Source organism: Pseudomyrmex gracilis, unplaced genomic scaffold (genome assembly GCF_002006095.1).
Source record: "Pseudomyrmex gracilis isolate BER0280 unplaced genomic scaffold, ASM200609v1 scaffold_6, whole genome shotgun sequence".
Lineage (NCBI taxonomy): Eukaryota > Metazoa > Arthropoda > Insecta > Hymenoptera > Formicidae > Pseudomyrmex > Pseudomyrmex gracilis.
The window spans coordinates 1,153,100-1,296,747 of record NW_018020590.1 but is presented as its reverse complement, the minus strand read 5'-3'; the positions used below and the strand labels follow the sequence as shown (position 1 = coordinate 1,296,747).

The window sequence follows — 143,648 nt, the reverse complement described above, 5'->3', positions numbered from 1 at the left end:
GTCGATTTGGTCTTGCACGTGTATATGGCGTATCCGTCGCCCGACTTAAACGACTGATAGTGTGGTGCAGTAGTGCCGCATAGCAGTTCCTCGTTGTAGAGGTATAACTGTCCGGAACTGTGAGAGACCAGGAATAAGTTGTTCGAGCCAGGAACCCACTTGATGCATGTTACCTTACTCTTGTCTATCAGCCTCTGAAACGTGAATTGTTTTTATTAAATACAACGGCATATCAATTAATATTTCGACGATCTAAAAATCTTATATTTTTTTAAGATTATTTACTAATTATTTTTATTGAAAAAAACATTCAATGCAATAATGATTAATGATAAATCTTTCTAAGAGAATGTAAAGTTATAACGTTGACAAATAAAAGCTGTGACTTATTAGAAAGACTCATTAGAAGACTATGTTAGAAAGAGATAATAGCTGTGTATTAATTATGCATAGGTGGGAAAGAGTTGTAAGCCGGAAAAATCATTGAGGTCATATTTAAAATAGACGGCACAATTGTTCTGCTAAAACCTCAGACTGTTATGAGAAGATAGCAGAAAGTTATATAATGTTGCTTGTTGAGCTTAATTATTTGATTGAGTTATAATTGCATTAGTGAGGCTACCAGCATGAAGTACAACTCAATGTGCCGCTAAATGTTAGATACAACCATCGCAGGAAACGGCGGATAAGAGAGCCTTATAAGCATTTTAAATTAGTATTTATTTCTTAGTTTATCGTGTTTCAATAAGATAACACACATATCAACAAAGATTGGATAAGTGCTGACAGGTTTTGTATACATTGCTAGAAACTATGACATAGGTAGATAGTGAGTATGTTGTTTGAACTAGTGTATTATTTATCTTGATAGAAACTAGCTTGCAGATATAATGCAAGAGAAATAGCAAAGTTCTTACACAGAGAAACCTTCCTCAAGCGCATCAGATATCTAACAAGAAATTGGGATTTATGCTAAATTCTACATACATCTTCATTGTAGAGTTTGCTAAGTTCCTTTTTTATTGGATCAATCAACTGTATCTGTCCAGTAGAAAATCCCACCAGTAGTGGTGCACTATCAGCTGTCGCTGTCGTTTGATTAAAATTGTGGCAAGTTGGATTAGTTCCTTTGTATAATTTTTTGTCCACTGGTTTGTTCAAGTCCACAGCCTAAAACATTTTAATAATATATCAACCTGTTTTGAATTTTCTCAATTTGTGTTAAAAAAATTTTAAAGAACTTTTACAATCAGTTCTTTCACGAGCAAATCATTTGAGTTTGAAAATTTCTCAGAAATTCAAATGTGCGCACTCGTAACACATACTTCATTTCTCTTTATTTCTTCAAAATCTATACATAAAAAATCTGTCTTATCTGTCTTATCTGAGAGATTGTTATATCAATCTTTTAATTTTGTATTTGCTAATCACCGATTAAAATTTTAGTAATTTAAGCAGCAGTATCTGCTACTATTTACATTGCGATTGTGAGATAATTATAGTGATGCTTCGGAGAAGTGTCAGTCGAATATTTGCTCTGAAACCGTTTGTCTCATTCGCAAACACGATTCCACATGGCTCGACTTCTAGAAAAACTCTCGACGCCGCGTTCTCGTCATCGCGGGAGAACACAAATGTCCTCGTGGCGCACGCAAGGCGTGGTGACACTCATAAAAAGATGGAGTCTCTACCGCGGCGGCATTGGCGAGGTTAGGTCGTGACAACGGGCTCGCGATTGAGGAAAATCCCGCACCCGTCACTCTGTATCCATTGTCGTCGTCGTCGTCGCGAGTACCGAACTTACCTTCTTGACTCCTCGGTAAACGTAGACGTAGAGCTCCTTGCCGAAATTGAAGCACATTCGATCGCCGAGACCTTGCGCGCCCGTCGGGTCCGCTGGGTCCGGCAACGTAACGAAAGATACTCTGACGGACGTGCTGCCTTGGCTGTTGGTGTAGCCGACCCGGTTCGGTCTCGAGTACTCCGACAGAGTCATCAGTTTGTACGTGCCCTCCCGCGTGACGAATTGTGTTTTCAGATCCTCCTTCCCTCCTCCGTCCAGCTGCACAGCCATCTTACCGCCAGCAGCAGCAGTAACGCGGAGGAGATCATCAGACACGCAGGAAGAATCGCTCGTAGGTCCCGCTCGCTTTTATACTTGTCACCGTTGCGGTGTTGTCCACCCGAGTCGACGTTCGTCGTTACGGATGCACCGCACAACCGATCGACCGTCCGTCGATCGTCGCTCGCCTATCGTCGTCACGGCCGTGTGTGCCTCCCCTCGCACGTAACGTCCCGTAGCTAACTTGACGCACGCGAAGCTGACGCCGCCGGTCTCTGTCAGCCACGTTTGGCGCGGGTTAAACACAAAACAACTACCGAATCCCACGTCCTTTGGTAACTCGCCGCCGGTCACCTCGACTAGGCTAGCTTCGTCTATTTGGTTCTCTTTCGTTCGACAGCGTGCGTGAACACGGTTAAGGGCACCCGAACTGCTGTGGAACTGTTCGTAGTGCGTCCACCGAACGGTGGCGGCGGACCATGCTCTCAGGGCCGCGATGATACTGTGTAAAGAGCCCCCATCGTACGTTTTACTTTTTAAATTTACTCGACTGAGACAAAGACGGCCAACAAGTTCAATTTTATTATTCAACATTTATTTCGGTAAAATATCTTTCATTAAATTATTATGAAATTGTGTTGCGTTCATATATAACTAACTGTGTTATAAAATAAATACGTTATCGTGATACGGTGTCATGAATGCGCGCGCAGCGGTACCGACGGTGTCCGCTTCAACACGACGGCGCGGCGGTTCGCGCGAGTTCTCTTTGGAGACCGGATATTTTGTAAACAAGCGAGCAAAGGGTCAATTAATTTCGCCCGCGTTCTTTCCTGTCTCCCGCGCGTGCCTCTTCCTTTTCGCGTTGCCGTTGTTTGCGTGCTCTCATCGCCGATTGCCACGGCGATTAAATAGCATTTTCGAGTCGAAATGAAGTTATACACTGGTATTCGTTCTCTCGCGTGCTCGAGAATTAGTTTTGAAAATCTACTTTGTCGAAAATCATCGAGAAAGGTAGATACTAATCTTATCTTAGTAATTACGCGATACGGAGTTTCTGCCGGATTATTTCTAGATTATCTAGTGATTGCAGTCTGAAATACGTAAAAAACTTGGTCACAAAACATGATAATTCCAACTTATATTGATAAAAAGAAGACAGAGATATACTTCGTGAAATATTATAGACAGATATGTTTTTAGCAGAATTTTATATTTATTTTGAGATTATATATAAACTTGTATAAAACTTTTCCAAACTATTTACAATATAATTCTTACTCCGCATTGCTGCCTATTTTTCATTTGCTGCTTTATCATTTTTTTTATGAAGAATACAAAACTTAAAAAGAGAAAAATATGTTCATGTTATTATAATCATTAAATATATACATATATGTTTATGATGTCCCACACAAAACAACATTTTACACAAATCTCAATTACATGTTCGTTAGAACGTCACATGGACGTAGACGTCTAATGAATGTTATATCTGTGTCCGTTAGCATAGGCCACAATTCCATTATAAAAATTTGTAACTATAGGCTTCAGAAATCGATTGTTAGTTTTGATCTTCGCGGCAAATGTCAATTCGCATCAAAGTTTGATGTAAACGCAGTACTTATCGTATTTTAGACAATAAATATATATTTATATAAATATTACAATGACTGATAGTACTTTATTGTAGAATGTATAAAACGTGGCTGCCTTATTTGAATTGGATAAATTTCGATTCGCGTCCGCAATACGCAGTATAACACGAGCTTAAGCTAGATGCTTATTGGTTCAAATGGTTTTATGCTATGCACATGCAGCTAAGCGCCATTTTGTCTGCGATAGCTCTTAAAGCGGGAAATGTATTCCACATGCAGATATGCTGAGTCCATCTTTACACGCCTATGGTTTTTTCGCTGAAAACGAGCAATGAGCGATGCATGAAAAGGTACCTTTATTGGTGGCGTTCGGCGCTGTTGAAATTGCGCGCTTTGTTATGAGATCATTGCGATTGCGGTAAAAGATACACATATGTACATGCCCGCGTGAATTGATACGCGGTTTTCGATCGCAGCCTCGTGCTGTATCGCGATTTGCATTCCCAAATGTCTATTGTGAAGATTAGCGGTGTATGTACGTTCATTTTCGGCAAATAGCGGGAAGTCCGCACGTGTCACTTGAGCGTATGCATTCGTTCATATGTGCGAAGTATCGTGCGTGAGAGCGACATTACAGCATTTTCACGGTCGAGTGTTCTATTATTTACGATACTGATCTCCCAGCACGACGCAACGAGAGCACCTCGTTTCATATTTTCATCGTCAAAATGCCGCTGCTGCGCAAACAGCCATTTCAGAGGCTTCACGTTTCATCTGACTTCAGAGATGACGACGAGGTATATCACTGCGAAGTAACAAACGAGATTTTCAAGAATTATAAGTAAGTTCATTAAAACGTCAGTTCTTCTCAAGACTTGGTTAGGTTTTCTAAATCTCCTGCTTGGATGTCATCTCCTTTCAGCAATGATAATTCGTATTGAAAAGAGAAATCATATTTCCTAGTATATATATACAGATGACAAGTTTGCTCTATCATGTTGGATTAAAGATATTGTTACCAATTTGCACTTTGTTTTTACTTCATTGAAAATTGAATATTCCTGTTGCAAAATTATACTAAGAGTTTTTTCTAGTGAAAATTTAAAAAGTTATATATTATGTTTAGTAATCTCTCATATATACTATTTTTTTCAACATTCAATTTTATGTCTAACTTTGCCATTATAAATAAATGTCAAACTAAATATTGAGATTTATTTATTGAATCAAATATCTCAAGACTAGTTTCAACTGAAATTCTCAGCTAAAATATGATTATAAATATAAATCTTAAGATATTCACAATCAGTGTTGTTTCAGCTAAGAATCTCAGTTTAAACTAGTTTTGAGGCGTAATAATAATTGAGTTTTTGTTAATATTTAATATACTATTTATTAAGTTTTAATATTTGTATTAGTAACTGTTCTTTTACTTATCTTAATTTCTTTCTTTTTTATACTTCTATCTCACTACTGTAAATGGTAATGAGAGATAAAAGCACATGCAAACAATAAAACCTAATTGTTATGACAGTGCACATACTGAATTCTTATTACAAAGTAGGGATAAAGAAAAAATTGAATTATGGGAGGTGTAAATGTATAAAAAAATAAATTTATTGTTACGTGTGTGTGTATGCATATACACACAAGTGAAGAAATTTCTCTGTTATAAATGGTGTACTAATAATTATACTAAATTATTTCTTAACAGTGAATTTTGTGAACGCATTATCTTGTGCAACTCACTTATATGGTCATGCAGCATTACTGGTCGAAGTAACATGACTTTTGAAGAAGCTTTGCAATGTGAAGAAAATGCAAAGAAGAGTTTGAAAGAATTTCCAATGGAGGTATAAGACTTAAAATTTTAAAGAATTTAGGAATAAGCAATTTGATATTTGATATAAAACATTATTTTTTAGTTACGAATTCCTATATTGTACCTTGCTAGCAAAACAAGTAGATCTTCTTTTAATGAAATGATTGAAGATGTTTACCAATTTGCAAGAGATCGGTATTTTGTGGGAGAAATGGTAGAAGCTAGTTTTACTGAGGACTCGTGGTATAACTGTCATGTTCTTCAAGTTATTACACCAACAGAACAACAACTTAAAACATATATGTCTGAAAATAGCAGGTAAATAAATTTATCTTATTCACAATGTGTGCGTGATGTAATGCAAACAATATTGTATTATCAATTTAATATTGTATATGATTATTTTAGAACTCCACAAGAAAATTATTATTATCCACCTGCAAGATTATTTCGCTATGAAGTAGAACAATTGGATTCTGGGGATTCTGAGATCAGTCAGCTTATGATTGTAGAAGCATCTCAGATTAGAAGACGGAAACAACATTATAGTAGAGAGCGTAATAAAATATTTCTTCGTCAGCTTTGTGAACAAAATAATAGCGGTATATGGGTTGTCAAGGTTACTATCAGAATGAAATCCTTATCCAAAGATATTAATTTGTAGTGTTGATTTTGATTTATATTATATTAATATTGTAGGAAAGTGTGTTGGAAAAATATGGTATTAACAAAGTTCGTTTTGATACCATTTTTGCTGGAACTCTACCTGATTTTACGTTGCGTACATCAAAATCTATCAAACAAAAGCAAGAATCAATAGATAAATTTCTTGTTCCAAATGTGTCAAAACAAAAAACACTTGAAAAAGCAAACTCACAAGGAAAAGTTAGTGACAGTACAAAAATTAATGACACTGATGTGAAGAAACTTCGAAAGCCAAGGTAAATACATATTCAATAAGATGGTGTGTATGCGCGTGCGCATGTGAGAGAGAAAGAGAAAGGAGAGGCACACTAATAGGTTTTTAATACTTTGCAATACTTGTATCAACAGAATGAATGGCAAATTTAAAGATGAACTTAAAGCAAAAGCTTTGGAAGAAAAGGCGAAGCGTAAAGAAGAAAGAGCATTGAAAAGTGAGCACAAAAAGGAAAGAAAACAAAAGTTAGCAGCTTTGGCTGCATACATGAAAAAGTGGAACAAACCAAGAGAAGATCTTGAATGTGAAGATCTCTGTCCTATTCCTGAACCTGTTGTTATTAAATGCAACATACCAAACGAGAAATTTGGAGACTTTGTTATGATATCGGAGTTTCTTGAATTTTTCGATGAAGAATTAGAAACATCTGTATATTTTCCAGGAGGCTTTAATTTAGAACTATTAGAAAAGGCGTTATTGACTGAAGAAGCTTCTGGTCCATGGAGTGATCTTTTGCAAATGTTATTATCAAATATATTTAAATATCAAGCGGGAGAAGATAATGAGATTGATGCGCAAGCATCTGTTTTGCTGGATGATATTAGTTCTTACGCAGACGCATCATCAATGGCAAAGGCTGTAAAACTTGCTACAATGGCTTCAAGATGGTGTCCAACTTATCAAGGATGCAAACTATCAGAACTTACGTTAGATCACGTAACACTTAGTGAGATTTTGAGACAACATTTATTAAGTTCTGGAGGACGTATAAGCGAAGCTGCTTCTAAATGGCGATATTCTCAGAAAGGTACGTATATTTATTGTACTCTTTTGTATTTATAATTTCTTCTTTGTTCTCTCTCTCTCTCTCTCTCTCTCTCTCTCTCTCTCTCTCTCTCTCCCTCCCTCCCTCCCTCCCTCCCTCCCTCCTCTCCATACATGAGCATTTCGTATATAGCTATTAATATGTAACTGTGTGTAGGTGGTTATACTAACTACGACGACCCAGCGCTTTTTTTGAGGATTAATGAGAGTTATCTTTTGCGATTGTTGGGCCATCGAAATGTCTGCGAGATTGATTTAGATGACAAAGTAAAGATTGTTACATGTTTGGTCAATCAATTGCTTACGTTTGCATCGATACGCGACGCAATCGAAGAACGATATGACAAAATACATCAAGCAAAAAAAGAATTAAAATTATTTTTGCTTGCTGAACAGAAAAAAGAAAAGGAAGAGAAAGAAAAATTGCGAGAACGGGAGAAAGAAGGAAAGCTTGAAGAAGAAGAACAGAAGCCGAAAAAACTTACGCGGAGTAATTGCGAAGAGGAAAAGAAAAAAGAAGAATATGAAAACAAACTGAAAGAGTTGCAGCAAGCAACAAAAAATGATAGGATGATGCTCTATTTGGGAGCAGATAGAGCTCATAGGAGATACTGGAGATTTATATCTATACCAGGTATCACGATTTTACACTTAATATTTCTAGTTGTTTAGTTTGGTTTTTTTGGCAAGTTTTTGATAGTTTAAGATATTGCGTTTTTGTTTTGAGGAAAAATAAATATTTTGACACAAAGTTTTGATATGTTAGAAAATATGTAATTATTATGTCTCTTGTGTATAAAAGTTAAGCAAGTTTTATCTTTTTTTATTCTAGGCTTATTTGTAGAAAATGATGAGCATTGGCCTGGAGACTGTCTTCCTGAGGGTACTCCCTATCATCCAGAGTTACAAGATAAGGAAGCAATGTTTGCATATCTAAAAAACAAATTTGAAGACGAGTTGAGTGACAAAGAGAACAGCTTCAAAAAATCAAAAAAATCGCCCAAAAAGATTTTATCTTTAGATAAAAATGGCATCAAATCACCACGAAAAGAAATGAGTCCTCGAAAAGAATTTAAGCAAGATCTTATTAATATTAAAAGAAGTTTGGTATTGTGTACAGGCGACAAGGACTGTCCTGTTCATTGCAAAAGATCACCGACAAAGTGGAGCTTTTATGGGAATAAAGAAGATATTGAAACATTAGTAAATAGTTTAAGCACAAGAGGTATCAGGGAAAGCGAGCTTCGAAATAATCTTTTACAAGAAATGGATAGCTTACTATTTGTTATTAATGAATGTCCTAAGCACAAATTAAATCCTGACATTGTAAGTATGTAATTTTATTATATTTTTCTATAGTTTAGTAAATAACATTTATTCTGAAAAATGAAACTTGTCAACGACAACAACAATGTTATACTATTGTCGCTATCTGTAGTCGTTTCGGATACTTATCAATCGCTTTTCGCACATAAGTTCACATATATAGAGTGTTATGAAAAAGAAGTCAAAGAGTAATGAAGATATATGCAGTTTCCAGACCCAAACAAAGGACAGATTAACAAGATAACAAAGAAAAATAAATATGAAAACGCAAACTTGAACTTTCCTCCTGAAGTGTCAGTCGACGAAGTGATGGAAATGTCTTTAAGAGATCATATTTTGGATTTTGAAGACAAAATCAACGCGGGTTGCTTGGGATCTTTAAAAATTGCAGATCGTACAAAGTGGAGAGATGCGATTAACAAAAGAAGCTATGACAAACAATGTGATAAGTTGATGTGCGCCGGTAATGAGATAGATATAGATGTACCCGCTAACATATTGATTGACAAGATAAAGAACGAATTCAAACATAGCAGACCTTGCACTCCTGATTCCGACACTGGTAGTATCAATATAAAGACGTACAGGGATCCAGGAATGTATTTAGGCTTACCCAGTGAAGACGAAATGCCGCTAGATCAAAAACAGCAAACCATAATAAAACAGCTGGCATGTGCTATTCTACAGCTCTCTCATGCTATAGAACAAAAATATTTGCAGAAACCTCTAGGACCTGATCAAAAAGATAAGAAATGGTCGGGTGAAGAAGTGCGAGAAAGATGGGAACAATCGCTTATAGCGTCGACGAGTTGGTCTCAGTTGTTCGTTCACTTGAGTACCTTACACAATAGCGTTGCGTGGCACAGAAGCGCATTAAATGCACAGTGTCGCATATGTCGAAGACGTAGAGATGCAGAGAACATGTTACTTTGTGATGGATGCAACAGGGGACATCATCTTTATTGTTTAAAGCCGAAGCTTACCGTAAGCTTAATTGTTCTAATAATGTATTGCGATGATAAATTTTTCTGTTGGGATTTATTATTTGGGTTTGTTATTTTACAGGCTGTACCAGCTGGTGATTGGTTTTGTACAGCATGCAAACCACCGGAGATCAAACCCAAAGAAATCATGAAGAAGCGAAAAAAATTTGAAGATGATATAGAAGATGAAACAATATTAATTAAAGAAACACGACATAATCGTGCAAAGCGGGTATTCGATAGTGATGATGAAGATGATGAAGAGAATGATCCAGATGATGAAGAAAACGAAGAAGACGTGTTAGTTACTTTTGCATTAACAAAAATGATCATACACAATTAAAATGTTATAGAAAAGTAATATATTTATTGTTATTTTAGGAATATAAACTTAGGAAACTTGTGCGCATCGTGTAAAAGTGGTGGAAAGATGATCATTTGCGATACATGCCCAAATCGTTATCATTTAGAATGTATCGAACCACCACTGTCGAGAGCTCCTAGAGGAAGATGGTCTTGCTCTAAATGTAAAGATAAAAAAAGGAATGGAACAAAAGGTAACAAAGAGAAATAATTGATCAACGTTATATATATATATATACACATACATACATACATACATATATATATATATACATATATAAATATATATAAACATATAACATTTAAAACTTGAAGTAGAGAAAAAATTTATTCGGACTTTCGTCGATTCGAAATTCTTGGAATTCTGTAACAATATGATGTAACGTTGTAAGAAGATGCTGTAAAACAGTTTTTTAGTATTTAAATTATGTTAATAGTGAGGGGGCGCGAAAGGGAAAGAGACAAGGAGAGGTTGTGCGCAGCAGCAGCACGCTCTCGCATCCATGGCTTTGCCAAGAGCCTCCTCACTACAGAATCTACAGACTGGGATGGTCTGTATAGTATTTCTTTTTTACTCTGTCTGTACACATCCATAACATCTTTATAACTAATTTGTGTTCTTTGTTTTTAAAAAGACCGTGTAGAAGAATATTTCCTATAAGCTTTTTTTTATAGTTACATTGTTTTATATTTTTAGTAGTGGAATAGTATATGTGAGCTGCTACATGCATATATACACGCATAATCATCATTATCATCACATTTCAGAGAAAACTATTTCTTCTCTATTAATATATATTTGTATGTATATAAAAATTCTATATATATGAAAATCTTTTCGTAAATTTCTATAAAAAAAGACTTTCTTTTTTTATGGAATATTCTAATTGAGAATACTAAGTAATGCTAATTTAAAAATTTGATTTAACACAAATATAATTGTTATATTGACTTTCTTAGATAAAATTCAATTTTTGTTAAGATAGGCCCGGATCTTATATAATCAATAATACTGTCAGTATTACCTAATACATTTATTGATATGTACAGGATGTCATATATATAACAGGAAAGATCAATATCTTAGAAAGTGATAGAGTATCAATATCATTTTATCTCTTTCTTAACAATAATTTTACAACTGCATATTTAATCTCGGAAATCAGAATAAAACGAAACTATTCGTATGAATAGGTTTACTTAAAATGACTGATATTATCTCTCAGAATATTAACTTTTGTTTTAAGACACTGTATATTGATCATGACATAAGTCCGACATATTGTTTTCAACTTTGGGCCATAAAGTTAGCAATCTTTAATAATATTGTTATATCATTAAATATTGGCGATTTTGATGTTGACAGTATTGTTGTAAGGTACAAGTCAGCATTACATTTCTGCATATGCTTTACTTAGTCTAATTATTTATCTTTTGTCAGAAAAATTTGTTATTGCTCGAACTTATGTATCATATTAATCATATATTAGTTGTAGTAAAACATTTTGTAAACAAATGTTTTACTGTCTTCAAATCAAGATGTAAAAAAACATGTGATACATATGTAACGCTAAATTTGGAAATTTTTTACATATAGATAGTAGTACATCGGATGATGCCGAACCAAGACAAACACGACGCGCAACGAAAAGAGCCGCTGAACTTGAAGAAGACAAAAATACGATAAAAGGATCTATGTCTAAATTACAAGACTTATTAACCGACATTAAGCATCATAGAGATTCATGGCCATTTCTATCTCCTGTTACTAAAGAAGAAGTACCAGATTACCACAGTATCATTTCTAATCCGATGGACTTTGGTACTATCAAAACCAAACTTGAAAATGGCGAGTACGAGACGCTGGACAGATTTTTTAGCGATTGCTGGTTGGTCTTTGACAACTGTAGTTTGTATAATAAGGAAAATAGTTCTGTTTACAAGTACGTATCGACGTTATTATTATTTGTTTTCTAAAACAAGTTCGGATGCCAGAGATTATATAATGCTAATTAATATATAGTATAGTATATATAGTATTTATTTATATTCATTTATTATTACTTGTGTGCGCGCATGTAGATTTTATATATAAATTTATTATTTTTTTGCTATCATAAAATTATTAACAAAGTAGCAACATACATTTATATGTCTTTATTTCTTATAGAATAGAATGTTGATTTTTATAGTCTTACAAATGAACTTGTTTTTTCACTCAAATATTGACAACTAAAACTTAATATATCTAACTGTATTTAAAACATATATGCACACATTTTCCCAATTGTTTCTATTATTGTTTTCTCTTTCTTCTCTATTTCTCTCTCACGCTTTTTTTTATCATTCTCTTGTCCTCTCCCTCATTCTGTTTTATTACTATCCGAAACTCTCCTTTTTTCCCCGATAATTTTTTTTCACTTGTATTAACTTTTCACATTATCGTCATAAAGACATTAATTTACGTGATCAAATAACATAAATAATGAAACCGTTTCATAATTGACAAAAGAAAATGGCTTACTTCATAATTGTTTACAAAATTTACAACTGCATTCATATATTGCCAGAAAAGTTTACTTTTATTAATATAAGAAAATCTTTGGCCTCCGAACCAAAGAAAGTACATATATAAGAAGTCAGGCTATATTTTGTTAAAAATAGTTACGTATACAGGGCAGGTACGCGATTACTCAAGTACTTCGAGAAACGTTGTAAGGAATTGGGCTTGAATTTTGATGAGGAACTTTTCCAAGAACCTAAACCTAAGAGGACAAAACTGGATGGTAGCGGTGATATTGAAGAAAATAATGCGTCCAACAGCGAGGATGATGAAAAAGAAAAGAAAAGATAGAAACAAGATACTCATGTATCAATATAGCATATATATAGCATATATACTTATAAGATTATATATATACATATATATATATACACATATACATATCTGTATATATGTATATTTATATATATATATATATATAAAACTCAAAACAGTTTGTAAAGTATACCAATTCTTTCTACAGCGGATAATAAGATTACAATAACAACGGAATATAGTACAATTCGGAAACTATTCTACAGAATTAACGGCGTATTAAGAAAGATGTGCTTTTCTTTTTAAGAGTCGATTTTTCTAGACGTTTCGTAATAGATGTCCGCAGTATTATTTGCAGAGATGCATATGTATAACCGTACTATATATATTTCCAAACATACTAGCACATGAGCAGAATATTTTAAGGCAGAACGTACACGATTAGTTTTATTTTTTTCGAGCAGTACAATAGTAATACTATTTTCTTTCTTTTATAGATAAAATAACAAGCAAAATTCAATATATTATATTATCTCGAGAAAGAACTTTATTTATTTCAATATTATTCTCACATAAGTGCATCAGATATTTACTTCTCATTGTAATTAAATTGAGATATTGAGTGATGTATGATATTCTATAAACTTGCTTTTCTTGAAATTGTTTATAAATATGCAAGATTGTAGAATACAAACAAGCTTTCGGAAAATACATTATTATTCAGATAGAAGCATTATTAATAAATTTGTTTGTAGATTCCGACAATAAAATTGGATACTTTCTTACTACGTGTTCTATTATCAACTGAAAATATTACATATTCACATTTTATAAAAATTTGTTTTTTTAATAGTACTTAATTTTTTTTATGCATGTGTTTAAGATTTTATGATTTCTGACTCTAGTTGAGAATGTTATGGTACAAAATATAATAGTTTTGCTATATTATATAACTAATAAAAAATGTGTTTTTTCTTAGACATGTATTTTATACGATTTATTTTAGTAATACAGATCGTCAAATACAATTTTTGAAATAATCCATTTCCTATACTTTTCTATAAACTCTTATAGGAGACGTGATTAAAAATCAATTTATTTTAACTATGAGAGATTGAGGAATTCCAAATTTTTTTCTCTTCATGTTCATTATATTTATGTATCTAATAGTGAAACTTCTCTACATCTTTGTTTGTTTTTAATGATGACCAGTGCCACTGAACATTTCTTCACGAGTTTTCGCCCACTTTTTAACATTCTCAGGAGAATATGCTGAAAGTTTGTAACAAGTTCAATGTTTTATACGTATTTTGACAGATATAAAGATTTTGGAATAGTACAATATACATACATAACTTCTGTATTTTGTAAAAAATAGGTATTGTGAGTAATATACCAATGTGCCAATATCTGAATAACCAACTGTGTTTTGTATAATATGCATGTGGAAATTGTGCAAACTTAGCTGTAAAAGTATACGGAAATTTCATACGTCGAAATGGTACATCTTCAGACATTTTGGTTATACAAATCTGAAAATAAAAACAAACTTATAAAGATATATATTAAGATTGCACACTAATTATATTTAGCATGCCTGCACTCAGTGATGTAATTACTGTAATAGCAAAGTTTAATTAAGTTTTATCAACAGACTTTGTCACATACCCACAAAACATTTTATCATTAAAATGATATTTAGAATACAGAATTTAGTTTTTTCAAGATTGTTTACAGAATTGTAGACAGAAAAGCACAAAAAAGCTAGTTAATTGACACCAAATCTTGAGCAGATCTGTCCAATGCAAATAAGCACCAAAACCTGCACTGAACATATCTACTTGAGATTTGTCATTTTGTCAAGAATAATAGTATGTAACAAATCTGTTTACAAACCTTATGTTTGTCTGCTTTACAGATAATTGGAGTAATCTGTCTGAATTTATAGTCAATCTGTTTATGCATATAATAAGACTTTATATATATTACTTTTTTATATTACTCACATTTCGAGTTTAATAGTATACTAGTGTTGTAGTGACTCAAAGAATTTTAATTAGACTATTTAATAACTTTTATCACGAGCTGCTCCAGCTAGCTTAATGAATTCCGATTGACTCTGGTTTAATAAGATATTTGACGATATTAGATTGTTGTAACGTCTAGTGGGTGGCTATTAATATTAAAATATAACTAAATTATATAATACGTACACTTTTATGTGCACGGGGTATGAACAACTTCAAACCACACTTCTCATTCTTCTCTATTTTCATGTACCAAAAACGCACGCGCAAAGTTAGAAATGTAACCAATAACGTACCAGACCTCACTTTAAAAAATCCGAACAATAAGGATTTATGGTGGGAGGTTAACCAATCACAAATAATTGAAATGACAATTCCATTCCGATTTTCATTGGCTGCGTTCAGCAGAACTCAGCGCTTGGCAAGCGCTTTGCGCTTATTGTCTGTGATTGGCCTTTTCTTGTAAATCTATTGAAACTATGAGAGTACAAGTCAATCGTAAGCAATAATAGCAAAGCACTTGCTAAGCGTTGAGTTCTACTGAACGCAGCATTCTCTTTTGCTTACATAAAACAATTTTACAAGACTACTTTGATATTATTGATTGATTACCTATCATAACGTTTTGCTCCTCAAAAGCGGAGTGAAAACGAGTCACGATGAAATCAACCAATCACGATGATTCTGTTCTGTGTAAAATTGTCTTATGACGCTTGCAGACAGAATGCAATGCGATAGCCAATCAATATCTTGCTTTTCTCTAAGAGCAAAATGCTGATTGTACTACTAATATTATCTTAATTTAGAATGCTGATCTGTGATTAGTGGGTTTGCTTACGGTCTTACGATTACGATTAAAATTTTGTCACGTGCAATGACATACAGAAAAAAAATTTGGCAAAAAAGTAGTGGGGTGGTTTCAGCACAAAAAAAAAAGAAGTTTATTGCCACTAATACTGTTTATTCAACAAAACAAGATAAGATAAAAGATTTATACACCAGAGAGACTTTGTATAAGCTAATATAGTATAAAAAAAAGAATATTCGCACAACCTGATAAAAAAGTATACATATGATTATATACATGTGATATAATTATATATAGAAATAGTCAGTATATTAGATACACTATTTAATTGGTATATTTTTCCACAAAATTCACATACCTTTGTATTATATTTTACGCAACCGATAAACTTATATCTATATTACACATAGAATAATACAAATATATGCATTATGTATAATTATATATAAATGACATATTTTATATGTATATATAAAAACGGAACAGCATCATATATTTAATTATATAAGAAATTAAATACATTTATAAATTACGTTGTATATACATATGTATATTTATGATTAAATTTTTACAGGGTATCATATTTCTTAGTTTAATTAATCGATTAATTTGTGACGTCAAATCAAATCTTGCAATCAGCGATGAAGAAGAGTACACGGAATGCAACACGACTCTTTTTCTCTCCGTCTCTGTCTCTATTGCACTTTTCTTTTCTCAATCTTATGTTCCAAGATGGCCGACAACGATTTGAACACTCACGAGTGGAGGTCGCGCCGTGTAGCAAAAAAGGACAAGCGTAATAACATAGTATCGTTAATGGCCGGGCAATTTTAACGTGTACGAGTGCCCTCCCTTTCTCTACTTTTCTCCCTTCTTTATTCAACTCCGCTCGCTCTTTCCCATCACGATTGCTATTCCCTTCTTTCTTCTCTTCTTCCTTCACATCTTGCAGTTTTCTCTCTCTCTCTCTTTTTCTTTCTTATCTTTTCTTTCTTTTCTTTCTTTTTCACCTCTTTCTCGCACAATGCATTTCGCTTATCTTTTCATTTTCTCTTTCTTTCTTACTCCCTTTTCAAACGTTCCATCCTTTTGTCTTACACGTACTGCGTTTGATATTGCAAATTGGAGACGTTGGAATGTTCTTTCAACTCAAAAATTTACGTCAAAAATATTCGTCTATGTAATTAATTGATTTATTTGTGTTCGGTTTTGCATCTTCGACGTCTCTGATTTACAATAACAAACGCAATAACAGTTATGTTTGATTTTGCATTATCCTAAATATGTGCTGGTCTTACTAAAACTAAATTCAATTTTGTGGATCTTAATAATTATAAGATCTCGTCAACATAATTTTTCTTTTAAAAATGCATGTTACTATATTTTTAGTCAACTGACTATACTCACACACACACACGTACGTGTATTTTCTAAATTTCAAAATAATAAAATATTTATAAATTATATAAAATAGTTGATTTTATTTCTTTTCTATTTTATTATTTTTATTTTAACTTTGTAATAAAATACGTTATTTCTGAAGAAAGTAATTTATAAAGTAAGTTATAAACGTTCTTTTAATTTTATTACCAATCTATACACCAAATTTACATTTTATATAATGCTTCTTATCAATAGAATTAGAGATTCTACACGTGTCGTATACATTATTTTGGGCATAATAATAAATATCAACATTATATTTCTTTATAAAAATTACATTATTGTACAAAAATTAAAGTATATCTTAATTTAAATTCAGCAACATTGCAGCAAAAATCAAAGTTGGACACCCTGATATGCGACTACTATAGCTGCTGCGTTCGGGGAGCACGCTATCAGCGCTGTTGCATCATTTTATTTTTATTGCTCATTAGATAGTAAAACAAAGATAGAATGACGCAATAGCGCTGATAGCGTGCTGCCCGAACGCAACCTATATATTGCGTATATATAGTATAAAGCCGGGAACGCACGAAAAAACTTAAGAAGTAAGACTTAAGCTTTAAGCTAATCAACCAATCACAGACCGGTATTCTCTCAAGTGTAAACTATGGTTAAAAGAATTTTGGTCCGTGATTGGTTAATTTATTTAATGCTTAAGTCTTGCTGCTTAATTTTTTTCGTGTATTTTCTGCTTCAGTATATATTTGGAGTGTATATTCATATTAAATATTCACACAGATCAAAACTCCAAATAAACCTCATTAAACGTCCATTAGATATGCTCGATTAGCCGAGTGATCAATGTGATTGACCAATTTCGCGAGAATGATGGTTACTAAACCGGATTAGCATTGTCGTGTAAACGTACAGTTATGGTTAGCAAGTACAGTTTAATGTAGCCATTCCGATATTAAGGATGTTAAATAGCTTTTCTCAGGAAGAGTTGAAAGTCCTCACTGATGCGACTCGGAAACAGTACTGTACCTGAGCACGCCCACTACCGATGACGAGCGTTAACCGTGGCTGAAGTAAAGTGCGGTGAAGGGAAACCAAAAGGCGTGGTCTTAGAAATCCTTTGATAGTTGTAATTAAATCCAAAAACTATATAGAATCTTAAGTCGATATTTATAATTGAATTTTATATTTAAGATTGTCTTAAGTTCACTTTCAGATTTTCTGTAGTCAATAAGACGGCCCATATAGCATCTTAGGATAAACTTGAGACTGTCAAATATAAGAACGAACTATGAATATCTTAAATTATATTATATATTATAAACGTTTTATAAAACTCATAATGCTCAAATTGCATAATTTTAGTTCAGGAATTTAAACACGAAGTCCCAGTGCATTTTTATACATATCTACCAGGCAATAGACGCATGCCGTTTAGCATACAGCCGCATATCGGCCGCGTATGTATATGCGTCAGAATCAGTAGTATGCACTTGCAATACCGTGCATCGCCGAACACGGCCGTGTGTTATACTTGGGCGCGATGCCGAGATTAAACCGTGCACGGGCACAATTACGATCTGGCAGTATCTGATTGGTCGTCGCTTCGTCGAATAGCATGGGCGGAGCGAGTGTAATGAGTTTCTAGGTTAATATATACTCTCTCTCTCTCTCTCTCTCTCTCTCTCTCTCTCTCTCAGTCTCTCTTTCTCTCTCCCTTTGTCCCTCTGGGCCGCTCTGTCTTGCTCTGTTTTATACACATTGCGACCATTGAGCTTTATAATATACTGGGGAGTAAAGCCTGAGACACATGAAAAAACTTTAACAGTAAGAGAATTAACCAATCACAGCAAGCGTTCCAGACGGTTTTTACATTGCTCGCCTGTGATTGGCCTATTCCCTTACTGCTTATGTTTTTTCGTATGTTCTCGGTCTACGAACCTTTTCTGTACTAAACTATACAAAACTGTGGATCGTAGAAAAAAGACAGATCTACGATATTAGTAGGACATGTAGCTTTCTTATGTTTCTATCTGAATAAAAAAAACATATTTAATGAAATATATAGTAAATCGATGTCAATTATTGATCATTTATAATTATTTCTTCTAGAGTATTTATCATATTTATTTTTTTTAATCTGTTAAGAAAGAGTGAATGGTTTGTGCCATAATATTATAATTAAACATCATCCAATGAGCAAATTCCCGACAAAAATAGCGATCTATACAGCATAAGTATATACATGTCCTTGTCTACGAAGTAGGACACTCCCACTCCTTGATGGCTCACTTTAATATACAGATTCTAAGCTTGCTTCCTTTTCTTTTATTTGCTCGTTTCTTGCTTATTTTTTATTCTTATTTTGCACTTACCTTCTCTTTGTAATCTCTTCTCGTATATATATAATCTAGTTTCTCATGTACAAATACATTACATTAACATATACAGATTTTTTTTTTTTTTGAATGTACCTAAACTTTACGCACTTCTTTTTTCTCCTTGTCGCTACAATATTTTGCGCGTATTTTTTATAAAAAAAATATAATGCCTAAAAAATATATTATTTATTTACTAGTATATGATGTACTTGATTGCATCAAGTATCTCATTGGTGTTACATTACTTTAATCTCGCATTTAAATTATTTTATTACAAATATTTCTTATGTGCTGAATAGTGTAATTCTTTTCTTTTTCTTTGTTCACGATTTTAGTACCTGTTTATCGACGTTTTATATCAGCCGCACATCAGCTTTCTGACAAATTATGTAGAATAACGCAGCGTTAATTATGGTCGATTACGATCACATGATACGATATTACGAAATGGTTGCCGCTGGTCAGAGCAATTTGTAAATCCGCACACAAGTATACCCATTCGTTTCTTTATACGCGAAGTAATCAGGTTGCGCGTATCTATTAAATTCCTCAGTTTATTTGTTTGCGTTTTGTTTGATGGCACACCGCCGGTACTTCATTCGGAATAATCGTGGCGCTGTTCCATCGAACAAGATTGAATCAAGTTGGATCGAGTTTCTGATGAGGTTTTCGTGAAAAAAAGACTAATATCTCGTTTCTCGAATATTTACTGAAAATATTGCAAGTGATTTACTTTATTCCATAATTATAAATTATGAAATAAATTATTATCGTATGTTTTGTATTTTTTTATTTTCTAACTAGACATCGATTGAATCTCATAAAAATTAAATTGTTCTACTGAGACAAGAGAGAGTTTGTAATTACAAATAGTGCAAAACAACAGAGATATTTTTTGTCGCCAACTAAATATATCGGTTTATATCTGGAGACGATTTTAAGTTAATCATTTTATTTGAGCGAGAGACGATATGCGTTAAAGGTATCCGCGCAAAATGATTTTAATGTTCGTACTCTGGTGACCAGTAGTGACGTATGGCATTCAATCTCGGATGATCTCTCAAAGCTACGAACTCTCAGGTCGAGAGAGAAAAGAAGAAACATTAGGGATCTAATCGTGTTAGGTGCCCGGCTCTCGCCATGTTGCTTTCTGGTCACGTACCGCCGTAAAACAAAAGAACATTGAGCGAGACTTCACGCAGGACGCGCCCTTTAATATTTAATCCCTCATTATTGGACCGAGGCCAAGCTTTTGAGACAATTGGCAGTTTTACTAGCCAATAAGATACCGCGGATACACCAGCCGCTCGAAAACATTACGATCACGCGTGCTGATCACACCAATTCCAAGCGAGACTGCCGGAAGATGGAGAACGGTCGCACTGCGGTTACTATATGAATATTGCCGTAAAAATATTCAAGGCTGCATCAAAACTAAAGTTAATAAGAAAATTCTAGTAATTACGTTTACGTGAATATAGCTATGTTTAAATAAATAATATTTTAGTAAAAAAGATATATGTACAAAATATATATTTTTTAAACAATATAAATGTTTGTGTCAGTATATTAGTGATATATAAAATAATAATTTTTACAAATATACGATTGTGGTTTAACGATCTTTTTTGTGTTAAAAAATTTTCAGTATAAATCACATGTGATTGCGTTATTCTCGTGACGCAGTTACTACGGCACTGTTTCTGACCCAAGAGACCTGCTATAATGAAATTAGAGTTCTCGTTGACTGAAGCGAGGTTCAACGCCGAGAGCGGCGCAGCTGTTGAAATATCACTGCTTTTGCAAAAGGTGGAACAGCCACTCGAGCGACCGGAGAAAGGGGCTCTAGAATGGACAGACTGAAAGAGAGAGAAAGAGAAAGAGAATTGGTAGAAGACAATCTGATCGAGCACCGGACACAGCGCAATATAATGAAAACATGGCCGTTATCTGCAAATTTTGAATAGCTTCAAATGCAAAAGTTAGTTTATAAAGATTTTTTTGGCATAGCGTCTATATATCTATAGTCATTTCTTAAAGTACATATTGATATTACAATCAGTCAGTCAGTAGAACATTTGAAATTTACATATTACAATTAATAATGAGTCATTAGCAAGTAAAGAAATGGCAAAAATGTATAGGCACATGAAAAACTATCTATATAGAATAGTTTCACATTTTTCACCAATAGTTTAAAGAAATTGCGTAATTATAATCAACATTACTCATACATCAAATATTGTTGAAAAAAATAGAAGAACATATCATCAGCTAAATTTTATAGAACTGAAAATTAAATAGAATTTAATCACGAAACGCGGTGTTAAAATACATAGAAATCTGATTTACGTCATCCGTAACCACTTAGCGTATTGGAGTTTGATTTATCTTCTGAGGCAAACTGCTGTCTAGGGAGAGAGTGGCTATCCTCAATGTATCTACCCTATTGTATTTCTATTAAGTCTCGGACACGTTCTTTGCTCCACACATAGCGTATCTTCCTGATGTTTTATCTTCCAGCATGTGTTTTTTAAATGCTTCATATATTGATACTCAGAGAGTACCAATTTAATCGGAGAGAGTAAAACATATACAAATTAAGAAAACAGTTTATAATTGCAAGAAATTATTTGTAAATAAAATCTGTAAAAAAATATTTTTTATGTTAATTTTTATAAATGTAATTTGGACGATGGCATTGCGATAAATTAATGTTATTTTTTTCTTGTTTACTTTTCTTATAGGTACCAACTAAACTATTGACATTTTTTACAGGGCAATATAAGGCAGGCTTAAAGATAATAGACTGAGTTCTATATCTATAATATATTCCTATGATTTCTGGATTTTGAAATCGCGTTAGTGTCATCATTTTCATACGGAAGTTTTGTAGACATTTTAGTTTACTTCATCAAAGTTCAAGAAGTAACCTGTGATATAATACATAATATATATTTCGTCATTACACTGTAATTAAAATTAGTTATATAGAAACATTTTATAGATACTAATGAAGAATGTACTTAATTACATGCTTTAACTCATAAAAATAAAATATCAATCAGACCTTTATGCATTAATTTAATTAAAATATTATACATTGCAAGATAAAGACTCACTCTAATAAGATATACATATAAATCCACCCTATCAGATTAATTTCTTCGTGCCTCGAAAGCGAGTATTTAATCGTACGGTATAGTAATGCTAGTGAGTATATAATATTTACGCGCTCCTTAATCTCGTTTAAATGAATTAGCCAACACCATATAGTCTCTAAACTCCCCGTGATGTCAGTAGCAAATTAAAGAAGATATAGATAGAAGTGAAATTGAAAGGCAGAACATAAAAAATATATTTAACATTGTTTTCTTGTAATAACACGATATTATTATTAATCTAGGAATTATTTCTCCAAAACAACTATCGTAAATTCATCAATGCAATAGAGCTTTTTAACTACTTATGTAATTTTAAGATATACTAGGCTCTATATTTAATACAGTGAGAGTTTTCTAGAGAATAGATATAATGAATTTGATCAACAGTAGCGTTTTATGCAATATTTAATAGAATATTTTCTTTTTTGTATTTTAAGTTTTTGTATCTTAAGAGATACAACAGATATACCGCTGCTTTTATGTATTTTACACACATATTTCAAAACTAATCAAATCTTAACTATCAATAATAATACATTTGACCGTTGCTCAGCAACAAAGCAATAAATAAGCTACAAAAAACTCAGAAAAAGAACTTATCAGCAATGTAAAACAGTAACAATAAGTATTGGCAAATCAAAAAAAACATCGATATCTTTGTTTCAACTTTATTTTCATATTTTTTTTAGAAAGAATTATGCGTCTTTTTTTTTTATGCGAAAAGACAACAATTACCTTGGTCACTGAGTGAGTGTCGCGTAATAAATGAAAAATTGTAAACAGCTTTTTAACTTTACCGGCCGTCTTACTAGCGGAAAATTAAGCATTCTTTTACCTCCTTGTGACGTTTTACGCGTCTCAGCGTTGGAGTTGTTCTTAATCAATCAAAAAATCATGAAAAGAAGTGAAGTAAGTAGATAGTAATTCTTGGAGGGATGTTTTACGGAAAAAGAGAAGGGCGTAGCTTTGAAACTTTGATCATGACCGAAAAATGTCTCCTGTGTAATTTTACATAGGTACGAACAACACATTGAGTATGAACAATACATCATAGTTTAATTTGTTTATAATCCAAGTTATGGAAATTGTTTTGTACGTATGTATTGATTGTATTTATCCCCGTCACAGACTGATAGTTACAAACATTCAAAGAACATACAGGTAGTAATGCGTGGAAGGGAAATATCGCGTGCCCCGCGTGTCTACTGAAATGGCGTAGAACGAAAACTCCACCAATAACAGTAACAATGGGTGGAATGCTGGTATAAAGGTAAGAGAGAAAGAAGAGCCGAGGGAAAGAGAGAATGCGCTTACAGTGATAAACTCGTCGGTAGACAGAATACAGATCGAAAGTCTGCCGGCTAACCGAGTTATCGCGGCCTCTGCCGAATTACTGCACCCGCTTTCCCTCCATTTAGAAAATCCCCTGGTACTAAATAAATGTTTTACTCTGGCCGACTTGCCCGGTATATTTATATGCGGTGTTGCGGTGGCAATGTTAACCCTCCCTCTCACGGCCGTTCTCCTCTACGCGCCTCCTTCCTGTGCAGCTGTATATAGATACTTCCCCGCAGGAGATCTCAGACCATCACCAACAATGGGAACAACGCGATGAATATAGGTGCTCGCAAGACGTATGAGACTATCGTTTTCCTCGTGCAAACTTTTCCCGTTTTTACGTAAATATTTTACACAAGATTGAGATAGAGGATGAAAGTATATAGGTAATATTAGATTTATATCTTAGTCGGAGATATGGATATATCTTATATTCTAGTCAACGATTTTTATCTACAGTCATCATAGCGATGCTCGACGCAAATCTATGTGTTCTCTCGTGCGACGCAAACTTTTTTACTCTCCCAAGAGAATGTTGCAGATATATGTTCGCCGACCCTGAGTCGCGTCGCATACTCGTTCGACCTCATACGAACCTCTTCACGAGCGACTCTTGGACAGCCACGAGGTTTAAAGTTTCGCGGCGGCAGAAATCGGGGAAGCCCCGTGGGAAGACAGAAAACTTTTCTTCTCTATATAGTCCGCGCCAGGTAATTCAGAGATACGTCGATTTTCCATTCCGGCTTCAGTGTCCGTAACTGTCCCATGCATGAATGTTTTAGCGGAGATAAAACTGTTCTAAAATGACTCACTTCTGTTCGAATCTCTACAATTCGGTATTTCGCCAAGTAAAATTACAATTTACTCGATGCACATATTGTCTGATTTTTGACTGCATTAACAATTATAATATAGTTTTTAAACCATCTCTCTCTTATTCTCTCACGTAAAAAAAAACCAGAGGAATTTAATATTAAGTGAGAGTATATACACAAATTATTCCCTTTTGTCCTGAGCGAATATATGCAGTGGTAATGGTACAAATCTAAAGCAAGTATATAAGTGTATTATCTCATAAATCGAGCATCGAGATAGACGCAAGTGGATCATTGTAAGGTCGGAGTAACGTGAGAAAGAACGAACAGATTGTTCTCAAGGAGAGCGCACTGCATGTTTTATAGCATTAAAAAATTGCTGATTGCGAAAACTGGATTTACCAAATTGCTTTGTATTTCAGAAAATTGTTTAGTATCTAAGAAAACAATTGTTCGACAAGAGATAAAATTATTTCTTATATTTTAAATACATTTTATTGCGTCGACTATCTCGAATTTAAATATCGTAAAATGCGAAATTCAAAATTATCCATAAAAAGTAGGATTTATTAGATCGAAGTCTTTCGACTTCTGTAATATCGTGTATTGCACGATAATGTATGTATTTCTCGTCTAATATAGCCAGTTTTTTGTAAGTTCAGTAAACAAATTGTAATATAGACAGAAATGAAGCTCGCACACATGATTGTTTAAAATATATTTCTTTCTTTCGTAAGATATGTCTATACTATCGTTATTTTATATCGTATCACGTAAAGCTTTGACGTGCAAGCTAAACGTTATTGACGTCGCAATCAAATTTAATTTGATATATATGATACTGTATGTTTCACGATAAATCAGTTGTCCGAACAACAAACTATATTTTCTCTTTAGATATAGCAAAGATTTACATTAGAATGTCTACAGACATATACATACACATTATTCTATAATTTATTATTGTTTTATTATTTTTAGTGAAAATAACAAAATTAAAATTGCACTATTTACATCTTTCCATTTTATTTATTAAAAATACAAAGAGATAAAATTGTAAATGTTCAATAGTTTGACATGCATCGTTGCACCTAGCTTGATTACACGCTTTATTGAAGAATGGCAACGATCCCTCGACAAAGCATGCGCACAAAATAGCCGAAATCGAGGGGTGTATCGGACCCCCCGTGGTCGCACGAGTCAATTCCACAGGGAGATATGACTCGGGGAATCATAACAATTTGGAGCACGACGTAGGTAGGTAGGTGTCGCGCGGTCACGATTCTCACATGGGTGCGCCGCCGTAACGAAATTGATGTCTCTGTTTCGTATCACGTTCTGTGCGTAGGTCGCGAATAGAACGCGAAAGAAGGGAGCGTTCTCCCTGATTATGTCGGCGAGGAACAGGGTTGCGGACCTGCAACCAAATATCAAGTCTTACTTATATATGCTTTTCGTAAATCGCTATTGCTTATAATCATTTATCACCATTCGTTTGATTGCAGTGTCACATGTGTTTTCTCCAATTGTATTGTTATACAATAGCAATCGGTTAATGGAGCCATCATCGCGCCAAGATAATACGCAGCTACAAGACGTTGGCGTAATGGCGTCGTAATTATGAAGACTTTTTTTTATGAAAAATGATTGAACATTATTGATGGTAATTATTACTGGCAGATGATACTTCTTTGTAAATTTGTTTAAGAGACTTCAGAGAAGTTGTATCATAATCATAAAAAAATACGTAACCAAAAGTTTTAATTCCGCATTGATTATACATATTATTACTTAGAGTATATAAAAAATTACACTCTTTTTAATAGAATGGTACGTGTGTGTTTGACTCTTATATTTGCCGCGTTTACTTTTAAGTTTATAAATACTTTTTTTAAAAAGTTGTTAAAATAAGTAAATAAACAATTTGTCTATTACGTAAAAAATTTATATTAAAAAATCAATCCTTTTTATCAAGAATCAAGATTGAATATAATTTTCTTCCTTAAGTAAAAATTAGTTGCATCTATCGTTTAACCAAATTTGCAGTAACTTTGCATCGACGTTGGAAACTGCATTTTGTTGTTTTCCATCTCTTTCTGTTCTTTGATACACCGCTTCGAGCACACCCTTCTTCAATCAATTATTTAGCATCGCCACTGCTCCGTTACGAGATAAATATTCTGTCTGCGTAATGCGAAACTCTACATACAGCAATAGGGGTTGTGATGCCAGCGTTCTCAACGATTACAAGAGTGCGTAGCAATAGACTTCTGGGACTAATTTTCAGCAAAAGGGGCACGTACTGTCTTTTGACTTCTTACAGGGAGAATTGCTTAATGCACACAAATAAAAAAAAGTTATTTCTATATTCGACATTTTTTCTGTAAATGATCTTTTCGTACTTTAAAAAATGTTGACGGGTTTTTCTCAACATACCACATAATTTTTTTGCATTAACTGTGAGATGTGAATAAGTTAAGACTTTTAAATAAAGAATGCCATTTTTCATGCATCACAGGTTTGTTTCTTCACGTCAACACATTTCCGGCCATCGTTGACGAGCGGTCACCCTGCGTTTTTCTTGTATATCTCATCCTTTTCAGTTCTGTTCCTCTTCATCACTTTCTCTTCTTCCTACTTGTGTGCTTTAGTCGAGTCGCTCTTTTCGTATAGGGTTTATACCAGCTCCAAAGTGTAACATGAATTATTCTGGTGACGGTGAAAACGTCTAAGTGACACATAGACGCCTGACACCCAAATTGATCGGAACGCACAAATCACATTGAAAGACGTACAGATAGTATAGTTTTAGAAGAGGGAACTGATTTTATAGAAACTAGAGTTGTGCAGTATCAAAAAAAGACAAAGAAAGTAAGTGAGTGAGTGAGAAAAGAAGAGAGAGCGCATTCAATATATTCAATATTCAATACATAATTGCAACATTACATCATAGATAACATAAGTTATGTTAGAAAATATATATAAAGTGTATACTTATTTCCAATGAAACTAATTATGTCCGTTAACATACATCTATTCTCACACTACTTATTAAATTACAAGCAGTTCTCTTACGTAAGGATACACATACGTTTCTAATTAAAAATTTGAGACTAATTTGTACACAAATTACTATCAAAAATTCTAACTTAAAAGTATATGTTATTGTATACACTATTTTATTTCTTTTCAAGGGCAAACAACTTTGTTATAAGAGTCTTTTTACAACGTAATGTAAAAGTTATGTTAATCGTATATGATCTTATGTAAATTACGTCCCTTGGATTTTTGTTCTACAAAATATACTTATGTATTTATATATTTTGTTAGTATTTTTTAAAATTACGTATAATTGTATTACGTATAATATTATTATATTTATGTTTTTATGTTTTTTCTCTCTCTCTCTCTCTCTCTGTAACAATATATTTGAATAAATTAACTACATGACCTTTTAATCTCTATATTTGACATTTATTTATTAATAAAGTAGCGCTGCGTTCCAATAGTCACTGCCAATATCTACTGAATATTTATAATAATCATAACCTATAGTATAAAGAGAAAAAGACGAAGCATGAGTGCGTAAATTGCATGATTTAGGAAATCTTGAGGTAATATGATTTTGAAATTTCGATAACTTTCATAAGATAGATATAATCTTTGAATTAATATATCAAAAACAACTCTCTTTTTACATAAAAGAATTAGTGTTCAATTGATTTAATTGCAGTCTAAAGCAACTTGATATATATAATAGTATGGTAAATCGTAACTCCGTTGAAAGTGCAGCAAAAAGTGCTTTTTCCCCCACTTGTGTGAAGGGAAAGATATACGTCTTCCCCATAGGTCGTGGAAAATGGCGGGTCGAGAGCTTGTCGACAGAGTCACCATTTTCAACCAGCGCACATAAAAGACGCGCTCGCGCATTTACGCGGTCGAACAGCCATTCCAGAGTGGCGCGATGACTAATCGATCGGTTGTGAGAAAGTTTCTAGTATCGAAGAATATTGGCCTATCTCTTCAGAAAAATCTTTAGATAGTACATACCGCAAGATATAATTAAATAACGTTAAAGTTGATTAATAATAGAACTGAGAATCAGGATTATTAGATAATAAGTCGAGTCTCATCGTGTCTTGTTAGTAATTTCAGTACTTTTTGTTTTCGCACGTTGAACGTAAAGAATTAAATACATATATTAATGAAATATTGTCTGCTATATGAAATCTTTCGCTTATATCTCACGTACGTCTAAAGTTAAAAAGACGCAAGTGCTGCTGTTGCATTTACTTTACGGCGTCCATGATACAAAACTACTATAAGACGAACAAGTGGGAGACAGAGAGAGGAGGAGGAGCAAAAGCAGCAAGAATGTTCTCCGTAATTAAGTCCCGCTGCTTCCTTGACTCGATACGGCGCGTTTTCGAAGCGAGAAGAAGACGCGAGTCGACAATAGCAAGAGAGAAAGAGAGAGAAAGAAGAAGGGAGGAAGGGAGGAAAAGGGATGGAGAAGAGAGATGAGAGAGAGAGAGAGAGAGAGAAAGAGAGAGAGCAAAGAGAGCAGAAGAAAGCCATAGCCGCTCAGAGAACGCGCTGGCAGAAGAAGAAATACGAAGGAAGAAGAAGCGAGCAAGCGAGCGAAAAGGAAGAGGGTGAAAAAAGGAGGTACGACGATCGGACAATAAATAATACAGAGGAAAAAAGGCGATCGCCTGCAACATTCTGCTCAAATGTTAAATAGGTATCAATTTAACAGCGACCAATGCGCGCGGTTGTGGGCGTAAAACATCGCCGCCTGATTGGCCGCGCAAGCAACGGTGGGCTGGATGTAAGGTCTGACGTTGCGAGTCGGCGCGTCACGCCGTTCTGGTAGGGATACACCATCTGTTCTCGTCGGTACTCTCACAACGTCCCGTCTCTCTCGACGCGGCCGAAGTGGTCCACGTATTCTCGCTGGCGCTCCGTTCGCCAAGTTAACAAAATCTCAGCAAACGGGCAACGAAGCGCTCTCCGTTTTCGATAATCGCGCGAGCACTTTATTTTCATGAGATGCGACATTTCTTTGTGAGTTTCGTCAGTGTTTTTCTAAGTACGAAATATTGGTCTAAAATTGTAAAAATCTCAAGAATTATAGATGATATGGTGTGATGAGAGTTTCTGTAAATCCGAAGTATTGATCTGGATCGGTGAAATATTTTCAGCGTCAAGTATTCCTTCATGGAACAGAAGAGGTATCCTTGTTTTCGTCCAAAATGACTGAAAGATCAGCCTCGAAAGAGGCTTGTTGTCTTTTGATTTATCTGCTGAAAAAAAACATGATACGAGAGAATAAATTTTATTAGTTTTCGAAAACGTGGTGTATTGATGTACAAGATTATAGTTTATATATCAGAAAAACAGACCAACATAGTGAAGAAAACAAGTGTTGAAGTGTGTTATATGTATCATCTTCATCTGAAAGAGACCGAAGAAAATAAGATAGAGTAAATTCGTGAGAAGAAATTTGGTGGCAAATGAACATCCAATAAAATCTTTGTACAAACGATACCAGTATACACGCATAGAAATAAAATGGCCGCCACTTAATGACAAGTTTAAGAAATTATCCGAAACAAATTGCAATAAGCTCAAATCGTTGCCGTATATTTCACAACTCGATATATATATATATACATGTATATATATATATGTTATAATCTAGTCCTTTATCAAGTTTATTTTTATTGATCATTTTTAATTAAATGTGTTAATGTTTTATTATTTACTATTTCACTCAGTGTTGGTTTGCAAATTACCACGAATGTATGATAATGTGATAAAGACAGTCATCATTTGAAGCACGTTATCATCGCGAAAGTCGATTCTGAGCAACGTGAGTTTTCGCGAGGTAAAGCAGGAAATCATGTCAGAGCACGGTGATAGTGATGTAGACGCGACGGAGGAGATCAACGTGGATGACTCCGATTCCCGGAGCTGCAGTCCCCGTAATTACACGAGCTACGATGCCCGCCACATGTCTCAAGAGACGTCTGAGTGCTCAACCTCGCCACTTCCAAGTCAAATCGGTGCAAGAACGCTACCGAACGACTCTTCGCGAAGTCACCCGTTTAGCATCAGCCGTTTACTTGGCGAAAATGACGTTCAAAATCTCAAAAGCCCATCCTCGGAGGAACCAGACAGCGACAAAGAGAGGAAGTGGTCGTGGGATGAAGGCAACAACAACAATAATAACAACAGTGATAATAATCATCAAACGTCTTCAGGCGTTCCGGAGGATGGCAGATCTTGGAATCACGACGTTGAAGAGAAGCTCTCGGAAAAGGACGACGATGACAGCGACATTCGCACTAACACGTCGTCTGTTCATTGTGTCTCGACATCGGATCTCCTTGCCCCTTTCAGACTCTTTCCCACTGGCACTGGACTTATCTACACCGGTGGTAGCGTCATAAGAGTGCCGGCGCATCGGCCACCGGGTGCGAACGGTACACCGACTGGTGCCTTGCCCGCACAGACGTTGATACCGCCTTGGAGTTTGCAGGCTCTTCAACATACCCAGCAACAGGCTGCGGCGGCCGGTTTACACAGAGCGAGTCTCCTGGCGAATCTCGCTTCGCATCCTTTGCAGGCGCATCCGCATCTCAAGGATAGATTGGCAGGTATGTCTGCATTATCATACAAATCAGTTGATCTTGTGTGAACAAACGATTTAAACTATAAATATATTTACAATAATATGGCCCTTTTCTGGTCAAAAAGAAATTATAGTGTTCAAAACGAGGCGTTCTGTAAAAATTTTGTTTTTAAAACAACGAAAAGAGATATTTAGACGATTTGAAACATTATATTTATTTATATTTTCACTATTTAATTATGTAATTCTATTAACTAAATAATAGAATTACATAATTAAATTTATAATATTTCCAGACTAATAGTTGGAAAAGCGTCCAGACTAGATTAAGCTAATGTCAAGCCGTAAAAACGTATCAAATTGACTTCAAGTAACCTAATATGGACTAAATAAAAAGTCAGAGACATAAAATAAAAAAAGATTTACAACTTAACTAAATTTATTGGAGAATAAACCATAGGTAAGAGCATAGTTTTTTGCAAAAATTTCTGTAAAACAATGAAATTCTATCATTTTTAATAGTCGCAAATGTCCTTTATTAAAAGTACTGTAACTTCTATACGTATATGTACATATGCAGCTATAACTATTTCATTAACTTTTTGGTCACAAAACAGATAGTTTGACACGAAAAATTACGTAATCCCAAACATTCAATAAAAAATTAATTACATATACATAATAGGTATATATGTGTACATTATATCAAGCGGCATCAATTAGTAACGTAATACCATTAGTGACATTTTCAAATACGATAAATTAACAGTTATTTAATTTTAATTTCTAATCGATAAAGGGATTTTTCATTAAATTCTCTCTCTCTCTCTCTCTCTCTTTCTCTCTCTCTCTCTCTCTCTCTCTCTCTCTCTCTCTCTCTCTCTCTCTCTCTCTCTCTCTCTCTCAGCTGAATAATGTAATAAAAGAAATTAAAAATATAATAGATTAATTAATTTATATAAAACTATTTCAATTTTTAACAATGTTGAATGAAAGCAAAAGAACATCTTCAGACATAAATATCTTTTTTTAGAAATTGGTGAGAAAGATACATATGGTTTATATAATTAATTATGGCTTATATAATTATGTATCGGAGAAAAAGAAAAGATATCGAACATTGCCTGAAACATATACTAATTGGCTTATCGTTTTTGTTATTGTGAAATGTTATACTTCATCTCTGCAGCTTCAAAGATAACGGATCATGCTTGATATAGAGGTCTTCATTAATTTACCTCGGCGGGAAGAAAAGAAGTTTCTTTACTTTTACCTGTGCCTTACTCTCCTACAGACACTACTTCTTTTGCCGAATCAAATTATATATTAAGACTTTTGTACAATTAAAGTATACACGCTTCTTTGCGCATTTATTCTAATGTAATACAGAAGAAATGAAGAATTCATGCAATTAGCGAGATTGTCAGATATTATAATTCCAGCGACAGGAATCAAAGCGACAATAGATCACGAATAGATACAATCAAGTGACGAAATATATAAAGCGATGAGAGGCATGTTCCCGGGGTTAGCAATCACCGTCAATTCCTCTAATTGGGATAGGTATATCTTTAGACGACGACAATCGGGCTCTAGGCGTGGGTCTTCTCCACTTTGGTGTCATTACTGCGCTTCGCGACTGCTAACCATATATAGAAGATTATCAATTATGTATTAACGGTGAAAATTATTCACTCGCGCCGTCGTCGCGATCAGCGCCCGAGTACGAAATCGTTGAAGGCACGAGTGACATTTTAATGGTGTGCGGACAAGTCGAAGTCGTCACATTATTCTCAGCTATCTTCTGTTCTATACCCCTTTTTGTTCTCATAGACTAAGCTTTTCAGCAATCTCTATTTTTATCAAGTAATCCATCGCGAGGATAGAATTTTGAATCCTGAATTTGATATTTCATCTGGAAAATGATGCAATAAATGATTAGTTACTTACGATAATAACAGATACGATAAAAGTATAAGAGTTATATGTTTTGTATAAATAAATATATTTTATAGAAATATATAGAATTTTATATAAAGAGTTATGTTTTTTATAAATTTATGATACAAGAAATTTTCTTCTTTTTCGTTACTTGTTTCTCTTATGTTTCATCACATATTCTTTATTCTAGAGATATCTAATTTATAAAGGCAATTTAACTTGCAACTTGCATATCTGTTAAATATAATTAATTTTAATTAGCTTCAAATTGGAAAAAATATGTTGTATTTGAGAAATTTTGCCGAACAATTATTATATTGTGGAACACGTGGAAAAAAGAATGTAAACGTTAAAATGCACGTACGTGCAAAATACATAATTAGCATCTATATTGGTGTATTCTTGAATGCTGACTTTTTCGTGCAGGTAATGAAGCCCGCTATTAGCGTGGCGTGAGTAAAATGTGCTTATGCGTACAAGTGCTACACGCATTTTTGTTGCCTGATTATTTCGTTCGCAATACTTTTAATGTTCGAAAAAGAGAAAGAGAGAAACAACACGCTATAGCTTAATATACCAAAGTATTCCTCAATTGATCGTTTTCATAATATTAATATTATTTTGTATAACAGTAATATTATTTCCAGCAATATTTACCAACAAGTGTTATATATTTTTTTCTAATTATATATACCTTAATCCTTAAAGAGCATATAAGATAAAATCTATTTCATGACTTTTATAGTTTTTAAGTTCCTATTTTCTAAGATTCTATTAATGGAAATATTAATTTCGTAATTTAATTAAAATATTTCCTCTTTTCTGTAATTAACTGCGTTTTTATCAACATACAACATATGACACATGCAACAAATTTTTTGCAGAATTAAAATTTAAAAGTCCAATTGTGATCATTTTTGTCACGATTGTTTGAACAAGGCAAGAATCCAAATTGTGTTTGCTGCCATTTATTTAGCATATTATGGCGCGACATTATAGTTGGATCAATCGCAACGCACACTTTCCAAAAGCTATTTAACTCGCGTAAAATATAAATAAAAGCAACGTTACGCTTGACAAGCGTACGTATACGATAGATACGCCGTGTTATTTGCTTTGTGCTTCGACTACGTCCCGGCACCTGTCATTTTGATACTGAAATGACACGCCGCATTCGATTAGAATCGGGAGCGCTTCGAGGCGGTCGGAAACGCCATGTTACATGAAGATATCGCGCTACATAAATCCGCGATAATTATAAATAGAAACGAAACGGTAAATGCTCAATTATTTTCTCCGACATCATTTTACGTATAATATCGGTAATATCGACATCTCATTTCTACTATAGTTTTTTAAAGCGATGTATGATGCGAAACTCGACATGATTTCAAAATATTTTCGATCAATTAAAGTTGCAGAAATAACGCTATAAAATTCTGACGTTATAGCTAACTACTACAAAAGCAGGCTGCAATTTATGTTCAGAGAACCAATTTCGCCGATTTGACATAACGATCTTTCTTTCTCTGATCGTAAGCCAAAACTCGTCGAGCCATTTTTAGTCACTAGCGTAGCTTGAAACTGCCTAAATGCAGAAATAAAATTATATTATTTTTATAATGCTTGAAATTTATATTTATGTTAATTTACTTATCAATATCGATAAATATTTGCGTGTAAAAATAATATATACGTGGGTATCAAAAAAAAAAGATCTTGGTATTGATGTTTATCGTAATGTATAATGATAGATATAATAATCTCTTTCATTAAGCATGCATAAGTAATAGCTTTCTGAAAGTAATGACAAAATATAAAGTGCAAAATATAAAATATATGCACAACCAAGGAAGTTGCATGAAGCTACGCCAATGCAACTGCAGACTACGTTTGTCGTTAAAAGTGGGTTTGAACGATTCTACGAATGAAGCCTACGAACCAAGTCCACATTTTGAACTACTCCTTGTTGTGAATTGGTATGAGAATGCGCTTCAAAACTTGCAGTAATTTAAACAATCGTCAAAAAGACTCGTAAACCTTCATCTAACGCGAATCTTAAGCAGTAACTTTCTAAACTTCTTATTATTACGTTATTTTTCGAAAATAATACATAGGAACAACGCAGAATTAGAATTAAAATTGTTTTATATTCTCTTCAGAAAACCCTTTAATTAGTATCCATATTCTCGACTTTCCGTTTCAATTGACTTCCAGTCAATAAAGTGTCGATTTAGTGAAAATAGAAGGAATTTCTCTGAAATAAGTCTATCTTTCGAAAATTCTCAATGTGTCATGTCACTTACTTGAAGATATAGAATAATAATTTTTAATAAATCATTTTTGGACATACGTTTATATGAACTTTTTTCATCTACTTGACCTGATTAACACATTGCATAAGTTTAGTCTTGATCTTTGCAGACACTCTATATAGTACATATATGTAAGAGTAAAAATTAAATTGTTTTAATAAAATCTTGATATTGTATATCTAGTATATTTTTTTCAATTTCGCTGTTTTTAAAGTTCAGAGATAGGAGAGAAAGAAAGAGAAAAAGAGACAACATATATATATGAAAATACCCACTGGACCTACTACAATGACACTCTCAAAATAAATACGAGTATCTATAATATGTAGGTTTCGGAATGGTTTCGAATTGAACTCTGTTCAATTGTAGCACTACGCAACGTAAGGCAACACACTGTTCATAACCAGGCCGGATAATCCTCGAGCGATGCGTCAATTATTCTGGGTTTCGAGAACGTTAGCTGGCAACAGTAATTTTCTACAATATACGCTCTTTACGCAGAAGCATTCAATACTAATTAGAGTTTCGCACTTTTACATCCGTATATTACTCCTCTGATTTGCGCCCTTCTGGGAAACAGTTACGGCACAATGGCACGACGGTACACGAAACACGGCAAACCGCGGTATTTTCGAGCACTTTCCTTACGTAACGTAAAACAAGAGTAGTAACTCAAAATATCGCGATCGGTGTGAACAAAAAAGTCAAGAAAGATTAAGTTTTGCTCTATCCGAATAGTGTTAAGAAAAATGTAGTTGGTTTGTGAGGACACACAAAGAAGGTACGGAAACAGCAGAACGACGCAATGTGTCGATGCGCTGTGAAGCGCCTCAGGCCAGAGATAAGCGGGTACCAGGAACAGAGAAAAAAGGCATCGCGTGACCAAAACCTAAGAACCAGAATCCACATAAGCGGCCGGTGCGGCACAGCACCCTCGCCGATCAAATTGTCCAAGTGTGCACGTTCGTCTGTGTGAACACCTATACTGTCTATGTATGTACAACGAATCATGTAAGTGTAGTATAAACCAGTAATTTCTAAATATATCAGCAGAATCACACACATTCGCACAAAGCAATATCGTCGTAGTCCGATTGCCGTCGTTAGTATATCATTAGCGTGTTTAACGACAGTTTAGTCGTTGCGATTTGTCGGATGGTCAAAGCGACTTCGGCATCGTGTTACCGTGCACTTTTGGTGATGATATGTATTTCACCAGCGGATTTCTGCGGTTGAAGTGTTTAACTTCGCTGACAATTCCCGACTCTAAACTTCAGTCTCCAAAATATCTAATACTTTTTATGTGAAACAAAAAAAAACAAAATCTTTCTATATTATCTGTTGACGAAAATTGCAAACAACAATCAATAAATAATAAAGTAAAAATGCTTAAAAGTAACAAACATATTAAATGTACTGTCTCATTAAATAAATTCTATAATAGCACTAATGATTCTTATCGTAATTAAAGTAACTTTTTTGCACGATAAAATTTCTACAATTTACGCACAAGTTTTAATAAAAACAAAACATATATTAAACTTATATTTTTGTATATTTTGTATATAATTTATATATCTAATCTTTTGTTTACTATAATCAAAAATACAACAATATATATTTAGTATCTATATTAATATTTATTATCATCATCAAATTCGGTGACTGCAGATAACAGTAGATACATTATTACGAATCACAGTAAAGATGCCTTCAACTACCGAATTGATGATTCGAGGTGCCGGAAAGATCAGGCTGGCGTATCGAAACGGGAATATCTTCAAGATCGAGCACATGGAACAGCCGCGGGGCGCAGCTCGCAGGAAAACGTTTCTTGGTATTCGGTGCAATTTGCTTTTGCGCAGAGCTCTGGTTACACTGTATTATTAGCACTAGACGCGCATTTCATTTTTCGGATCGTTTATAGCGGAAACACAGAGGCAATTGACCCGTACCGATACTTCACTTTGTGACAAGCAAGTGTTTGTAATATTTAGTAAATATATTGCAAATATGAGAGTTTAGGTTTTATTTATAAAAAAACAGCATTGCATAAGAGATCGAAAATTTAAAATAGAGAATAATGTGGCTCCTTGGTAAAATAAATTACAAAACTTAGCTTTGTTAAAAAAGTCTGATTGTTTTCTTCTTAATCGTTTTACAGAAAAATTCATTTAGAAAAACTCGCATATATATTCATCTTTTTTGGAGCAAGTATAACATATGTTCGTATTTCACACACTCAAATATTGTATCCACATCATTGTATCCAGGAGATTATATTAGTAACATACTGTGATAATGTTTAATTTTACATTACTCTAATATATAAAACCGAATAAAATATTCACTAACAGAGTAAAAACCAAGTGCACATATTTATGTGATAATAAGCTCACGTTTAAGAACATACTGAGAAAGTATATATAATTAACTGCTAAAATTTGACTTGACAATGTTTGCAAACTCCAAAGTAAAAATAATATACGTCATTATCTATTAGCGTGTCAGCAACACTATACACATGTGTAAACTGCATTTATTAAAATTGAATATATTTTTTTCCTTTTTTCATTTAATTTACTTATGTCATTCTAGTATCTTTTTACAACCGAAATTTATATCTTTGAATGAGACAGAACTTAATAGAATTACACAAATGTCTCAATGTTTTCCCTACTAACAATATAAAAAAGATTCATATTTAGAAGAAAATTATAAGAGGAAGAACATGCCGCAATGGTACGCATAACTAATATAGGCGGATTTCCGTAGAAACGATAATTATTCAGGTTGGCATTATGTAGTAATTAATCTGAAGGCAGATTGGAGTCGAGCAACGAGAGAGCGAGCCATGGTGGGCGATGACTGATCGAGTTAGCGTTGAGTTAGGGATTTAGCTGGGCAAGCTTGGCAGCCCCCGTAAGGGTCAGACGCGCTCGTCCATCATCGCCCCGTTGCTCTCGTCGGTCACGGCTGCCAGCCGCCGCCGCCGCCGTTGCCGTCGCGCGTCGTCGCTGCTGTGATAGACCATTGCCGAACAACGAGAAGAAGTCGTAGTATAATTAACGTGACTTCAGTTTAATTTTGCTGCAGATATTTCGCACGTAAACGCGAGCGAGCTGGTTACGTTAAAACATTTTGTTTTAATTGAGGTATCGATTGTCTTTATGATTCCATAAAACATGTGCTATAAGACAAGTTTTAAAAGCTTCATTGAAATATTCTACTGTTTTAAATTAATGTATTAACCATCGTTTATCAAAATATATGATATTACATGACATAATTTACTTTCTTCCTACATGTATTATTTAGTTTTGTTCTTGTTTACGTCTATACAAAAATTTTAAATTTATTCGTTTTAAAACTATTTCTTTTTGTTAGAGCTGTGCAATAATAACTCATTGGTATCGACATTAAACTGTGTCTAGCAGTAATGCACGATGGGACAGAATCGCAAAATGCGATATTTTTATGAAGGAAAGGGGTGAAGAGGGAGTCAATTGATTGGTCGGCCGCTCAAAACAAGCAGCTCGTATTCTCTCGCGTGCGAGATACACGAGAAATTGACCGAATCTGCCCCTATCTCACGCGTCGATCGAATATCCCTCGAGACCACCGGAAAAACATGAGGGCGGCGAATCTTTTGACCGACGCGCAGTCGTCAGTGCGTCGAAAAAACGTGGCAATGCGCAATGACGATATTTTATCGCGGGACAGAACCGAAGCGGTTTCCGGCATATCATTCGCGATTTTTTCAGATCCCCGGAGAAATCGGCGGGATTTATCGCGGTGGGTCTTCGGCGGCATGTCAGAGCAAATTTCAGTAAACCTTGATCTCGCTCTGTGCTCGTCACAATATATGGATGACCAGCAAACTTGCTGGACTGTCGCGTTATTTCTCTCTGTTATTTCCTCAAGTACCTTTCCCTCTATTGTGTAACTTTGTAACGCATGGATCATGTTACATGCTTTCGATTTAGTCACTCGAGTCGACACGAGTCAACTTCTAGTATTATTTATGCTTTTTCTTAGATTTTTATCAAAAGGGCAACAAGTTTTGAGACAAACGATATTTCCGCGGCCATCTTGGATTGACGATATCAGAAACAAGAAAAATATGCGAAAGATTCGTACATTTTTTATGTGAAAATAAAAGATTATTTCTGTATAAACACACGTGGAATTAATAGAACGCACTTGTAAAATAGATCCAAACTACATAATGGAAGCTAAGCTTGTCACAAATTTTGACTGTTGTCGCGAATCATGTTTTGATTTTTGTATTTCTTATACTAAATTACACTTCAAACCAAGTTTCCGATATATTTTAAGCACAGGTGTGCACACCTACGTTTTGTTGGAATCTTGATTTGTTGTTAAACATTTTTGTTTTCAGAAAGCGCACGAAACTTTTAGTATGTTTTCAGGTCATTTTTGGCCGCATTATGACAAACATGCCTGTTTGTGTAGCTTACACTTTTTGTTTGCACTTTATTTTGGTTTTCTTTTCTCACAAAAAGTGTGAACATATATATTGTATATACACATGTATATGTATCTTATTTTAAGTGCAAAAATTGATAAAGATCGACGTAACTACTGTCAAATCGGACTTGATATTCAGATATCGAAGAGTCTTAATAATTAAAAGCTAAAAATAACGACGATATTGGAAAAACGTTTTAGGACGTTGTAACAATATATAAACATGTTTTTTAGATGAAGATGAAGCGCTAGTTGAAGAGAAAAAATGGGCACGAGAACCACTGGCAGCATCTACAGACTAGAGATATTGAATTTTATCGCAAACACGTGCGAGCTTGTTTAATTTTATACGATTTTTTATCGACGCCTCGTAATATCGATAATGTAAGCCGTTGCTTCTCTTCCCGCTCTTCTCTCCTACTCTCTCCCACCGCCACGCAGGTCGAGGGTTTATATCAAGTTATGAAGTTTGAGAAATGATCGGTGCTTACGGCTTTCACATTTCCCTTTTCAGATCTACGCAAGAAGAGAACCCATGTTGCAAAGTGTTTTAATGTTACGTAGTCATCGGTTTATTTAAATCTTAAAATAGGAAGCAAATTTTGTTAAGTAGATGATACAATGCACATTATTTACATATAATGTCACATAAAAAGTTACTTGCATAACAATTATATATAATTACCTTTATTAAAGTTGGTGTTTAAAATATGTTTTGTTATACTTTTTTAATATTTATGCACTACTAACGTAAAATGTAGATTTTTGCGCACAAACGTTTTTCAATAATTGAGATCTAGAAAACTTTTTAAGAGAGTTTTCCGTGCAGACGGAGTTTGTTCATGTAATATGAAAGTGATTCTGATTGACTCCTACAATGGAGGTCAGCATAGGACTACGCAAAAAAAAATTGTGTATTCTCACGTTCTTTATTTTCACGAAGCTCTTTATTTTCACGAACAGGAACTCTTTCAATTCACTTACTCCTATCGTGCTGTTACCTTACTACCGATTGTTACACACAACTCGCACACTAATCGCACGTGTCAGAACGCAACCACGCCTTTGTATGCGCAATATCGTTTTGCGCAAGATTTTTATCAAAAAGTAGAGGAATACAGGGGAGGCGTGAGAATAGCGAGTTTATGGATCCCGACATTGTGAGAATAAAGGGAATGCGCTGTAGCACCTGATCTGTTACGAAATTTAGCAAAGCAGTCAGCAAGACAGCCAGCACAGGAACACGCAAGCAATCGAGCAAGCAAAAACGCATGGTATACCGCTAGTTTAAGACGGTGATATTAGACGGATGGTTAAAAAGAGTAATTCCATAAAAGGTAGAATTTATGCTTTCTACGAATCCGTTTAGTGCTGTTTGCCTGCTAGATCGGTTCAATTATACCTTCAGTAAATGTGTGTGTGCGTATAAAAGTTAACACAGTTGTATTATATGTAGGTGCTTTTTCTAAAACGTGTATAGATCCATAGTAAGTCTAAAGTAGGAACTTGGTAACTTTTATACCCAAACTCTTATTTTTCTAACATACACGGGGTTTCTTGTAAAGATTCAGTTATAGATAACGACGTTGCATCTAGAATTGCATGTCCAAAAGTGAGTCTCGGCGCTATTATTTCAGCGCGAGAAACGAAATACGACTTGTTTTATATCCTCATTTTGTTTACGGATCTTGCAAAGCTCACCAAAGTATAGCCATGTATTTATAGTCAGCATCGGTGACTTTGTCGTAGCTCGAAAATGTCTTTCCACAGAGCCATTTTTAGAGATTCGAAAATAAATGAAAATCGAACGAAGCGATACGTGAAGAATAAGAAAGAGCAATTCAAAGTTCAATCTTAAAATTTTGATCATTGCAATAGTTAAATTGTATGAGAAAGTGTTAAAACTATCACCGAGAGAGTATCTACTTTGACGAGATGTTACACAAACACTACGTGCGATAATGAGCTAGTGCTTGACTTCTGAAAAATGAACTAGTCAACGACAACAGCATAATATGATAATACTGTTGTTATCTACATTTCGGACACTTATCAATCGTTTCTCATATAGTTTAGAAGCTTTATTATGATTCGCTCGTAGTATGACATGTTAGATTCTTGTTATATTTATGAAGACACTCAAAGACTAAACAACGCAAATCGCGAATGCAGATTGTGAAGTACAATTGCCATGAACGGTAACTATGTTGGCAAAATCATAATGCCAACAATCACACAATAGAATAAAGCTTAATGCATTTTACAATCTCGATCAATATTTGTACACTACCCTCTACTTAGATTAGTAGTGTGACAAGTTTTACTCGAAATTTACGGGAATTACAGAATCTTATTCTTCAACGATGACAGTGACTGACAGTGGTTGTGGGGCGTCGTCGAGGACTCCGTCATGAATCCGCGTAGAGTAGGACATAATTTACTTTGAAGGCCACAAACCCTATTACCAAGCAGAACGTGCTCAAAGTAATGACTTTCTCTAGCCCGCGAACCGCTGTCGCAGCTGCACAGCAGCATATTGCGTCATCAAATGATTTTAACCTAACCTAACCCGACTTTTTCTCGGTCGCGGATGGAGTTGTCATCGTTGCTCGACAAAGGTTATGTTACAAGCTCAGTAGGTCACTGAAGACAAAATTGCGTCTGGTCAACATTTAAAAAAATGACAACCTTGATTTAAACAATAAAAAAAGTTACTTCTGCAATCATAAACTTGACTTCTGCGAATAGTAGAAATTATCAAAGTGACCAAATCTCATCCGCTTTCGGTATACATGATAACGTTTAATTCTTCGCATGCCTACAGACAATTACATGTAAATCCTAGTAGGGTCTATAAGATTTCACAAATTTAAATAAAATAAAAATGCCGATTATAATTATATAATTATTTATAAATAATACGTAATACTTTCTTCGGTTAAGTAAAAATGGTGAACGCTGGGTTTTTTCTGTTAATAATATGTCAATTAATTTTTTTTCTTTCTTTATCAATCGTATCTATATAAATTGTTGATGTTAATCGAGTTGTTTGATGATAATCATTCTAATAAGCAATATAACAAATAACCCAAGAAAACCTTTTGCACGTGTAGAGAAAAAAGTGAAAGGCTAAAATAAAACCGAAGCTCGCGCAAATTACAGCAGAGTTTTCTGTGACTAAAGTCGTTGGAACGAAGCTTCTCTTGCCATTTATAAGTTCCCTTTATTCGCCCAGTCTTTAACAAGAGTCGTGCGCAAGTGTGCGGTAGTAGAGTGGCAGGTACGAGAAAAAAACTTAACTGGTGAGAGTTGATGACCTTAACTCAGGATAGTCACTTAAGTCAAAAGGACTTAAGTCACAGGAACTCTTCTGTATGCGATTGGTCGTCACGAGGACCACAAAAGGCAATCTGTCGGTAAAATATAATATGGTACGAGGCAGTCGATTTTACTCCTTCATGATGTGCTCGGCCATATCGTAATTATACGCTATTCAACGCGCTGCATCGACCATTGCGTCAAGCAGTCGATGTGAGAAATCAATCTGGAATATATTCGCGGTTTCAAATCATTTATCAATTGCAGTCATTACATCGTACGCATCTTTGCAGATATATGTCTGTATGGTCATAATCATGGACTACTGCAAATTATGTAGAATATAGTGTACATTATGTGTATACTTCTCGTAAATTACGAGAGAGTAAGCGAACGAAAATTGATCGGATAACTAATAAATCTATAATTTGCGAATATTTTTATTCTATTTCTATATATTTTCTCTTCTATTCTCTCATACTCTTCTCCCTCCGATTTATTTATTTATTTTTTTATTGAAGAGTTGTTAAATCTTTAGTTGCAGTGTGCGCTCTCAGAAATATTGAGTGCAAATACGTTATAAAATTTATTATTTGGATTGCTCTCGCGATTATCACACGATGGCCTCTCTTTCTAAAACGGGAGAGGATAAAGGACAGCTATAAGAGGAGACGGGAAAAAGGGGATCCATAATGGGGATAATATTCACTCAATAGCCCTTTTACTCTTTAACGATGATTTCTCGGTTTCTAATAAATTATTCGGAAGAAGGGTTCGGCTGTAGCAGTCGACAATGGAATTCGATGGAATTTTTAGTCGACAAATAGTCGATACAATCATATTTCAATAGAGATTTGACAAATTCTTTAGTTGTTTCAAATTGTTTAGTTATGCTGTTACTTTTTTTACACCACTTGTAAATTTATTTCTTTATAAATATTGCTTAAATGCACGAGATTGACTTCATATAAAGCGTAATGACAACTAGTACCTATAGCATCTATATTATATTTAATAATAAATAAAAAACGCAAACCATTATTAAACTAATATCTAAATATCTTTCTTCATTTACCGTAAAATTACATCAAAATAAATAAATACATCCGCAACTGTTGATTTTTCAAATAAACTTACATTGATCGGCATTGATTTTAAATAGTTTTATAATAGTACAGTGTCTGTGCAATTGTCACTTAGCAAGAGGAATGAGAACAGGTAAAACAGCTGATTTGTTTCTTTGCTCAGTCGAGATTCTCGACAGGTACAAAATACAATGAAGGCGCATTAAAAATGAGCGAGACATATGATATTTTTACCGACAAAAGTTAGACCGGTATTTCGGACAAGTCGTAAAGATAACAATGTTTGAGCTTAGAAAAAGTTGGTCTAAATAAAGATGGTAGTGATAATAACAGCGCAAAACTAAATAATGACAACTACATGGATACTACTGTATAATTTATTAACAACTATTTAGAGATAAGACTTTTAACATTTTAAAATTTATCAAATAGATATACATGTGACTAAGAAAGTATTATCATATATCTTTAAAAAGAGATACCTATAGTCATATATATTATTATCTTGAGAAAAATGATATTAGTAGACATTTAGTACAGAAACAAAGAACACACTTATGTATATAATATAGAATATAAGTGCTCACACGTCACACTAATCAGTACTTTTCTTTTTTTCTGTTGTAGTAGCTGGAGCATTTCCACGGAGAATTGGTCATCCTTATCAAAATCGAACGCCGCCGAAAAGAAAAAAACCGAGAACAAGTTTTACAAGATTGCAAATTGCCGAGCTGGAAAAGCGTTTTCACAAACAGAAATATTTGGCGTCCGCCGAACGAGCGGCACTGGCGAAGTCGCTGAAGATGACGGATGCGCAAGTGAAAACCTGGTTTCAAAACAGACGGACAAAGTGGAGGTAAATTAGCAATATTTTATCACACAATGAAACAATCGCAAATTGTTATTGGCACTCATCACATAGCGACGTTTACAATGATTTGTTGCGACAACTCGTTGTTGACAACTGTGGCGAATACAAATTTCTTTCAGAGTAAAACAAGAAGGAAAAAAAGAAAAAAAAGAAAACGCACGATGTTAGGAAACTATTTTAGGAATGTTAATAGCGGGTTAGTCGCGGGTTGACGCATATATCTGTAAACGCATTGGCAGTCAAATGTATTGGAGTCTATTCAAGATAACAAAAGACAAAAACACGTCATTTAGATAAAAGAAGACCCGTTCGTGTGCGAGTTTGCCGATAGCATGGATGTCTCGACGACGAGATGAGCGACCTGGCGACATTCTCGAGGACTCTTTCTCTCGTATAGAACGTACCTTAGCCATAGTTTTCTTTCTTTTTCTTTCTTTCTCTTTCTTTCCTGTCTCTCTTCCTTTCTTTCCTTCAAAGTTCTCTTGCTTTTCTACATACTTATTATGATATTCTTCGATTATTGAAAATGATGAGTTTTTGTTAACATATTTACAAAAATAGAAGCAAAGATTTTTTACCACAAACGTTATTTACATTAATCATGAGATATTCAGATAGTTCTTCAATTACAAGTACACATATAATTGTATATAAAAGATAATAAATATAATCTACTTATGTGTGTGTGTGTGTGTGTGTAATAACGTAAAGCGGTAATTACATTTGTAAATACAATAGAAAAAATATTGATTTCACAATACTCGGAATAAAATGATTTTCCATAAAATAAAATATTTTAAATAGTCTACCTATAGATAAACAATGACTATTTATGTATCCTATCGTGATAACGTATAACTTAAAACAAAGTTAGGATTAAAATATGAATATTTCCAATTTTATTTGTGATAATGTTGACTAAGTTATCACAGATTTGGTTATAGATATTATTCAATTCTCTGATCTACTTTAAGTATCGAGGTATCTTAAAATTACACGTATAATGTGCAGATAGTTACATATCTAGTAACATTTGTCTCAGAATTAGTGGTAGTTTTAGATTATGGATTGCGTTAATATAACCAAGTTTTCTACTAATTATCTTTTTTTTAAATTATTCTATAACTTTATAACTAAAAAGTTATCACGTGTTAAACACGCTTCTCAATTTAATCTATATTTTTCAGCTCAGAGAAAAAGAAAGAAAAAGAGACACAAACATTTAGAAATTTATTTTTTCATATGTCATATGCATATGGCGGCAATGGTAAAGTTTTTCGTCATAGCACAAGAGAAGTAGACGTAAAATTCAATTTGGAATCCGACGACACGCTTTATCTGTCTCACAGTGCACTCGGAAATGTTATCACCATGACAGATACATTTGTCTAGAATGTTACAACGAATTTACTTCACGCCAGAGTGACAAGTACATCATTTTTAATTAAAGACGCACGCACGACAGGGTAATCATGCGCGATCAATAATGCGTCACCGCTCGCACACGAGAGACTTTTCTCCCCTAGTTGTTATTTCAGAGATAAAAAAATCAGAGAACATATATAATACTGTAAAATCTTGCTTTCTCCGGAGTTTAACTATAGGTAGTTATATAAGTAGGTTTTGATTCTAAATGTTCAAATTGTATGGAAATGTTCATTCGATTTTACCTACTTATGACAAACTGTAAGTTTTGACGGTTTTGGCAAACACAGTAGAAACTCGAGGACCGTGTATTTTTTCTCATCGGAATACGCGTCATAACATAACATAAGCCTAACGCGACGCAGTCCAGCGTGCAGCTGCGTTTAAAGTAACAAGATGACTGTAGGCAGAGATGAGATAACTCGGTTTCAATAATTCAGATACCTAACAGCTTAGCCCTGTCCCGTACATAATGTAGTCTCTTCCCTCCCATCGTTCACCCTCTCCCTCTCGCTCGCTCCCGCCCCTTCCTTTTCGACCCCAGTCGACCTCCACCTATCCGTACTGTGACTACCAATCCTCCGCGTGCCCCGTCACCTCTTTCAGCCACTACTCCTTCGCGGGAGGCGAGAAAGAGAGAGAAAGAAAGAGAGAAAGGAACAGAGAGAGACAGAGAGACAGAAACAGAGAGAAAGAGAGAGCCTTCTTGGCTTTTAAACTGTCAAATGTGCTCTCGAATCCGTTGGCTGAATCGTTTCGATCTCTCCGCCGGGCGCTAACCGACCCCACCGATTCGCCTCGTTAAACATTCATTGGTTACACTGTAGGACCAGGCCAGTAACTGTTTGAACACGATTCGCAGTCTCGACACGATATACTGCGTACGTAATGTAGTGTAAGAAAAATCATTCAGCATTACATTGTCTATTAATTCATAACGGAATCTTCTTAAAAATTAGCATAAAATATAAAAGCAATTGGAAATATATATAACAAGAATATAAAAGATAACAAACCCTGCAAACACAATCGAATTAAACAATTATAATTTATATATTATTGATATAATATTTGTGTAACACATATATAGACAAAAATGATAAAATTTGCAATGATTTAGTTAGTTAGAGATGAAAAACCACGAGCGCTATATCGCGGTTTGAGTACGCGCTAAAGTATAAAGATAAGAGTAATGTGTCCCAGGTTCACGAGAGAATATGGTTATGTCGGCCGCAGCAAATGGGGCGAGACTGCGTCGGGGCTGCAAAATGTAATCGGCACGGTGTTGTCAATTATTAATCCCTAACCGCGTTAATTACTTGCACAGGCGTAGGTGCACCTGTCACTGCCGCAATGGCGCAGCCGCAATAAATTTCGAAGATAGACGCTGATGAACGAGATTCAATTGCGCAAGCGACTAATAGATGCGATAACGTGTTAAATATTTCTGCTTTTTTAATTTGAACTTTCTAAATAAGTAATAATCTAACTCAATTAGTAATTGATCAACAAAACAAAACGAAACGATTTTACGTTCATTAGTATAACAATGCAAAGCCGTAAAACGATTTATTAATTTATTTAAAAAAATAAAAGATATATCTATATGTATTTTTATGTGTTTTAATATATGTCGAAGTACATAAAAATAAAGATATATATTTCTCAGTTTGATTTTTTATAATCAACATGTGTAAATTTTACTTTAATTGGTAAAACTCATCTTTTTCCGTTTAATGGTTATAGTTAAGGAGATTGAACCAACAAGAATAAATTGATAAACAAGAATAATTCATATACTGAAGTAGATTCAAGAATATCTTTGTGATTTTTGAGAGTCGACACGCTAATTTCGAAGACGAGTTATTGATTCTCGGCAACACGTTTCTAGGTATCAGATGAAGAAAATTATAGGAAATTGTCAAGCCATGTTGCTTTCTTGGCAAGAAAAAAGGTAGACGTAAAAGAACATTTATGAGATAATACCTGCGCGATAGTCCGGCAATTTGTAAAGAAGACGCTCGCCACTAATCTTTAAACAACCACGAGCATTGTGGGGTTACCAGATTTGTGAGAAATTATAATGATAATTAAACGGTTCTGTCTTTCGATAACAAACCAGTTCTGTCGTTTTTGATTTATCTTATCGAACTTGAAACAATTCGAGAAACTGTATCTCGTCATAAGATATATATCTCTTTGTAATTATTATAATAAGTAAATGCATTAAAAAATGTATTTTCAATAGACAGTGATGTATAAGATAAAATAAGTTATTATTCGTCATGCTAGATGATCGTGTGCGCGCAAGCTCTATCGACTTTATCAACGAGTCGGCCATTTTGCGGCGTCCTAATAGACTTAACGCTAGAAAACAGACGTCGCTCGAGCAACCCTCTGGCACAAAGTGGCTTCCCGCTCGGTGGTAGTGACGAATCAAATTAACTTTATTACATCCGTCTTCTGTTTTCCACCCAACAACCACCACTATTTTCGCCCTCCTATACTCTGCCTCGTTTCATCCCTGAGAACCTGTTTTACCAGAACTATCGCTGATCTTGCCGTGAACAATTAAAACTTTCGGATTATAATTACTGAAAAAAAAATTTGATAATACTTATCAAGCTTGGATAATAAAATTCTTCTGTTCATCAGTTTAATAACAAATTTCAGACTACACAATAGAATCGATGCGCTTGTCATAGATTTTGACAGCTGCCGAATCATGTCTTTATTTTCTTACATTAAATTATATATTACACTCCAAATGAAATTTGCGATATATTTTATGAGTGTGTTTTGTCAAACAAATCTCTTGATTTGTCGCTAAACACTTTTATTTCTACACAAAGTGAAATTTTTGCTGTTTCCATTTCAGACTATTTTGTGACATGGCAAACATGGATTTATTCGTATTGCTTATCTTTTTTTACTAAAGAATAAGCATACATATCTATCTTATTTAAAATGCAAAAAATGTAAGCAATGCAAAAGATTTCGTGCTTTATGCGCCTATTAGTTTCTTGTGACGATCGACGTCGCTACTGTCAAATCGGACTTGACGCTTAGATGTTGAGAAACTTTGATACCGTTAAATAGTATCGTTGCAAAAAAACTTTATATTCTTCATATTTACTATGAAAGTATCTTGATCTACGACGGTAGAGACTAATGAAAAATACACGAAAATTGCACTCTTAGAGATAATTCAGATTTATGCTCTTGATTTCTATTTTCTATATAAAATAAAAGATAGAAACGATTTGTATTCTCATTGGAAATGCATTTATTTACTGAAAATCGTAGCGCGAGAGAATCGACTGTGATAGTTTCACGGAAATGAGGTTATATATATATTTATAGAAAGTAATACTTTTAGAAAATGAAAATAAGTTATATAACTGAGTTTGCTAATCTTAATAAAAAATATGAAACAAGAATGGAATAAATATTCTTTTTGCGTATAGGGATTTAGAAACAATATCCAGAAAAATTTGTTTGCAGGAGACAAACAGCGGAAGAGAGAGAGGCCGAGCGGCAAGCTACAAATCGGCTGATGCTATCTCTCCAGGCTGAGGCTCTAGGTAAAGTAGCGTACCCAACAACAGTGTCCGGACATCCGGGAGGCGCGGCGGTATCCAGTTTGGACAGGCAGCCAGCATCGACGACTCTGACCCATTCGGTGGGTCAATGGGCTCCTTATGGTCCGCCTCAGCCCCTTGCAGATGCGATTTGTTGAAGTGTAACAACGTGTCGACAGACTTTCACCGTGACTTTATTTTGTCTTATTGTTGTGCATTTTTGCTACATCTTATCGTGATGTCTTTACTTGCATCAAAAAAATAAATTGGATATTAAACTTATTCGTTTGCTGGCGTCGAGACATATACATATATTTTGCTTTACAAAATAACAATAACGAACAAGAAAGGCTTTACTTATTGACCGATTAGGTACAGCAGAAAGTGTTTTGTTTTTTTAAGAATAGTTACGCGAACCGTAGGCTACATACTAAGCATTGCCTTCTGCCTTATGATAGTATAGCGATCACAAGACGTCCTAAAGATGGCAACTTCGAATTAAGGCCGAAAAGAATTACATAGTGCGACGCGGATAAGTGCGCATTATTACTCGAGTGTAAATTATATACAAGTTTTTAATCGAAAATTAAATTAATTCAAAAATTATTTTCAAATACTTGTTCGCATTTCGTACCTATATGTAAACTCGCTAACCTTCCTAATGAATAAACAAAGAACAGCACCGTAAAATCGATTGTACGTTACTTTATATAGCACTTCAGAGCTGTACCATATATTAAGCATGTTAATTCGACATTTTGTCAAACATCTAATTGTCATGACAGCGACTGACATTACGAAGCGATAATCGTCGTGAATTTATTATACATATATGAACAGTCAGGGCACATTTAAAAGCGTCCATTTAACCGCATGAAACAATCACCGCGTAATTAGCTTCAATGTGACATTATCGACACATACTTGTCTTGATCCAATCAAGGGGTGGTGGTAGTCTCAGGAATAAGAACTTCTCTAAACCGTTATTTCCAGATCGCGTTAAACAGACTGGCTGTTTAATAATGTCTTTTCAAGATAATGACATGTTTTATCTATTCTATAAAGAGAAACTGGATCACACTATACATCATGAGTGAATACGCAGGTCCGTATTTATCTTTATTGTTTGCGTGTAGCAGAAGACGCAACTAAATCTGAATTTTTTAAATTATAGATGTAGTACTATAAACATTCACAAGATATTGTTAAGACATCTCTTATTTTGTTCTTTTTAATAGAACTTTTTTCGTTACATATGTGAATACGGACTTTTAATTAATAGAATGGCTCATATAACATATCTGTGTACATACATATAAGCATTATAATTAGACATTGTATGATATACCTACTTGTATACATTCTCTTTGATTGTTAGAAAAATTCGTCCTGTGTATATTTCCGAGTTGCAACGCAGCAAATTAAGCAGCAATTAAGATGATATACATTATATCTTAGAGTAATTGAAACTTTTTGATATAGCCGAAGTGATAAAAGTAGATTAGGTCAATTTGAACAGAAAAATCATGCACAATTTTGCAACATTTGCAATAATTACTAAGATAATTAATATCAGCGCATGAGAAGCGTGATAAGTTTGACTTTGTAAGTGTGTTACTTAATCAATTACTTAATAAATATTGCGTTTTTTGCAAAATAATACATGACTTTTTTATTCAAATTGACTCAATCTACCTTCACACTTCGGTTGTATTAACAAGTTTTGGACACCTTCTGTGTATGTGTGTGTGTCGTGTATGCGTGTGTACAGAGTGCGGCAGAACATATGGCACTAAGAAAGGGATGATTTTTTTGTGCCAAAATAAGTAGAAAACATAGAGTAAAATTTTTTGTGCGAAGCTTAGTTTATGAAAAAATCGATTGTAAAACTTGAAATTTTGATATGATATAGTCGGACCTCTATATTGTTATTTCCGTATTATTATTTTCTTCCTATTGTGAATAAATTTTTCTCTAGAAAGTGACTTTCTTCTCTCATGCTGATATCCCATTACAATACATTCACCATACACATTGTGCATGCGCAGAATGAAAATAACCTTAGTTGTGATCGGTAAATTCTATACTATACTGAAATGCGCTCACTCCTATATTTCGAGATCGGCTAGAAGTGGGAAAAAGAATAGCTATATTAATCATTTCTTTTTTTTCTTGTGAATTTTGATTAGCCAAAGATTTTCTATGATCTGTTTTACAAACATCGAGCATTACAGACACCAATAAATTAGTACGTAAAAATTATGTTTTTAGTTTTTTTAACGCAAAGATAAAATTTTTTAAAACAAAATGTAAAGTTGTAACATATTCATTTCAGTTATATATAATATTATTATGTATATTATAATTTTATACGTGTATATTTTTATAGATTTTTTTATTTTTATTTTCATTTTATATTATTTTTTTGTCTCGCACGTACTGTTTATTCCTGTTATTTTTTTTATTAAGCTTTCCAGTATAGTATAGAGTTCAGTGACTATGGATATAGGAATATCAAGACGGAGCATAATGCTGCAAGACTCCGGCGGGAGTGAAGCTCAAAAAGAATTAAAAATCTAGTTTAACAAATATAATGAGAGAGAGAGAGAGAGAGAGAGAGAGAGAATAAAGATGACAGTGGCGATTCACGGAATACGTTTATTTCCGAAAACACTATTTTTCTATGCTACGCAGATTGGCGTATGGGCGCATACTTTATGTAGCCTATTAGCCATTAAAAACCAATTAAATTTTTTTGCGTAACTTTAAAACACAGCGATGTCTCGGTTACAATCGCGTAACTGCCGCGCGATCGGAAAAATTCTGCTGAACACACCAAAAAGTCAATGATCTTGTCACGTCGAACTACTACAGTTCCCGTTCGATCACTGAAATCGATGTACGAGTCTGACATGGGTGAGTGACCATGGCCAGTGTACTGTTGACGACTTTTTTTGAAAAATGACTTACAGACTTCGTAACAGAGCCATTACATTTAATAATTAACTCACTAGTCGAAACCGAATCAGTTGGTGGTTCGTAATTTAAAAATTCCACTTAAAATTATAAGCTTCTACTCGATTTGTCTCATCTTAAGCGCAGAATGACGTATAAGTAATGATGGCCCACTGTTATAAAACTAAACATAAAAAAACATAAGAAGTAAACAAATGGAATTGATCAATTACAAACAAATATTCTGGAAAATGTCTTATAAACATCACTGTTGATTAGTTATTCTGCTTGCTTTGCTGAAATCTTGTTGCTTATGTACGAATTTAATTTTTATGAAATTTTTCAACGTTATGTGTTAAATTCTTAAGTTTCAAGATGGCTACGCGTTAGAAGACAATGTTCTCTAGAATTTTTATCTGTGATTGATTAATTCCATTTACTTACTACTTAAGTTTTATTATGTGTTTTTTTCTTTGTGTTTTTTATCTTAAATCTACGCTAAATCTGAAGAACTAAGATAGATATAATTTTTTCCATCTTCTTCCAAATTTTACTTCTCGCATTTACAAAAGTATTTTGTGCTTTGTGATATTTCTATGTCCACGAGAAGAAGGTCAGAATCTAGAGATAATTTGATTTCGACAAAGTAACGATAGAAAAATTAGACTGTATTTATTTCTTGTTACGCTTAATTGATCTCTTTTAATAATCTTATATTATACAGCTTTAAATATATTTTGTTAGCAGTTATTGTTTTTTTACATTTTTTATTTATTTTTGCACAAAAAATTGACCCTTTCTTTCCTGATTATATCATCTATCCTGCTGCATCTTTTATATATATATATATATATATATATATATTGTATGTGTATATATATTTATATGTACACATACACAAGCTTTAAATATCTATTTAAGTTGCCTTCACTTTACCTCCTTGACAGGACGGAAAAGAATCATTCTTGACATAGATTTAAAGACCCTTGAGACCTGTTTGAGATCAGAACAATTAAAATTAATTGCTTAGTTATGAAGATATTAAACTGTTAAGAGTTATATAGGCTACCTTGTATAATATATAGCTACCACATACTAGACATGCACGCACATATATTATTATATTGTCGCCTAAATATATGTTATAAACGTAGTCGTTGTTATTATTATTATTATCATTATTATCACAATTACTACTATTATTATCATTATTATTACAATTACTACTATTATTGTAGTAAATAATTTGATGTTACATGGAGAAGTATATGTACCTTATATTTTGTCAAAAAGTTTCAAACGCTCTATATACACATATTATCACAAAAAAGTTTACACACACAAACATGTATATAAACATAAAACTTCTAGAAATTCAAATAATAATGCTAAAATAAGTAAATAGAAAAAATTATTTTTGTTTTAATAATCTATAATTAATACAATTAGTATTTGATTTTTTGAAATAATGATGTATTTTCGTAACACTGAACGTTTAATTTTTTTATGCATTTTATAGTAAATATGCTGATCAATATAAAATGTTTTATTTACTTTAAGAATAGTGTACGCACTCATATAAAAATTGATAAATTTAAGAAATATGAAACAAATCTTGGATAGACCGTTGCTGTAGAATTTATAATTAACACCGCTTAATGTCTACATTTTCTTTAAAATCTCCATTTTCGTTATTTCTCTGTTTAAATTATTATCTTATTACATAACTGCAATATTTTAATATTTTGCATTTGCGTGCAGATTAGTATATGAGTCAGTGTTTTCTCTCTCTCTCTTTCTTTCTCTCTCTCTCTCGTTTTTTTCTTAAACAACGTTTGGCAAATACACAAGTATTTTTTTCTGATCGCCTTAATCTATATCTTTTTTCGTGGAATTATCCTATTTCATCTAGGAGAACTTCTTATGCCGGATGTGGTTGCGTTTACTACCTATAATTGCAGAGGAGATACGGCGCGTTGTCCCGCCCAATTATTTGGGGACAAATATCCGCCACCAGCAACGAAAATTCCAAATGTTTCGTACAGGATGTATTCGTGAATCAAGAGGTGAGATACGTCTTAGTAAATGAGAAGTAGGATATAAAGCTTAAAAAGTGATTATGTAATTTAATGTGTGACAGGTGTGTGCATCAAATTTAATATCTTCGAAATAAACCGGATAATACTATTAATATTATTTCAAGTTCGAAGTTTCTTTTTTCTCAGCTTTTTTATAACATATGTAATACATGTAATCGTATTATTTTACACAACTATATAGCATTATTTACTGATGTATGTATGTGTGTGTGTATTTATTAATCTTTTTCACTGATAATTTAGTTATTGTATTTATTAGATGTTAAACTTGTATGATACTTGATACTTTCTCTCTAAAAGCAAATAAGATTTACTAAATTTCTTAAAAGAGCGTATTTGACAAAAGTATTATAAATATTTCCGCCGTTTAGCTGGTAAGAGAGAACAGTTTTCGACAAATACCGTGCTACAAACCGCCGACCAAGCGGCGCGTCATCAGAGGCCTGTAATCTTGTTTTCCGAACGAAGATCTTCTGCGGTATTTCTAGTTTTTATATATATATATATATATATATATGTATATATATAACACACACACACATATATATATACATATATACCGTCAAGCGTCAGTGACCAATTATGAGAATCCCAAGTATCAAGACGTACAAAGCTTTACTTATTTAGTTTCACAACTGATATAATCTGTATGTGAGAATTATTCTTTTACTTTTATTTTTTTAATATTCTAGAAATATCGATTTTCTTTTTTTCTTTGATTTAACTCAAGAAAAATTCAAACTTGTTCATCGGTTTTAAATTTGTTTATAAGCTAACAGATTTCGCGTTTTAGGAATCCATTTAAAACCTAACTCTATCAAAATCTGCAAGAAATAGAAAATTTTTGAAAGACTCTTTTAGATGAAATTGTGATTAAGAATTTCAAACAAATGAAATAACTAAATAATAGAGATAAAGAACGCCTATGGCATGTCTAATTTTAAAAAAGTGCTCGTACATATCACTTTTATGTTTTTATAAAAGCTATTTCGTACATGCGACTAACAGATAGTAGCAACCATGATACATTATAGAGAAGAATATTTCCCTGTATTTATTAAGCAAGATATAAGCTTTGTAATAACCGACTCGTGTGACTTCTAGCTTTTCTCTTAAATGATAACAATGCTCAAGCTTCAAAAAGATCCTAAATAAACATAGTGGGAATAACTCGGTTACAACAGCGCCAAATAAATTAATGACATCTGTACGAAGATTATTGTATACCTAACATCGATTTTCGTCTAATTGAATATACGTGAATAAAATTTTTAACAAAATTTGTACGAAGGTGAACAGCGATAAAATGAGTCCATAGAGAATATAGAAGTGATGTTAATAACGTCGTTCTGTTTGATCGCCATTTCTGGTACTATATTGCATATTGCCACACACAGAGTACGCGTACATATGTATGTGCACGCACATGACACGCGGGAGCGTGTTTATAAAATCATGAGGCGGCGCGTTGCTATATTTACACGCGAGTATAGAAAATTTATTGTGATTGCGCTTTCCGCGAGAGAACCGACGCTACGCTTTTTCCTCGCTATCGCCGCGTTGCCGAATGGCGGCTCAATTTCGCGACAGCAACAACCAGCCGCGCTTATGGAAATTGATAGTTTCGATGAAAAATAAATCCGCACGACACACGCTCGTCGATCTATTCGGAAATATTTTCAGAATTATTGTGCATGAGACGTAGCGAATCATATTTATGACTTTTGGGCACTTTAAAAAACCTTGAATATAAAACATGTCAAGTTTTTTTTAGCTCAAATTTCAAATGGAATTAGACTAAATATCATTTCAGGCGAGTATGTTGTTTCGTAAAAAAGATCTCAATATCAACGATAATTAATACATTAGTATAAATAAAGTGATTGCGTTCGAAAAAACGATGTAATAGATATCTTAGAAAGTATTTTTGATCGTATGTAGGAGATCGATCAATTTTTGGTGGCCGTTAAATGCCTTTTGTAAAATACAGCGTCGAAGCACCGTTTATTTCCTGCTCATAAAACTGGTCCCGCCACAACTATTTTGTCGAGTAGTTTCTATATTTCCGATCGTTTGCGGTTTCGTCACGACGGAAACGTTCGAGCGGTGTTAAAATCGAAACCGCTTTTTTGTTTAGTTAGACGCCGCGCCGCCAGACAGACGGGTGATCATGTCCTTATGTGGATATAATACATATATCGACGACGCCAAATCGCATTCAAAGCACACTATGTATTATGCTTATGAAGGTTGTCTGTTTAACGGAAAAAAGATAATATAAGCATACAAAAATTAAACAAATAATTTAATATATATTTCGAGATTTTTATAAAAGTAATTTGATCATGAAATTGTAATCATCTTACGTGATTGTTATTTCATGAGTAAGTCAATGTCTTGTTTAAGACACAACGTACAATGCAAACATATCTTTTCATAAGAGAAGATCGCGCACTAGCAAAAGTAATAAAAGCAATGAGCAAACATAACGTGCTCGAGACGGAAATTGTACTTGTCAAACGCTTTTCCGTCGTTTCACGCTTTTTCGTTTTCAACTACGTGGCGCTTGAAACTACGCGTTCCCTTCTCGCCCGACAAACGACAAGCGACAGACGACAGCTCGAAAAAGGCGACAGCCGTTCCTGATCCGGTAGCGAGGCTCCCATTTAGGATGATTGCACGATTTTATGTATTTATACCAGGGAGCCGTCAGGCAGCTTTTCACCGCGCCGACATTTCTGTTTCTCTATCGCTAATAGGAATTTGCTTTCCAACTTGTATATATATATATATATATATATACATGTGCGTAAAAGAACAGAATTGAACACCACACATAAAAATAATTCTGAAGCAATGCCTCAATATTTTTTCAGAAGGTAATACAACTATCATTTTCTCTGATTCCGTCCCTTCAAAATCAATTCTCTCTCTCTCTGTCAGATCTTCACTGCAGTGTTTTAAGTATATTTTATTTATTCTAATATCTCTTGTATATGTATATTATTATGTCTCTAAAATATTGTGTCTCTAAAACTTTGAAGAGACGCATAGGACAGATCGTATATCATTCATGCTATGACTCTTATATTCAACGAAACTCCATCAAGTCTTACATTATTCCTCGACAGGTTGTATTTTGCGATCGTTACTATTTATTTTACGAGACTACAAAAAGTGTCGACTATCAGACTATATCACATATATATATGACATATAATTTAGCAATACTAATATTTATATCATGACAAATATTTCATATTATTAGAACATAAAATACACAATTTTAAGTGTTTTTTTTTACAATTAGTAAATGTGTGTCTATTTCTCTAGAGAGATATCTTTCAGGTTCATTTATGTCTTCTTCAGAAAATGTTTATATATATTTTATTCAAATTATATTTTATATAAAAAATGTTTGACGATCAAAATTTATTGTCTTGTTAAAGTTGTTTAGAACATCCAATTGTTCATATACTGGCATCATTTCCAAGATTTAATGCAAAATATTTGCGAAGGGTATGGGGATTGTTCGTCGGTTATTCCCGCGAGTATTAAGATCAAACTAGCTGAAAATGGCTGAAGCCGGCGGCACGTGCGAGTGTGTGTGCCACCCTTGTGATGACTGATTCGTGCGTACTTGACGAAGACACCGAATATACGGAGACGATACCGAGCGTGCGGTATCGTCAGGACGTTTTAATATTTAATGCGATTAAACTCATTTCGTCCCGCCTGCCGTAATTGGTTTCTGATTAACAGCTAAGTTTTAAGTGCATTAGCCGTGTGCAATAGTTACGTACGCCCCGACGTCGTCAGCCAATAATCTTGAGTGCTGCCGAGTGTCTCGAAAATCGTCACTATCAACATCGACATTGAACTTTAAATTAAACATACCGATTATTACAACGTCATTTATCAAACACTTTGTTTTGGACACAAATGTGCTTCCATACTGATAAAATATCATCTTTTGTACGAAACACATTCCTATTCCCTTTCTCAGTGAAATCGCGTGTGTCGCGCGCGTGACAATCAAAAATTAATCTGTTATTTTGCTCGAACGATCCTTATCGCTAACATCTGATACTTGGGCTCGAATGTGAGAGCACAGTACTGCAGCGGGAGATAAGTTGTCCGTAGGGATAATCCATGGACTCAGCGAGTGTCTCTATTCGGCATGGTTTCACTCCATCTTCCGTTGACAGAGAAAATCCCTCATGTCGAGTACTTACCAAAGACCGTTTGCGATCTATTCTATCGACCGACTGTCCAATTAAGAAAGCAAAACTTAATTAGCCGTCATGATTAAATCAGAATTGGTAAATTCGAAGAAACGCGCGCGATAGCTGTACGAATTTAGTTCCGACGTTTCTAAGATTGTAATTTATTGATTGTGTTGTGTTGATGTTTACAAATCAATTTAGACACACATATTGAAATAACAGGGATATAATGTAGCTTTTAATATTATATTCATATACACAAATATTATATCTTTGAAAAGTTTTCTCTCTTATAAGCAATAGCAATTTATTATAATCTGACAAGAACTAAGTGTCTCTATCTACATATATTCGCTATATGCTACTTCTTCGAAGCAATCAACATATGACAAGCATCACACCGAAAGAATATAAATTTCAGTAATTTTCGTCGTTCTGCATTTTCTCTCGACGCAGCTGAAGGGCGTAATTATTTGTGTGAATGAGCTTCTTCAGTTTATTCATAAGGTCACACTGAATCAACAACGGCTGGAAAGATATCAATTTACATATTTTATATATGCATATTTATTCAGATATGTACGTATATATTTATTCAAATATAATTTAATTATATCATCAAAAGCACAGCACCGCAATTATATCTGTAAAAACTATAAAATTTACTTGGTCATCAACGTTTCCATGCAGCAACATCTTCAATCTTTTCACGTCGCCGCTGGTTAAGTGTACGTCTCCTGGATTGGATATTTCTGCCGAATTCGAAAACCCAAATCGCTTGCCGTTGGTCCATCCGTGACTATATTGAAAGGTTTGACAAAGTACGATGCTTATAACCAGTGACAGAACGAGAAGAATGAATATACACTTGTTGGCCATCTACAAATACAGGTGTTATATATGTGTGTACATGCATTTAGGAAAATTCTTCCGCTTAATTGTATGTAATAGTATATAATACATAGAAATAAAAACATAAAAAGAGACAATCAATATATTGCTTTTTTGTCACATATTTACAGTATTGCTCCACGTAACAATTGCGGATAAACATCTTGAAACTTATTTTTGAAAACAATCATTTTCTTAATCGTAATATTTTATTAAAAAGTGATAGTGAGAGAGATATGTGCAAAGAAAGTAGTGTTTTTTGAAAATTTTGTGTGCACGCTCAGCCTTGTTTCGCGTGCTAATTTTAAGAGGACCATTAATGCTACGAGCGTCCCCGGTCATTAAGATAAGCGTAAGTGCTACTAAGTGTTCGAGCAGATAAAAGACGTGACCAGCATCTCCGTCGTATAGAGATAAAACGCTTTCTGTGCCTTTGGAGGAACGCTAGCAAACATACGCGGGACACACTGTGTTCACCAATAACATTAAGCGATGTTTAATTTTGTAACAAAATACGAAAGAAGACTTCGAGATTAGAGCACCTTGGAAAATTCCACAATATTACGTACATCGATGAAAATTATTTCTTATTTAATTTCATAAATTACTGTTTTAGATAATTTTAAATCTTCTTTACGTATGTGCGCATACAATTAAACAATAAATGCCATTAAAAAATAATTAGATACTGTTCGCGTAATTGCTTGTTCTTTGTGATTAATGTGTGTATCGTTTGTCACTTTACGTCATCTCGATTAAACCAATAGATATTAAAATAATTAATTAATTAACTAAGATCATTATTTCCGCAACTACAAAATGATTATATATTTTCCAATATTAGCAATTTTTTCTGATAGCATGTTAAAATATAACTGTTAAAAAAAATTGTTTCACAAAATAAAATAAAAACCTTGTCATCAAGAAACAAAACAATTTTTATTGTTTTCTAGATTTTTTGTTTCGTGCTGACTTGTGTTTCGTAATCTATTAACAGCTGCATAGCTAAATTATACAGCGTGCCTACGTTTTCCTGTTAGTTTATCTGCTAATTATGTATTATTTTTATGTATTTATTTTTTTATATTGATATTTTTATTATTCTTATTCTTATTCTTTTTGCATAGTTAATTGTATATATTTGATGTATATATTTTTACGAGGAATATGTGTAGGAATATATATTACAGAATTCTTGTGTTTTATCGTATAATATATTATCTTATATATTTCCCAGAGAACATTACGACATTATTAAAACATCTTTTAGACGTGCATGCTTGGATATATGTCTACAACATTTACCATACAGTCATATCGATTGCCGATAAGTCTTACTTAGAACGAGCAAAATATTGTCGGAAACATAGAGATCTATAATACACTAGACTGTGATGCTCGGATTCACTAGATATATATATAATATGGCTGCGTTCCAAAATTTACTAACAGTACTGTGAATGTGACGTCATTAACCAATTACAGACCAGTATTATTTTACATTCTTAGTTAGAAAGCTTGTGATTGGTTGGTTTGCTTTTTCCTTACGACTAAAATTCTGTCATGTGCAATGAGCTTAAACTTTAACCACACGAAACTCAAATAATTATTAATATATCCAAACTGCTATGTGCTTGTTATTTTTATATAAAGAATAGTGCGAATTAAATTTTTAAAATCAATTTAAGTTATTCAAATAGCCAAGTATACTTAAAAGCTCTGTTAAAATCGAATATTAAATTATTATTTCTCTTTACACTCTTTTAATTTTAATATCAAATATAAAATAAATACTTACCTGGATAAATAATTTTTGCTTTCTTTTCTTTTTATGTTACTCAAACGATATGTTCTCGCAGAAGGTTCTGTTAAAAGTGTGTCTCGATTTGGTCTGAGAGGAGTTTTATATAATAGTGTGTATGTATATTCTCGCGGAAACAAGCTGTATTTTTCCCGAAATAACGTTAATATTGAGAAGCAAATGTGATAGTACAAAACCAATAATTTTCTAGTAATTAATATTAGCTGATATTGTTATGCGAAAATTATTAGCTCAATTTTGCACTTTCAATTAGTATGTGTGTATGGTTAATAACCATGTTAAGAATTAGATAATTACGTAGAGGCGTATCTATACAGATATAACGTTTATCTACTGGACGTCCATAACTCCATGTGACGTCCACTGAACATGAAAGTTTGTATAGAAAGTTCCATGTGGATAATTTTAATGTACACTCTATGGTATTCATAGAATCTTTTTTTTTTAAGATCGTCTTAAGTTCATTCTCAAATAAATCGAATGGCAGCATCCAGAAGCACAATTATTCACTGAGCAGTTAAGCAATCAAATGTGATTGGTTCTTACTTTAAATTCAACCAATCACAATAAATTGCTATTTAATGCCGATTTCTTCATACCTCCTGATAGCTATCCTCTGGATAAAGATATACAAATAAGGCTGCGTTCGGGGAGCACGCTCTCAGCGCTATTGCGTCAATCTATTCTTGTTTTACATCTAATGAGCAATAAAAATAAAATGATGCAACAGCGCTGATAGTGCACTCCCCGAACACGGCCTAAGTGTATCTTTTAAGGGTCGTCTACAATGGAGAGTTTTAGACCGTAACAGTAAGAAACTGACAAATCACAATCGATTATTCTTCTGTACTTAGTCTGTGATTGGTCAATTTCTTACTATTACAGCCTACAACTCTCCATTGTAGACGACCCTTTAGGAGACACAGTCGACACAAGAGTCATTTTGTCTTTGTTTCTCACTGAATACTGAACAAAGACAGAATGACTTTTGTGTCGACTGTGTCTCCTAAAAGAAAAAGCAGCCAAGTTATCGAAAACTTATCAAAAGTGAAGAAATTGGGCATTACCCGCTTAGTGAGCGGTTATGCTCCTGGATGCAGCTAATAAAACAACGATTCATATACACTCTTGAACATAGAAAAAGATAGACGTAGTTCTGAGGAAGTGTTTTCTCTATCGTTTCTATGGAAAATGAGAAAGTGCAAGAGAGACATCTCTATCTCGGAATATCTTTTTCTATGTGTACCGCACCGAAGGATTGGTATAGGGAAACTCATATCGCATACTGTCAATGATATTACGCTACTGTACTGTGAATATATTCTGCCTCTTGCTTGTGACTTCAGTTTTACAAACGCGTGGTTCGATTTGTCTTTGCAAATAAGCAGCGTAGAAAGACCGTCGTCGCCAACGTCAATGTGTGTGTAAATTGTGTCACATCGTTTCCGTCATCATCATCGTCATTGTCATCGTTGTCGTCTCAATGGTAGTTCGTCAATCAAGTTCCTAGAACAGTGCATCAGACTTTTGTGCTTGAAAGATACGTGGAGGTTAACAAGAGAACGTTAAACATTACATAAAAAACACTACATCAGGAAATTGCAACATGTCGACGGCACGAGGGTTCCGATCGTGTCAAGCTTAGTGACGGTTCCTTCGGACTGTTCCAATGACGTCAGCGCATCACGATATGATGGAGTCCATCAGAAAATGGTTTTACAGACCTAAGGTAAATACGTCACACGTTTTTTGTTGTGTGCCTTCTGTCTACTTATGCTTCTTTCTTCTCTCTCTCTCTCTCTCTCTCTCTCTCTCTCTCTCTTCTCTCTCTCTCTCTCTCTCTNTTCTCTCTCTCTCTCTCTCTCTCTTCTCTCTTTCTCTCTCTCTCTCTCTCTCTTTCTCTTTCTCTTTCTCTTTCTCTCATCCATCTAGCTATCTATCTATTTATTTATTTATTTCTTTATTTATTTATTTATCTATCTATTTATCTAGCTTTCTTTCTTATATTTGTCATCTATTTTCTTGCTTCTGTGCTTTTAATTTTATAATCTTTATATTCTATTTTACTTTTAATTCCTGGTATTGTTGTATTAAACTCGTGCCAGGTTGTTTTGTCAGCAAATCACATTACCGTTGAATAAATTTAATTTTCTCTTTTTTCTGACCAAAATTTGTTCTGATCAAACATATATTTGTTCGGTTTCTTTCTCTTTATCTTGTCCTCTCTGTGGTATACCTAAGCGCTGTTGCCACCTGTTTCGTGAAAATTCACACGATACAACACACGTATGCGCATATAATAAATGTATATACACATGCATAAATGCGACCGCTTACGTGCACAATATTATGTGCACGCACTTATCACAAGTCTTGTAGTACGTGCACATATAATTTGTGAAATTCGTTTGTGAGTGCGATCAGTTAGTAACGGATTTTCATACGAGCAGGTGTATGTCTCAGGGCTTGCATTTTTAAAAGGTCTCTAAATAAAAATTAATTCATTTTAAAGATTTTATTTATAAAGTTTTAGTTTTATTAGAATTAATATAAAGTCTAGATTAGATAAAAAATTGCCGAGGTCAATTGTATAATATTGTTAGTATTTTTTTCTTTATATAGTTGTTTGTGATAATTAATTTTATTTGTTATTGAGTTGAATAAAAAGTATTTACACTCAAATTTAAGCTACAAGTAAATTGCTCATATCTTGATTCATAATCGTTAGTAGTTTTATTTGTAGTTGTTTGTATAATGAAAATTTCATTGTTTGTAGTTGAATTGTTTCCAAGATATAGCTATAGAATGTTATTGCAAAAATGTAATGTGCAAATAACAAGATATTTATGGTAAATGTTTTTTTATCTTATTTCGAGTTTTGTAATTAAACTGTTTGCGCGGGTTTTGTTAAACAAAGGAAGTTGCAAAATTACGATTTTTGCAAACAATTAAATATTAAAATGTTTAGTTTTTCTAATTAAAGTGTAATTTTATTACAGAGAGACGACACAAGTCTGTTGGCTCAATTCTTTTATGCTGATGAATCCTTAAATGCAGTTGCCTGTGAACTAGATTCCTTCGACGGCCGACAAGAGCCGGAAAGATGCACAACGCTAGTGAATCAACTGCGACACTGTCAAGATAAAGTACTGACGATTTGTAATCAAATCATGGATGATCTGATTCCTGAAAGTCGTGCTAATCGGGACTTCAGAGTGAAGTTTCCCGATGACGTGATGCAGGAAAATTTGGCTGGTCAGCTTTGGTTTGGCGCGGAATGCTTGGCTGCTGGTTCGTCGATCTTAAATCGAGAAGACGAAAGCTCGGCTATGAGACCGTTAGCAAAGGCTCTTACTAAGTCACTAGAGATTGTCAGGAACTTATTGAGAGAGCACGCGCTCAAAGGTCACATGAACTTGAAGGTATTATATGTATGTGTAATAATAATAATATATAATATATGTGTCTATGTATATATATAAATGTCTTTATTTCATTATGACAATATATACATAATTTTTAACTGCATTAATATAGAAATTGCCAGCAGCTCACAGGTTTACTCTTAATTTGTCAGTTTAAAAGTAAAAAGTTAACATAAAAGTGTTTAATGACTAGAAATCTGTACAAAACCTACATAATTTTGTTGTAATTCTTCGAGTTCTACCAAGAACTTTACATGTTTATACAAATAAGCTTTGTCATTGTTATAATTCTAATAATTTATAAAATTATATTTCATATATTTTCTGCAGAGAAACAGAAATAAATAATAGCCTTATTTGATTGTGTATGATATGTACTTTTTGTGTGATCTTTACTCGCACTAGGTAAATAATCAGATGTAGTAATAGCAGCTTTTACAGACACAAAATCCGCTTGAACCATCCTTGGAGAAGCTCATTGAATCTTTGAAAATTTTCGATCGACTCTTTGCTGATTTTGAACTATGTTATGTGGGCGCTATGGTTCCGGTGAAGTCGACGAAGGAGTATGAGCAGCAGGAACTCGTGTGCGTGCTGTTTTCTGAGACTTTACAAAGAGCGCTTAAACGTGGGCTGCTGAATCAAATAGATGTAGATAATTATGAACCGGCTTTAATGTTTACTATTCCTCGGCTGGCTATTGTTTCGGGACTTTTGGCACCGCCAGGAGGGCCGTTGTGTCTCAACTCTCCTGATACTATTAGCGAGATGTTTAAACCATTTAGGGTGAGAAGCAGAGATAAAGTTATTATTACTTACCAAATATTTAAACAATTTTGGTTTGAAACTGATAAAAAATTAATCCTGAACTGTTGTATTCGGCATTTTAAAAATGAACTTTGAGTTTAATGCGTTGTAATGATTTTTAAAAATTTATACAATTTCTTCTCTTACAGACTCTTCTCCTCAAGATAAGAGAATTATTATGGACCTTAAACAATCACGAGTTGTACATATTAGAAAAGTTATTATGTTCGAACGAAGAACTGTCAGGCTCAATTACGCAATCAACGAAATCATCGTGTCAGGACATACCTGATATGGAAGAGTATGTTCATAATTTTTATACTGGTTATCCGAACTGCAAGGAATTCATTGTTGACTTCTACACTGTGATACGAAACACGGGTAGCAATATGGAAGAGGTAGCGAGCGATGCAGTTCAGTCTTTGGACGAATGTAGCAAAAGTGATCAGCTATCAAGTAAAAAGTATGAGAAGACTACAGAAGAATATAGTAAGAAAACAAATGACATGGAGACTGAGTCCAAAGATTTAACTATATCTTCGGACAGGTATGATATCGCAATGTGCGAAGATTACGACACAACGCAGCAGCTAAGTGATGGAGAAAGTGTCAGTGAACAAGTGCAATGTGAACAAGAATCGTCTAACGCCTCGCGTAACAGTAGACATTTTTCTAATGATTGTGATTTTATTTCTAATGACAACACCAATGAGAATTTTGACTCAATAATGCAGACTGCAGATATAAAATCGGATATAGCAGGAAGCAGCGGCATTTTGAACATAGAAGATGAGCAAAATGAAGAAAACTTTATTACTCCCGAGATGACGCAAATGCTTAAAGCATGTCCTCATACAAAGATTCGATTTCGATACCTGCTTAATCAAGTGACTCATGAAATTGTACATGGCGAAACTGGACGTATCTCTGAAAATTCTTTGTCCGATTTGGATTCAGAGAAACTTATCTCGGAAGCAAATAAGAGTCTTTCGAATCTTCTGCTGGAATCTAGTCAGTGTCAGAATGAAAATTCGGAGCAATCAGACTCTGGCATATGCACAGTAATATCGTCCGAAAACACTAGCTTGTATGACAAAAGTCCGGAAGAAAAGAAGACCTTCGCCAACGAAATTCAGCAGGAGGAACGCTGTGCTTCGGATGAAGAAAGCAGACACGAGAACACCAGTTATTCTTGTTCTAATATGAACTCACCGAAGAAACAAAATTCTGCTATCACGGAGAACACGTGTGTTTGTAGCACAAGGAGCATCAACAAAGCAATTGTGCCTACTTTAGAACACACCATCGAAATGCCTGATTTACAATCGAATAGCGAAGAATCCACCAGCAAAAATATTACACAAATATCGTCAAACTTTGATGGCACTAACGAAGAATTTATTGGTGTGACATATGGAAATGGCCAGTTAACAATTTGTGATTCTATTCAGTCAACCTTTCAGATTAACTATTCCGAGAACTGGGAAAATCTAAATTTGAATATCGATGCTTCGAGTTCAAGAAAAGAATTTTGGAGCGATTTAAAGTGCGAGAATTGCCCATCTACTTCGCAGAGTATCGATAAAATAGGAAATAAAAGGGAGCAGTGCATGCAAGATAAAATGACAGCAAAAAGAACAAAAGACGAAAAACAGCGAAAACATCATGATCACAAATTAGACCGAAATACCCATAAAAATCATCAAAGTAAAGGTGAAAAAAAGCAGAGTCTACATACTATGGAATCAACCATCAGTATAGATAATTCAAGATCGAATTCTACGGATCGATATTTAAATTCTCGTCTGACCAACATAGGCGGCGGTTTACATTTCGGCCAAAATACTAGACAGATGCCGACTTTTGGTAGTTACAGCCCTCACATGAGTCCAAGACTGCATCATTTTAAAACACGTAGCGCATCAGGTTCGGGACAACACTATTCTAATGTTGGCACACCTTATGCCAAAAAAAATTTGTCGCCACAGAGCAGAAAATTGTTAGATCACAGAAGATCCAGATCCGAGCAGATCGCCAAAATCAAGAGAAAAGATATCGGAAAGCGGGAAAGGTACGAACGAGACAAATACAAGCGTTCTGACCAAACTAGGAGAAAGATAAGTAATGAAAGTTCTGCTGGTCTGATAAACGATGGATTGGGTCCAAGAACAGACGTGAGCGGTCTCGCAATAGAAGCTTCTGTAATCACGACAAAAAATAATCATGAAGTTAAAAGCACGAAAGACAATAATTCGCAAAGATCCACTCGAGCGATGAAATTAATCAACGCGTCGACGGTATCCGGCATGACATGTATGAACTCTGATCAATCGGTAGTTTATAAATCTGATGTAACTCCAAGTTCCAGTTGCTCCAGCTGCTGCGATTCGAGTTCAGAAACTAGTGAATTTCACAGCGATTGTCAGGACGACGAAGAGATCGCGTTAGCGATGCAAGCTGCCGAAATCGCAAATAGAAATCAGATCAGAGCCAAATTTCGGTAAAAAATACATTGTTGTTTCTTTATGTATCATACTTATCAAATTGTTTCCTGTATTATGTTTCTTTTTCGTTCTTGTTCTTAAAAGAATATTCCTGGAATAAAATAAAATACCTTTGTAGGTCATCAGAAGATTTAGTCCATCGTCTCTTCGTTTGTATAGCGGGCGTGGCGGATCAATTACAAACAAATTTTGCATCGGATTTAAGAAATATTTTGAAATGCGTTTTTCTTATGAACAGTAGTCAAGTAATAGAAGATGCCGAAGGATCAAAAAATGACAATTCAGCCTCCAAAATTCAGTCAACAGATGATACGGTGGAGACAAGAAATATTAACGAGCAACAAGAGCCATCGCCAGAATATGAAACAAACATAGAGGAATCTACTTTAACACATGACCGAAGTAAAAATATATTTCGCTTTTATATATATTTTTACTCTTATTAAAATGCACGTAACATTGGATTTATTAAAAAAAAAATGATCAAGCTTTAATTTTACAAAATATGTAGACATGTATCATTTATATGTATAATTACATAAGTAAGAGAGTTAATTATTACTATAAATGTCTTATTAACTTTTGCAGCTTCCCTTGTTACTGAAAGAGGAGAGGAATGCGTCGAAAGAGCACCTGCTTGGGTGCCAGATAATAATGCACCAAGATGTATGGCTTGTCAGGCGGGATTTACAGTTGTGCGGCGTAGGCATCATTGCCGAAACTGTGGTAAAGTGTTCTGCGGTCGTTGCAGCAGCAACAACGTTCCACTGCCTCGTTATGGACACACAAAACCTGTCAGAGTGTGCAACAGGTGTTTCCTATTCCAGGTGACGCCCTTTACGGTCTCTCAAGTCACATCTACTAGCTGAATATTTGTAAAGTGGCTTATTAATTCGAGTATTTTCTATTTGATTCTCTATGTGCTGTATCTTCTTTCAGTGTGCAATGTACTCGCGCAAATTTGATAAGTTTTTCGTAATAAATTATTATTCTTATAATAGAGAAAAAATATTTCAAAGTTCTAGATAGTAACACTAAAAAGAACATATTGTGTAACTATGGCAAATTTGTGGTGTGGTTCTCCTTTATATATTCACCGTGTACAGTTTCATACACAAACGTAAAGACAACTTACAGTTTTAAATAAACGTCGAACTATTTAGAAGTTCGAAGTTTATTAAATCATTTTCGAAAACGTTTGTTATTTAAAGAAATTCTCATAGCGAAATGGTTGCAAACCATTACTTTCTGAAAGGAAACTAACGATCAGTAGAAATTTCGCTAGAATAATCGGATTTCAGCTCAGATGGCTTAGTCAGCAGTCTTCTTACAAACTGAGCCATGGATCGATGTATAATTTGTAAGCAAGTAAACTTAAAAGAGGTGCGTTTATCATATGATAAAAGAAAAATGAAGAAAAAAAAATCACTGTCATCAAACCGTTTTTGCACGTTGTTTACATATTTTACGTGCGCTTAAGCTATAAAGATAAATAATATCGCCGCTAATTGCTTATATTTTTACACATTGTGATTATGTATTTTAATGAAAAAAATTCTCAAAATTGTTTTATTTTCTTTCTATATAATTTCCATTTTTTTCTCATATTTTTCTTACATGAAAATATGAACAGTTTTTAAGCATTTTCAAAAAGAATTTAGAAACAAGAAGATTTATATATGAAAATATAAATATCAAAAAATTTCTCCAAAGTTCGTAAATGTTAGTAAGTTTTGAACTAAAATAAGATTTTTTATTTTTATTTTTGAAAAAACTTCTAAAATTCTAATACATTATTTTGCGCGTCTCAAAAGTTTTCCTAAATTTAAAATATAACCTCTTACAAAAAAATTTCAAAGAAGTTTTGCATCAGTGTATTATTCAAGAAAATGTTTCAATCTATGACCGATGTAACAACACAATTTGAATTAAATAGTAATAGAAAAGCATTTGTAAATTGATCCAATTGTTTACAAGAATTGTCTTCTTATTTAAGAGATAAATGATTGTATAGAGAATTATCTACTTATCAAGAGAATGAATTACTATTATTTGTGTATATAAATATATATATACACTATAAGTGTGTGTATGTATATGTGTATGTGTGTATGTACTATACTGTATAATGTACACAACGAAGCAATGAATTGGTTTTACAAGAGAGGAAGAGCTTCTCTTTTTGCGCTATTTTTCACCAGTTCTTAGCAATTAAGAGATTACTGGAGCATATTATATACGTATATGTCGTGACTCGTGACTACTGTTATCGACACAAGTGACATCAAAATGTCGTTAGAAAAAAAAGACTAACTTATGTAAAAAGAAGTTATGTTAGTCAAGACGTATTTTGCATCGGCGTATAAGCGAGTTGAAGAGTTAAAGCTTGCAAGTCACTAAAAAGTCACGTATTTTGCGTTATATATTTCTGTGTTATACACTCTAAATCACACACACACAGCCAGACACACTAATGGTCTCATTACTCTTGAATGTTTATCCTACATTGTTAACTTGTTCAATTTTGTATATTATCTCTTAATCTTTTGTATCAAGTACAAATATAAATAAGGTAAAACTAAGTTAAAAACAATTTTTCTGTTTTTGATAGATTTAAATTTTGACGGAAGTCCTCATATTATTTTCTTTTATTCTATAAAAGCGCGTTTACAAATCAGAGCAATAAGTACGAAAAACAAGAAAAACCTATAATCGTGCTTTTGATCAATACAGCAGACATATCCAATAGATTCTTATAGACAGCAATTGTAAAAAAATTGCGCATAGTGAAGAACTCTTTTTTTCTTTTATAAAACCAATTTATTGCTCCTTTATGTACACGCACTATTTTTATTATTATTGATGTTACGTTACTTGCGTTAAAGTAATTATCAGTGTTATTATTCTTATTATTTTACCATATAAGTTTATTCCTGATAGAGATTTTTTGTTGATTAAAGAATTATTCATATTTTTTTCTCTAAGTTATATACTTGCACAATTTTATTATAAATAGAAGCTCTCTTTAATTTTTTTTAATTTAGAAGTAAGAAGCCTGCAGTACATAATGTTTTTAATTTTGTGCTAGATTGCATGCAAGCGCCAGAATTGACTAATTATGATTGAAAATCGAAGAATTGTCAAATTGTGACGCCGGCATGCAATCTAGCACGACAAAAAGCATCGTAGGCTTAATAAAACAAAAAAATAAGAGATTAACGCAACATATATTCATTTACTTATCAACATGTTCAATAATCACAGTATATATGAAGAATATTCTTACGTGATATTAAAACATCACGTACAAATCAGGATTTTCCCTGTGCCTAATGTCGCAGGTTAGTGCGCGTAAATATAAACTTTATAAAAGTAAAAAAAATAAAATAAAATAAAATAAAGAGATGAATTTTCCTGGTGGAAATATATATATATATATATTTTACTGAGACTATATATAAGATCCATTTATACACAGCCGTTTTGTGTTTGCCGTATCGCAACCAGAACAATAGAATTGTATTATACCATACTGAGCAATGCATAAACTACATTTAAAAAATATGGTAACTAAATTTTTTTGTTACTCCAGCTGAGATACAGAACGGCTATGTATAAATCAACTAGACTTCAATTATCGATTTTTGTTATTTAATTAAGATAAATAAAAATTCACACTACGATACATTATAATTTTGCAAATTTTAATATATGATTGTCAATGTCCTAGTCTGTTACTCCAAATGAAACTGTTGATATAAGCTTTTCCATAAATGTACCTAAACCAAGTTTTTTATCTGTTAAACTTAGTTTTTTTTAGATTCAACTTAATTTTTAAACACGGTTTTATTTCATATGACATTATAGCTAGTTGCTTGTATTATGACGTGTTTTAATTTTCAAGACTCAGATCATACGAGTTATTGAGCGTCATGTATATGTCACACCATATTAATATTACTATGCAAAATGAAAGAGAAACAATAAGAACATATAATACATGCTTTATATAGTTTATTGCGTAATATCATCAAGTGCCTTGGTATCGTACCTGAAGACGCGCTCCATCTAACGATATAAAAATGATCCAGATTCGAGCCCTGATCGAGATGATATTTCGTTGTATCGAATTTTCTCAACTACTTAACTGAATCTGTTAGCTGGTATCAAATTATATATGGATAATTTAATGGAGACGCAGGTACATACTTTAGCTCGCTAACCGTCATCCTATTCATATGGCCTTTATAAATTAAATTAGAAATTATTTAGATTTTAAGTTGCTTTTTTTATTTATTCAAACATAGATAATGTCACAGTAATATTACATATTACAATTTTATATATTATTTTTAAATTGAATTAAATTACATTAAACTATACTCGATATATAAATGGAATACATACGGATAACGCAACAACGCAATAATTTTAAATAAGATTAAAATGATATATTTGAAAATTAAGATTAAACTCATACATGTTGAAGTATGTTTATGGAAACGCTTAAAACTGGCTTATTTTGAGCAGCAGATCATATTTAATAACTAACCAAATTACGGTTTTCCGTTCGAATTTATAGCCAATATAAATTTGTTAGCACAACAATTTGCAACCACAATTTGTTAGCGATTTGTTTATTGGGAAATTAATTGATTTTGATTTAATATTACACTAATTACTAAGTATAATTTCTTTAATCGATTAAAGTAATTATGGTTATGTATAAAAATTTATTCAATTAGATTATTGATTGTTGTAATGAAGTAAACTTTAAATCAATTAAATGTTCAACACAGATATACTGTCTACGCTAGCCGCACTGCTCGGGCACAGCCTTCACTTATCCGATTGTAACGAATACTGATAATAATCAATCCTATTACTTTAATTTTAAAAATAATTTGCATAGTTTTTTCTATCAAACAAAATAAATTTTTACTGATATTTAAATGCTTAAATGTTGCTTACGTGCTACTTCAAGCGCTATCAAGTTTTGTTTTTATTATACTATTTATATACTATTTATATGTTCATAATTTTGATGAATGTATGCCTTTTCTTGGAAATTCGTTAAATGGTTTCAGTACAGGGTAATACGATTGACTAAGTTTAAACGACAAAATATCATCTATCTTTTTGATTTCTTCATTGTCTGGTATATCGGAGATTTCATCAGTTTTGTTATCATCATCATACATATTGTCATTTGTCGGTGTGTCATCTGTTGTGGATATTATATGTATTGATAATTTATGTCGAGCTTCGCTAAATATTGTTTCCTAAAAGAATAAAAAAAATTGATAAAATATATAACTTTTCCACATACTTTCAAAAGTATTAAAATGTTGTAAAACTTAAATATTACAAAAGAGAAAAAAATGATCTGTATTTTTTATTTATCTTTTTGCGAAGAAACATTTTTCTCTTTTCAATCTAAATTAATATATGTTTAACAAATTATGATAAAATACAATATAAATGTGATGATTACCTTATAAAATTTAAGTAACTGTTGCTGTGTTATGGTTTTTAAATAAGCTACTTCAATATTTGCCCGATCAAAATTATACTGTTGACTTATAATCTCGCTCCAGAATATTTTGCATCGATCGTACAACATTTTTGGTTTCTCAAGATGTAATGTAGCTAGAGCTTTTTTATGTGTCTCGAACTGTTCTTCCGACATGGTTAATATATGGTTCTGAAATGTATAATAGCTTTAGTTTCTTCTTAAATTTCTAAACTTATTTTTTATAATTATTTATATATATAATCTATATAATCTATATAATATGTTATATTTACCAACATAGATTTCATAAATAAATCAATTCGTTTCTCAACATATTTAGGATGTTTATCACTTTGAACTATAACTCGCAAACCTTGAGCTCCATTTGTTTGACACACATCACTAAATACTATATACCCTAATTGTTCCTTGGTTCTTAGAATATTAAAGCAAGGTTCCGAAATAATTTGTGCTATAAGTTCTAAAAGCATATTTAACTCTGTAGACTGCAAACCACTTTGATAATATACCTCTGTACAAGAACTTTTATGTAATGTATTTTTTGTCTCAAACAGAAAGTGACAACCTGTAATAAATGCATATTATTACGTAATATTTATTTACAGAAAAAAGATAGTTGTTAAAAAAGTAAGATTTACATTATATTGTATACTTACCATCTTCTAGCCTAATGTCACGTGATAATATTAATTGTTGTTGTAACAATGGCACCATATGAGAGAATGTATTTGTCAACTTAAATTCAATTAACCTAATTATGTCTATGGCTTCTGTTTTAGTTACGTTACCATGTATTAAACATTCTATGTGCACTTTATTAAGAAATTGAGATATAAACTGTTGAATTCTATCAACACTTAGATCTGTACATATAAAATATACAATATTATTATGTAATACTTTTACTTGTACATTAAACCTATTAAATTTCTATTATTTATTTAAATATAATTTTTGAACTTATATGTAGAATTAGATATTTAATTACGTAAACTTTTTAATCACTATAGATGTGATAAAAATCACTATACATGTGATTAAAAAAACAATATTTTTATATGACATAACAGTTTTCTTGAAAATGAGACATATTTATAAGTTCATATAAAAAATTCTATGTAATATTTTAACTTACAAGCAGTTGCTTCTAATAATTCCTCCTTGACCCAAACATTCTCAGATAAGAGAACTGCAAGATAGTAGAGTGAATGTTTAAATGGTTGTTCTGCTGTAAAATTTTTCAAGGTCCTGATATACTGTAAGCAATTTTATATTATATTAAACAGTGTTGCAACTTAAATTATTCAAGTGATTTCATATCTTATTGCACGTACGTGGTCTTTGAGAATTTCAAACCTTTTTGGATCAACTTTATAGTTTATCATTCGATCCATAATTTTTTCTAATAGCACACGCTGTTTTTCATCATATCCACTTATTTTAAGCTAGAAAAACAATTATAGTTCTTTTAAGGTACAAAACATTTTTTTTCTAAGACTAAAAAAGTTTGATTCACGAATAAAACTGTGTGCGTACGTGTGTGTATAACAACTAAAAATTAAAGTTAAAAAAGTTATAATAAGTTAATTAAAAAGGTATATAAAATTATTAATTACACAAAAAAAAAGAATAGGACAAATCTTGCTAGAATTCATTGAGAAAAAAATTACTATATAAAAAATACGGATGGCTATTTAAAAACAAACTTAAGGTGATCTTCACATGATCTTGTCATCATCTTCTATATTGTTGTTATTTACTTACTGTTATTCCATATGTGGTGACTTCAAGTGTCCATTGTAAACCAGCCAAAGCGGCAGCATATGCATACTCGTTGAGAGAATCACGAAATAAATAGACAAACATATGAATTAAATTGCAACTAATGGGATCCATATAAGCAAGTGGACTAGAATGAAAATGAAACTATAAATATATAAACACAATATTAATATATATACGCTGCCAACTGTATGTATGTGATATTTATACAAATGTCAAACTTTTAAATGATTTTTCTGGAACAGACTTCTATACTATACTGTAAAATGTTCATATATATATAAATGTATATGACATATGGACCTTCTAACCACATTTAAAAATTAATAAAGATAAATTAATTAGTGAATAAATTAGTTAATAAACTATTTATCATCAACATCAACCAATCGTATTGATCTATTTAGTGACATTAATTGAAGTGATTCAACTTATACTGTTCAAAACCGCTGTATAAGTCCATTCTTAACTTACTTGTATCGATGCGTTTATTTCTGAAATTTTCTAAATTACATGTTAGTGATCTAGTATAGAAGTCTGTATATTTTAACGATTATTCTAGCTGCGACGCAAGCCACAAGCAGCTTACAAAAATAACCAATTAGTAACGCTAAGTGAGGTAATAATAAACATCTATATACTCGAAAAAAGTTTGATATATTTAAATTTCGGTGAAAAAAAAGGAGAGAAAGAGAGAGAGAGAAAAGAGAAGAAAAAAAAAAAGAAAGAATTTGTATATGAGAGAAAGAAAATAAAAAAAACGAATATTATTGATTATAATTGTTAAATGATTTCTAGTAATTCTGCTCTACACATATCAATTAAACTTTAGGTGATAATATATCTGAACTTATCACATACCTGGTAAAGTTAAATATCATTTTAGCTCGTGGCACAAGATATTCGTCATCTTTTTTAAACCAAAGTCTTACAAACGGTGTATCTTCTATAATCGTAGGAAATTTTTCTATCTGTAACATTTCCCCAGCCATTTACTATATAAAATGATACACCGATATAAAAAATTAATTCTAAAGCATTGATATTTTTTTAACTTACTACACACAGAACTTAATACAGAGAGAGGTAACTTGATATAGAAAGAATATTCAAATACATCAAGTATGTACTGGAATGTCGTGTTAAAAAAATCAGTTTTTTCGAACTTTTCTATTTATTATATTTATATACTGATTTTTGTTAGTTTTCTCTCCGCAATAGGCTCTGCTGCATGAAAAGTTTACAGGAATGCTCAAAGATTAATATTGCAAAAGACAATTTTTTTATTACGTTAGCTTCGTCCTTGATATCAAATTGAGTTGCTATAAATTCATTCCTGGAAGGCAACTGTAACTCTGGATTTTCGTTAACATTCTCCCACATGCTAATTACTTCTGTTGGTATCTTCTCTTTCTTATATTTAGTACCGTACCATGTTTCGGTCTCGTTTGCTATATTTTCATATGTTTTTGCAGCCACATGAATTCTAATATTTTGTGGAGTCAGATACTCCATTATTTCAGTGATTACGTCAGGTCGCCACTCTGTGTAAATATATTCCGCACACAAAACTTCGTTCATAGGATATCTTTGTAATGCTTGAACTATTGTTTTCACATAAATATAAGGAGAGCATTTCTCTATGAAACGAAAGTTCATATTTGCGATATCTCTATATTCCTGCAATAGTAAAATTTTCTTTTTAAAATATTATCATTATCGCAATATAAAATAGTCAGAAAGTCGTGACACAAACAAAGATATAAATTCCTTGTAAGAAATAGAAGAAACATATAAAGACTTTTCTATCTTATAATTTTCTTAATATTTTTTTTGTTTATACACTAATTTAAAAAAAAAACATTTTTTCTAGATAATTAAATAAAAAGAAAAATATTTTATTGTTTTTATACTTCTTTTTCTATAAAATATTTTACTTTCGAAATATTTTCTTGTTAATGCTGAGCATTCTAATATGCACTTCATAATTTTGTCACTTACATTAAAAATCCATTCAATCGGTCCAGTTTTCTTAAGCATATTAATGTATTGAAACGTCATCGTAACGATATCATCAATATGCTTAACACCCTCCTCTGTTAGATCCATAACAACATTGAAAAAATCAAAGCCTTTGGCGCCATCACGTTTTCCACATACTAAAGAGTTACACCAACTCTTGGCCTTTAAAGCTGACAATAACGATCCTTCACCTTCGTGTCCAAGCAGGTAGGAAACATATTGTGCAGGCTTTGTTAAATAAGTAAACAATATAAAATAAGACTAAATAAAATTATCATATGTTTTTAATTACATGTATATATAAATTTTATATATAAAATTAATAAGTCTTAAAATAAAGACTGCGATCAAAGTAACGCTACAAATATTACAAAGCATCAGTCTATCTTCATTCTTTGTTGAATGTAAAAAAAAAATAAAATAATGCTTCGAATTATTTGTAGTGCTACGTTGACCGCAGCCAAAAATACAAGAGTAAAATAACTTATAAGCAAAAAAAACTAGAAAAAGTTTATATTACCAAAGAACGATAATATTGTTGCATATCAGGCAAAGGAAATGACATATTTAGAGTTCTCATATCTTTTATCGGAACAATATACCACTTAGTACGAAAATGTTCATCCTTGAATGGATGTTCAGGCCATTCTGGAACTTTAATTTCCTTATTTTTCACTTCCCAAAAAAGGTTAACTACCATGTTCTCAAGTTCATCTAAACTTTCTAAACATAAAATAAATAAATGTACAATCAGAAATAAGAGGAAAAAGTCATTAAAAACTGAACGTATTTGGTGTGCAAGTTGTAAGATTATTATAAATAAAACTGATGTAATAAAAACAAATTTAAAAACCAAATAAAAAAATAAAATTAATCGCAAGAGTTTCAACTCTGAAATTGAATCTTTCCGTACCTTTACCTAGAATACACAACGCCATGATATTTGCGGAATAATATTTTTCATGGAATTCGAGTAACCTTTCTCTGATATCAATACCCTTTTGTTTAGGTATTATGTCTAACGTTTGCTTATTGCCCGTGCTAAATTTTGAAAACGAATGATCAGGACATGAGGATTTTTCCACTTGAGTAAATCGCCAGGAGTCTACTGCTAAATTTTTTTCATGTTCTGAATTTATGGCATTCAGTTCTAGCTTAGTCAAGGTTTCTGTGAAGAGTGGCTTTAGGAAAAATTGGGCAAATCGATCTAAAGCACCTTCTAACTTCTCTGGATTTATATCAAAATAATAGTAAGTATGTTCCATGATTGTTGTTGCATTACTCCTACCACCATTCTGGGACAAATACATGAGGTAATCATTCTGTTGAGGATATTTCTCTGTTCCTAGAAACAACATATGTTCACAGAAATGAGCTAATCCAGGCAGATCATCTGGATCGCACATATAACCTGTAACATATGTATATATATATATATATGTCTCTTCACTGTTTATCTTTCGCAAGATTTTAGTAATATATTAATAGATATATCAGAAAATAATATGTATAAATTTATCAAAATAGTTTAGTCTTTTTGACTTCCACTATTTTTATTTCTATAAATCATACAAGAAATTTATTACTTGCAAATAATAAAACATATTGGAATAAAACAAATTTATATTATTTTACATATACTATATTTTAGAAATGCTATTAAATGTATTTAATATTTATAAGAAGTGTAAAATATCATGTAATTAAAATTACCAATATTAACATCCAATGCAACAGCACTTTTGTCAGTTATTGGATCACTTATTAAAAGTACTTTCATTTTATTAGTAAGTACTAAGCCTCTATACAATCTGTCATCATTTTGTGACTTTATTATATCCTCATATCTCTTTTCCACATGTATATTAGTTGGCATATTGATCATTGATTCTTTAGACTTAATTTTATTTCTGTAAATATGTGTTAAGAGAATAACACAAAAACAATAAAATTAGATTTCATCTATCTTATAAACTGTTTAAAAAAAACAGTTCAGTTCAGTTTCGTTTGATAATATATTGGTTTTTCACTGTTCCTAATCTACTAATTGCACATTTATATCACTTCGTACATCTGTAATTCTCAATTCTAAATTATTATTTTTTTCGGCATATGTTTATATTGAAAAACTAACTTTTTCATTCGATACATTATAATCTTTGACCGCATTTGTAGAACTATCTTTATCAGCAACCTCAATATCTGACTTTATTACTATTTACACCTAAGCTGCGTTCGGAAACATCACTAATGTATATTTTATCTTTATTACTCATTATATATAAAACAAAGATAGAATGATGCTCGTGTGTACACGTGTGCTGTTTCCGAACGTGACGCTATAGTTATGTTTTATGTTCCGTGTGTCACGCAACGTATAACTTTTGGTTTCTTCAATATAAATACACTGTAATCTCTACATCACTATCTTAGACAATTTTACAATTATAACGTCTTTATTTACTGATTTTTTCTCGAAATTACTACTTTCTTCCGCAAAGCTCGCAATTTCTTAACTGTTCTCAAAATTAAGATGTTTTATCTATATTTGACGGAGATCTATCCGTCGTCTCGCTTCTCTTCTGTTCATGATCCACATCTATACTCTATAATCTGTTGAGAGATAAATTTATCGTATTCTCCTTTTGTATATACTATTTTATCATTATTTAGATTGCTAAAATCTTTATTCTCCCGACAAGAGGGTCCCGAAATTTCCGAAATCTTAAGAAAGAATCCAGAAATTTTGGATCCCATTTGCTGATTCGTCGGGTTAGGCACTCACCGTTATCCAAGTTTGAACAATGAACAAAAAGAAAAAAAAATAATAGTAAAATTTAAAAAAACTTTCTTTTTAACGCTCTCTTAAATTACAATTACTCTAATTCTCTAGAAACCCAAGCAACAATTCACAGTACTTATCTGCAATCCAATCACGGTCAATGTGACCAGAGCGAACAGAGTGATTTTCACACGTCTTCGCACCTGAGACGGCCGGCAACAAAATCCAAAGGATCCAAAGCGAGTTATTGGAGGATAAAATACAGACCTTTTCGGTTCTAAGCGTTAAAGTTGACAACTATTCAGGTTAGGTTCGAAAATCTGTTATTTACAGAAACAACGTCCCGATATTCACTGCCAGCACTAAAAATCTATACTTCACGTAACGTGTGGTGTAGATTTCTAGGTACTGGCAGTGAATATCGAAACTCAGCTAGATTGTAGCGATATGAGCATGCGCTGTGGTCATATGTGTATTCTATTGAAATCATGTTGCAATAGAATTCGCACAAAGGTATTTAGTATGTTGCTCGTATCACACTATGAATTGGCATTGAGATTGAATCGCAATTTGACCAATCAAAACAAAGTTCACTAAGCTTAAGATTAGTTTTCTTTCTTTTAATTGGTTAAATTCTAATCCAATCAAATCACGCATGCGCATTTATTAAGCACACTAGTGTCTCAACACTCTGCTATCAATACCCGTCTATATCGCAAATTATCACATAAAAAAAATATAAATTTTAATATCTTAAAATTAGGATTTGCACTTGAAAATGGTATCAGGAATCTACTGTTAGAAAAAATTCGATAGTTGTAAGACATCTTGTATATTTGAAATATGTGGTAAGTAGGTACTCTTTTGTTTTTTTATTCTGACAAAATTATAAAAACCAGATAAATAGTTTTTACATACTGATTATGTACTGATGTACTATTGCCCACTTTCTTCACCTCTGACAAATTCTCGATAATTTTATCTAAAAGATAAAAGTATATCTTTATCTAGAGGATAACTAACGAAAGATATGAAGAAATCGGCAATATATAGAAAACAGATTTTGTCAAATACCAGTAAGAGTTAACAAATTGGCAACAACTCCTGAGCAATGTGTCTAACTCAAATTGACCAAAACTGTAACAGATCTATCAAACGCATATTTAATGGCAGATTCGCAGCGGTTCTGTCAACACATAACAGTACTCTACAGCAACACTTTAAGAGAATTGTAGCAGATCTGTTCGGAATTTGCCGCCAATTTGTTGGGTGATATCAGCAGATCTGGTAATAAAACGCAAACCCGACTTTGTCTTACAAAAAGCTTCTGATCTATTATGATATTCTCCTCAAATTTGACATTTTATTTGCAGATTTTGATAGCAATTTGTTTAAGGAATGTATATTTCTATTTTTATTGCATGCTCTTACAAGTGAGATCTTGCAAAGATTAGATAAGACAAAGCAGGCCTGTATTTGGTCACTAGATCTGCTGATATTATCATTAACAAATTGATGGCAAATTCTGAGTAGTTCATTTATTCAAGCTTAGTGCATACTGATTTATGTTTACACGATATATTGTAAACGTCAATTCATTAAAAGAACAGCAAATAATAAATCTCATATACTGTTGTTGCAACTATACTTGATATGACTTTTTTAACATTATTGTTTATGTGTTTCAGAAGTGAGTCATATATACTTGGTGCGTGTCAAGGCACTACCACCCTTTGTAGGGTCCATCATTCGATCCCAATTAGTGTGACCAACGACAAATCCGACAGCGCGCATTTTTTCTTGTTTTTTGCGCTCTTCTAGATCGGCCCAACGTACCTATATAAAAAAGATGCATGTAAATATTTCATTCGTGAATTTTACAATCAGAATATTAATCAAGTTTATATAAGATAGTATCTATACAGACCCGTTTTTTACCGGAAGTATCTTCCATATCATAATAATCAGGGACTTGAAGAAAGTCTTCCATAGTTTGAGGTTTTGTTTCATTCTTTTTTTTTGCCAAACCATCTAATCGATCTATATAAAAATAAAAATAATTTTATTTTAGACATTAACTAAAGAAAATATAAAGATTGTTAATCGGCTAGCATAAAGGTTGCATCTTGATATTTACACTGTCAGTACTGTAAACTTATAATTCACATCACGCGTACTGTATATTTTCAGTACTGGCGTAAATATCGAAACACGCAGTCAAAATAATATAAAGTAGCTAACCTAATTTATCTTCAGCTTCCATTCTTTCCCATTTGCTAACACCCTAAAACAAGTATCTTTATCTTAATTATATTCAATTATAGTCAATAGTTAACTATTTAAACAAAATATTTTATTAAATTACACTTTCGTCAGAAATATCTTGCTGACTGTCTTGACTATCTTCATGATGTGTGACAGAGTTCTTTTGTATTCCTTGACTATCTTCCATATCAACCTTTAATCAAAAGATTTGTCAACTCCATATCCTCTTCGTGTTAAAAACTAGTAAGATCCATAAGAGTTGGTGCTAATATAAGCGCACATTATTATTGGAGTATTACCTCCTCTATTGCCTGCTCTTGTAACATTGAATTTACATCTAACTTCTGATGATAACTAGGCGTGGGCTCGAAATAATCTATAATCCGATTAATCTCATCTTCAGTACGATTGTGAATATTTCTTTTTAAGCATATCTGTGGATCCATTTCCATCTCGCATACATATACCTATATATAAATAATATTGGTTTTAGTAAAACTTGTGTGTATGGTATTTAAAAATGACGCATAGATAGCAACAGTAATATCGCATTGCTGATTTCTGCTGTCGTCGACAAGTTTAATTCTTCAGAAAAACAAATGTCAAACACTGGCTTGTTATAGCATGTTTGTGTGAAAATGCGATACTGTCTACGTATATGTTGTTTCGAGTTTATAAACTGTTCTTCATACTACGCATACACACGCATACACAGAAACTTACTTTAAAACCTTTTGTTTTGGCAAAACTCCACATGTCTTCATAATCTGAGATTTTCTCATTAATGCAGTCCAATATGATGAAAGTAAAGAAGCCATCTATTATGTTTTTCTTGAAAGCTTTACAGAGCGATGCTACATAACTTTGTTCCATAGCTTCTTCATATTCATACACCATTTCCTATTTTAAATAATATTTAGTTAAAAATACAATACATGTACAATATACAAATTTAAAACTTTATATAAGTTCTTATTTTATTAAATACCTTAACTTTAACTTTTTTTCCATTATCATCTGTAGTTTCTATTTCCTTTTCTACGAGAAAGTAATCATCTAAACTTAATATCCTCGGCGCGGAACCGCCTTGTTCAACTTCTTTATCCTGTATAAGAAAAGAATAAGACAACGTGTATAAATATAGCAAATTAGATATTTCATATCTCTATGAGCTTAAAAATAATATGCAGTAGTTTCATTTTATAACGGCCTTAATAAGTATATTGCGTTTAATTGACCATTAAAAAAGAAAAAAATCTGCTATAAAAGTTGAAACCTTAAAACTCTGTGCATCTTTTTTATTTTTTTTTCTCAAAACATGAAACTATTTGTTAATTAATATCTAGCGTTATAAATAAAATATAACATGTAACATTTTAAAGCACTTATCAATATACCTTAATAAGTTTAGCCACAAATGACTTGCCACTACCGGGTGGTCCTCTCAGAATAATAGCTATTTTTGGTGGTCTGTTCTGGCGACCTGGTGGACATAACAAGTCATCAACCATGGTATTATTTGGAAGCCTTGACAGGTCCAAAGTTTGTGGAGATAATTCTGCGACATTTTTCTTTGTGTCCGAAGAAATGCTGCAACAAACATTTATATCTTATGTCAAAAAGAAAAGAGAAATTAATTTATCGGAATCAATATCGTTTATTCAAAGGGAAAGAAACGAGTTCGATCAAAGGATGATGCTCAAGAAAAACACTGCTGTATATTAAGATCAGTGCCCAGATTTAGTTATAACTGCCGAAAGATTTCTGAAATTTCTCGCTTTTCCTTCATCATAGCGACAATCATCAACGGTGGTTCACGTTTAGATATGATGTTACTTTCGAGCCGCGTCAGTTACACGAGAGTCCACATCTCGCTAAGAAAAACTATTTTATAATCAAATAAATAAAGAAAATATTTTATAATGTGATTATAAAATAACTTTTCTTACAAAAACTCACTGACACAGCTTGAAAGCAGCACTCATATCTCATCATTGACGAGACTGTTGCTGAAGTAAGTGCAGCAAAGAGAAAGCGAGAGAGACAACTTTAGAAATCTTTCGACAGTTGCAACTAAATTCGAGCAATGAGAGATGTTTCTCGCAACAATCTACAATTAGAGTCAACAACTCGAAGACTCACTTTTAAATCATACGCAAATATGTATTGTTAAAGAGATATATACGTTTGGAAATCTCTCTCAATAGATACAAATTTAAATTATAGTTTTCGTTATAATCAAACGAGTACAATTTTTTTAAATGTACATATTTTATAAAATGATTTTCAAACACAAATGTGTATATACACACACATATATATATTTGCAAAGCAACTGCATTTGTACGCGTATACAAATGCAAACAAAACTTTCATATTAGCAAAAGATTTCAAGTGAGAACATCATAATCAATATATCGCAAAACATTATGTTATTATAAACAATAAAAAAGTAAATATTGCAATATACAAAATAATCCGTTACTACGGAAGAAGTGTGTTCACTATAGTGTTATTCTCACAAACATTGCATATAATAAAAATACACTGAAGCAAAAAAAAATTATTATACGAGATATGTAAGCTATCGATTAACATCTGAATGAATTGTTGTTAGAAAAATAAGTATTAAAAAATACAAAACTAACAGCAGATTCGTAAACAAAATGTTATCCAATAGCTTATGTTTTATGTATCCAGTAATAATAGTTTTTTTCTTTCAGCAATACTGTTATTATATGCACATAAAGTGCATTTATAATAATAACATAGAAAACACTCTATTGGCCTTTGAAAATGTAATGTATATAAAAATATATCATGTATGTTCAATATTTTCATGGTAGATTCTTTAATATTTTTCAACATTTCGAGACAAAAAGTCTAGTATGAAAACGACGAGTCTATAACAGTTTTTAAGTTATAAACAGTTAAAAAGTATCAATCACAGTGTCTATAAACGTATCAAGCGACACATCGGGCGAGTACAGTAAAACAAGTAGATGCTTTCATATCTGAGATGATATTCAAATCTTATGTATAAACGCATAAGTAGATTTTCTTTAACAAAGAGTTTTTGCATATACGCAACATGTTTGTTCATTGCAAAAATCACGCATAAATCGTGTATAAATATTTAAAAAAACACATACAACTGTATTTTTTAATAGTAAATGTGTAAATTGAAATGTATTGATGTTAAAATGTCAAAATCCAGCTCTTGGACTTGAAAAAGACTCTCTTGTTAGTACGCTATTTTCTTCGTCACTCTCCACGCGCAATTCAAATATCTCAAGCTGTGTGTGTGTGCGCGTGTGTGAGCGCGCGAAGCAACAAAACAACTATGTTCTTGCGCAAAGCAGTGAAAAATTAATTCTCTAAAATTATTGATACGTAAGTCGATACTGCTATGCATCAATTAGTTTCTCTTAAGTTGACATTTACTGTCTACTTTTATTTAAAGTTAATCTCACTCAAACTTCTTCCTTAATAACTTGTATATTATGTAATACTAAATCATTCTTTAGAAACAATTCTCTTTTTATGCGTCGTAATTCTCTTTCAGCTGCAAAAGTCGACTGCTAACATATGCTGAAGCCTGTGTTCATAAAACTAGAAATTGGTCCAAGATTTGAGGAAAAACAAACAATTGATTAGTCGCATTCGTCAAATGGCCAAATTGTTCGAATATAACTAGTCAATTTTTTTGCGTCCAAGATCTTGGACCAATTTATAGCATCATGAACACAAAGGTAACAAAATCTGTTAAAAGTCAAGTGATAAATTGATTGGCAAATTTCGAGTAGATTTGTCCAACGCAGATTGGCTTCAAATTGGTAAAAAATCTCAAACACAGATTTTTGTACATTTGCAGCAAACTCTGAACAAATGCAGACTAGTGGCAGAAACCGAGCAAATCTGCCGAGCAAATAAATTTTTTAAAAAGTAGGATTGGATTATTTACCATCCACAATGTGGCCGCAGCCACTAAATAGCCTCAAGGCAATATTATGTTTTTGAAATTAAAAAAGACTTATTCAATATCTAAGAGCTAGATAGAATAACGGATGTTGCTGATACGATTTCGTTATTGAACTAAAAAGAAACTGTCCAATACATTTTACAAGCTCTAATGATTAAAAGTGAGTTTGTGCGTAAATACTCTTTTATTTTCACATAACTTGCAGTAATTATTTTCTCGCCCCTGATATCAAACTCCAAGATCGCTGCGAGAGTATCGAAATAATAAAATTATCGATTGGGTTTGGTTTATTGTATTTGTTAAGTGGATGTCACGGGCAAATATCTACATGCCACAAATGTCCCTAAGCCCTACCTAAACTATCAAAAATACGCAACAGTGGACAGCTTTTCAACCTCAAAAAAGATAAATGTATTTCACTATCATTGTATAATTATTTTGCTTGTATAAATTTGAAAGAGATACATTTATTTTATCATATTTCTCATCACCAATATGTTTTCTGGAAAAATATTTACTTAATACTATTATCTAAAGATTGAATTATTTCTCTTGACTTTAAGTCTCTTTTTTCCTTGTAGAATATAAAGTTTCTACAAGTTTTAAACTCAAGAAATAAAGTAACATACCTGATTTCTTGTATCTTCGTATCTACGACGTTTTTGTTCGAATTCTCCTGGCAGCTAATATTTCCTTTTAGTCTATAAAATATTGTATATACTCATACATATATATATGTATATATATCGCATAAATAAAACTGTATCCGTGTTATTAATGTTTTTTTTTAAATAAATAAAGGAAAGTAATTATTTTAAGATACCTTATATCATCTTTGTTGTTGTCTTTATTCATCTCTTTTGAACTTTCGCATATCTCTTGAGCCTGTCCTATATTTGGAAAACACATAATACATGATAAAACACAGTATAAAGTATTACTCGCCACATTTGGATAAGTGCATGTTGTTCCGCAGCCTTACTTTATCCGAATGTGGCGAACACTAATATAAAGAATTGTTTAGTTTCAATATTTCATCATTTACAGTTAAATAAATATTAAAGAATAAATTTCAAAACAGTATTATAATTAAGTTTTAGCTCAATGCTTGCGCGCTGATTTAGTTGCAACTGTAAAAAGATTCCTGAAGCCACGTCTCTTGCTTTCTGCACATATTTCAGCGATGGTCACTGCTTCGTCATCGGTGGTAGGACGCGCTTAAGTATGGTACTGCTTCCAAGTCATGTCAGCAGCACGAAGACTCTTAACTCCCTGAGAAACGCTATTTTAAAAGAGCGCTATCAATGATAAAGTGAGGACCGTTGCTGAAGTGTGATGAAGAGACCGAGTGGCTTTAGATATCAGCAGTTGCAACTAAATCTAAGAACTATTTTTTTTAGCTACCTGGGATGCTAATTATTATCTAAAATAAAAGTTAAATTACCTTTGAGAACATTTGTATCACTTTGATATCTATTGTTTTGATCGTTATCAGAATCAAGGTCGATGTATGAAGACTCTGATTCAGGATTACATTCTCTCTCCTTACGATTATTTTCTCTTCTTTCTTCATCAAATTTCTTATCGCTCAATTGCCAGTCTTGTTTCTTCCGCTTGTTACAGTCTAGCGACTTATGTGCATCGTAGTTGTTTGTTTTATTCTTATAACTTTTTAAGTTGTTTATCGCATCAGTATATTCCTTCAAGTTTTGCTCACTCTCTACCCAATTTCTAAAATCTGTTTTTGAATAATAATGTTGTTTCTGCTGCTCGCGATTCAGTGTCACTGGTTTCAAATTGCCATGACCGTAGTCAAAGCTTTGAACTGATGTTAGATGCTGATCTACAATCAACGGACGGGATTTATGTTCATAATCTATTACTTTAACCGGAGTAAAGTGATGTGATTCTGTAAACTTTTTATTAACTTCGCCGTGATTATAATTGAACTGCTTCGGCGCACAAAATTCTTTGCCAGTCTTCAATTGAGGACGTTTAAATACATCAAATGTACGCGTTGATTGAAAGTCCAACTCGGGTACGGATTCACCACGTCTTGATTTATAATCAATATCATGTTGACCTCTATCAGTAATCTGATCATTGCCAAACTTATCTTTCCAAACATCAGTAGGTCTGTATTCTTGGTGAGATATCTTTTCTAATCCTGTTTTATCGGACACATTTTTAGTATCACTAGAATAGTCTTTTTGCATTTCCATACTAATATTTCTGTCAGAAAAAGTTTTATTGAATTCATTCGGACTTTTATATCTAATCCTTTTAGTAGAAATATCATCTTCAAATTGTCCTTTTCTTACATAAGAGTCTCTACGCGCATAATCGCAGCGATTAAAGAATAAAGAAGAATCTTCTAAAGGCGAAAAATATGGATTATTTGAATCATTCATCAGATCCTTTTCTTTTAAGTCTAATGGCCTGAAAGGCCGATTGTTTAAATTTCGTGATTGGAATTGGTTCTCTTTAGAATTATTAAGATTACGTTGAAGAATATCATTTAGATTGTGAGAATTAAGTATAGTATTGTTAGGACTACAAGAATCAGGCAATCCCTTGACATAATTTCGAGAACCAAGAGAGTTTTCATTGGAAAAACTAAAACCGCTTTTATCAAAAGGAAGTTTCTTCTCAAACGGTGCTTCGTTCGTATTACTAAACCTATTAAACTCCGTAGGACCACACTGAGGATTGCTAAGACCTCGAAAATCGGAAGGAGTATCATCAAGTCTTCTTGGACCGCTAAATGCATCGTTAGGTCCTCGTGAACCGAAGTAATTTTCTGAAAATCCAGGTGATCGAAAATCCATACGACTGTTATCGGTTTTAGAATTACACTGCATATCGTTATCTTTAAGCTCGAACAAACTAGATTTTGATGTAGCAAATGTTACATCAATCTGGTTTTTTGATTCTATCTGTCGGTCAAAACATTTCGGTCCGTTTGGACCTAAATTTCGCGAGCCATATTGACCGAATTGCTCATCCATAAAGCCTCGTCGGTCGAATTGTCTATTATTAGAGTCTGCAAATGATTCTTGATTGTTACAATTTCGTTTATTATATTGCTCAGTATTAGGTCTTCCAGAACTAAATGAATTTTCATTAGATTCAAGCTGATTTTTATTGAAAACTTGCAAACCTAAGTCTTTATCCAAAGAATTTCGTGGTTGGAACACAGGATCCATTGGGAGTGCGTGAGGCTCACTGGGACCAAAGCTGTTAAATGTTGGCGGTTCGCGGGATGCAAATCCAGACTTTACTTCTATCTCCCTCGCATCAAATCGTAAATTAAACTGATTGCCAATTAGTTTGTTTTCACTGCAATTATTATTTGAACTAAGTGCGTTTTGACTCAGATTTGTAGAAACAGGAGACAGATTGGGTAGTTCTGGCGGAGGTTCAATATTCAAGTCTTCTGGCGGTGGATCGGTTTCATCCATAAAAGGTAAGCTTTCAGATTGTTTGCTGGCGTTATCTTTATTATCAACTTCTTTTATTATTTCGACGCTAGAGATCTGATTATTATATTCGTTATCATTCCGCTCCAAAGAAGTATCATTATCATTTATCTGGCATTCTTTATTTTTATTTTCTTCTGAAATGTCTTTAGAAGTAACAACATCTGTTTGCATAGTGGTATTGTTGGTCTCATTTAATTCAATCACTGTATCTACTGTATCTACAACACTATTATTAGTTTCCAGTGAAGAACCAGCAACTTTGTTATCATCAGAATGTTTAATAGAATCTTGAGACTGTACATTAGTTGTTTGAGATTGAATGTGATGCGACTTAATTTCCATATTTTTATCTAATCGATCATTATAATTCATAGAATTTGATTTGACAAAGGTGTCTGAAAATTCTCTAAAAAGAGGCTCATTACGGTTAAAAGGATGACTTCGTGGTCCATACAATGAAGTAGGACTTTGTTCTATTTCGGAATGACAATGTTGTTCAAAATTGGATGCTTTATTCAATAAGATTGCTGATTCATCATTACGATTTTTTTGAAGATCAAAAGAATTTTTAAAAAGTGATCCACCAGCAATCTTTTTGAAGCTTTCGCTGAGAGAATCAACATTACTACATTTCTCAGAATCAACAAAACTAGGTTTGAATACGTCTCCAGCAGCTTTTCGTTTTTCCATTAGCTTTTTTAGCTCCGGCAACTCATTCAATGGACTAAATGGTAGATTTCTGTTGAATCCCCCTCGAAAATTAATGTCAAAACTGTCTCGTGATCTAAGATCAGGCCCGTCTTTTGAATTGAAGTAATCGACGTTACCTCTACCAAATCGATCATTTGGACGAAGATGTTCGTTGTTGGGACCAAATCGATTGTTACTCGAAGAAAAACGATCAAATCCAGGTGCTGTGACAAATCGTTCGCTACTTAATGGAAATCGATCCGACCCAAAAGGCGGTCCAAATCGATTATTTCCAGGTCCGTGACGATCTTTATCCATCGTGAATCGGTCAATTTCGGGTTTAAATCGATCATTTTCCACACTTGGTCTAAATCGTTCATTATTAAATCGATCAGATCCTGGACCAAATCGATCATTACATGATCTAAATCTATCGCCAAACTTGTCATTTTCCATCGGTGTAAAGCGATTGTTTTCTTTGACAAAATGATCATTATTTTGACCAAAACGATCGTTTCCAAGTCCAAATCGTTCATTATTCGGATTAAAGTTGTTTGATCGATTCGATTGAATGTTTCCAAAATCATTATAATTTCTATCATCTCCTCTAAAACGATGCGATTCGGCTCGATCAAAGTTATCAGTTGATCTAAGCTGATCTTCTCGTTCATTCAAATTCAAATTAATATTATCTTGTTCTAAATGTTCCTGATCGTTCCTTCTGAAACTGGACAATCTATTAAAATTAGGAGCTGATCGATCATTTGAATGCATAAAACGCATGTTCATGTTTGAAGGATCAGACAAATCATATGCAGGACCATTTCTCTCATTTGCTGAAGTTCTCTCAGTTTGCAATTGGGACCGATCATTATTAGAGAAATTTGATGAAAATTGTGGACAATTTTGTGCGATATTTGGTGGTGGTTGTGTAAAGTTCGGTGATATTATTTGAGATAGACCGATATTTGCTTGTGTTGTAGATATTGTATCTGTTCCAGGTAACTCGGGTCCGTGTCTTGGTACATTCATTCTGGGATTGTGCTGTTGAGACGGCCACTGCTGTTGATTTGACCAGGATGATGCAACCGTAGGTTTAGTCATGTTCATTTGTGGAGTTTGTTGAGCTTGAGTTACAAGGTGTTGATTGGAAGATGTGTTTTCCGGTGGTGGAGGAGGCGGCGGTGGCGGTGGTGGTAAGGGTACATTAACATCTTGCTTTCCCGTCAGTCCCAAAGTTTTTCCAATACCCAGTAGATTATTAATTAACCCTTGATTTTCGGTATTCGATAAAATATCCATTATTTTATTGTCACCGGCTATGGTTTTGGTTTTTTCAACTTCTGTTTTAGTAGTGACTTGTTTCTGTTGTTCACGTTTTTTACGCATTTGTTCACGTCGTTCAATAAGTTTCTCACGCCATGCTGTCCACTTTGCTTCGTATTGTTTGTACTGAGCCTGAAAATCAATAATAATTTAAATTTCATAAAACAAATCTCTATTAACATAAATCAGATATTATTTATTGCGCAAAGTGTTATAAAAATTATATTTATTATCTCAGAAATTATGACTCTCCTGCTGATCTTACACCAATGATCAAAGTTCAAATTACTTGGGAGTTTTATAGATTCTTAAATGTGCCAATTAGCCTTTACCAAGATTTTTATAACATTTTCACATTTGAGTTGTTTACTTCAGCTGGTTTTCTTACATAAGAATCCATTCATTCTTAAATAATCCTTTCTAGGTTAAAAACAATATTTTTTTATACTTATAAATTTTGATGTGTGTACAGATGTCTTATAAATGTGAATTAAAGAAGATTTAAACATTGTGAATCGAAGAGTACAAACAATAAACTACATCTTAATTACAATTAAATCAAAATATTCTATATTAAATTATTCTATATTATTTTATTCTCATATTGACCGTGTTTGGATCTTTAAAATTTTTAATTTATTTGAGCTTTTTTCTGTAATTCTACAATAAACAATATAGCATAATACTCGTTGTGCACCTTGCGTTTTCAATAAAGAAACTTGCATAAGTTACACGTTTTATGCATAAATGTAACGTCACTTACCTTATCCGGATGATCGGCATTCTGCTCTTTCCATTTGTTAAACTGCTCTTCCCATTGTTTAAATTGCGCATCAAACGTTTTCTCAGCCTCGGTTTTCTCATTATCTTCAAGTATTCTGTTTTTAGCACTATTATACTCACTGATTACATTACTTTCGCAACTCTCAATCGAGACATTCTGCTTATTCTCGCCACTGTCAGGTGGTAAAGGTGGTTGATTTATAGGTTGATACGTAGGTAACGGTGGGTTTTGAGGATGGTTTGTCGCATTTGTTTGCGTCGTTGTATTGGTAGGTTCTTTTGCGGGAAATAATGGAAGATTATTCTGATGTGGGGGTGGCATGTTTATAAACTGGTATGTATTTTTAGCAGTAAGAGATAAGGGAGGTGCCGTATTTTCTTGCGGAAGAAGCGGTGGTTGTATATTTGAGAGCAGTTGTGCTTGATTCGTCAAATTCAGATTTTGCATTGATAAATGATGCATTGTCTGCTGATACTGAAAAAATTTTTCAGTAAAAATTAAAAAATAATAAATATATATATTATTGTTTTTACACACAGATATTAGAATTTGTATATATAAAAATGTATCGTAAAAGAGTTTATTTTGTAATAATAAAGAGCAATAATAAGAAAGCATTAAAACTAATAAACAAAGTCCATCTGTTTAAATAAACAAAAAATGTATTTATTGCAAAACATTTTTATGAGAGTGTTTTGTGTTTATCTATTGTTTATTATTTTGTTTAGCTTTCTTGCTACAATATCTGTTTTATATTTTATATCTGTTTATATTTTTTAAACATAATTTATATATTATACCTTCTCGCCATACTGTGCTTGCCACTGCTGATATTGTTGTTGCCATTGTTGCCACTGAACCCATTCTTGCTGTATTTTTCTTGTCCATTGTTCCGGTGTATATCCACTAGGTGCCTATATAATATGAATATTTGTTCTAATTATATATCATCTCTCTCATCGTATCATATACTAAGTCGTTTAAATATAGACAAATACATTATAATTAATATTTTGCACTAACCTGGTACAATGTAACAAGTAGTAGTTCATACTTTGATTTCTACTTAAATTTTTATATATATTTACTTAAAATAATACTTACTGGTTGATTATAATATTGCAAATGGGTTTGCATCATAGCCATAGGATCAGTAGCTGATGCTGCAACATAACCAGCTGGCTGTGATCCAGGAGTCGTAACAGCATCAGATGACACTTGCCATTGGTTCCAAGTTTGCATATTGCAAATCCTTTATCAGACTAACAAGCAATTCTGTTAGTCCGCTCTAAAAGTCACAATCCGTTCTATAATGCTATTTTATATTATACAGAAAATTTATATATTTACTCATAACGGTAAGCATATGAGCATTTTTTAAGTTTTTCTATCTTAGTTTTTAGAGTTACATAAGTATATAAAACCAAAGAAAAAATGTAAAACCAATTCACTTAAACTATATCACATAAATATAATTCATTGACAAAAAATAAAGTGATATACGACGAAAGAGTCGAAAATTGTACCAATTTAAATCTTGTAAAATATATAAATATATATTTATATTTTTTCCTTAATATTATAAATATATAAATATATAAATACATACATTTTTCTTATTTATATAAATTTATATAAAATTTTCTGACACGTAATAAAAGTATAAAAAGAGAAAGAGAGAAGATATAACTTTTAAAATTACACATATTTTAATATACAGGGTGGCCCAAATCACTCTTATCAGCTTAAATCTTGAGAATTATGTGATTTTACTCGTTTTGGTTTCACACTTTATAGACTTCTGAAACCTTTAAATTTATCTCTAAGACTAACTTACTGTATCTGTAACAGGATATTTAAAACAGTATATGTAAAATCAACCATTTCGTAATCTATATAAGAAAACAGAAATTTTTAAAATAAAACTTCTAAAATATTTTCTCTTAAAAACAATTTTTTCCAAAAGTTGTAAGCATTTAAAGTTTGAGATGAAATGGCGGTTTCCGAAAATAACACACGTTCTATTAACGTGAAATTCGGCTAAAATACTTCACATGTAAAATGATATCCTTGAAAGGATATCTACTAGAATTTTTAAATATGTGGTAATTATTTAGAATTATCCTATCAGCATCAATCTTGATGAAACTCGTTTGACACGTTTTAGTGCGAAACAAAAGAATCCGGCAGACAAAAGCAACACAAATGCAACGCAAGTCTTCCCAACAATAGAAATATACATAGGAAAGACTTATTGTTAGCGAAGTGAAGTTCTATACATTGACGTAAGAATGCATATTGTTGTGGGATAGATCAGCAATAAGGAATATAATATTTCAGCTAGTTTTGTACTTTGTTCGGCTATACGTATCAGCCGTATACAAGCGGCTTTGAATCACTTTTCCATAACAGAAATAAATATATCTTATAGCGTATTACAAGAAAAAAACATAACTAATATTATTTAGAAGTATTTATATATTTGCAGTTGTTTTTAGTATATATATATGTATATATATATATATGTATGCATGTATATATTTACATATGTATATATATACATATGTATATATGTATACGCATACATATATATGTACTATATATATGTACTAAAAACAGCACATATGTATATGTACATATGTATGTACATATACGTATATACATATGTCTAAGTATATATACACATATATACATATACATACATATATATATATATATATATATATACAGGATGTCCCACCTAACTTGAGCATCCTAAATATTTTGCTCATTTTTATGATAGGAGGATACCGAAAAGGGTCATTATTCAGTTTGAGGAGACAAATACTGTAATAAACAAAAACTTTTTGGATTCGTCTTGACCTTGCCTATCATATCGCGAGGATAAAAATATGTACTTTCAGATAAAAAAAAATGACCTTGAAAAAATTTTCCTGTTTAGTACAGTACTTGTCTCCTCAAACTGAATAATGACTCTTTTCGGCATCTTCCTATCATAAAAAATAAGCGAGATATTTAGGATGCTCAAGTTAGGTGAGACACCCTATATTATATATATATTACATATATATTACTTGTACATCACTATGTGTACAAAAAGAATTATATAACATAAATATATAAAATAATATAAATAAAAAAAACAATACTATTGTCTTCTTGGCTTTTAAATAAAATTAATTATTTTAATGTATGTCTCTGTTACACTTACACATATATTTCTTATATAATAAGTTATATAACTTAATCATATAATTATATGCTACACTGTAATAAATTATTACTATGATTAAAGAAATTAATAATTTATATAATGATTTAAATCAATGCTAATGCGTGTTATAATAGATGTAAACTTACTCGTATAAAAAGTATTCAATATTTTATATTCCTGTTTATTATATGTACTTGTTATATAGGTTGAGTTTGATGTCTATTTGGTTCACGCTCAAAAGTGCTTTATTGCTATTAGGCTCGCATTTTTGTCTTCATCTTGAATCGTGTTGTTGACGTTTTTGCTTGTTTTCCTCTTGCGACACGTTTTTGTGAAATATCTGTAGTTTTGCAATATTCACATTGTTTGTCGAACGCTAGGCACTGACGAAGTCCATGTGTGTTGCTCGTCTGACAATGAGCTATGAGGTATCACAGTATACAGTATATTTTTAAAGATTTTTTGAAATATTGCGAAACTTGCAATATTGAAAAAAAATGATAAAGGATTTTTCGACTCAATACGATCTGTTTTACTTGTTTACGAGAAATGTTATTATCGGATATCCTGTATATATGTGTATAGGATATTTATATATATAATATCCATATATACAATATGTATACATGTATATTATATATACATGTATATAAATGTTTTTGTTATTATATAAGAGAAAGAGGTCAAAAATGGACCTCACAAGGGTGATTTAGAAATCTTAAATAGTATTGAGAGTAAAGACTTCCTTAAAAGTGCTTTTTTTGAAAGAACACAGTACTGCTTCTTTCTGACAGATTTGTGCCATCAATTTGTTATCTATGTATTTAACAGATTTTTAGTTTTGATAGCAATTTTTCATCAGGTCCTGATTTTAGTTAACAAAGTTTGGTGCATTTCTACTAGAATTTCTTTCGCTGACAATATTGAAAAGATCAGATTCTGTATATCAAATCTGTGATGTTTTTAACTATGAAATTTTTTGCGAGCATTTAGTCTGTTTTTGACAGACTTAGCTAGCAGAAAACTTATACTTATGCGATAAATGATATTATCACAATATCTCTAGTGAGTGATATAATTTTACATAAAACTTCACTCTTATTAGCTGTAAGTGAATTCTGTAGAATTCTGTATGCAAGAGTCAATAAGAGCAAACAACTTTTCACGTTCCCACACTAGAGAAACAGTTAAGTATGTAATCGATAAACAAGCCATTTAACGGCTCATTTGTCGATAAAAGCTTGGAAAGAATATGAGCCTTAGTTTCTACCGAGTCAATGAAAATCGAGATTAAGACCTATATGCAAATAACTGCAAAATGTAAATTCAAAATTACACACATTGCTAATGATCTTAAAGATTAATTAAATAACAATAATTCTTTCTCTTTGGAAATGAAATTCAACCAAAATTACTGATATTGGTTTTTCGCAATTCTAAGGTAAAAATATTATTCGGGTAATGTCAATATGTTTTTGGGACACCCTGTATGTATAGCATAAATAAGCAGGGCAACAAATCGCCATTCGCGTGTGTCCACTTTAGTCATACATAATTAATGTGAGCTCATGATAATTTAGAACAAATATATACAAATAGATTACATTACTTACAACCGACTGAATCCGAGATAGTGATGATTACGAACACAACACAACAAGCACCTTGCAGTAAGCACAAGCACAAAAATGAGTTTACAGAATTATCACTGATGAATCAAAATGTTTCACTATACTTAAAGAGTTCTTCTTTCTCATTAACATCAGAGAATATTGCAAACAGTGTTGCCAAGTGATAAGATAGTAATATCAACTGAACATCGAGGAAGTACCAACTAATGCCCAATTTCTTCACCTTTGATAAGTTCTCGATAACTTCATCTAAAAGATAAAGTATATTTTTTTGTATATCTTTATCCAAAGGAAAGCTATCGGGAAGTATGAAGAAATCGGCAGTAAAAATAGTTATATTAAAAGTCTGTTCTTTTTTTCTGCACTGGGGCTGCACGAAGCTGCACTATAGTACTGTTAGTGAATATCAGAACTCTACCTGATTTTTGCGTGTTGCAAATATGCGCATGCGCGTCCGTAGTACTGACGTATGTACGTGACCTTTACAGACATTTTTCTGTTTTGCAAGAGTAAAACAAAACGTTATACGATCTTTCTTTCCTGTGTAAACTCGGAATACATCCGTGACTCTGGACACAATCTATCCTTTTTTTTATTTATAGCTATTCTCAAATATTAATGTCAGCAGTCTCGATTATTCTCAATTATTAATATCAGCATTTCAATAGAATACAAAACTCAATATAAAAATATAGAAGCTTGTAATTATATACATATGCACAGTTTGAAGGAAGTCTCTTCAATATTTATTTATTGTAACATTTATTTCATCAAAGCATGCACCACAGCTTTAGCATTTAATGATTTCAAATCCGTGTAAGTTTGACCAGTTCCAACAAAAACAATCGGTTGACCTGTAGTATATGTCATTGTAATAGCAGCTCCGACCTACAAATAAGTTTTAGAATTATAACTTTATTTATGATAAAATACAAAACTTGTGAAAATTAATAAACGTCACGCGAAAGCGAAATAGTAAATAATTCATTAAAGTAGTAAAAAAAAGAAAAACTCAAGAGAAAGTTGGTCATTTATAATATTGAAACGCAAAATTACAGATTTTAGATTTATAGTAAGACCTATCATCAACATCGCAATAATTATATATATATAAAAGCTCCCGCTATTCCAGTATTATTAAGTTTCTTAGAATTGTTGAGACTTCAACATTCTCTTACATGAAAATTATAAAATAGCAGAAAATCCTACCTTATCATCAATCGTATCAAATTTCGTCAATACGATACCGTCAATAACATGAGGGTTGGCAGACTGACTGTAATCAGCCAAGGCTTGATTGAATTTCATCAGTTGATCCACAGCTTCATTGCCGACAAGAGCTTCTCCGACGAATAACACTAAGTCTGGCTCGTTTACTTTTATTAATTTTGTCAAAGCTCGCATTAAAGGTTCGTTATCCTGCATCCTGCCTGCGGTATCGATTAAGACAATATCAAAATTGGAATCTTTTGCGAAACGAATCGCTTCCATAGCAATGCCAGCGGCATCCCTGCCGTATCCTTTCTCGTATAGCTGCACCATTGACTGATTTCCGTATTTCTCTGGCGGATGCAAGGCATTTAGATGTCGCATGTGCGTTCTTAGTTGTTCGACAGCTCCGGCTCTAAATAAAAACTTATTATATAAAATAGATGATTACCTATCACATATTAGATAAAATATTAGAAGTATATGTCAAGATACCTAAACGTATCGCATGCGGCAATCAACACACGAAAATTATTTTCTATCAACCAGAAACAAATTTTCGCCAAATTCGTTGATTTGCCAACTCCATTTACACCGCAAAATGTCATTACATAAGGCCTATTATTTTTCTTTGCCTCTAAAGCATCTCGCAAAACGTCGATTCTTCTTTTGGGAGAAAGTATTTGCATCAGGGCATCTATTAAAGTAGTCTTCACTATATTAGTTATGCTGTCAAAAGTGCCTAACACTTTTCCTTCTAGCTTCATTCCGACAGAATCACATAATTTTTGAGCAATATCGGCGGCAACATTTTTGGCAATTAGATGATCCTTCAACTTCTCCAAAACTGGTAACATATCTTCTTGCTTTAGAGATTTACTGCCGACTAAACTTTTGAACATGGAGAACATGCTTGTCTTTTTTTGCACTTGCGGCTTAGAATACTCTTGATCGTAATCGTCTTCAGATTCGCTGTCAACTTCCAGATCGCGTATACCACCTTTCATCTGTCCAACTAGCTAGAAAAGATAATAAAAGTAAGAATAAAGGAATGATTAATATAAAGTTTAATGTATATACTTGGCTAAGAATGTACAGAGAAAAAAATGTATAAAACTTTTACTTAATAAAAGATAAATAAATTTTTTGATCAACTTAATTAATAAGATGCAAGAAAAATTATTACAGCTCTATTAGCTGCTATATAATCGTCACTCTTTTCAGGCTTATCTTTAGTACGTTCCAGTGTAGCAAGATCCTTAGCTGTTCCACTCAAATCCCAAATGCGTGGTTTTTTACCAGCCTTTTCAGGTTTAGGACTTTTCCTACATATTATTTATATATATATTAATACATGTATAAGATATATACATACGTATGTTATATAAAACATTAATAAATTTATATATATGATCGTGTTTGAATCGAATTACATTCTCTAAAACGTATTTTCAAAATTAAAAAAACAACACTTACTGTTTATCAGCTTTTTTCTTTTGTCCTACCATCTTCTGTGCAAGTTTCATACGATTGGCAATCAGTACATCCTCTTCAAGTTCTCCATTATGTACTACTGTCTGTTTTGGCACCTCCTGCTTTGTAATTTCTTGAAGTTTTGCTGATAGAATAAATTATTTTATAAAAAATCAAGATATTAATTATATTTTTTATATTCTTATGATTACTGATAAAACATAGACTTTGGAATTGGACCTAGAATTTATAGTTCTATAATTTTTTGCAAAAATTGAGTAGATCTTACTTACCATAATCCCCATTAGAATTAATGACTTTCTTCTTTGTACCTAGAAGTAAGAAACAAACTTGAGATATTGATTGAAAAAATTACTTTACAAAATACAAAAACTAGTTCGTGATTATAGATTAAAAATTCTGCAAAGTTTATTTCACTCTCTTTCAAATAGTAAAATTAGGCAAAAAGAATAAAGCACTAAAAGAAACAATATTATTAAATATAAACCAAAAAAAAGAAAAAAACAAAGAAATTGAATAATACTGATAAAATATGTCACTAAAAATTTAAATTAATACTATTTAAGCTATTTAAGTATTGCATTTTGCTTTTCTTTTGGATATAGTTCCGATAAGATTCATCCTCCAATTTGTATAAACATTTGTGAATGTTTTAAGGCTCTTTGATATTTTTGCAGCTATTTTGGATTGATAACGTCAGAAGGAAAGAAAATACCCAAAAGTGCATTTTATGTGAAAAAATTAAAAGTATGTTTGTGTTGCTTAAACTTCTTGAATTTTATTTTGTTTTTGTTTTCTTATCAAAGTATAAACACATATATCTGTCTTATTCAAAAATTGCAAAAAAGTGTAAACAATGCAAACAGATTTCATATTTTCTATGTTTAGTTTTTGCAATGACCAACGTTGCCACTATCAAATCGAATTTAACGCTTAAATATCAAAGAGCCTTAATGCTGCTAAATAAATATATCTAAAAGGATTTAATTCAAAAAAACTTTTAAATATGTTTATTAAGAAGCATTTAGGATCTTGACACAAAACTTCACGCAAATTGAAAGATAGACTTTTTCGTAACTACAGCCTTTCCTTTTTTATATTATATCATAGTCATACTTGACTTCTTATCATCCTTTTCATTTTTCTTCTCAATCATGCTAGCAACAGTTTTCTTGGACTTCTGACTTTCATCAAAAGTGCGCATTTGCTTCGGTATTTTAGCTTGTATCCGCGACCACTGCTCGGCCTTTTCAAGTAACACACGGTACACAGGCTCAAACTCAAAATGTGTAAACCAATTTGACCTCTCAAGCTCATTCTTGAAACGATCTCTAAACTCTAGATGGATGTCATTTAAAAATTTGTCCACATAAGATAACTGCAATATCTTTTGATATGCCACCACAAATACTAGCTCAAATTCATTGTCGAGTTTGTACTGCAACCTCAGAGAATCATGCTCAAAGCTTTGAGTCCCTGTACGCTCCTGTGTGTAAAAATTAAACTTTTCTTTTTATAAAGAACTTTATTTGCTACATATATTATTTTATTACCTACTTAAGTAATTAATTCAGACTCTTAATAAAATATATACATAGTATTCTTTCTGTTAAAAGTTATTTAAGTTAATTATAACTACGTAATAACTAATGGCAGTAAGATATATTTAAAATATTTCATCTTATCAATTCTAAAACTTTTTTTAATCACTTATTATTAGTAGTAATGAAGTATAGTACAAATAAACAAATATTTTTTTATAGAAGGAATAATTGTTTTGTTGAAAATAATAATATAACAGAATAAAAAGATCAAAAGAGTAAACATTTAAAACGTTAAGAATTAATACTGTAAGTAATAAAAACAAAAATCAAAATAATGCAAAATTAAATGCAAAAAAAATTGTTTTTAGGAAAATTGCCAATTTCTATATCATTCTCGATCAACTTCATCAGTTGATTAAGTGAAATCACCAATCGTTGATGCGTAATCAAATGATTACGTTAACTGTGTTAACCAGAGTTGGTAGAAACAAACATATGTATAGGTGAGTTTATTAATTTATCAATGGATTAATTGCATTAATTTATCGATAGATAATCATACAAATACAGATTTGCTCCGTGAAAGCTCTGCATTTGCGCATAATATGATTAATCCATTAATAAATTTCAAAACTTGTCCACATAATTCAAGATCAAAGTTTAACGTACAGTTTTAACATACTATGTCAATTTGCCTACTCAATACTAAAGCCAGCAATTTACCTGCAATATGACACTTCTAATCAGAGCATTAACACTGGGCGCAAAAATATGTGACGTGCTCTGGAAGCACCAAAGCACTATGCCGCCCTTGCTAAATATTGTAAAAAGATCGAGCATTATTCACCACAATAAAATACACCTTTATGAGAAAAAGAAGCTTATGGAAGCTTGACAAACCACATCACAACGTGCCAAACTACCAACAAGTTAAGCTCGTGTTACATTACAGGTTCGAAGTTTGTTCTTTTTTTCATATCTAAGGACTGAACTCTTTGAAAAGTGCATTTACGCTAAAAGCATTCTTTTCATCGAACATGACGTCACACCGGGCTGTTCTTTTTCAAAGTACTACAACGTTCTTTTGTATTGGTCGATTTTTTCAATATGACCAATCCGATTGGATATTGGGGATATGACCTGTGCTCGCTAACGTTAAGAGCGCTAAATCGAACTTACTCAAGGTGCAAACGTGGAAGAGCTAACATGGCTACTGTCTAGTGACGTTTATGTTCGGTTATCGTGATGTCAGATGCTTGGAAAAACATCTGGTGACCCGTCAAGCAACGTGCTGCCGATAGCATTCCGTCAAAAGAATACGCGAAGAGAAAGGCTAGTGCGAGAGCGCGTGTAGTGAAGACACGATGATGAACATGTGGAAAGTACGGGAGCTAATGGACAAAGCGTAAGTTTATATTCCATGAAAGCGCGATATAACCTTGCCTTGGTTTTTTTAGAACATTCCGTTGCATTTCCTAACACGTCTTACTTCTCATTAATATGTATGTACGATCGCGTAAATATGGAAATCCTATAAACATATCACTCTCTATTAAAAACATTAAAATTTATGTAAATGCGATTTTTATTTGTATTGTAAAAAAGAAGATACGCGTTTGAAAATATCCAGTCGATTGTATTGGTTTTGCTGATACAAACTGTATAATCGCTTTCGATACATCTCGTTCTCAAGAGGTAAATGTAGAACGAGGGGAAGAGAGAGAAACTCGTAAAACTGGAACGTCGTGGGTAATTTTATGACGCGACCTTGAGATTTGATAGTACTAAATGATGTAAAGTGAGAAAGACAATCTCAAAAGCAAATAAGATATTAAACGGGGTATTAAACTTTTCTCTTTTTTAATGCATTTGAGATATATGTACATCTTATCAACTGTATTCGATGTTGCAAACTTTTGCACATATTTTAAACATTTTTATAGCAACTTTTATTTATTCTTGCTGTAATCCTCTTGTTTAAATTTCATTATTTTAATATCTAATTATATAAAAATACATCTTTATGATGATTGGCAGATTTTAATTATCAATTTAAAACTTATCAGAATATACTTTTATAATGCACTGAGACAAAATATTTTCCATATTGGATACTTAGTTTATATCTCGTATATAGAAACTATTCTTACCTTTCTATGAAATTTAAAACACCGTTGCAAAAAAATCAGCCTAGTCAGGAGTTAAATCCCAATTTCCTGCATTCTGAACACCTTTTCTATCATAGATCATAGATAAATTTAAAGAAAAATTTAACTTAAAATTTATTTTTATAATTACTTTAAATAAATTATTCAATTCACAATTTACAAGAAAAAACACATATGTATACATGTATACACAATACACATATACTATAAATTTTATTTCTAGGACCAACGTTGTAATGAATTATACGGAAACAGAGGCCAAAGTTCGAGAGGCAACAAATGATGATGCATGGGGGCCAACAGGTATGTCAGTAATATAATTTTTTTGATGATAACTATATGTATTATAAATTATTTATATCAAAAAATAAATGTTGTTTAAGGGGCTATGATGCAAGAATTGGCTCAGGCTACATTCACATATGAACAGTTTCCAGAGGTAATGTCTATGCTCTGGAAAAGAATGTTACAAGAGAATAAACGTAATTGGCGTCGAACATACAAGGTATGATCACATAAAAAATAGCTTTTATGATCAAGAGAGTTTATATATGCTATCAAGTTGCTTACAATGTAAGATTTTTATTTTATTTAAATGTATGTATGTGTATGTATAATATTACAAATTAGTAAATAATATACAGAAATTGATATAAGTGCATGTTACTTTATTAATTTTTTGTCTATTCTTTTTACAGTCATTGCTTCTTCTTAATTATTTAGTTCGTAATGGTTCAGAACGGGTTGTCACATCGTCACGCGAACATATCTATGACCTTAGATCTTTAGAAAATTATACCTGCCTCGACGAATTTGGAAAAGATCAAGGAATAAATATTAGACATAAAGTTAGAGAATTAATTGATTTTATTCAAGATGATGATAAACTTAGAGAAGAAAGAAAAAAAGCTAAGAAAAATAAAGATAAATATGTTGGCTTATCTAGTGAAGCAATAGGAATGAGATTTGGTGGTGGTGATAGATGGATGGATAGTCCTAAATGGAACAAATCTAACGTAGAGACGTACAATGATTGGGATTGTCGCGGAAAAGGATTTGAGGATGGAAATAATAGGTATATATCTAACATATTGATACATGTATATTTGAGCAGCACTGAATTGTGTGCGACTAGACGTTATACAATTAGAATAAAAGGATCGTGAGCTAAGACCGAAAAAAACGGCTTAAACTATATCAAAGTTGTTTTTAACGTTCTATCAACCACGTTTAACTTTTTTTTAATATTTAGTAATTTGAGTGAATTCTCGTAATGTAAAATTTCATATTTTAATTTTACAGCGATGACGGTGAAAGAGAAGACTCGGACAACGACACTAGTCCAAGGAAAAGTGGAAGAGAATATAAAGATACAGTGGATAATGTAAATCAAATCGCTAAACCTGCTCAAATATCTATACTTTCTACAAACATATCTCCATCACGAATAAGAACTGTTAAAAAAGTAGATCTTGGAGCAGCAGCAAGTTACGGAAAAGAACAATCTAATGTAAGTGCAAAGGAGTTTTATGTTATATTATATATAATATATTTTTATTTATTTTTATTAATGTTTTTTATATTAATATATAATAATATATAATGATTTATATCTAATAAAAACATTATCATGAAAATTTTAAGTTATAATCAAAACATATTTTTGTATTTATAGAATAATGTTCCAGTACAACAAAATAATAGTTTATCATCGGCGACAAATCAACAGAAGACTAAAAATGATATACTGAACGATATTTTTGAATCACAAAATGACAATAGTAGATTAGACGATGACGATTTTAATCCAAGAGCAAACACTCAGTCCTGCATTCAGCAACAAAACACGAATTTAGAATTCGGTGATTTTACCAGTGCATTTAATAATTCTGCGGTTAAGATGAAGGATGACAACGATGAATTTGCCGACTTTACGTCTGCTTTTAAGAATGTTACAATATCTAATCCTTCAAGCCAGCCGCAATTGCCGCAATCGCAAATTAATTTGATGGGTGTAACTATGCCACCTGTGAATAATTCGATAGTAAATAATATGAGCATCAATAATGCAGTACAAACAGCGGGTACAACAGCATTATCTGTGACTCCTGTTATTCAAAACTCTAATGAATCTAATGATCTTTTTGATTCTCTTTCACCGCAAAGTCTCAGCAGTCAGATAACCAATAACAATACAGGTAATATTATTAGATTTTAAATGATAATTTTACGGACAATTTGTAATTTTAATTCAATAATCAAACTAATGTTTTTTTTAACTACTACAGATCTCTTATCTAACTTGGATACTTCAGCGAGGTTGCTTGATGGATGTATAAATCATAAAAATTCCAATATTTTTATGCGAACAAACAACACATCTAACACTGTCAATTACGCAGGTGAGTGTAGTTAAATACATACTTTTTTTAGTCACATAAATTAGTGATAATTTGCTGTAGTTACATAACGTGTGTGCGTTAGTAACGTTCACTGTCATACATATATACACAATGTCTATAAATTAGTGACGAGTGAGATTTTATGAAATGCATTAAAACGGTAGAAGAAACGGGATTTTCTGAAACACGATTCACACTATACATAATGTTACCGTCATCTTGAGCCTATTTATATAACTTCGTAACGCGCACGTATACTGTTAACGTATTTTTGCGCAGAGATTGCAATAACATAACATGAATTCTGCTTTATATTTTGTGACAATATTAGTTATTCATTAGTCGCTTGATAATAAATATTAAATTAGTGGTGCATGCGTTTCTGTAAAAAAATGCGTGTGTGAAAAACAAATTTTCTACGTTTGAAGCTAATGTAATTCCCCCAAGATAGTCTTTCTTGCAGCTTGTAAAACAGAAGAGAACGTTGTGTCGACCGAAAGTCAATCGAATAACGCCGCCAAACAATTGCTGGAAGTATTGTGCACTGTGTGCCAAATTAAGAGTTGCACCGATTTGGAGAGAATAAGATCGTCCATTACTAACTACGTCAGATTTTTGCCAGGGCCTCTTACTCCTCAAAAATATACTGGTCTTGATTCTGGTGTGAAAGTGGATACTATGTTGTATGGAAGAATTTTAGAAGAAATAATCAATAAGTTTGATCATACAGACGATTGGCCATTAAATAAGAACGACTTAGATCCCCTCATCAAAAAATTAATAATAGTCGATGGTGCAACTATCTTTATGTTGTTGGAATCTTTGAGAGCTTTAACTGTCGCTTTAAACGAGTCCAAAGAAGAGAAAAAAATTCGTACTATTTCAATAATATTGGAAATTCTATTAAAGAGTGATGCAGTATTTTCGGGAATGGTGGACGCATGTAATTGTGGAGCGCAATTACTGCAGGAGGAACATATAAATCAAGCCTGGCAAAATACAATACAAATATTGGTATCTTTACCAAATCGCGTGTCTAATAAGTTAAAGTTTAACATGTTAGAATCCTATGTGCCGCAAGTTTACGTAAAGATACTCTGTTATCACACATGTCACGCAATATCGTTTGTCAGTTATGGCTTATGGAAATATGACATTAAACCAAAAACAGACGTACTTTCATCTTTAATTAACAAAATTGTAATAAATTTCAAGCCTGTTAATTTTACTTTCTTTGTTGATATCTTAAAAGAATGGTGTTTTGAAAATAAGAACGAACGATGTTTAATTGAAAGTATATTTCATGAATTAGATTCGGTTACCATTGAATACATAGCTACTTTATTGTTGAAAAGTTGTGATCCTAAACTCGGTGTGCGTCCTGTTTTCGGAAATTTGTTAACGGAACCAAGTTGGAAATATGTTTTAACAACAAAAATCCCTTTAATGCGTTATTACGAAAATGAAAAACTTGTTATAAACTTGATTTCCTACTTCTCATCTTATTCAGACAAAAGTATTTTATCCGAATTATTAATTAAACTCTTAGAGATTTGGAGCGATAGCAGTATTTTAAATCATATACCTATGGAACAGCACAAGTACATTACACAGTTGATTATTCTATCTGTAAAAGCGTGTAAAAACCATTTGAAGCAAACTGAAATAGAGCAATGCCAAAAATTATTGTTTTCTGGGATATCTGTTCATCTTGAATGTACAAATGTTTTCTTACGAACGATAGGTATGATGACCACTGAGATTTGTATAAACTCTTTGTCTAATGCGGATGCACCAAAATTAAAATTCGAATATAACAGCTTTTCTGAACAAATATTACAAGAACTCGAGTCTTTGAAAGATTTAAATGCACTTGAGTTACCTATAGATTCAAAAGAGCAGTCTAAACAAAGCAACGAGGTAAATAATGAGAATATTGAGTTTAATTTTCTGATTAACAGAAAAATTTATGAATTGGCTATTGAATGCCATATTGTTCCCGATCTAGAAAATCTAACGAATAAAAACAAAGAAGATAGTACTTCGAGAAGTATCACGATAAAAGATATTCCAGTGGAAATGAAAACAATAAAACAGCAGATTGAACCAAACTGCGATAGCAGTTCAGATTTGGATAGCGACGATGACTTAGTTCCTTACGATATGAGTGACAATAAACTGTGTAATAAAACACGCCCGAAATATTTACGAGATTTGTACAAGAATTTAACAGATGAACGAACCATCACTAAACCCGATATTTTTTCGGAATCCTTGTCAGTCTGTGAAGAATTAATACTAACGCAGTTACTAAACGATGATGTATCCTTCGCTATAGAACTGTTGCAACTTCTCGTAACGTTAAAAGAACATTCGTACGTCGAGAACTTTGCACTTGTAGTTTTCAAATGTTGCGTGGCGATAGTAACTGTGCGTCCTAAAGAATGTGCAGAGTTTTTGTGCAAAGAATTTTACGAGGAAGATGGGAAATATTCACTAAGTCAGCGATTACTGTTTCTGGATATATTAGCCGAATCTGCGAAACGATTGTCAAAATTCACTGTTGATAATACGAATAGCACTGACGATGCCATTAATACAACAATTAAGAAAAAGCAGATTTCGAGCCCTATATCGCTTTTTATAGATATGGAGGAAAGTAAGAAACAACAAATATGGTACAATGAAGAAATTGAAATTGATCTGGAAGCATCAGAAAATCGATCTTTAAACTGGCAAGAAATTATTGATAAAAGAGTTGCATTACGTACGAGACGATTTGCACATGAATCAAAATCTCCAAAAACTTATATTAATAAGTTTGGGAATGTTGTATCGTCGTTTTTTTATCCGCTTTTGCACGGGTTTGGTCGTCCAGATATTTATAAACTTAAAGGCTTAAAAATTTATAAGGATCAAGAAAATATTCTGTTATTACGTTTTTTGAAGACATTATCCACTATAATGTTAGCGGCACAAAATTGTCCACTGGCATCAAAGATGGGCAAGGAAATTTTAGAACTTACATGGACATTGAGGAACCACAATGAAGCGACAGTAAGATTAGCTGCTGTAGAAAATATCGCTTCCGTGCTTGTAGCAGTGCCGAAAGATGCTATCGTCAGTGAATTGTTTGAACTTTTGATGGAAATAAGAGAGTGGCTTTTATTGTCACAGAATGTCATCTATGGCGAACATGATGCAAATTGTAGAGCGTTAAACGATAAAGTATTGTCTTTTGTCACTTCACTTATTGGATCCGCTTTTAGTATAAAAACTAATCAAGAATAATTATTGTTCTTATTGTCGAACTGTTTACAGCATTATTATAACATTAAATTCATGGAAAAGTTTTAGCGTAAATCTATGTAAATTTTAGCATAAAATGATAAGTTACAATCAATCTACATGTAATTTCTAAACTATACTATACATATATCAGTTAATACTAGTAAAAGCATTTACTTTTGTAGAGAAAAACATTTAACATGTATTTGTATATGCATGTATATATACTTACAAAATTTAATCGATTGAACGATTAAAGTCACAGGCATATATATATATATATTTTATTGTAATATATATATATTCCATTAGATATAAAATTACGTGTGTAATAAAAGTGTACATTTGTATTTTTAATATCACACTTCAATATGAAAAAATGTTCCCTTTTTAAAATGCTCCACAAATTTTTAATGAGAAATAATGTCATTCAAGCAAAAAACAATTTGATTAAAAATATTCTAAAATATTGAAAAACACGAGATTTATAGATATACAACGAACAAGTACAAGATAGTGATCATAATATGTGTTACGAACTAAGATTAGTGTCGTATTTAGGAACGATTGGATTGTCACCTGTTACGAATCTTCTACCACCCACTTCCACTAATACAAAGAATCAAACGTCTAGTAATATGACGTCTTCTATGCAAATCGGTTCAACGTGGGCTGGTTCGGGATTAAATATTGACCTCGATAATATAATGGGTAGTAAAACAAAACAAACCGGCTCAGCACCGACAATGAACCAATTAGCTAGCAACAGCCCACAACATCAGATGAAAATAACACGTAAGTCATTCTTTAACTACTTAAGTTAATTCAAGTTCTATTTGTGCGTGTGTGTGTACTGAATACTATGTAATTTGTAAATTATAGACAACACTTCTGAGTGAAATATTAGTTATATTTTATTGTTTCTTTGCTATCTACACAGTCAAATCTCTCTATCGTGATTACTCTTTTTATCACTTCCACATTACTATTATAAATAAATTTTTTTATACTTGTTATGCGTAGAATAAAAATAATTTATGATGCGTTTTAATATGCTACTGTTGTTAAAAAGTGGAGGAGAGTCACAATAAAAATCGAATTTAGTCCCGACCGATTAACAATACGAGAGACTCGACTGTATGTATGTACATATATAATTGTACGTACATGTAAATTAACTGCATTAGTTTAAATATCATTTTAAGAGAGCCTTATAGAAGTTAATACAAAAAATAAAAAAATTTTTAAATAAAAATGTAAAATTATGTGTGTGCGTAGCACCAGGAATGTCATCGATGGTTCAATCTCTGCCACAAAACCAACCGCAGCAACCCAATACAGCGTTCTTTCCCGCATTCGAATAAAGAATTATTGGATAATTTAACTGAAGGCAGTATTTTCTCTCTTCTATATTTAAAAAAGGATATTCGTAAAAATGGAATAAGTCTTCATTAATGATACATTAATGACAAACTACACTTAAAAAATTGCGATTTTACTATTATTCTTATCGTAAACTTCAGAGATATAAACTAAAAAATTAATAATCAGAATTTTACTGTTACAATCGAACCTCACAAAGTGAAATGAAAGAATTTCTTTGACTAAAGTACTTCTTTTATGCTTAAACTATTATATACACAATTGCTATACAAGCACAGACAGGAAATAATCTTGTGACAAGTTTCAATGCTCTTGATTATTATCAATAGAAGGAAAATTTTATAATATTATGATTAAATCTGGTCCTGAAAATTTTGCTTCAATGAGGTTTGATTGTATCTCGAATTTCTAAATATCATACAATATCTTTTCACTTCAGAAATTAGTTTTTATGGTTGGCTATTTACTTTCTAAAATTTTGTTATTTAAAAAAGTATTATGTGCGTAATATTAACAAAATGCTTGTTTCAATCTGCTTTAGCTTTGTTATTTTGCTCAAGCCAAACATATTATTCCAAGAATATACCTAAACATACTTAAAAAGAAAGTATCAAACTTTCAAAGAGCATATAATAATAAGAAATATCACAGTTTCAATTTCTTCGAATGAGAATATAACCCTTTAAGACAAAAGTCTTAAAGAATTATATACATATACATGTATATGTGTGTGTGCGCGCGCGTGTATATATTTCAGCATATGCTAAAATTCGATTTTTTAGTGGTTACAAATTATTTAAGTGATTCACAGAGATATAATGAATTTGATACATATTTTTTTGCCTTGGCCGACTATAGTTTATACAGAATTAAATGTTAAGTCAAACATATATTTAATACAATTCTTATTTGGATAAATTTATAAAATAAATGTTATTGTAATTATTAATATAAAAAATATAATTTATACAGAATTAAATGTTAAGTCGGAATTTTACTGGGATGTAAAAGAAATTACAAAAAAGTAGTGACTGATTGTTACCGACATTAATCATTGAATGTGCTTCGAGAAAAAAAATCTGTATAATCTTGTACATCATGGGTTTTTAAAAATAAGAAGTAAAATTAATATGAGAACAAAAACAAACAACTGAAGACAAATCTCATAAATGCAAATAATATACAATAATAACAAATAACATAAGGAAGATCAATTAATTTTCTAATTATTGCGCGCGCAAAGCAGCTAATAAATGTGTGTATGTTTGTGAGAGTGTGAGTAATTGTGTGTTGTGTGTATATATACATATATAATCTAAATATACAAAGACTAAAAACAAGAACAGCATTCCTTATAGATGCATGTAATATGTATGTGAATAAGCTACTATACTATTTGCGAATTACGCGGGAACAAATTTGGCAGGAATTATCACTGTGTGTATTTTATATATAATGTATATTAGTTTTGGGAAGGAGAATATCGGGATTATGCCTTATTATAAACATTGTATAAAAATATATACATACTGCGAAAAAATTGAGAGAATACAATATAAGTAGTCGCATCTTCTTTTATCGTGTATATTATTAGAATATGGATATACAATTGGTATAAAAGTTGATGCTTTTAGAAAACTATAAAGCTATAGAAAAAAAGATGGTTATTACATTAGAGTCCCAAAAAGACATATATGTAAAATGGTAGCAACAAAAAAGGAGTTATGCGAAAGATTATTGTAAATTATAGATATTATTAAACCTTAGTGCTTCCTTCTCTTCCGATTATTACGGAAGAACCTATAATTAATTATTGAATCTTTTTCGTAAAAAAGATGTAAAAACGCGGTGTATTTTTAACATATATTGTAAAATTAAAGTTTAAAGCTTTTGAATACTGATTGCAGTTACATGGAATTGTGACGTTAAAAGTAAAAAATCATAAATTTTTGTTATGTATAATTTACATAAAAATATAACTTTTCTAAATTTACAGATTATAAATGAATATTTTGATTATTTATCATATAAAGTCTAGTTTTGCTCAAAATATATACGCACAAATAGTTTGAACTATATATATGTATATTTGTAGATATATGCGTACAAAGGAGAATTTTTGGCGCAATTTTTGTGCTATGAATTACTAATAGTGATATATGAAAACAACTTATGATAAAATTTCATGATTTTTCAAAGTTTTTGTTACATAATTCAATATAGGTGCAACGAGTATCCAGAAGCCTACAATTGATTTGAATTTATGCACAAAATTGACATAGAAAACTTTTTGTGCTTTATTCGGTATCAATTGCGTACGCGATTATAAATAATAAATTGTTTAAGAATTCTCTTAAAAAGAGTCGTGTAATTACCATAGGTTAAAGAATTAATCTTTAGCATATTATATGATATTATATAATTGTCAAAAGTTTGAACGGACAAAAAGATTACACACTAGCATTTGATTATATTACTAACAATAAAATAATACATATCGACAAAAGAAATGTTTATGAGATTAATTGATCTCTAATAACCATGTGTGTCATAATATATATTACGATAATACAAATTATTTAATATAAGTATTAATATAATATTTGTAATAAATATTAGTACACACACATATTGTATTTAAAGAAGCAAAAAGAATGAATACGCTCTTGATCGGTTTTCCTCAAAATGGTGATACCGATCAAAAGCGAAAGTGATAGCGGGATTTATACCATGTGTTGCTTTATCTTACACAATTCTCTTTGCTCTGTTCCTGTTGAATCCGCTGCTGGCGTATAGGTAGCGCACATGCGCACATGCAATTACGAATTATGATAGACTGGTGAACTCCTCAACTCGACAGAAACATAAGCTAATTAACTATAAGACAATTTACAGAAATTTATAAGATGCCTGAAAATGTTCGCGTCTTACCTCGAGTTTTTACGGCAATACAAAATGTCGATATTAAAGAGTTATCGTTGTGTACACATAAAGAAATTAGACCTATTCTACCGTGTTTGGTTAGGATGAGTCTCATTTCGCCGCTTGACATTACGAAGGAGTGTGTGGAGGGTAGAAAACAAGTCCTGACAATATTGTCGGGCATCGAATCAGTCAATTCTATCATTGCCCTCTTGTCAATAGATTTTCATGCGCTTGAAACTGACGTTCGACAGGAACAACAAATAAGGTTAGAATTTGCACTATCCGTTTTATTCTATGTACACATGATGTATTACACACATATGAGAGTTAAAGTTTTTATTAAATCATACCGTTGTTATATACAATTATACAGGTTTGTAAATTTAAGATGTTGTCTTTAGACAGAAACTTGGCAGTGGACAAAGGGACAGTATATTGGCACAGTCTCTGCAGAACGGATTAGCTCTGGAATTCGAACGCAGTGAATCTATTCGTCGAATCAGACTAGTACTTAGTGAAATCTTGTTCATAGCTTCTCAGATACAGGAATTACAGAAAAATCAGGAATTTCAGATTAAGCAGTCAGATTTGTTTGATAACTCAGTCTATATGGAAGAGATTAGCTATGTGATCTGTATAGCTCTTGCAGAATTGCCAACACTATTGTGTATACTGGATATTGTGGAGACTTTGCTGCATGTCAAGCATGGTCCAGACATTATATGCTGGATTGTTGCTAATAGCCCAGATAGTTTTTTGGAAGTATGTACTCATCTGATTGCAAATGGAGAACGGCAAGAAGAATCTGCACTAGGCAGAATTAGAACACAAGCAATCACAATGCTCTGTGAGATGAATCCAAGTCAAGCACTTGCGGTCAGAGCTAAGTGTGTAGAACTGTGCAGAATGCCTGCTCTAGCTATCACTTTGAGTTTAGAACATGAAACGACCAACAGCTCGCAGCCTGAAAGCGATGTAGTCGCTTTTGTGTCTGGTTTGTTGCTCGGAAGTGATCAACAAGTACGTTCATGGATCGCTATGTTTATAAGAAACGGGCAGAAGCGTAAATGGGAATCTCAAACAGCATTGCAATCACTTCGCGACGAGTTGCTCAAACGATTGCAAACGATCGCATCACAGTGCACAGACAGTCAGTTGATAGAGTCACAGGTCGTGCAAGCAAGTGCATTGCTCAGACTTTACTGCGCTCTCAGAGGTATCGGCGGCATCAAGTTTCAGGACGAGGAGATCGCGATGATTGTGCAACTATTGACATCGCATCCGCCACCATCGCCAGCTGGTGTCAGATTTGTCTCTCTTGGTCTATGCATGCTAATAGCTTGTCCATCGTTAATTGGACATCACAATTTAGAGAAGCGCAGTATTGAATGGGTTCAGTGGCTGGTGCGCGAGGAAGCCTATTTTGAAAGCGCAAGTGGCGTAACAGCCAGTTTCGGTGAAATGTTACTGTTAATGGCGATACATTTCCATAGCAATCAACTGTCTGCGATTTGCGAGCTGGTGTGCGCCACTCTAGGCATGAAGATACCTATTAGACCAAACAATCTTACACGGATCAAACAGATCTTCATGCAAGAGATATTCACTGAGCAGGTAGTTACTGCGCATGCTGTTAAAGTACCAGTAACCGCAAATCTAAACGCCAACATTCCCGGATTTCTGCCGGTCCATTGTATCCACCAACTGCTCAAGTCAAGAGCATTTGCAAAACATCGTGTACCCATTAAGGATTGGATATATCGACAGATATGCGCGAGTGTGCCACCTCTGCATCCAGTTCTACCCGCTCTTGTAGAGGTTTATGTAAACTCTATTCTTGTAACTAACAATAAAACATCCGAGCATACTAAGCCCATTACTGAGAATGAGATTCGCCGAGTATTTCAAAATAGTGTGTTTGGTGGGAATTTCGACTTGAAGAAAAGTCCCGTCGTGCCAATGGACGTTGACGCTATAGACACATCGAGACCTTCACTTACCTCTCAGTTGTTGCTGTTATATTATCTACTGTTATATGAAGACGTGAGATTGTCTAACATGCATACTTTTATATCGCAAGGTAGAAAAGTCAAATCATACTCTACAGAATTCTTGTCCGAATTGCCGATCAAGTATTTGCTGCAGTTGGTGCAGCGAGATCAAATCAACTACGCAAGTCTATTTTCACCTCTTCTTCGGTTGCTGGCCACTCATTTTCCGCATCTGTCCTTGGTAGACGATTGGCTTGACGACGAGATGATCAATATAGATTCCGCAATCGCAAGTTACGAGAGCGCAAAAGTTAGTAATGTCGCAATCGTTGAAGCATTTAGCCATGTTAAAAGTTGTCCTTCGAGAACCGGTAGACTGTTGAGACACCTGATGACATTAAAACCAACAGAAATTTGGCCACACGCTGAGCTGATAATACATTATTTCAAAGACATTCTTGATGAACAGGTTCCCCGATATATACAAGGTACTATTTTAATATTCTCTCGTTTTTAGTAGAGAATTATTTTTAATAGTTTTATTTTTATTATAAAATTAATGTATGTTGAAACTATTTAATTTGCTTACGATGCAGAAGAGATGTACGTTATTAACTTAGAGACTTAAAAGACCGGATGATGATTGTAGCTTACGGATGCACGGCATCAAATGTCTCTGATTATATGAGTGTTAGAGCATCATTTTATCTTTATCATTTATTAAAACATCTCATTCTATCCTTGGTTTAAATATAAACCAAGGATAGAATGAGTCTTGCTGATAGCGCACTTTCTGAACGCATTCTAGATGTTAATAAGAAACCAATAGAAGAGTTTTCATATTTCAGAACTCTATAAACAAGTATGGCTTAGATTGAATACAGTGTTACCACGCTGTCTATGGGTCCTCTCCATAAACGCACTACTAATAGAAAATTCAATTGTAAAAAACGTCTTTTTGACACAAGACAATATAGTCTTAGATCCATTGCAAGTATTGAGATGTGACACACGAGTTTTTAGATGTGCGCCGATCTTATCTGTGATTCTTAGGCAAGACGGTTTGATTAAAGACAGAAATAAATTATTATTAAGAGTTATTTTCAGTATAATGACAATCGATTAAATTGTTTTAATAGGATTTTGCAAGCCACGTTAGCTGCATCGCGATCTCAATTATCTAGACATATGCAAGATAAGCCATTAACTGAGAAAGTTGGACAATTAACGAGCGAATCGGAAAGAGAAGATTTAAGGATAGCTCTGGTCGCGGGTCAAGAAAGTGCAGCGGTACAAATTTTATTGGAAACATGTCTCGAAACGAAAGAAGACAAAAAAACACCTGGGCAAATGTGGTCTCTTCGAGAAATACGAAGCGTCGTGTGCTCATACTTGCATCAAGTATTCATAGCTGACCCGTCTTTGGCCAAATTAGTTCACTTTCAAGTATGTTATTTGAATCAAATATATAATATATGTATAAACTATGTATCGTGTCGCGTACTCCTTTACAAACTTCTATATATCATGATAATATTCCTGTTATTTGCAGGGCTACCCACGAGAACTATTGCCTATTACAGTTTCGGGAATTCCATCCATGCATATATGTCTTGACTGGATTCCGGAATTGTTATCACAACCTGAGCCGGAGAAGCAAGTATTTGCAGTTGACTTAGCGTCACATCTGGCAATTCAATACGCATTACCGAAGGCTTTGAGCGTTTCTCGGTTAGCAATTAACACTCTGATCACGTTATTAGGCGTCTTATCCGCCGAGGATCGAATTGTTCTCTTCATGCCGGTATTATCGTCATTGACGCGAATATGCCTGGCCTTTCCTCCATTAGCCGAAGACACCACAAGTTTGTTGCTCCAATTAGGTAGAGTCAGTTCAGCTCAAGCTGCCTTGGGTGACAAAGCAGCGGATTTGTTGTGTCAAGAAGTAAATTCGACATTTTGTACTCTGCTGCAGAAAGCTATATTGCAATCGCGAGTTTATTGAAACACTTTGTTAACTTTAAGCTAGCGCTAGCGATTATGCGCGACCGTTTGATTACTTGATGTTATATTTGTAAGATGTACAAAAGGACAAAAATTTTCTATTACTATTATATTTCTTTATTCTATTTAATAATATATATATTTTTTCTCATACATAAGAACACTGATATATGATTTTTATTCTGAAATTTAAAAACTTGAATAACATCTACACATATACAAAAGAATTATATCTAATATCTTTTTTGTCTCTTATAGAGATGAGTAATTGTCTTATAATAAGAGAAAAAAATTAATATATATTTTCTATTTTGATACAAATGATGTGAAAAATATATGTAACAATAAAGAGAAAAACAGGTTACTCTATCACGTGTATTTACAGAATTTATTACATGCCAAAATCAATATATTTCATATCTTTTCACAATAATTTGTCGTGTTTTGAACGCTATTACGATTTTTTCAAGAATTTTAATATATGCAAAATGATAGAGAATTACATACATTATATTCCTCATTAAACAAACAATTGTTGAAGATCACAAAATTGTAGTCCTTACTAAGGCTTCCAAGAATTTTCTCCGGAATATTTAGATAACATACAAGGAATTTGTCTCACTTTTCTTTTGTTACCAAAGTACAATCTCATTCGTTACGGATTCGCGATTTTTTATTATTCAGATATTTCAAATAATCCGTATTTATAGCATTGAAATTATTTACTATACTCTGATAGCATCAAATTTGAACAAACCTTGGAATTCTTACAATTATGTACGAGTATGGTATATTATGCAATATATATATATATACACATATATATGCAATACATATATATACATATATATATATATATATATCCACACTCTTAGAATACATATTTCAGATCATATATTGTTATTAACACATAAAGTCAAGTGTGCAAGCTTGTTTATTCTAAAGAATTTAAAGTCAATAGCTGCTTTAACACTTTGGTTTGACTTGTCTCTCTGATCTCACCTGCTAAGAACATCTCATCCACAACAGTGTAAACCTAAAATTATGATCTTATTTTTATCTTATAATTTTAGGATATTCTATATCACACATTCACAAATATATACACACATATATATGTGGAATATGTTTATAATTTGAGAACTAAATAATATAACTGATCAAACTTCATGAAATTAATTGATAAATAAATAAATTATCATATAAATGTATTAAGCATGTATTTACAAAACTTTAACAGTATAAATTGCCAAAAAATACTACCTTATAAAAATTGAAGACTAAATCCAATTCACATACATTATGGAAATATTCATTCAATACCTCTACGAAATTATGAATTGCTTCTAAGTAACAGAGATTATTATCATTAACGTCAACACAGATGCAGAAGTATAAACCTGCATATCTTCTATAAACAATTTTAAAATTGCGAAACTGAAATAATGTATTAAAATTTATTTATTTTGTGTGTCTGTTAATATATTTATTCAGATTATTTTTGCATATATAAGATTAAAATTGTCATGTTAAACTTACCTCAACAAAATTTGTATGTTTTGCATCTCTGACAGTAACTACTGCATGAACCTCTTCTATTAATTTCTGTTTTTCATCATCATCAAAATTCATGTACCACTTAGCTAATCTAGTCTTACCTGCTCTGTTTTGTATAAGAATGAAGCGTATCTAAGACAAAAAAAGATTGCCATTTGTCCCTATTTAACTTATTCATCAGTAATTTGAAATGTTTGCATTAATTATTTATCATAAATCCAAAGTTCATCGAATGCTATGTATTAGAATCTAAGTTTGTCAAAATTGTGACACAACCACCTGATAGAAATACCAAAATCAATTAAGCAAGATGACATTTTCAAGTACATGTACCTATTTTCTTGCGTATTATTATCTTATATCTAAATTGTTAATAAAAAGAAAATATTGATTTACTTTACATAACAAAAAATATTTACATACCATATTAGCAAAGTGATCAATTTAAGCACTGAGCGTAACGCTTTGCAAAAAGTCTTTTTTATGTTCTCTTGAATGACACACACAACTTTACACGCGCGCACATTCACACAGTACCACATATGTACATATATGATAGGAGATTTAATCCAAACTCTGCCCATCAACCATAAACAATAGAAAATCAAGATTTGCGACTCAAAGTCAGTTTATATAAAATTCAAATCATAAATTAAATTGGAATTTAACCAATCGGAACAAAGAAAACCAATTTCAAGTTTAGTGAATTTTCGTCATTGGATAAATTCTTACTTCTAATTTAATGTCGAGTTTACGCCTGTTTTCACCATCTCCGATTAATCAATTAAGTATCAGTTGTGATTGGTCTATTCTGCTAAATAATTAATACGACTGGCAATTCCAATAGAATAATTGGCCGATTAAGTTAATCGGAGATGATACAAACGGGTGTTAAAGATGACGCAGCCAATCGCATTAAGTCTTGTCCATATTCGTGAATCGCCTTTAAAGATCTTAAAATTGACCAATCACATTTGATTAGAATTTTGTGACTGAGAACGACCGCCGATTCGATATTTCGAGAATCGCAATATCGCACGCTTCGATATATTTGTTCCGATTTTAGTCACGTGACTTTACTTTAGTTACGTGTCTTTGGAAACGTGAAAAGTTCGTAGACCTTTTAATGTGCACCACCGAGCATAGAGGCGCTTTAATACGACATATGATACAAGAAAAGATGACCATTATGCATGTGGTGATGTATCATGCGTTTTTAAGTCATTGTCGGTTTGAATCCGTGCTACATCCACTTTCTCTCAACATTATTTTCGACTTGTATAAAAACAAAAATTATATCCTAACAATTCGTGCAGAGATATATATTTATATTTATTCAGATATACATATCTGTACAAACAATGTGAAAAATGTAGAAAATTTGCATAGAAATCATAAAATTTTGAGATATACAAAAATTAAAGAAAATTGTACATAATGTCAAAATATAAATTTTCACACAAAAGCGATTGTCATATATAAGTAAAAGATTAATTGCAAGCAGGTTTATATATAGCGTTATAATTGTCTCTTCGCCGTTCTCCGATACATGCCAGCTCTTAACTCGAACGAGCAATTTCAAATTACTTTCACTGAAATCTCTCGCTTTCGTGACTTCTAAGTGAGATACTCGAGTACATCACAAACGCTTCATTGCGTTTGAATCTTCGATTTATGTAATCGACGACATTTCTAATCTTTCAGTAATAACAGATAAACACAGAGAATCAAGTTTGGAAATTTGTTTGGAATGAAAAGGATGCAAAAACAGACGTGCAATCGGAGAGAAAAGAGTTTTGAGAGCACATGGAGAAAGAAAAGAGGAGAGAGAGAGAGAGAATAGTGAAATGGAATGTGCAAATCGCATTAATTTCAAATGCAAATATTGTACGTGTTGCGCTTCATGAAATTAATATTTGACGTTCGTCGCGCAATCCAGTTGAGTCGTTTCTCCTTCAAAGAATCGACGATTGCTGCTGTTACTGTCTTGCTCCGCTGTTTGGTCTTGCTCCGATAATAAGCAGGGAAATCGGCTGCGCATAATTGATTGCCACGACAAATTAGATAGACCAAAAGCATCTTAACCAACGACAGCGAATTAACGGTGATGAAATCTCTTTCTTGTTTCCAGAAGTAGATAGTGAGTTCATCATCGCTGACGAACAAAGAAGCAGCATAGAATCAAAGACATATTGTACATTTTACAGAATAAATTCAATAGAGTAACACGGTTGCTTAGATGATAATTGTGATAATCTATGTAAGACTACGTCGTGACTTATAAAAACGTTTCTACTATACTATTTCATAATCGCAAATGCACTTATGACGAAGACACGACGAGATGTTTATGATTTCTTACGCGCTAACGCGATGATTGCGAATGAAATGAGCAAATTGCACCTGAATTACGCAGTCGGCCTAATGCGACGTTGATGCTTCAAAAACATTTTATTCTAATTTTCATTGCCGCAAAAGTTAACTTTATCAAATATATGTTATTGTTTTTGTGAAAATTTTCTCCACCAAGAAAAAAGTTTTATCAATAAGAGATAAATAAATATGTCTTTTATTAAAATTAAGGTAAATAAGTTTGTAAGAAAAACTATGCTTACATTAAAAGAACTAAAATAATAAATTTACGGCATTAAAATTTCAAAATTTCTATGTAAATTAAATTAGTAGAACCGCAGAGACAAAGCAGAATAAAAATAATAAGGTTTAAATAACGAGGCATAAATGAGCAAAAAGTTTATATTTTGTCAAACGATGATTTGAGCACTTGTCACAAGAGAGTGTGTACGCGATATAAAATATCAAAATAAAAAATATAATCTAAATTATGGAACGCGCGCGATCTAAAGTATTTTTAAAATAAAACTATATTGTAAGAGATATTCAGATCGCGTTCGTTCTTTGACTGTTTTCTCTTTGAACGATTCAATTTCTCACACTATTCGCGTACTAAACAATCGCATTTACAGCACATTTGTTGATCATTAAAATTGTACAACAAAACTACAAAATTATATGAAAAATCAAATTGTCTAACGCACAATTTGCGATGCTATATAAAATGTACGCTACGTAAAATGTATTTTCTTGTGTTTCTCTTCTTTTTTGCTCTTCATGAGTTCATGACTAAAAATATCATAAATAATTCTATAATGATAATACACCAAAGATGAAAAATAATGGTATTGCTCTATGGAACAAATGTCAGTCCCGCGCGTATCATTATACACTACGCTTCTTTTAACTATATGACGTTACTATAATATGCTAAAGGTTTTAGTATTTTTAAAATAGTACTTACTTTTTAGTACTTTTAAAAACATCTTTTCCAACATTTCCAGACTTTTATAAATTTTTGAAATATCTTTTCAAATATTTGAAGACTACAATAAAAATTTTTTTAGGTCTCTTTTTTTAGTTTAAAATCTAATACGCAATATATATTATTAATTGAGATGGTTAATGTGACATTTCGTGATGCGTTATAAACTTAGAAGTTATGTCGCAATAAACTTCTATACATCTCGTACATACAAATTTAATTTATCCGTTCACTTTGCTTTCGTTTTGCAACACGAACGTTAATTTCATTGACTGTTATGTCTTAATATGTACCGGATGTCCTGCACAAATTGCATTATCATACATTTCGCAATATATATATATAGTGTTAAAAAAAGTGTTCATACGATATAAAAATCTTCGTATTTACAATATAAATGTTTACATTACATAAATACAAATAATGTTTACATTACATAAATACATATTTATATAAATAAAACTAATATAGTGTAATAAATAATAGAAGAGAAACTTAACTTTTAATCTTTATCTTTATGTATTGAATTTATACGTATTTATTATTACAAGCGCGCGTAATATGCATTAAGCCAGAAAAAAATGTTGAGCCGTACAATCAAAGTTTCCAGTTTGCGACTATTTTAAAGATAACGAACATATTATGATATATATATTATATCTTTCTAATAAATACATTAGCTAATTAAAACACACGTCTACAAACACTCATAATACAACGTAAACAACATACAAAAATAAAATGTCTATATCTAAGACATCTAGCTAGTTAGTTTATTGGATAGGAATGAAAGAGTAACAAATTGTTATCTGTTTCACGATTGCGCGTTACGACGCGAGTATGTGACAATTGTTATCTCCGGATATACGCAATAATAATCGTGTGACGTGTCTATCGTGACCAAGAGAGAATATGCGTTTACATGCATATATATATATATATATATATATATGTATGTGAATGTACAATATTGCAGATCTGAAACATGTAAGTATACGCACACTATAGTGAATCGGACAAATGCCGCTAATGGTTTCTGAACTTAAAGTTTTGACTAATGAAAATGCGTCACGACAATATCAACATATTTGTTTATAATTGTAATTAATGACCATGTGTAATCTTGTTGATGATCTAACTGAAGGTCGTATGTATGTAAATTTGCAGAATTAATGTTATTTCTAAGAAGTCATAAAACAGCACTCTCTTGAGATAAACAAACGTGCATTTTGCGTGAGTTAAGCCATCTTTTTAACACAGCGCGTGTAGGCTTATGATTCATATATACAAACTATTCAATTATCATTCTCAAGAATAGTTTTTTGCTGTTCGCATCTTTTGCATTTTTTGCTAAAATACTTATTTATCACTAAAAACAACGGTTACATTATTTCATCAAAGATTGGATGGTTTTACGTGGTTTTTATTAATTATGTTGATATTTCATGGCGCCTCGGAATTCAAAAGTCTCTGTAATTATGTTTCAGACATATGGCACCAAGAACAGAAATATTGTACGATATTTCCGCAGGATACAAAAAAGTAGCGATAGTCTCGAATATGTAACACGAGTCAATATCGAGTGTGCTGTTCACGCGCCTCCGCGGTATATTATCTAGCCGATGACTAGATAATATTCGGGGGGAGAAGTGCGAAGCTACTCTTTAGAGCGCACTTCATTCATCGTGACATATTTTTCTTGCCTGCCTCGGGTGATTGATGCAATGTGCATGCATATTGACATAATTTCTCGATTCTTTGCGCTTGAATTCTCCCAATGTAATTCCATGCGTGAAAAATGCGCAAAAATGTTATATATACTAATATATATATTATATATACTAATATATATATTATATATACTAATAAATGTTATATATAATTACATTAATCACACAATCTTCTTTATTTAGGAAGAAGTGTGAAAATATATCCTGTCAGATATCTGTTATTTTTTTTATAACCCTGATCGCGTTGTAGAATAACAATGAATATGATGATCACACAAAGAAACTTTTAGGAACTCCTGTGAGTGATAGTGATTCTTTACTTCGTAAAAATACGGTATTTTTTTTCGCACGTATAACGATGAACGCAACTATTCAAGTCCGTTTGATTTTCATCGTGTGAATTTGTGTAAAAGATGATCATCCATTGCTAAAAGTGCGATTAAAAATACAAGTGATTGCATCTAGTTTAGCATTACGACATCATAAAAAATACCAGAGGTCGAGAAAGTTGCAGAACATCTTTTATAACTTTCACACGCAAAAGATGTTTCTTCATTCTCTGATAAATTATATAAAATTAATTCTATGATAAATAAAACCAATAAATAAAATAAAAAGATTATTATCTAAAGATTTTAAAAGAATATAAAAAAAATGTAAACTTTACTTTATCTTACAAATCACTTTTGTTCGACCTCTATGAAGAAAAGCCGTCGTGTAGCAATTGGTGCATTGTGTAAAAATCTAAGAGTCAAAATCTCTACACGTCTTTAATGTCACGATACACAATTTCCAACTATACTTGTGTGTATCAAGTTGTTTCGTACTTGAGCTAAGTATACGCGCGCGTATATGTTTGAGGCCAATAAAACAGCAACTGTGTTTCATATCACCCGATCTCAACATTTAACCGAATACTTGAGTCGCATTAAGAAAGTAACGATCGTACTTGGTTTACCAAGATCAAACGTAAGATCTTCGTCTTTGTTGGCCTTGCTGATTATCACTTGCACTTGCTCTTGCCATCTAGCAACTTTTTCCAGAGATCAAACTGCTCACTGTACTTGACCATGTGTATGCTGATGCCGCGCTGAATGTTGCAGGCGGTATACTGTATCCGCTTGTTCAAGAACTCGTTAGCGTGCGAGCGCTTGATACCAAGCTTGTGAGCGACAATGCCTGTAGTAAATACGTCCTCAAGCTTTAGATACGTCTGATTCAAAGCGGCGTCGTATAAACGGTGTATCGTGTCGCTTGACAATAAATACGCCGGTCCGGTAGTAAAGTCTGGAAATACTGACTGCTGAAACTGCGTCTGAGACACATAGTATTTGCTCTTGCGATTTCGAATAGGTTTCCATTTTCGAGCCAGTCGACCGAATATTACATTACGGCTCTTCGCGTGTTTATATATGAAAGCTAGCAGTCGCGGCACATTTATAAACATGTCGTCGTCGGTCTTTAGCACATACTTGACTTTAGAACAATATGTGTCGACCCATTCCAATGTCGAGATAGTCTTGAGTGTGAGATTCGAGTAAGAGTCGAGAAAGCGGCCACGTATCACATCGTTGTACATATGTTGTTCTTTGCGTAGGATCGCTTTCACTGTAGGATCAAGAGTAGTACCAAGCATAAAAAGCACGCTCATATCACTACGTTGACCGAAATGTCCCCAGGTCTGTCGAATTGCCGTGCGTGCTTCGAGATGTGTCGGTGCAGACATCACGATCACCACCAAGTCCATATTTTCACCCTCGTTCGGGCAGCGCTCAGGAACTGACACCGTGTGTCCGAACTCATATATGGCACGCGCTTTATCGTCACGAACCGCGATTGGTGCTGGTCTTGTCATATTGGCAACTTTTGTTGTCTGAAACTTTTCATTTTGTTTTGAGCTAACTGACGTGCTCATTAAAGATGACGAGAATTGTGCGCTGGAGGACGTCGATAGCGTAGTAATGGATATCAAAGGATTGCTCACGTTATGCGTCTCATATAGACTAAGAGACACACTATCCGAGCTAGAGTTTTTAAGTGTTGATGTTAGTCGCATATCCATGCTAACATTTGCATACATATGGGAACCTTCTTGATATGCAGAGTGACCTAAAATTGTTTAGCAGTTTTTAATAACTGTCTCTCTCACAACTTATAAGAATTTTATTAACAATGAGCAATGATGTTTTAGATTTTGGTTTGCTTTATTGAAAAACTTCAAAAATAATATTCTCAAACTCTGAAATAACTTGAAAGATATCAAACAGAGAGAGAGAGAGAGAGAGAGAGAGAGAAAAACCATATAGTTAACAAAAGTAAAAACTAAAAGAGAATTTATCAATGTATCTATATTAATTCTAAAAACAAATTACTTGGCCAACAATGCAAACACACACATTTTAATTAATTTATTTTATTTAAAAAAAGTAATTTTAATTTTTTTTTTTAAATTAAATTTATAATAGTTATATATTTTTTATGAAGTAGAATGTAGAATGTAGTTCTCTTAATGTAGTAATCATATTCTTAGTATAAAAACTTACTTGTGTTTCGTAGCAAGCTGTACTGCTGGACATCGTTCACGGTAGTACGGTAATACACATAGAAGGTAAAACCGATTAACGCAAGGATCAGGGTTTGCAAAAAACGACTTCTGAGATGCAAATGGTAAAACATGACGAACACTTGCTTTGGTCACTCTCTCGTTCTCTCTTTCTTTCTTTCTCGATCCCTTCACGATTATTAGAGACTATTTCATCGCATGTGCCATATAGTAGGCGACCTGACGGTCGTCATCGCTCCCTCGTGGACTCCATCACGAACCGAAGCAGCGCTGCAGTGTACTAACGTTCGACAAGTTATTCCCATACTGTGCGCGAGTTCCACTCCACACTCGTTACTCGTTTGTCCACCCGTCGTCTGCAAGTCCCCTCACCTCAAGATAGGCAACCCTGACGTCGTACAAGTCACTGTCCTATTTCCGACGACCGAGAAGACGGAGTGTGTCCGTGCTACTGCAGTCATTAGTACTTTCCATGAGACTGTGTGTCAATGATTCAAAAGTCGACTTTTATTAATTTCTTCTATGAGACTTTTATTTACTCCTCCTATGAGTTTGTGCGAATAAGTGCTTTCATTTGTCACACAGAGCTACCTCAAGTCAACACAAGTACAGTAAATAAATACTACTTATTGTATGTCGACAATAATATGTATATATATTGACCAAACATTCATATAGTTCTATCGTAGCAAGGAATGAAGTTGACAGTTGACTTTCTCACTCTGTCTTAAAATGCCACTGTCAATTTTACTCTGCGAAGGAAATGCGCTTAGTGCACGGTAAAATAAACAAAAAATTACTAATCGTAAGTAGTAATAAACAATTTTGTATCTCATGTTGGTATTTATTTTCAATATTATCTACAGAAGATAAATGAAATAAATAAAAAAATTATTATTAAACTTAATAATAACACATGATACTTGTGAACCATTTACTATTTTTATATTATACAACAAAATAAATTTAATTTTCAATAATTTCTAATAAATTTTTGGAAATATAATTTGTATCATACACTGGTAAAACAGAACAAGATATCGATAAAGAAGCTTTTTCCAAATAATATTTAAAAGACATCTGGAGATGTTTAAAAAACGTTTAAAAGATTTTTCACATTTCTCTTCTTCTGTTCTTCTTTTTAGATGCTTTGTAGACAAATGTTGTCTGGATTTAGAAAATTTTATTCGTATCATCTATAGATAAAAACCCATAATAATTAATAGTTGCGCCATCTGTTTTCAGTTTTTTTCCGTATCAATTGATATAATGCGCGTATTTTGAAATAATTATTGAACGCGTTTCTCACTATAATGTTAGGTAATCGCTTGGTTTGTTAAAGTCGATTTTGCGCAATTTTAATGATTTCGATTAAACCTTCTATCGTATAAGCATAAAAGAAACTTTCTTTTAGTTCATCTTGAGATAAGAGCTTTTTTCCCTTTTTCCTTATCCTCGAAATAAAGCACAATTCAACCGTAAAGGAAGAGCGAACCTTTCAACAAGAAAGACAAAGGACATGATCGTTCGCGCAAAGAATGGGCGTTATTTGATCCAGTTACCGTGGTATTCCTTGAATGGTCAAGGACCAGGAGTGTCGGGACGCATACACACATACATACACTCATACAGAGTGCAACGATGACGCCCTTTGTGCTGGGTACAAAAAAGCGGTCTCGAGCGAGCTTTCATAGGCGTGCTAAAATATTCATTGTCTGAAAATGGGCGTTTGTTAGGGAAGTATGTACGTGTATAACCTTCATCGTCGCGTCTCTTTCTCTCGAGCGCCTTAAAACAGGGACCCTGAGACGCGTAAAGGCGCTCCATTATAACCTAAGGTGCGGAATCCGGCCTCAAGCAGGAGAGAGAGATGTGGAGCAGAGGGCAGGTTGTCCTCGGTCGGTTCTCGCAACCGCACTGGAAATTCAATATCTTGTTACACGAACGGCGTAATGGGCAGAGCGAGACCCGTCTTCGATCGCCAGCAGAGTCGCGAAGTCGATAACCATGATAATCCGCGCGCGGCTCGAGCCGGATATAGTACGATTTTCCTCCGCGCGCCTGCGAGAACTTTTCTAATAATAAAGTCGTCGGGGAATCCTGTATCGGTCGATTAGACGGCTTTCATAAAGTCGCGAAGTTTTCGCGTTGTGTGGTCCAATATCACTTCTTCTTCGCTCATATTTGTATTCTTTTCCATTAGTTTGTTCCGTCACTTTGAAGTTCGTAAAATTCTTTTTATTATATTATAGGTATTTTTTTGTCTTTTCTTTCATTTTTACGAATTTTTTGACAGATTTTGAATCGATTCGAAAACTGTTGGAGCATCAATATTTTGCCAAATAAAATAAAATGTGTCTTTTTGTTACAAAAATGCAAAATGGAAAATCTTTGTTTTTTTCAAATCTTTATCCACAAAAAATTTGTTATCTATTTTGTTCTATTGTGAGTTGTGATGGCAAACGTCGATATTAATTTAAATTACTTGAAGCGAAGCGTTCACTTAACATTACAACACAATTTGCGCACCTGCAAATGATATGCAGTCAAATAACCTGTACACATTTTGCTCCATATGCATCACCCTGTACATTTCATTAGCCAATGCTTGCTAACTGTGTTAATTATTGGCAATAGTATAACAGAATTAAACCGGTCCTTTGGCGAGAAACGCCACGAAGAGTCGACATAGCGTAACGTTCTTTCTCTCTCTCTCTCTCTCTTTCTCTTTTCGGTTCATTAATGTAATCGAGACAATATATCGCGGGAATAATTGCGTGCGACTAGCTCTCGCGAAATTAAATATATTTCATTTCGCGTGTGCTCTGATTAATCAGCCAAGTTGAAACGTTTCGCGGCGTTCGCGGCATTTGTTCGCGAGCCGCAATTCGTGGATAGCTATTAAAATGCACAATAAAATTGAATAGCCATACTGATCAAGAGCACGGGCCATTGATCCAATTATAAAGTAATCGCCGTTACGAGTGCTTGCTTGCCGGACGGCCTAAACTAAAATGAAACAGAGTATCTCGCAAAGTAGAATTACGAAGGCAACGCAGGTTTTAATCGGCCTCTCGGTAAAACGAAACCGCATTAAAAACAACTCGCCAACAACTTTCGCTCGCGGCATTCGCGGCGAAAAAAATTTCAAACTGTTCTTAATTTTTTTACGCGAGAAATAACTCAAAGGGCTTATATTATATATACATATATTTATTTCTAAAGTCAGATACAATAAATTTCTCGAGCACGTTTATTACACTAATATATATAAATTTCAGACTTTCTGCATTTTTTCGAATAACATGAAAATTACATTTTGTATTGTATATTTTGTATTTTCTTTTGATTTCACTTTTATGACAGATTTTTAATTCTTTTTAAGACATAAATTTGTGTGTGTGTGTGTCCCACGATTGGGGAAGGTTTTTTTCGTGTACTCGTTCGAGGGTGACACGCGAGAATAAAGAAGCTGGGACTGCGTAGCGACAGACGCGCTGCCACGTTGTCGCTTCTTTGCGATGGAGCACGTTGCCTCCTCCGAAGAATATGGATTTTATGCATGAATAAGGACAGAAGCACCCTTCGCGCGTTCCCCACGTCCCACGTCGCGTCTGGTCCTCACAGTCGACTAATTCAGGTATACGCGTCGCCGTTTCTTCCCCGTTGCAGCCGGCGCTCGCTGCACCTGAAAATCTGCATGCGCAAGCACGGCGCGATCTACGTGTTTGCGGACGTGCAGAGTGTTCGATAGTGGCGGGGATGCTACCCCCGCAAAATTTTTTATTCCACCGGGCCGTGTATACACGCTCTTAGAAGAGCGGCGGCGCGAAATGCCTGCCAGCTTTCGACGCAGTCTTGCATCTTCATAATGTTCTCACCGCGATACGTATCTCATGTTCGACCGCAGCCAAAATTGATTAACGCCAACCCGATCGAATTTCTTTCTCTTTCCGTAATGATAGTGACGAACGTAATGTGATCGAGTTTGCTTGATGGGAAATTATTAACAGTTCAACAAAACGCGAGTTACGACGCGGAATTTTAATAAACTCGCATATAAGTTTTTATTTCTTAAATATTTATTATAGTAATCGCCAAATAAAATGTATAGTAAAAGTAGCAAAAACACTAGAACCCCGCGCACGAGATTTGGCTTTTTTACCCTTTTAGAAAATCAAAAATAAATTACTTAAACGTAAAAGAACTGAACTTTAAATTGTTATTTTTTTAAACACACAGACTCTTGAAATTGTAAAAAATAGAAGAAAACTATTGCTAATAAATAAAAAAGTTTTACATAAATTATGACAATTTTTAAATGGCTATGGAAGATCAAAATAACTCTTTTGACGGTTTTAAAGATGTTAATTGTGGAACAATGTAAATTTTCTCGATGCACTTCTTCACTTAAACAAAAAAAAACAAGAAACAAAAAACAACAATAACAACATCATGAAAGTGACAGTTTTATTGGGATATTTGAGCTGAATCTCAGGATGGAAATCCTCGTTGAAGTGTCCTTGCTCGCAATCGGAAATCCGTTTGACGCGCCTACATCGCGTAAACATTCCGCTTCGACGGTGTCGGTCGCACTAAACGCCGATATACGAAGCGAGGCGCGTTTCTGCAACGCCGATGCAGCGTTGCACAACCGGGGATGCATTGCTCAGCGTGCATCAGCCGGCTATTTTTCGGGAGTATCGCTCCGAAACCGCCGCTCGTTGCACGGGCTCGCGCAGATTGAATCGATTTCCGATTCGGACGTCTTCTCTCTGTGATGAACTACGGGCCGACCGTAGGGTCGAAAGAGTAAAGCGAAAAAAAGATAGAAAGAGAGAAACGAAGAGAGTGGTTGTGCGCGATGACAAACGCGTGGAGGGCCGGCTAGGAACTGGGACGCGGAGGGCGAATTCAGTTGCGTATGTGTGTATGTGTATGTGTATCGCTATTCAGAATCATGCGGCACGGCTCGTAAGTGGAATAATCAGTGACACGAGGGAACACGGAGAGTGTGCCCCGTTGTCCCGGTTCGCCCTCTCTCGCACGCAATCCTCTCTTCTTCTCCGTTTTCACTCTTCCCGCGTCTCCGCTCGCTTCGTCTCAGAACGTCGCCGAGTCCGTCGCTGTGTTTGCCCCCTGTGGAAATCGTTCTCTCGCTTTTCTCCGCCCTCCGTAGTCTCGGTCCACCGAGGCTGCTGCGGTGATGAATAATCAGCGACTCCGACGTGTCTCAACGTTCCCGAAGTCGCGAAGTTAACAAGTGAAAACAAGCCCCGGCCGTGATAATGCTTGAAACTGCCATTTTGTCCTTTCTCAGAGAATTTCGTCATGTTCCGTATTCAAACGTTTCACGTTACCGCGTGATATAATTGTTTTTATGCATGTCGTGCGCAACCATTATCGTTTGCAAAGTTCGGAAAATTTCGTGTGTCACAAGATTGATAACGCAGTTACATCATTGTGTTATATGGAACAATTGATAAGTATCCAAAACGACGCATAGATAGTGACAGTAGTATCACATTGCTGTTATCGCTGACAAGTTTCATCTTTCAGAAGAACAAATGTCAAACACTGGCTCATTATCGTAGTGTTTATGCGCTTAGCTCGCTCTTCCCTCCCTCCCAAGTAAATAATCTCAGTGATTTTTCACAATGCATCACAATTTTTTGCGCGTTGTTTCGATCATTATCAATCGCCTCCTTATGTATGTGTACGTACTACATTTAATCTAAATTTATTACATTTAATTTCAATATTTAAATTTATCTAATATTCCAGACAATAGAAACCTTGCGATCAAACGCGTTACATTTTCTGTTTTGTTTGTCTTGATTTATCTGTCAAATTGTAACCGAACAAGTATCGAGAGTGTCGAATAAAACGTCGAATACGACGTAGACTGTTTACATTAATTAGCGCTCGCGACCGCGATTAATAGCTTTCCGTGTCTGTAATCGGTTTAACTTTGTCTTGTCAAAGCTTCGCTTAGAAACGGAGTGAATTCGCGCACAAACGGGAAGTTGTCATTGAATGCTTGGAATTGTCGCGGTGACGTTGCAAGCATACGATCGGTATTTCACTAGTCGGTCTTTCATGTTTAGTAAATGATTGTTTTCTGCAATGATTAAATACGTAGACCAACGCGTAAAGCGCTGGATCCAAACTACCTTGTTTTTATATTTTAGTAAAAAAGAGGACTTCAATCTTTGCATTTTTTATAAAGTTTTCAAACATTATTTTGTCTCAAATTTTATCCTTTCGATGTTTTTGCAAACCTAGCTTTTCGCGAGAACTTACTGTTGCAAATAACGGAAATTGTTTATTTAATTATGTATTTAACATGAAAGTTAAATGGCGTGGACTAATAAAGAATGCAAATACGCGCTGAAGATACGTACAACTCGATTTCAAGTCGATGTTGGTTTACTTTACTACATTTGTATTTACATTCAATTTCTCTTTTGCGAAAATGCTTTTACTTATTTACTAACTCGCGTAAAAATAATATTAAAAACATTTTGCCGAAAATATGTTCTTAAAGTTTCTAATTGGAGAAAATTTAATTGTAGATAATAATGTACTAGATATTTTTTAGTCCGCGGATAAAATGTCTCCATTTTTTATCACAATAAACCATTAAAGAGCTTGAATAAGCTCATGTGTGCTACATTCGAAAGATTTTAATGGAAAATGTCGCGTTCGAAAAGGATTAACCGTCAAATCCCTCTGGGATATCCTTTCAAAAGACGCGCACGACACATTGAGCGTAAGCGATCCTTAATTAGGTCGCTTCTATTATGTTAATAGGATTTGCCTGCAGTTGAGAAGCGCGAGTGAGACTCTCCGTTCCGGAATTAATCTCCCGGTTTGCTCGCATAGGTCAACTATGACAGGCGGCGTGATCCACGAGAACTCTCGATCCGAAAGGAAGATGCGCCGAGAACGACTTGTACGCGAAATGGAAGCGAAAATTCCCATGGCTCGTCGATACGGCGAGAGACGAAGAGAAGGAACGGAAGAAGAAGGCAGGGACACAACCTCCCTTGGGGGAAGAGTGGGACTCTGAGACGTAAATTGCAAATGTTCCGGAGAACCGGATAATCGGATAATCAGCCAGACTGTTCCGTCTCCGCTCCCCGCCACGCCGCGCCATTTCCAATATTCCGCTATTCTCGAGACATTGGCCAATTGATTCGGGATGAGTTACTGCCGGAAGAAAAGTCGACGTTAGTCGTCTCTCGAAAAGTAGTTTGTTGCTGTTTTGACAATGTGTTAAGTACTGTTTGTTTTTTGTTTCGATTAATCGATCAAAGCAAAAATTCTCTTCATTTTTTTACACTTAATTTCTATGAACTCATGATTTATCGCATCAACACATGCCTAGCTACGACATAAAATATCATTAGTGATTATTTTGGCACAAATAGGTATGAATTCAAGTAACATTTGATGTAATATTTTCCGCGTGTGAAAATATGTTTTGAAACACTCTCTTGTTTTTAGCATTATGCGCGAATAAAAGAGTTCCTGGTTTACACATGCAATTCAAATCAAAGAGTCCTACACGGGATAATCCTATCTCCAGATAACAATTACAACATTTTATAAACTCGCACAAAGTTTAGTTGTTCTCTCTTTTTCTCTCTTCCGCTTTCGCGTGTTTCAATTAATTAGAGGTATTATACTCGGAGCGCGTTCGAGTAGCCCGAGTATTTTATTTCGCAAATATTCACCTCACAACGTTAACAAGCAAATCCACTCCTTTCGTTCCGGCAAATCCCGTGAATCTTTTGAATCTCGTGATGATAAAACACATTGCGGCCAGGTCACGAAAATAGCGCGCGACCTTTTCCCAGAATAATCGACAGCTTGGAAGATAAGAAACTTATAAATTGTTTCGATTGCAGATCGCGACCTGAATTTTTTTCCGTACTCGAAACAGGTATCGTTCTATTATCAAGGCTGGTATGTCTCGTAGCTCACAATGTTCAATATCGTAAACCGCAGACCGCAAGCCGCAAAGCCCAGAGGGGGAATCCCAATGTACTTGCAGCAATGCTGCTGATTGGTCCGAACTTAAATTTGGTCGAACGCGCTTCATTTCCATCTGACTGACCGATCTCGACCGAGTATCTTCTCGAAGAAGGAGCTTACCTTGCTCCACTTTCGCGTCGTCGATAATATTTGACTATGATTTTCTTCGGAACTACTTTGCAACGCTGTCGCCAAATATTGACCTGCGTTTGGTTCTTTAACTTGCGCGTCGCGCAAACTCTCATTATAAACGCGCCGAGTGTTGTTTTAGAATTGTGTCTTTTAGATCTTTCAGCAATATTTAGAAATTAGGATAACAGTTAAACGTTGCTTAGAACAGAAATAAAACTTTATTGATTGCATTTGTTGTGTCTTTATTTTTTTCTTCGTCTTATGCAAAGTAAACATGTCGAGACGCGCTCTCGTTGTTGATAGAGAGAGAGAGAAATGAAAATCGAACGACACTGATAATGGCTCGTAGCCATTAGTGATAACAACTTTGAACGCGGCGAATCGCCTCTCATCGCGAAACTGTCTCTGCAACTGCCAACTGCACTGTTCGAGGTAAACTTCTGCTCGTTTTACCCTCCGGTCGACGAACTTCTTTTCACGCATTTTCTCCTTGCGTATCGTGTGCAATTTTTTCTCGTCAAAACTGTTTGCTGAACGGAAGATATTGTGTACAATATAAATGGGAGATCATGTTATCACTTTCTTCTCATTCCATTATTAATATTAAATGTATATCTCAAATTTATATATACGTTCACTAATTAGCGAGAAATTATTTCCACGAGAAGATACAGTTGCGAAATGAGAATTTACGAGACCTCGTAAGAGAGTTGATGCGACGAAACATCATCATCCCCCGGTTGCGCAACACAAGCGCGAAGAGAAGTACACATGTACGCGGATGCGTGAACTGATGCACAGCCAGAGGTAGTCGCACGGAAGCCTTTTGTTCACGGAGATATCTCGCCGGTTCTCGTCTTTTCGCCATCCGATGCATTCGCCGGAGCGTGGTCATAGTATGCAAATGATTACGGCTGCCGCGTTTATTAGAGCCGCCATAAATTCTGGTCGGTGGAGAGAGTTGAGAAAGGTTGTATGTGTGTGTATGTGTGCGTCGACGTCTTCCTGCTAGGACGAGGGTTTGACTACGGTAGTCCCTCTCAAAGGACGAGCTCCGACGTCAGGCAGACGGAAGGATCCTGAAGGTGCAAGACGCCAAAGATGCGTCTGCGTCGCGGTATGACGCGACGTCGTCGACGCGCGCGAATATTAATAAACAAAGCTCCGCGGATTAATTACCTTCCTCGTGACGGTGTCTTGTCTCGCAGAATGTTTTGCGTTATGATCGCGGGAAAGGTTGCGCAGGACGAAGGGTTTGTAAAAGAAGAAAAACAAAAAACGAAACGGATGAGAACTGCTTGAGATCGTCTCATGAATATTCCGTCGATTTGTTTCGCGTGTTTTGTATGCAAACCAGCGAGAATACGCATCTATTACCTGATGCATAGAAATGATGGCAAACAGGGAGATGTAATAAACAGATAAAAAAAATCTTATCAAAGAAATTGTATATATTGATAGTAATTCAACTGTCACACAAACACTATGTGCGATAACAAGCCAACGTTTGACATATATTTTTCTGATAAATGACACTTGTCAACAATGTGATATTACTGTCGCGTTTCGGATACTTATCAATCGCTTCTCGTATAATCCAAGATATTTTGCAAATGTAATAATTTATTTATCGCATCTATATATATGTACGTGTATATACGTATATAAAGTAAAGTATCGGTTAAATAACACTGTCGAAGTTATCTGTTACATCTTTGTATGTTCAATCTTGATAAAGAAAATAGCACGATACGATCTTCACAATTACGGACGGAAGCGCTGCGAAGGAAGCGCTCGTAGCTTCCGCGAGCAAACTGTGAATATGTAACTATGTGCGCGGAAACAACATTTCTGCGATCGCCTCCGGTCAATCCTCCAATTACATCGTGTAATTAGATAGCAAGAGAATGAGTCGCATTGCGGAACAACTGCGACTACCGTTTCGTCTGATTACGTCGCGCGCTTTGTGCGATTAATTGTTATCGGACTTCTTGAAAAGAAATCATCAGAAGCGTAATCTTCCGCGACGTACTATTCAACTTTGACGTTCGATAAGAGAAAAAGCTTTGACTAATTGAGAATAATGGATTGCTGTATCATAATCTTCCAATACGTATTATCTCTACCATATCTTTAACGTTTGATAAGAGAAATCAGACTTTATCCAGTTATTTTCGATCATCTTTATACGTTTCCGAAACGTATCGATCAATTTTTATTTTCAATTATCCTCAGCCTTATACAATTTAACAATATGATTTACGACATTTTTCAACTTAGTTGATATTGTGATGATTTTTTATATTAACTCCACACCATGTGTATATGATTTTATAGTCGCTTCCACAAGTTTATAGAAATTTATATAAAACTATGTTCAGTTGTGTGTGAGATTCGCGCGAAAGACGTGCGCGAGTATACGACGAGCTTATGTTCTAAAGACACCAGCCTTTTTATCTGCGTCTCCATCCGCGCGTTTTTCTCTTTTATTCCTTTTACGCTATTCTATTTCTCGTCCACTCACCCTCGCCAACCTGCCGTCGACGGTTTCTAGGTGTCTCGGTTGCGGGTAACCGTCGGAATCACTTCTTTTGCTCTTATTCCCGTCGCGCGACGTCGTCCTCTTTGTCTATCGTTTTTCCTCTCTTTCTCTCTCTTCGGTTTTTCCATCTTTTCGCATTCGGTACGCTTCAGACAATCGGACGCGGTTTTCCGAAGGGAAAAGGTAACGATCGACTGAATTCCACGATAATTGCTGGAGGCTTCGCTTCCACTTCGCAGACACAGACGCGATTCGCGGATGCATTTTAATCTCGCGACCCTCGGAGACCTTCCCGTCTCTTCTCTCTCCCCGCTTACTCGATCCACGGATTTTCTCGATGTTTATTGTTTTCGCACCGATATCTCTCCCGCCACCATCTCATTTCCTTTTCTCGACGATTTCCAGTCGTGAAGCTATCTGGAGCGAAATCAGCTTCAACTTTGGGATCATTATTACGGATTTACGAAATATAATAGAAAGTGGGAAAAGATTTACTTACAAAAATTGGCGCGGTAATATTTATATTTATTATATAGTCAGATACCGTTGTGTTAGATGATGGACAATAGAAATCATTTTTATTTCACGTGTTTTTGTTCAACTTTTAACGCATAGAGCGTAATAAGAGGAAAATTATAACAATCTGTTCCTATTCTGTATTTCTCTCTCTCTCTCTCAATCACTCTTTCTGCGTTTGACATACATCGAGATTGTGTGGCTTAATTTATTACTCACAGTGGAGACGTAATGCTAAAATTGCTCGGGCTAATGACGCAATGCAAACGCACGTTATTTCGCGCGCGCCCCGAAATTTCGGTCCCAATCAACATCAATCCGACGAAACTTTGCATCATTCGCATTTTAGTTTTCACGCCCTGTGTGTGTAGACAGCCGTGCGAAATGCAGACCATTAGCGAAAGCCGCGAGGTCGACACTTTTGGGATCGATATATCGTTCCTCTGTTAGCGTGCTACGCAAAGAGAGAGTAGACTTGATTTGATTGTATCGTTTCACACATTGATTATGCAAACACATCGCACAAATAGATAGACTTCGCCCGTATCATTTCGTTGCATTCTCGAGAGAAATTACGCATTTTGCCAAGAGGGGGAAAGAAAAAGAAGAGGAAAGGGAAGAAGAGAGAGAAAGAAAGAGAAAGCTATTAACAGCCGTGTGAGTAAAACGAATCGCGTTTAAGGCAGACAAACGTGATGTTTGCATTCACGCAATTATCATACATGCTAATGACGTTTTTAATATTTTCGCGCTGTGTTAATTGCCGCCATTTCGCGCTCACGTGAACACGAAGAAGAGAGTAAGAGAGAGAGCAGTTTTCTTCTCATTTTATGATATCGCGTCGAAATTCCGGACGCGTGTCGAATCTCTCTCATGATAATTCAAAGTAGCCGTTTCAAATAGAGTCCGTAAAGGATTTATGGTTTCGCTTTATGGAGAAAGTTTGGTGCACGGACGCGCATCTCGTAGACTTTAAAAGGATCATTATGACTGTTTACAGTCATCCTCTGGGCTACGATAGTAAGGGATTGTGTACACACACACTCTTTATTGTTGGTGATATTAAATATTTTTGTAGTAGCACGCGAGCGAAAACAAGCAAACACGGCAACAAGGAGACAAAGAGAGTGACAACGAGGAGTTTCACGAGCTCGTTAAATTGCGATCGGAATAACGCACGGTCGGCTTTATACCGTTGTCTCGTCGCAGAAGCATAATCGAACTGTGACACACTTGCAAATGCACGTTTAAATAATCTCCAGAGTCGAGGTTATTGGTCGTAACGCACAATGTAACGCGTCGCCTCTCCACCTCTTTCCCCCCCTCCCCTCAGCGTAATTATTGTAGGTCGGCAGCGCCCGGTTAATTACAGAGCGACACACCTACGCCTGTGCGCATGCGAACTATATCGCATGACGAAAATGAGATCATTTGGTCCGATTGTGTGAAACATATTACAATTCCATCAACGGAATCTTTCGGAACTGCACAAAAAAAATAGTATACGCATTTAAAACAATATTATATTTATTATGTGTTCAGATAAACATAAAAACATCCAGTAGAACATCAAAATTCTAATTTCTAAAAAAAATACGTCCCTGCACATTTCTGGTGCATTTTAATTTTCAGGAAAATAAATGATCTATAAAAACTAGCTACGGTAAAAGACCGCCACATTTAAGCGGTAGCAGCTTAACCTTTGTTAAGTCTGTATTAAAAATTTTATGTTCCGTCGCGCTCACCGTGTTTTATGGCTAACACCCCGTCTTCTCCAGCTGCATATTTTAATTAGGTTTCGAGGTGGTGTGGCTTACGCGCGCACCAGAGTCGCTTGAATATTCCATACCGCTGGGTCATCGGCTCGCGCAATATGCGCCTCCATTGCCTGATAATTATTAGGGAGGGTTTTGGCCCTCGACGCCCCTTTGTAGGTGCGAGGTGCTCGCTCGGACGAAATAGGACCGTAAAGGGGCCACTTTCGCTGAGAAGGGAGTGCGCAGGAGTGAAATTTCGCGCGTGTTCGACCCCATACAGCCACCTCGAGACACAGTTCGCCAGATGTTTAAGGTCGCTGAAAAAACTTTTACAAAAGTTATATCTCTTCAGTAGAGTGCATAATAAAAGTTTTTAAACGTAATGAGTATACACGAGAGTGATTTACAATAGTAGAGAATGTTTTCGTGTCACTTCAAGTTAAAGTTAAAATTTTGAATGTTACTTTGAATGTTTAATAATAAAATTGTATGAAAGACATTGTGTGCTGCATTATAATCGCTTAATTCCAGAGTTAGGATTGTAGAAAAAATTCTCACTTTCTCTCATTTACGCGTTCTAGAAGTTGTTAAGACATGCGCGTCCACCATAGCGACGGAAATTAAATTTTTATCCTGCGAAAAGCTCGGCGGAATTATTTTTTTCCCCACCGAAGTGCAATATTCATGCAATTGTGCGGTGTAATTACTTGGCGCAGAATTTGCTCGCTTGGATGGTTCGCGTGTTCGCTTTGGACAATTACTACATACAATTACAAAGAGGTCGTAATAAATGTCGACTTACTCAGGCGAGTAATAGCTCGTCGTGCAGTGGAAAAGCAAATAAAATAATTTTTACACTTTATTTTGTTCAGAGCAATATTCAAAAAATTGCATCGCCGTAAAATTCTCGTAATGCACGAAGCCGACTCGTTAATAATTATCGTTAATTGGAATCACCGATCCAGGTAGTATTCAACACAGGTATTTAATATTACAAATATTATTTTTAATAAAAATTTTACATGTTGTGTAGTGAACAATAATCATTTTTATTAAAAAATCGACAAATTATTGCTTCACCATTAAAAGAGAGAATATAATAATTGTACATAAGGTCTTCTCTTTTTAATTTCGCTTATTTAAACTCTTTCCGGTTCTACACTGAGTTTGCTAATTAAAGTGGAATAGAGTCGTCGAAAGGCAGACTAAACGAGGCAGATATGTAAGAAGCTTAAAAACTCGAGAATCGTTCGTGCGAAATAATTACGTGTAACATAATACGTTGAAGACGTTGCCACAATTTTGTATTTTATTTCTACCAAATTCTCTCTTTCTCTCTCTCTTCTTCAACTTTCTAATTATTATACTTCTTAATAGTAATTAAGAAAAGTATATATATAATTAATATATATACTGCGCGTATTAAAAATGTAAAATTAATACGCTTATCTGTACGTAGAAAACTTTAACATAAAATATCCTTCCGCTACAAATATTAACAGAGTACAAACACAGAAAGAGCACATTCATCACAAAGAATTAACGCTTTCACGAGAAAAAGTTAATTCTTCTCATTTAAGCCATTTAGTCTCAAAATTACATGTTTGCGTCCCTTGCAAATGAAGAAAAACTACTACCCGTGATCTGAGCGTAGTTTCACTTTTGGGACAAAAGAGTTACCGCATATGGCAGAGAGCGGAGGTTAAGTCGAATTCTGCAGATGATGGCGCGAATTCGGCACGAAACATGGATCGTGGAGTGCTAACGACGGAGCGGCGGAGGTTGACCGAAGAGAGGAGTGTGTCGCGGTGGATGAGGATGACGAGGAGGAAGAGGAAGAGAAGAGCAGGCGGTTGGGAGTGGGTTATGGGGTGGTTGCAGGCCGCCTGGGGAAGGAGACGGGCAGGGGGTGGAATTTCGCGCGTGCTCGGCTTCATCCCCCTCGACCGCCGCCGCCGCCGCTGCTGGATGCTGAGGGTAGCTGGACCGCGCGCGTGAGGTGTCAGTTCTGCGCGCGATCTCCTCCCTTAAAGGTGTTCAACCTGCTCGTGACCCGCTCCAACGTGCTTTATGCCAAGTGGACACGCGTAACTTTGTATACGCACGCAGCAAACCTCCTTAAGTACTTCCTATTCTTCCGGCTGCTATTTCAGATCCGGCCCTTTCTCCTCGTTCCCATGCGATTATTCGACGACGATCTAGTGAAACGGACGTCTCAGTGAAAAGTTCGGAACTCTCTCTCTTTCCTCATCTCTCTCTCACCCGAAGAAGTCGTCTCGTTCGAGTCTGGCACGTGACAATGCTTCAGCTGGCGACGATTATCATGCTGGCCGGGATTCTCGAGGACAACAATGTACGTGACAAATCGGTAGGAAAGCTGAGTCGCGTGCGTGTTGTGTCTTCTCTTACCAACGTGCACGCGATCTTTGTTAGTAGAGAATGATAAAAGAGAAAAACGCGATGTTAGTGTGTGTGTGTCTATTGAGAAGAGAAAAATGATGTAAAATTTTCATCAATCTTCCGCTTT

At 33.5% G+C, this 143,648-nt stretch overlaps 14 protein-coding genes across 29 annotated transcripts in view; 6 read left to right on the top strand and 8 right to left on the bottom strand.

Moving 5' to 3' along the window:
• LOC109858178 (WD repeat-containing protein 20) overlaps positions 1–2,527 on the bottom strand; it is a 5,539-nt gene extending 3,012 nt beyond the window's left edge. Inside the window, exons 1-3 of the mRNA XM_020435205.1 lie at positions 1,805–2,527; positions 988–1,170; positions 1–194 (exon numbers count right to left, since the gene is read on the bottom strand). The exon at positions 1–194 is cut by the window's left edge and continues 941 nt beyond it. Coding sequence (XP_020290794.1) covers positions 1–194; positions 988–1,170; positions 1,805–2,074 — 647 coding nt within the window. The 5' untranslated portion in view covers positions 2,075–2,527. The remainder of the gene's footprint in view (positions 195–987; positions 1,171–1,804) is intronic.
• A 1,486-nt stretch (positions 2,528–4,013) lies between these two features.
• LOC109858348 (bromodomain adjacent to zinc finger domain protein 1A) lies at positions 4,014–13,694 on the top strand. Of its 3 annotated transcripts, none has more exons than XM_020435504.1 (14): positions 4,014–4,501; positions 5,375–5,513; positions 5,586–5,800; positions 5,891–6,101; positions 6,182–6,423; positions 6,536–7,209; positions 7,384–7,860; positions 8,059–8,552; positions 8,760–9,536; positions 9,618–9,835; positions 9,917–10,092; positions 10,336–10,449; positions 11,496–11,841; positions 12,575–13,694. In XM_020435504.1, exons 1-14 carry the CDS (start codon positions 4,389–4,391, stop codon positions 12,750–12,752), a joined length of 4,374 nt encoding a protein of 1,457 aa, XP_020291093.1. In that variant the 5' UTR covers positions 4,014–4,388; the 3' UTR covers positions 12,753–13,694. The 3 variants fall into 3 exon arrangements, with proteins under 3 accessions (XP_020291093.1, XP_020291085.1, XP_020291098.1); XM_020435496.1 differs by having other exon boundaries at positions 12,563–13,694; XM_020435509.1 differs by lacking the exon at positions 10,336–10,449 and having other exon boundaries at positions 12,563–13,694.
• Positions 13,695–13,698: 4 nt separating this feature from the next.
• On the bottom strand, positions 13,699–14,716 carry LOC109858362. Its single transcript, XM_020435523.1, has 3 exons — positions 14,613–14,716; positions 14,068–14,248; positions 13,699–13,988 (listed from the first exon to the last, which is right to left on the bottom strand). Exons 1-3 carry the CDS (start codon positions 14,679–14,681, stop codon positions 13,915–13,917), a joined length of 324 nt encoding a protein of 107 aa, XP_020291112.1. The 5' UTR covers positions 14,682–14,716; the 3' UTR covers positions 13,699–13,914.
• Positions 14,717–29,579: 14,863 nt separating this feature from the next.
• LOC109858295 (homeobox protein DLX-5) lies at positions 29,580–52,223 on the top strand. Of its 3 annotated transcripts, none has more exons than XM_020435407.1 (3): positions 29,580–31,312; positions 45,068–45,293; positions 50,238–52,223. In XM_020435407.1, the coding sequence occupies exons 1-3, from the start codon at positions 30,556–30,558 to the stop codon at positions 50,470–50,472; spliced, it is 1,218 nt and encodes a 405-aa protein (XP_020290996.1). In that variant the 5' UTR covers positions 29,580–30,555; the 3' UTR covers positions 50,473–52,223. The 3 variants fall into 3 exon arrangements, with proteins under 3 accessions (XP_020290996.1, XP_020290988.1, XP_020291004.1); XM_020435399.1 differs by having other exon boundaries at positions 45,065–45,293; XM_020435415.1 differs by lacking the exon at positions 50,238–52,223 and adding an exon at positions 45,428–45,487 and having other exon boundaries at positions 45,065–45,293.
• A 7,662-nt stretch (positions 52,224–59,885) lies between these two features.
• Positions 59,886–62,631, bottom strand: LOC109858587 (pro-corazonin-like). Of its 2 annotated transcripts, none has more exons than XM_020436018.1 (3): positions 62,605–62,631; positions 60,261–60,473; positions 59,886–60,122 (listed from the first exon to the last, which is right to left on the bottom strand). In XM_020436018.1, exons 2-3 carry the CDS (start codon positions 60,471–60,473, stop codon positions 60,012–60,014), a joined length of 324 nt encoding a protein of 107 aa, XP_020291607.1. In that variant the 5' UTR covers positions 62,605–62,631; the 3' UTR covers positions 59,886–60,011. The 2 variants fall into 2 exon arrangements, with proteins under 2 accessions (XP_020291607.1, XP_020291598.1); XM_020436009.1 differs by lacking the exon at positions 62,605–62,631 and adding an exon at positions 62,284–62,441.
• Positions 62,632–63,807: 1,176 nt separating this feature from the next.
• Positions 63,808–70,154, top strand: LOC109858932 (lateral signaling target protein 2 homolog). 2 transcript variants are annotated; one of them, XM_020436667.1, is made up of 6 exons: positions 63,808–64,036; positions 65,307–65,729; positions 66,174–66,518; positions 66,689–69,039; positions 69,162–69,445; positions 69,632–70,154. In XM_020436667.1, exons 1-6 carry the CDS (start codon positions 63,977–63,979, stop codon positions 69,910–69,912), a joined length of 3,744 nt encoding a protein of 1,247 aa, XP_020292256.1. In that variant the 5' UTR covers positions 63,808–63,976; the 3' UTR covers positions 69,913–70,154. The 2 variants fall into 2 exon arrangements, with proteins under 2 accessions (XP_020292256.1, XP_020292249.1); XM_020436660.1 differs by having other exon boundaries at positions 65,307–65,738.
• Positions 70,155–70,593: 439 nt separating this feature from the next.
• LOC109858911 (insulin-degrading enzyme) lies at positions 70,594–81,592 on the bottom strand. 4 transcript variants are annotated; one of them, XM_020436631.1, is made up of 14 exons: positions 80,518–81,592; positions 80,097–80,293; positions 79,303–79,794; positions 78,904–79,106; positions 78,363–78,611; positions 77,652–78,041; positions 77,223–77,332; positions 76,344–76,488; positions 75,914–76,024; positions 75,715–75,835; positions 75,236–75,442; positions 74,852–75,144; positions 74,538–74,747; positions 70,594–74,325 (listed from the first exon to the last, which is right to left on the bottom strand). In XM_020436631.1, the coding sequence occupies exons 1-14, from the start codon at positions 80,550–80,552 to the stop codon at positions 74,077–74,079; spliced, it is 3,012 nt and encodes a 1,003-aa protein (XP_020292220.1). In that variant the 5' UTR covers positions 80,553–81,592; the 3' UTR covers positions 70,594–74,076. The 4 variants fall into 4 exon arrangements, with proteins under 4 accessions (XP_020292220.1, XP_020292212.1, XP_020292229.1 ...); XM_020436623.1 differs by having other exon boundaries at positions 79,297–79,794; positions 80,518–81,591; XM_020436640.1 differs by having other exon boundaries at positions 79,297–79,794; positions 80,097–80,303; positions 81,306–81,591.
• A 430-nt stretch (positions 81,593–82,022) lies between these two features.
• Positions 82,023–99,180, bottom strand: LOC109858946 (putative uncharacterized protein DDB_G0282133). 4 transcript variants are annotated; one of them, XR_002250658.1, is made up of 16 exons: positions 98,522–99,179; positions 94,799–94,982; positions 94,495–94,608; positions 93,674–94,168; positions 88,857–93,042; positions 88,236–88,302; positions 88,042–88,113; positions 84,828–85,020; positions 84,419–84,535; positions 84,154–84,330; positions 83,730–83,897; positions 83,531–83,623; positions 83,407–83,449; positions 83,093–83,205; positions 82,240–83,001; positions 82,023–82,147 (listed from the first exon to the last, which is right to left on the bottom strand). XR_002250658.1 is itself a non-coding variant. In XM_020436703.1 (16 exons), the coding sequence occupies exons 2-16, from the start codon at positions 94,934–94,936 to the stop codon at positions 82,144–82,146; spliced, it is 6,111 nt and encodes a 2,036-aa protein (XP_020292292.1). In that variant the 5' UTR covers positions 94,937–94,982; positions 98,522–99,180; the 3' UTR covers positions 82,023–82,143. The 4 variants fall into 4 exon arrangements, 3 of the variants coding, with proteins under 3 accessions (XP_020292292.1, XP_020292270.1, XP_020292283.1); XM_020436703.1 differs by having other exon boundaries at positions 82,871–83,001; positions 98,522–99,180; XM_020436681.1 differs by having other exon boundaries at positions 82,023–83,001.
• Positions 99,181–99,284: 104 nt separating this feature from the next.
• Positions 99,285–103,746, bottom strand: LOC109858962 (signal recognition particle receptor subunit alpha homolog). Its single transcript, XM_020436716.1, has 8 exons — positions 103,510–103,746; positions 102,359–102,728; positions 101,515–101,553; positions 101,225–101,366; positions 100,935–101,073; positions 100,244–100,767; positions 99,749–100,163; positions 99,285–99,427 (listed from the first exon to the last, which is right to left on the bottom strand). The coding sequence occupies exons 1-8, from the start codon at positions 103,624–103,626 to the stop codon at positions 99,302–99,304; spliced, it is 1,872 nt and encodes a 623-aa protein (XP_020292305.1). The 5' UTR covers positions 103,627–103,746; the 3' UTR covers positions 99,285–99,301.
• Positions 103,747–103,987: 241 nt separating this feature from the next.
• LOC109858450 (clathrin interactor 1) lies at positions 103,988–113,166 on the top strand. 3 transcript variants are annotated; one of them, XM_020435731.1, is made up of 9 exons: positions 103,988–104,191; positions 105,178–105,257; positions 105,338–105,459; positions 105,653–106,029; positions 106,257–106,464; positions 106,630–107,152; positions 107,243–107,356; positions 111,206–111,439; positions 111,923–113,166. In XM_020435731.1, the coding sequence occupies exons 1-9, from the start codon at positions 104,151–104,153 to the stop codon at positions 112,006–112,008; spliced, it is 1,785 nt and encodes a 594-aa protein (XP_020291320.1). In that variant the 5' UTR covers positions 103,988–104,150; the 3' UTR covers positions 112,009–113,166. The 3 variants fall into 3 exon arrangements, with proteins under 3 accessions (XP_020291320.1, XP_020291311.1, XP_020291301.1); XM_020435722.1 differs by lacking the exons at positions 111,206–111,439; positions 111,923–113,166 and adding an exon at positions 107,820–110,928; XM_020435712.1 differs by lacking the exons at positions 111,206–111,439; positions 111,923–113,166 and adding an exon at positions 107,808–110,928.
• An 880-nt stretch (positions 113,167–114,046) lies between these two features.
• Positions 114,047–119,103, top strand: LOC109858436 (integrator complex subunit 2). Its single transcript, XM_020435688.1, has 5 exons — positions 114,047–115,217; positions 115,354–117,431; positions 117,792–117,996; positions 118,083–118,389; positions 118,496–119,103. Exons 1-5 carry the CDS (start codon positions 114,934–114,936, stop codon positions 118,946–118,948), a joined length of 3,327 nt encoding a protein of 1,108 aa, XP_020291277.1. The 5' UTR covers positions 114,047–114,933; the 3' UTR covers positions 118,949–119,103.
• A 218-nt stretch (positions 119,104–119,321) lies between these two features.
• LOC109858429 (AP-2 complex subunit sigma) lies at positions 119,322–121,059 on the bottom strand. The gene is made up of 4 exons (XM_020435675.1): positions 120,928–121,059; positions 120,487–120,636; positions 120,211–120,384; positions 119,322–119,983 (listed from the first exon to the last, which is right to left on the bottom strand). The coding sequence occupies exons 1-4, from the start codon at positions 120,928–120,930 to the stop codon at positions 119,882–119,884; spliced, it is 429 nt and encodes a 142-aa protein (XP_020291264.1). The 5' UTR covers positions 120,931–121,059; the 3' UTR covers positions 119,322–119,881.
• A 3,265-nt stretch (positions 121,060–124,324) lies between these two features.
• On the bottom strand, positions 124,325–128,657 carry LOC109858664 (beta-1,3-galactosyltransferase 1-like). Its single transcript, XM_020436160.1, has 2 exons — positions 128,115–128,657; positions 124,325–127,680 (listed from the first exon to the last, which is right to left on the bottom strand). Exons 1-2 carry the CDS (start codon positions 128,245–128,247, stop codon positions 126,575–126,577), a joined length of 1,239 nt encoding a protein of 412 aa, XP_020291749.1. The 5' UTR covers positions 128,248–128,657; the 3' UTR covers positions 124,325–126,574.
• Positions 128,658–143,147: 14,490 nt separating this feature from the next.
• The window catches only part of LOC109858186 (Down syndrome cell adhesion molecule-like protein Dscam2), a 128,808-nt gene continuing 128,307 nt past the window's right edge, over positions 143,148–143,648 (top strand). Inside the window, exon 1 of one of the 2 annotated variants that reach the window (XM_020435216.1) lies at positions 143,148–143,474. The gene's annotated coding sequence lies outside the window, so the exon portion shown is untranslated. Of the gene's footprint in view, positions 143,490–143,648 lie in introns of both variants that reach the window. The other variant, XM_020435226.1, reaches the window with a different exon arrangement.

Coding starts and splice junctions, on each gene's coding strand:
- LOC109858348 (XM_020435496.1), top strand. CDS start 4,389: ATGCCGCTGCTGCGCAAACAGCCATTTCAGAGGCTTCACGTTTCATCT. Junction 7,210..7,383: donor ATGGCGATATTCTCAGAAAG/GTACGTATATTT, acceptor AACTGTGTGTAG/GTGGTTATACTAACTACGAC. Junction 8,553..8,759: donor ACAAATTAAATCCTGACATT/GTAAGTATGTAA, acceptor AGATATATGCAG/TTTCCAGACCCAAACAAAGG.
- LOC109858362 (XM_020435523.1), bottom strand. CDS start 14,681: ATGCATAAACAGATTGACTATAAATTCAGACAGATTACTCCAATTATC. Junction 14,249..14,612: donor GTAAAGCAGACAAACATAAG/GTTTGTAAACAG, acceptor TTTTATTTTCAG/ATTTGTATAACCAAAATGTC. Junction 13,989..14,067: donor TTACAAAATACAGAAGTTAT/GTATGTATATTG, acceptor ACAAACTTTCAG/CATATTCTCCTGAGAATGTT.
- LOC109858295 (XM_020435399.1), top strand. CDS start 30,556: ATGTCAGAGCACGGTGATAGTGATGTAGACGCGACGGAGGAGATCAAC. Junction 31,313..45,064: donor TCTCAAGGATAGATTGGCAG/GTATGTCTGCAT, acceptor TTTCTGTTGTAG/TAGCTGGAGCATTTCCACGG. Junction 45,294..50,237: donor AACAGACGGACAAAGTGGAG/GTAAATTAGCAA, acceptor ATTTGTTTGCAG/GAGACAAACAGCGGAAGAGA.
- LOC109858587 (XM_020436018.1), bottom strand. CDS start 60,473: ATGGCCAACAAGTGTATATTCATTCTTCTCGTTCTGTCACTGGTTATA. Junction 60,123..60,260: donor ATGGAAACGTTGATGACCAA/GTAAATTTTATA, acceptor ATATCTTTCCAG/CCGTTGTTGATTCAGTGTGA.
- LOC109858932 (XM_020436660.1), top strand. CDS start 63,977: ATGACGTCAGCGCATCACGATATGATGGAGTCCATCAGAAAATGGTTT. Junction 65,739..66,173: donor TGAACTTGAAGGTATTATAT/GTATGTGTAATA, acceptor CAGCTTTTACAG/ACACAAAATCCGCTTGAACC. Junction 66,519..66,688: donor AGATGTTTAAACCATTTAGG/GTGAGAAGCAGA, acceptor CTTCTCTTACAG/ACTCTTCTCCTCAAGATAAG.
- LOC109858911 (XM_020436623.1), bottom strand. CDS start 80,552: ATGCGGTCAAAGATTATAATGTATCGAATGAAAAA. Junction 80,294..80,517: donor ATAATGTATCGAATGAAAAA/GTTAGTTTTTCA, acceptor ACATATTTACAG/AAATAAAATTAAGTCTAAAG. Junction 79,795..80,096: donor TGCATTGGATGTTAATATTG/GTAATTTTAATT, acceptor CATATGTTACAG/GTTATATGTGCGATCCAGAT.
- LOC109858946 (XM_020436681.1), bottom strand. CDS start 94,936: ATGCAAACTTGGAACCAATGGCAAGTGTCATCTGATGCTGTTACGACT. Junction 93,043..93,673: donor ATGCCGATCATCCGGATAAG/GTAAGTGACGTT, acceptor ATTGATTTTCAG/GCTCAGTACAAACAATACGA. Junction 88,114..88,235: donor AACAACAAAGATGATATAAG/GTATCTTAAAAT, acceptor AATATTTTATAG/ACTAAAAGGAAATATTAGCT.
- LOC109858962 (XM_020436716.1), bottom strand. CDS start 103,626: ATGCTCGATCTTTTTACAATATTTAGCAAGGGCGGCATAGTGCTTTGG. Junction 100,164..100,243: donor GCCGCATGCGATACGTTTAG/GTATCTTGACAT, acceptor GTTTTTATTTAG/AGCCGGAGCTGTCGAACAAC. Junction 99,428..99,748: donor TTGATACGATTGATGATAAG/GTAGGATTTTCT, acceptor ACTTATTTGTAG/GTCGGAGCTGCTATTACAAT.
- LOC109858450 (XM_020435712.1), top strand. CDS start 104,151: ATGATGAACATGTGGAAAGTACGGGAGCTAATGGACAAAGC. Junction 104,192..105,177: donor CGGGAGCTAATGGACAAAGC/GTAAGTTTATAT, acceptor TTTTATTTCTAG/GACCAACGTTGTAATGAATT. Junction 106,465..106,629: donor ACGGAAAAGAACAATCTAAT/GTAAGTGCAAAG, acceptor TTGTATTTATAG/AATAATGTTCCAGTACAACA.
- LOC109858436 (XM_020435688.1), top strand. CDS start 114,934: ATGCCTGAAAATGTTCGCGTCTTACCTCGAGTTTTTACGGCAATACAA. Junction 117,432..117,791: donor GGTTCCCCGATATATACAAG/GTACTATTTTAA, acceptor TTCATATTTCAG/AACTCTATAAACAAGTATGG. Junction 118,390..118,495: donor CCAAATTAGTTCACTTTCAA/GTATGTTATTTG, acceptor TGTTATTTGCAG/GGCTACCCACGAGAACTATT.
- LOC109858429 (XM_020435675.1), bottom strand. Junction 120,385..120,486: donor AACATACAAATTTTGTTGAG/GTAAGTTTAACA, acceptor ACATTATTTCAG/TTTCGCAATTTTAAAATTGT. Junction 119,984..120,210: donor TAGTCTTCAATTTTTATAAG/GTAGTATTTTTT, acceptor TCATAATTTTAG/GTTTACACTGTTGTGGATGA.
- LOC109858664 (XM_020436160.1), bottom strand. CDS start 128,247: ATGTTTTACCATTTGCATCTCAGAAGTCGTTTTTTGCAAACCCTGATC. Junction 127,681..128,114: donor CAGCTTGCTACGAAACACAA/GTAAGTTTTTAT, acceptor AAACAATTTTAG/GTCACTCTGCATATCAAGAA.